Below are 144,179 nucleotides of genomic sequence, written 5' to 3'. Positions count from 1 at the left end.
CCATAACATCTACATCTACATCTCCTCCATAACATCTACATCTCCTCCATAACATCTACATCTACATCTCCTCCATAACATCTACATCTACATCTACAGCTCCTCCATAACATCTACATCTACATCTCCTCTATAACATCTACATCTCCTCCATAACATCTACATCTCCTCTATAACATCTACACCTAAATCTCCTCCATAACATCTACATCTACATCTACATCTCCTCCATAACATCTACACCTAAATCTCCTTTATAACATCTACATCTACATCTCCTCCATAACATCTACAGCTCCTCCATAACATCTACATCTACAGCTCCTCCATAACATCTACAGCTCCTCCATAACATCTACATCTCCTCCATAACATCTACAGCTCCTCCATAACATCTACAGCTCCTCCATAACATCTACATCTACATCTCCTCCATAACATCTACAGCTCCTCCATAACATCTACATCTACATCTCCTCCATAACATCTACAGCTCCTCCATAACATCTACATTTCCTCCATAACATCTCTAGCTCCTCCATAACATCTACATCTACAGCTCCTCCATAACATCTACATCTACAGCTCCTCCATAACATCTACATTTCCTCCATAACATCTCTAGCTCCTCCATAACATCAACATCTACAGCTCCTCCATAACATCTACACCTACATCTCCTCCATAACATCTACAGCTCCTCCATAACATCTACAGCTCCTCCATAACATCTACATCTACAGCTCCTCCACAACATCTACAACTCCTCCATAACATCTACATCTACATCTCCTCCATAACATCTACATCTCCTCCATAACATCTACAGCTCCTCCATAACATCTCTAGCTCCTCCATAACATCTACATCTCCTCCATAACATCTACAGCTCCTCCATAACATCTCTAGCTCCTCCATAACATCTACATCTACATCTCCTCCATAACATCTACAGCTCCTCCATAACATCTACAGCTCCTCCATAACATCTACATCTACATCTCCTCCATAACATCTACATCTCCTCCATAACATCTACATCTACAGCTCCTCCATAACATCTACAGCTCCTCCATAACATCTACATCTACAGCTCCTCCATAACATCTACAGCTCCTCCATAACATCTACATCTCCTCCATAACATCTACATCTCCTCCATAACAACTACACCTACAGCTCCTCCATAACATCTCCACCTACATCTCCTCCATAACATCTACAGCTCCTCCATAACATCTACACCTAAAGCTCCTCCATAACATCTACATCTACATCTCCTCCATAACATCTACAGTTCCTCCATAACATCTACATCTACATCTCCTCCATAACATCTACATCTACAGCTCCTCCATAACATCTACATTTACATCTACAGCTCCTCCATAACATCTACATTTACATCTACAGCTCCTCCATAACATCTACACCTACATCTCCTCCATAACATCTACATCTCCTCCATAACATCTACAGCTCCTCCATAACATCTACACCTACATCTCCTCCATAACATCTACATCTCCTCCATAACACCTACATCTACATCTCCTCCATAACATCTACATCTCCTCCATAACATCTACATCTTCTCCATAACATCTACATCTTCTCCATAACATCTACATCTCCTCCATAACATCTACATCTCCTCCATAACATCTACAGCTCCTCCATAACATCTACATCTCCTCCATAACATCTACATCTCCTCCATAACATCTACATCTCCTCCATAACATCTACACCTACATCTCCTCCATAACATCTACATCTCCTCCATAACACCTACATCTACATCTCCTCCATAACATCTACAGCTTCTCCATAACATCTACATCTACAGCTCCTCCATAACATCTACAGCTCCTCCATAACATCTACATCTACATCTCCTCCATAACACCTACATCTACAGCTCCTCCATAACATCTACAGCTCCTCCATAACATCTACAGCTCCTCCATAACATCTACATCTACATCTCCTCCATAACATCTACATCTCCTCCATAACAACTACACCTACAGCTCCTCCATAACATCTCCACCTACATCTCCTCCATAACATCTACAGCTTCTCCATAACATCTACATCTACAGCTCCTCCATAACATCTACAGCTCCTCCATAACATCTACATCTACATCTCCTCCATAACACCTACATCTACAGCTCCTCCATAACATCTACAGCTCCTCCATAACATCTACAGCTCCTCCATAACATCTACATCTACATCTCCTCCATAACATCTACATCTCCTCCATAACAACTACACCTACAGCTCCTCCATAACATCTCCACCTACATCTCCTCCATAACATCTACATCTACAGCTCCTCCATAACATCTACATCTACATCTCCTCCATAACATCTACATCTACAGCTTCTCCATAACATCTACATCTACATCTCCTCCATAACATCTACAGCTACATCTCCATAACATCTACATTTACATCTACAGCTCCTCCATAACATCTACAGCTACATCTCCATAACATCTACATTTACATCTACAGCTCCTCCATAACATCTACATTTACATCTACAACTCCTCCATAACATCTACATCTACAGCTCCTCCATAACATTTCTAGCTCCTCCATAACATCAACATCTACATCTCCTCCATAACATCTACATCTACATCTCCTCCATAACATCTACATTTACATCTACAGCTCCCCATAACATCTACATCTACAGCTCCTCCATAACATCTACATTTACATCTACAGCTCCTCCATAACATCTACAGCTCCTCCATAACATCTACATCTCCTCCATAACATCTACATCTCCTCCATAACATCTACATCTCCTCCATAACATCTACATCTCCTCCATAACACCTACATCTACATCTCCTTCATAACATCTACATCTACATCTCCTCCATAACATCTACATCTCCTCCATAACATCTACATCTCCTCCATAACATCTACAGCTCCTCCATAACATCTACAGCTCCTCCATAACATCTACATCTCCTCCATAACATCTACATCTCCTCCATAACATCTACATTTCCTCCATAACATCTACATTTCCTCCATAACATCTCCATCTACAGCTCCTCCATAACATTAACATCTACATCTCCTCCATAACATCTACACCTACATCTCCTCTATAACATCTACATCTCCTCCATAACATCTACATCTACAGCTCCTCCATAACATCTACATCTCCTCCATAACATCTACATCTACAGCTCCTCCATAACATCTACATCTACAGCTCCTCCATAACATCTACATCTCCTCCATAACATCTACATCTACATCTCCTCCATAACATCTACATCTACATCTCCTCCATAACATCTACATCTACATCTCCATCTCCTTCATAACATTTACATCCACTGGCGTAACTAGGATTCATGGGGCCCCATAGCAAAAAACTTTATGGGCCCTCCCCATTTTAGCATACTCCTGGAAGGAATGCGGCCTCCGGCAACGTGTTGCGAGCCTTACATGTAGTCATGCACCCACATAGCCGCTAGTGTACTGTGTCACCATCTTCCCCTCGTGTACCCTGTCATCGTCTTATCTGTTGCAGAACTACAACTCCTATTATGTGATGTAGTCCTGCATATTACCCCACACAACATGTTGGGAGATGTAGTTCTACAGCCTACCCTATACACCATGCTAGGAGATGTAGTCCTGTATATTACCACACACACCATGGTGGGAGATGTAGTCCTGTATATTACCACACACACCATGCTGGGAGATTTAGTCCTGTATATTACCACACACCATGCTGGGAGATTTAGTCCTGTATATTACCACACACCATGCTGGGAGATGTAGTCCTGTATATTACCACACACCATGCTGGGAGATGTAGTCCTGTATATTACCACACACACCATGGTGGGAGATGTAGTCCTGTATATTACCACACACCATGCTGGGAGATGTAGTCCTGTATATTACCACACACCATTCTGGGAGATGTAGTCCTGTATATTACCACACACACCATGGTGGGAGATGTAGTCCTGTATATTACCACACACCATGCTGGGAGATGTAGTCCTGTATATTACCACACACCATGCTGGGAGATATAGTCTGTTTATTACCCCACACACCATGCTGGGAGATGTAGTCCTGTATATTACCCCACACACCATGCTGGGAGATGTAGTCCTGTATATTACCACACACACAGAATGCTGGGAGATGTAGTCCTGTATATTACCACACACACAGAATGCTGGGAGATGTAGTCCTGTATATTACCCACACACCATGCTGGGAGATGTAGTCCTGTATATTACCACACACCATGCTGGGAGATGTAGTCCTGTATATTACCACACACCATGCTGGGAGATGTAGTCCTGTATATTACCCCACACACCATGCTGGGAGATGTAGTCCTGTATTTTACCACACACCATGCTGGGAGATGTAGTCCTGTATATTACCACACACCATGCTGGGAGATGTAGTCCTGTAAATTACCACACACCATTCTGGGAGATGTAGTCCTGTATATTACCACACACCATGCTGGGAGATGTAGTCCTGTATATTACCACACACCATGCTGGGAGATGTAGTCCTGTAAATTACCACACACCATTCTGGGAGATGTAGTCCTGTAAATTACCACACACAGCATGAAGGGAGATATAGTCCTGTATATTACCTCACACACCATGCTGGGAGATGTAGTCCTGTATATTACCACACACCATGCTGGGAGATGTAGTCCTGTAAATTACCACACACCATTCTGGGAGATGTAGTCCTGTATATTACCACACACCATGCTGGGAGATGTAGTCCTGTATATTACCACACACCATGCTGGGAGATGTAGTCCTGTAAATTACCACACACCATTCTGGGAGATGTAGTCCTGTAAATTACCACACACCATGCTGGGAGATGTAGTCCTGTAAATTACCACACACAGCATGAAGGGAGATATAGTCCTGTATATTACCACACACACCATGCTGGGAGATGTAGTCCTGTATATTACCCCACACACCATGCTGGGAGATGTATTCCTGCATATTACCACACACACCATGGTGGGAGATGTAGTCCTGTATATTACCTCACACACCATGGTGGGAGATGTAGTCCTGTATATTACCCCACACCATGCTGGGAGATGTAGTCCTGTATATTACCCCACACACCATGCTGGGAGATGTAGTCCTGTATATTACCACACACTATGCGGGGAGATGTAGTCCTGTATATTACCACACACTATGCTGGGAGATGTAGTCCTGTATATTACCCCACACTATGCTGGGAGATGTAGTCCTGTATATTACCTCACTGCATGCTGGGAGATGTAGTCCTGTAAATTACCACACACAGCATGAAGGGAGATATAGTCCTGTATATTACCCCACACAACACTATGGGGAGGGGGGCTGCTGGGGACACTATATGGGGAGGGGGGCTGCTGCTGAGGAGATGTAGTCCTGTATATTACCACACACCATGCTGGGAGATGTAGTCCTGTATATTACCACACACCATGCTGGGAGATATAGTCTGTTTATTACCCCACACACCATGCTGGGAGATGTAGTCCTGTATATTACCACACGCCATGCTGGGAGATGTAGTCCTGTATATTACCACACACTATGCTGGGAGATGTAGTCCTGTATATTACCCCACACTATGCTGGGAGATGTAGTCCTGTATATTACCTCACTGCATGCTGGGAGATGTAGTCCTGTAAATTACCACACACAGCATGAAGGGAGATATAGTCCTGTATATTACCCCACACAACACTATGGGGAGGGGGGCTGCTGGGGACACTATATGGGGAGGGGGGCTGCTGCTGAGGAGATGTAGTCCTGTATATTACCACACACCATGCTGGGAGATGTAGTCCTGTATATTACCACACACCATGCTGGGAGATATAGTCTGTTTATTACCCCACACACCATGCTGGGAGATGTAGTCCTGTATATTACCACACGCCATGCTGGGAGATGTAGTCCTGTATATTACCACACACCATGCTGGGAGATATAGTCTGTTTATTACCCCACACACCATGCTGGGAGATGTAGTCCTGTATATTACCCCACACACCATGCTGGGAGATGTAGTCCTGTATATTACCACACACCATGCTGGGAGATGTAGTCCTGTATATTACCCCACACACCATGCTGGGAGATGTAGTCCTGTATATTACCACACACTATGCGGGGAGATGTAGTCCTGTATATTACCACACACCATGCTGGGAGATGTAGTCCTGTAAATTACCACACACAGCATGCTGGGAGATATAGTCCTGTATATTACCACACACTATGCGGGGAGATGTAGTCCTGTATATTACCACACAGCATGCTGGGAGATATAGTCCTGTATATTACCCCACACAACACTATGGGGAGGGGGGCTGCTGGGGACACTATATGAGGAGGGGGGCTGCTGCTGAGGACACTATATCAGGGGGCTGCTGGGGACACTATATGGGGACTGGGACAGGGGTCGCAGGGGGAGAGAGGATGGGGGCCGCAGGGAGACACAGGAAGGGAGCAGTGGCCGCGGGGGACACAGGACGGGGGCCGCAGGGGGACACAGGACGGGGGCCGCAGGGAGGCACAGGACGGGAGCGGAGGCCGCAGGGGGACACAGGACGGGGGCCGCAGGGAGACACAGGACGGGAGCAGGGGCTGCAGAAGGACACAGGACGGGGGCCGCAGGGGGAGACAGGACGGGGGCCGCAGGGGGACACAGGACGGGAGCGGGGGCCGCAGGGGGACACAGGACGGGGGCCGCAGGAAGACACAGGACGGGAAAGGGGGCCGCAGGGGGACACAGGACGGGGGCCGCAGGGGGACACAGGATGGGGGGCCGCAGTGAGACACAGGACGGGAGCGGGGGCCGCAGGAGGACACAGGACGGGGGCCGCAGGGGGGCTCAGGACGGGGGCCGCAGGGGGGCTCAGGATGGGGGCCGCAGGGGGACACAGGATGGGGGCCGCAGGAAGACACAGGACGGGAAAGGGGGCCGCAGGGGGACACAGGACGGGGGCCGCAGGGGGACACAGGATGGGGGGCCGCAGTGAGACACAGGACGGGAGCGGGGGCCGCAGGGGGGCTCAGGACGGGGGCCGCAGGGGGACACAGGACGGGGGCCGCAGGGGGACACAGGACGGGGGCCGCAGGGGGAGACAGGACGGGAGTAAGAGCCGGAGAGGAACACATGTGAGGGGCCGCAGGGGGACACGGCTTGCTTCAAGATGCACTCCTCAGCCTCAATGTCCCTGGGTGGGAGGAGGAGCGTGTGGAAGCACCTCTGGTCCGTAGGGGGTAATGAAGAAAAGCTGTAATGAAGAAAAGCTGCCAGCTGGGTGAGGTGACGCGCGGGCGGGACGGCTACCCGCGCGACCGGAAAGTCACACTGTCAGGCACACAGCACAATGTCTCACAGGGGGGGGCATGTTGAGCGGCGTACCGCTGCCACACTCAGCAATATTAACACCCACCATGGATGGGATGCAATCATGCAGGCCACATGTTTCAACGCGGGGGCCCGGGCCCCCCCCCCCGGGCCCCATAGCAACGACGTACCCTGCCCCCGTGGTAGCTACACCAGTGTCTACATCTACATCTCCGCCATAACATCTACATCTCTAGCTCCTCCATAACATCTACATCTCCTCCATAACATCTACATCTACATTTCCTCCATAACATTTCCTGCTCCTCCATAACATCTACATCTCCTCTATAACATCTACATCTACAGCTCCTCCATAACATCTACATCTCCTCTATAACATCTACATCTACAGCTCCTCCATAACATCTACATCTACATCTACATCTCCTCCATAACATCTACAGCTCCTCCATAACATCTACACTCACCGGCCACTTTATTAGGTACACCATGCTAGTAACGGGTTGGACCCCCTTTTGCCTTCAGAACTGCCTCAATTCTTGGTGGCATAGATACAACAAGGTGCTGGAAGCTTCCTCAGAGATTTTGGTCCATATTGACATGATGGTATCACACAGTTGCCGCAGATTTGTCGGCTGCACATCCATGATGCCAATCTCCCGTTCCACCACATCCCAAAGATGCTCTATTGGATTGAGATCTGGTGACTGTGGAGGCCATTTGAGTACAGTGACCTCATTGTCATGTTCAAGAAACCAGTCTGAGATGATTCTAGCTTTATGACATGGCGCATTATCCTGCTGAAAGTAGCCATCAGATGTTGGGTACATTGTGGTCATAAAGGGATGGACATGGTCAGCAACAATACTCAGGTAGGCTGTGGCGTTGCAACCATGCTCAATTGGTACCAAGGGGCCCAAAGAGTGCCAAGAAAATATTCCCCACACCATGACACCACCACCACCAGCCTGAACCGTTGATACAAGGCAGGATGGATCCATGCTTTCATGTTGTTGACGCCAAATTCTGACCCTACCATCCGAATGTCGCAGCAGAAATCGAGACTCATCAGACCAGGCAACGTTTTTCCAATCTTCTACTGTCCAATTTCGATGAGCTTGTGCAAATTGTAGCCTCAGTTTCCTGTTCTTAGCTGAGCGGAGTGGCACCCGGTGTGGTCTTCTGCTGCTGTAACCCATCTGCCTCAAAGTTGGACGTACTGTGCGTTCAGAGATGCTCTTCTGCCTACCTTGGTTGTAACGGTTGGCTATTTGAGTCACTGTTGCCTTTCTATCAGCTGGAACCAGTCTGCCCATTCTCCTCTGACCTCTGGCATCAACAAGGCATTTCCGCCCACAGAACTGCCGCTCACTGGATGTTTTTTCTTTTTCGGACCATTCTCTGTAAACCCTAGAGATGATTGTGCGTGAAAATCCCAGTAGATCAGCAGTTTCTGAAATACTCAGACAGCCCTTCTGGCACCAACAACCATGCCACGTTCAAAGGCCCTCAAATGACCTTTCTTCCCCATACTGATGCTCGGTTTGAACTGCAGGAGATTGTCTTGACCATGTCTACATGCCTAAATGCACTGAGTTACCGCCTTGTGATTGGCTGATTAGAAATTAAGTGGTAACGTGCAGTTGGACAGGTGTACCTAATAAAGTGGCCGGTGAGTGTACATCTCCTCCATAACATCTACATCTCCTACATTACATCAACATCTACATCTCCTCCATTACATCTACATCTCCAGATTCTCCATAACATCTACAGCTCCTCCATAACATCTACAGCTCCTCCATAAAATCTACATCTCCTCCATAACATCTACATCTCCTCCATAACATCTACATCTCCTCCATAACATCTACATCTCCTCCATAACATATACATCTACAGCTCCTCCATAACATCTACATCTACAGCTCCTCCATAACATCTACAGCTCCTCCATAACATCTACATCTCCTCCATAACATCTACAGCTACAGCTCCTCCATAACATCTACATCTCCTCCATAACATCTACATCTACATCTCCTCCATAACATCTACAGCTCCTCCATAACATCTACACCTACATCTCCTCTATAACATCTACATCTCCTCCATAACATCTACACCTACATCTCCTCCATAACATCTACATCTCCGCCATAACATCTACATCTACACCTACAGCTCCTCCATAACATCTACACCTACATCTCCCCCATAACATCTACAGCTCCTCCATAACATCTACAGCTCCTCCATAACATCTACATCTACATCTCCTCCATAACATCTACATCTCCTCCATAACATCTACATCTCCTCCATAACATCTACATCTCCTCCATAACATCTACATCTCCTCCATAACATCTACATCTCCTCCATAACATCTACATCTCCTCCATAACATCTACATCTACAGCTCCTCCATAACATCTACATCTACAGCTCCTCCATAACATCTACACCTACATCTCCTCCATAACATCTACAGCTCCTCCATAACATCTACATCTCCTCCATAACATCTACATCTACAGCTCCTCCATAACATCTACATCTACAGCTCCTCCATAACATCTACACCTACATCTCCTCCATAACATCTACAGCTCCTCCATAACATCTACACCTACATCTCCTCCATAACATCTACAGCTCCTCCATAACATCTACATCTCCTCCATAACATCTACAGCTACATCTCCTCCATAACATCTACAGCTCCTCCATAACATCTACAGCTACAGCTCCTCCATAACATCTACACCTACATCTCCTCTATAACATCTACAGCTTCTCCATAACATCTACATCTACATCTCCTCCATAACATCTACATCTACAGCTTTTCCATTACATCTACATCTCCTCCATAACATCTACATCTCCTCCATAACATCTACATCTACAGCTCCTCCATAACATCTACATCTACATCTCCTCCATAACATCTACATCTACAGCTTTTCCATTACATCTACATCTCCTCCATAACATCTACAGCTCCTCCATAACATCTACATTTACAGCTCCTCCATAACATCTACAGCTACATCTCCTCCATAACATCTACAGCTACATCTACAGCTCCTCCATAACATCTACATCTCCTCCATAACATCTACATCTACAGCTCCTCCATAACATCTACATCTCCTCCATAACATCTACATCTACATCTACAGCTCCTCCATAACATCTACATCTACATCTCCTCCATAACATCTACATCTACAGCTTCTCCATAACATCTACATCTACATCTACATCTCCTCTATAACATCTACAGCTTCTCCATAACATCTACATCTACATCTCCTCCATAACATCTACATCTACAGCTTCTCCATAACATCTACAGCTCCTCCATAACATCTACACCTACATCTCCTCCATAACATCTACATCTCCTACATTACATCAACATCTACATCTCCTCCATTACATCTACATCTCCAGATTCTCCATAACATCTACAGCTCCTCCATAACATCTACATCTCCTCCATAAAATCTACATCTCCTCCATAACATCTACATCTCCTCCATAACATCTACATCTCCTCCATAACATATACATCTACAGCTCCTCCATAACATCTACAGCTCCTCCATAACATCTACATCTCCTCCATAACATCTACATCTACATCTCCTCCATAACATCTACAGCTCCTCCATAACATCTACACCTACATCTCCTCTATAACATCTACATCTACATCTCCTCCATAACATCTACACCTACATCTCCTCCATAACATCTACATCTCCGCCATAAAATCTACATCTACACCTACAGCTCCTCCATAACATCTACACCTACATCTCCCCCATAACATCTACAGCTCCTCCATAACATCTACAGCTCCTCCATAACATCTACATCTACAGCTCCTCCATAACATCTACAGCTCCTCCATAACATCTACATCTACAGCTCCTCCATAACATCTACAGCTCCTCCATAACATCTACAGCTCCTCCATAACATCTACATCTCCTTCATAACATCTACATCTCCTCCATAACATCTACATCTCCTCCATAACATCTACATCTCCTCCATAACATCTACATCTCCTCCATAACATCTACATCTACAGCTCCTCCATAACATCTACATCTACAGCTCATCCATAACATCTACACCTACATCTCCTCCATAACATCTACAGCTCCTCCATAACATCTACACCTACATCTCCTCCATAACATCTACAGCTCCTCCATAACATCTACATCTCCTCCATAACATCTACAGCTACATCTCCTCCATAACATCTACAGCTCCTCCATAACATCTACAGCTACAGCTCCTCCATAACATCTACACCTACATCTCCTCTATAACATCTACAGCTTCTCCATAACATCTACATCTACAGCTTTTCCATTACATCTACATCTCCTCCATAACATCTACATCTCCTCCATAACATCTACATCTACATCTCCTCCATAACATCTACATCTCCTCCATAACATCTACATCTCCTCCATAACATCTACATCTACATCTCCTCCATAACATCTACATCTACAGCTCCTCCATAACATCTACATCTACATCTCCTCCATAACATCTACATCTACAGCTCCTCCATAACATCTACAGCTACATCTCCTCCATAACATCTACAGCTACAGCTCCTCCATAACATCTACATCTCCTCCATAACATCTACATCTACATCTACAGCTCCTCCATAACATCTACATCTACATCTCCTCCATAACATCTACATCTACATCTCCTCCATAACATCTACAGCTACAGCTCCTCCATAACATCTACATCTCCTCCATAACATCTACAGCTACATCTCCTCCATAACATCTACAGCTACAGCTCCTCCATAACATCTACATCTCCTCCATAACATCTACATCTACATCTACATCTCCTCTATAACATCTACAGCTTCTCCATAACATCTACATCTACATCTCCTCCATAACATCTACAGCTCCTCCATAACATCTACAGCTCCTCCATAACATCTACACCTACAGCTCCTCCATAACATCTACACCTACAGCTCCTCCATAACATCTACACCTACATCTACAGCTCCTCCATAACATCTACATCTACATCTCCTCCATAACATCTACATCTCCTCCATAACATCTACATCTACATCTCCTCTATAACATCTACAGCTCCTCCATAACATCTACATCTACATCTCCTCCATAACATCTACATCTACATCTCCTCCATAACATCTACACCTACAGCTCCTCCATAACATCTACATCTACGTCTCCTCCATAACATCTACATCTCCTCCATAACATCTAGCTGTGCATGTTGGTTCTAGCTCAGCATCAGTCTAGAACCCCAGATCCCCCTATGATAACGTGTTCTCTATTCTCTGTTTTCAGCCCCCAACGTTCTGCAGAGGGGTCACCCCCGGCTCATGGCTCATGGTCGGGCCCCTCTGGCCCCAACTCAGACTCCAGAACTTTAGGGAGCAATCAGCGGAGCCCGCGCCCCCTCTGTGAGCACAGAACGCTAGTGTGACTGCACCCACCATGGACGGACAGATGGACAATGGCTCCTGTCACCACCGTATCCCCTGCTGGATGGAGAGAGGGCGCCCCCTGCAGATACCTGACATCTCCCCTTATTGTTTTCTATGTGGGAAGGCAGGTGGACTGCACCATGTCACCGGGGGATACACTGTAACAATCCTTCCCCCCCATCCTGTATCTATTGCTACCACCACCCACCATGTCACCCCCCACCCCCCGGTCACATGACCCTGGGACCTGCTGGATCGCAGCAAAGAATAAGGAAGAGAGGCAAATAACAAGTCACATGTTTAACAAGAATAAACTGTAATCAAATAATAAAAAAAACACTGGGTCTATCTAAAATGCACAGAAATATTATATAAAAAGTACAAAGTCTGAGTCCTCAGTGTGAGAGAATGGGGACCCATAGAAAACGATTGCATCTCACAGCTGAGGGTCTGCTACAGATGTAGACCATGCTCTGTGAGCTCCAGACTGATACATTGTACATAGCTAGTCCTGCTCTCAGCTGTTTCCAGTGTAGACAATGCTCTGTGAGCTCCAGACTGATACATTGTACATAGCTAGTCCTGCTCTCAGCTGTATCCAGTGTAAACAATGCTCTGTGAGCTCCAGACTGATACATTGTACATAGCTAGTCCTGCTCTCAGCTGTATCCAGTGTAGACAATGCTCTGTGAGCTCCAGACCACAGATTTCACTGTTCATTCCTTGGAAAATGAAAGGTGGAATCTGATTGGTTGCTGGGGACAAGTAAGACAATTCTACTTTCCAACAGTTTGATAAATGTCCCCCAATATGTTCAACATACAATTCTGGTTCATCGTAACTTAAGACCAGACTCCAGTATGAGTGTGTATATATCTCTCCATTCTGTGTAGGTATACAGCAGTGTATTATATACTTATTATCCTCCTGTATGAGTGTGTATATATCTCTCCATTCTGTGTAGGTATACAGCAGTGTAATATATACTTATTATCCTCCTCCTGTATGAGTGTGTATATCTCTCTCCATTCTGTGTAGGTATACAGCAGTGTATTATATACTTATTATCCCCCCCCCTGTATGAGTGTGTATATTTCTCTCCATTCTGTGTAGGTATACAGCAGTGTATTATATACTTATTATCCCCCCCCTGTATGAGTGTGTATATTTCTCTCCATTCTGTGTAGGTATACAGCAGTGTAATATATACTTATTATCCTCCTCCTGTATGAGTGTGTATATATCTCTCCATTCTGTGTAGGTATACAGCAGTGTATTATATACTTATTATCCCCCCCCCCCCCCTGTATGAGTGTGTATATTTCTCTCCATTCTGTGTAGGTATACAGCAGTGTAATATATACTTATTATCCTCCTGTATGAGTGTGTATATATCTCTCCCCTCTGTGTAGGTATACAGCAGTGTATTATATACTTATTATCCTCCTGTATGAGTGTGTATATATCTCTCCATTCTGTGTAGGTATACAGCAGTGTATTATATACGTATTATCCCCCCCCCCTGTATGAGTGTGTATATTTCTCTCCATTCTGTGTAGGTATACAGCAGTGTATTATATACTTATTATCCTCCTGTATGTGTGTACATCTCTCCATTCTGTGTAGGTATACAGCAGTGTATTATATACTTATTATCCTCCTGTATGAGTGTGTATATATCTCTCCATTCTGTGTAGGTATACAGCAGTGTATTATATACTTATTATCCTCCTGTATGTGTGTATATATCTCTCCATTCTGTGTAGGTATACAGCAGTGTATTATATACTTATTCCCCCCCCCCCCCCCCCCCCCCCCCCCCCCCCGTATGAGTGTGTATATATCTCTCCATTCTGTGTAGGTATACAGCAGTGTATTATATACTTATTATCCCCCTCTCTCTTTAGTCAATTAGACCATTGTCCATGTAAAGGCTCTGGGACAGGCACTAGAGAACAATACAATAATTTGAGTGTCCATCAGCACATAGCTGGGTAATAGACAAAGTTCTTGGTCAGGAGGACCAGGTACGAACCTTGAACGTTGCAAAGAACTTCTTAATCATACAAGAACAACAAACAAAACAGGAACAGTTTAAGGACTTTGGTCTCTGTAGCGGATTATTGTGAAGAGGCGGGAGGAACCTCATTAGGCTCCTTCTCCTTCCTCTGCTTTTTCTGCTCCCATGGATAATAGAAGCGTGGGGACACTAGAGCAGAGGCGTCCGCAGACGCGGTGGTAACTACAACGCTAGGGTTCACTGTGGTGACGGGAGAGATGATTGGCGCCACATGGTAAGTGACCGTAGTAGTGGAGCAAGCGGCTTTAGCCACAGCAGCAGGAGCAGTAGAGCAGGTTGCGGTGGTAGCTGAACCTGGAGCCCTGGAAGCAGCAGTGATAGAACCCAACGGTTTAAAATCCTGCCAATCTTCGTTCCAGTTTTCTTAGGCCGGGTAACGAACAAGGTTATTGAGATAGGCGGGTTGGTAGTCCCACATTACAGCTCGTCTGTTCACCAGCACCAGTAACCCAGTGTACGAATCCATGACCAGGCCGTACCCCCTTCGCTTGTCAAATTTGGTCACGGTTCCTCTCCTCCTTTCTAGGGGGGCAGCACAGGGTCGAGGTTTTTCCAGCTTGCGGATGAACAACCGCTCAGATGCAGCATGAGATTCCAGATAGGGGTATATGGGTGACTCCACAGCGAAGCATAATCTGGATAAGGCACAGATGGAGGTGGTTCCGGCGCTAGGCCGGGTTGGGTAAGAAAAATATCACTGGCAGTAGGAGCTGCTGTGAGCTGCCGGGCAGTGGTAGCTGCTGCAGGCGCCGTGGTAGCCATAGCGGGCGCAGCTTTAGGGGCAGGGGGTAAAAGAGCAAGAGCCCGCTGGATCTCGTCCACCAACTGCATGACCCTCGGCTCCCGGCCAAATACCCATCACGGGAGAGGTGGAGAATCCCGGTCAGGGGGTCGCCACAGGCCCGGGGAGATGGGGCCTTTAGAGAAAGTCTTACCCCCGAGCTCCGAGTCTGGAGGCACTGTCAAGGACCCGTCTACGATCCGGTCATCGTCGGAAGAAAGCGATGGTCCAGTGGAGAAGGTGTAGCGGGAGGAGCCGGAATGCTCAGGGCTGGAGGCACCGCTGAGACCAGAAGAAGTCTCCTCACCTCTGTCAGGGGAGCTTGGTGTGGAGGCCCGGCTTGGATGCTCGTCTCCGTACCGGACCGAACCCCAGCTGCTGTCACTGTCCGAGGGCAGCGGGGCTAGCAAGCAGGCTGGATCGAGTTCTGGCAGAATCGTAGGAAGCTCCGGTAGAGGAAGTACGGCAGCTGTGGAGTTGCACTCCTCACAGGACGCCATCTTGCTGCGCACTGGCGTGGTCTTGAGGACCTGGGAGGAGGCAGAGCGCAGAGGCTGAAGTTCCGGCCCAGTAGCCTGCCCAGCAACAGTGACGTCATCTGGCGCAGGCAACCAATCAGGAGCGATTCCCGCGCTTTGGCAGCATGGCGGTTAACCCCCTCCCGCCCGGGGTATGGCGCAGTTAGAAATTGAAGAAGACGGCGGCCATCTTGTGTACCGTATAGGGCCCTGAGCGCCTCGATTACCCCCATGGCGATATGGCAAAGTCTTTCTGGGGATCGATAGTGCACCTTGAGAATACTGGTAGTCGGCACAAAGTAGATGAGATCCTGTTCGTGACGCCAAATGTGATGCCCTGGCCCCTAGGGGCCACTCTGCAGTGTAGATGGTGCTAACGGGTAGGAACCGGGGAAGCTGTAGGGTATAGGGTTGTCACGGTGAAGGCACGAGGGTGAAACAGCTGGAAACCGGGCTCCTGACCATGCGGGAATACTGGGCATGCGATTCCTCGTTGTCCTTAGTCAGGGCACCAATTATCACACCAATGCCAAGGTTCAGAAACAACGGTAGTTGTATATTTATTGTAACGGTGGTAACTAGTAGCAACAGTCTCTCCGGATGCAACAGGGAATAAGGCAAACTTGAATAAGGCAGAGTAATGGGTGATGCTGCAATAGGCTGTGAGAGTAGCGTGCTGAATGATGGGAGTAGTAGTGACACTGAAGATGAGATGCTGGGTGGAATGAGACTTGAATGAAATACTTGCTGTTGATTAGAGAAGATGATGATGAGAGGAATGACTGAAGAATGGACACCTAGATGAGAATCTTGAGACTTGAGGAACACAGCCAGAGGACTGGAGCAGCAGAGCACACGCAGGCCTCTCTCTCTTGACAGGGGAGAGAGAACAGACACAGAACTTGTCCCCTGAAGGTGTAGACCAAGACTAAGGCAGAGAGGAAGTCACATGGTATTCCCCAGTTAAAGCTCGATGACCATTGGAGTTACCATGGAAGCAGGGCACAGTCACGTGACATCCAGCCATTGCATCATCACACCATTAGGCATATACAGAGAAATATAGATGAGAAGTACCATACTTGAACAATGGGGGGCGACATAATACCATTAGGCACTGATACCTGAATATACATACAAGAAAATGAATAGAATAGCAGACCTGAATAATGCAGAGGGGTGACACAATACACGCAGTTTGCAGTGGACCACAACTTTCCATAACAGAACTGATCATAGTAAAAGTGTGAGGATAAGAGGGCTGTTCTGGGACACTGCATCTGTCCATTCTGTGTAGGTATACAGCAGTGTATTATATACTTATTATCCCCCTGTATGAGTGTGTATATATCTCTCCATTCTGTGTAGGTATACATCAGTGTATTATATACTTATTATCCTCCTCCTGTATGAGTGTGTATATATCTCTCCATTCTGTGTAGGTATACAGCAGTGTATTATATACTTAATATCCCCCTGTATGACTGTGTATATATCTCTCCATTCTGTGTAGGTATACAGCAGTGTATTATATACTTATTATCCTCCTGTATGAGTGTATATATCTCCCCATTCTGTGTAGGTATACAGCAGTGTATTATATACTTATCCTCCTGTATGAGTGTGTATATATATCTCCATTCTGTGTAGGTATACAGCAGTGTATTATATACTTATTATCCTCTTTTATGAGTGTGTATATATCTCTCCATTCTGTGTAGGTATACAGCAGTGTATTATATACTTATTATCCCCTTGTATGAGTGTGTATATATCTCCATTCTGTGTAGGTATGCAGCAATGTATTATATACTTATTATACTCCAGTATGAGTGTGTATATATCTCTCCATTCTGTGTAGGTATACAGCAGTGTATTATATACTTATTATACTCCAATATGAGTGTGTGTATATCTCTCCATTCTGTGTAGGTATACAGCAGGGTATTATATACTTATTACCCCCCTGTATGAGTGTGTATATATCCCCCATTCTGTGTAGGTATACAGCAGGGTATTATATACTTATTATCCTCCTGTATGAGTGTGTATATATCTCTCCATACTGTGTAGGTATACAGCAGTGTATTACATACTTATTATCCTCCTGCATGAGTATGTATATATCCCCATTCTGTGTAGGTTGTGGACATGTCACAGGTGAAGTGCTCGAGGGGGTGTACATCTCACCCAGGTTAATACGTAGCGTGAGATGGTGAGTCCAGGAGGGATCTGTGTTCAGCAGTGTTATGCTGCTGAGCTATTATTATTGCTGGGCCTGGATGTTACAATGGCAGGTAGGTTTTGGTAGTGGGACTTGCCATTCCCTCCCCCCGATCCAGGTCAGGTTTTGGGGTCAGGTGTCTCTGACCCTAATCAGCCTGACAAGATAAAAGCCGTGCAGAGGATCCAGTTAGCTCTCTGCTAGGAGTGATCGGCCTGCATGCTGTGTTTGCTGGGAGCTGGGAATACTGCCGCTGCTGGGGCTTATTCACACCGTGCGATACCGCTTATCGAAGTGTCAGATAGGTGACCTGTATGTTAGTAAGTGCCCAGACGGGCAGGACCTTTTGTTTGTTTTTAAAGCGCGGTGTTGCTGTATTTATGTTTTCTGGACTGTTTATGCTGCAAATAAACGCCAAGCTGTTATTTTACAAAGCCAAGTCTGCTGTGAACTGTGTCCAAACACACCATCCCCCGGGAAGATCCCTACAATTGGTGCTGCAGAGCGGGCAAAACGGTTGCTAGGGGCAACAGTGTGCATCAACTTGGCTACCTGCGCCATGAACAGGCTCTGACAGCCGCTAACCTGCGCCATGTACAGGCTCTGACAGCCGCTAACCTGCGCCATGAGCAAGCAATGGCTCAACAACAGAGACTCATTGAGCACCTGATAGCGAAGCAGGAGGCGTCTGCAGGTGCTAATCCACAGCCAGCGGCCGCAGCTGCTCCAGAGACTTTGTCTGTGAGAAGAGCCGTGCAGCGAGCACTGCAAAAGATGACTGCTGATGACGATATTGAGGCCTACTTAACTGTCTTTGAGCGGGTGGCTGACCGAGAAAAGTTACCATCCACTGAGTGGGCAGAAGTCATTGCTCCCTATTTAACAGGTGAACCTCAAAAGGCCTACTATGACCTCAGTGAGCAAGAGGTCAAGGACTATCCTCGGCTAAGAGATACTCGCCCGAATAGGAGTTACTGCTGCTGTCCGTGCCGGGAGAGTCCGCAACTGGAGCTACAGTCTGGACAAGTCAGCGAGGTCCCAGATGTATGACCTGATCCATTTGGCAAGAAAGTGGTTGGAGCCAGACACCTCTACTCCTGCCCAGATCCTAGAGAGGGTCGTGATGGATCGCTACCTCCGTGCCCTTCCTGCTGATCTACAACGCTGGGTGGGACAAGGCGACCCTAGGAGTGCCGACGAACTTGTCAACCTTGTGGAGAGGTTCCAGGCGACCGAGGACTACCTCCGTGATGTTTCTGCAGCACCTTCACCTCCCCGGAGTGCCAGACCTGTGCCTTCAGCTGGTAAGAGACTTCCATCTATTGGGGGAGTGTGGAGGGGTGCTGATAGAGGGAAGAGCGCTCAGGCGGTGTCTCAAGGGCAAAAGACTGGTGATGGTCCCCGGTGGCTAAGTGGCTCTAAAAAGGACTCCCTGCCAAGGAGACCAGGCCCTATCCAGTGCTGGAGATGCCATGAGACGGGACATATCTCTGCCCATTGCCCTCTTACCCATGAGCCCATGGAGTGTGACGCTAGCCGGCGTCAGTCACTATTTGCGGAACCGTCTTTTGTTGCGGTCACTGAACTAGAGACTGAACCGCAAGTCTGCAACATTACGGTCAATGACTTCCCTGTTAAGGCGTTGCTGGACTCAGGAAGCCTTGTCACCTTGGTGCATGCCAGCCTGGTGACTGGGGACTTTGTGCCAAAAAGACATATGAGTGTGGTATGCATACATGGTGATACAAAGGTTTACCCTATAGTACTGGCCAATGTCGGGACTGAACTAGGCGCTGTACAGTATGAAGTGGTTGTGGTTAAAAACCTTATGCATAATGTGATATTGGGGCGTGATTTTCCACTGTTCTGGGCTCTATGGGGAAAACAACAATCCCCTGAAAGGAGTGAGGAGACCCCTAAGTCTATGGCATTACCCACGGTAAATGATAAAAATGTACAGGATGAATATGATGCTTTTCCTTTGCAGGTCCTGGCTGGTGAGGAAGAGGCTCCTCCCACTGCGCAGAATGTTCCAGACTTAGAGGTGTCTAGGGATAATTTTGGTACTGCACAATTACAGGACCCCACTCTCAAAAATGCTAGAGAGCAGGTCACTGTTATGAATGGGACCTCAGGAACCAGATGCTGAGAAAGATTTCCACATTTTTCTATGACTAATGATCTCTTCTATAGAGTCACTAAGATTAATGATGAGGTTGTGGAACAGCTTCTGGTGCCTAAGTCGTACCGGCGTCAGGTACTCGACATGGCCCATAATCATGTCCTTGGGGGCCACTTGGGGACAGATAAAACGTAGGAGAGAGTCCTCCAGAGGTTTTATTGGCCTGCGATTTATGCTGACATAAAAAAATACTGGGAGTCGTGCCCCACATGTCAGCTTAGCGCCCCAGTGTCGCATTTCTGCAGTCCTTTGGTTTCGCCCCCCATCATAGAGGAACCTTTTGACCGGATCGCAATGGACTTAGTGGGTCCCATCGTAAAGTCGGCTAGTGGTCACCAGTACATTCTAGTTGTATTAGACTACGCGACCCGCTATCCTGAGGCTGTACCCCTAAGAAACACTGCGTCTAAGACAATTGCACATGAATTGTTTTATATGTTTTCCAGGGTGGGGATCCCCAAGGAAATCTTGACTGACCAAGGTACCCCATTTGTGTCAAAGGTGATGAAAGAGCTATGCAAACTGTTTAAAATCTCACACCTACGTACCTCTGTATATCATCCCCAGACAGACGGGTTAGTGGAGAGGTTTAATAAAACCCTGAAACATATGTTGAAGAAAGTGGTGGAAAAGGATGGTCGTGATTGGGATCACTTACTACCTTACCTGATGTTTGCTATTAGGGAAGTACCCCAAGCATCCACAGGGTTCTCTCCCTTCGAATTAGTCTATGGTCGTCACCCGAGGGGTTTGCTGGATATAGCAAAAGAGACCTGGGAAAGTGAGTCCACCCCATACAAGAGTGTTATAGAGCATGTAGCACAGATGCAGGACCGTATAGCCACTGTAATGCCCCTAGTAAGGGAACACCTCCAGAGGGCGCAAGAGGGCCAAAGCAGAATTTACAATCGTTCTGCAAGAATCAGGACATTCAGCCCAGGTGACCGGGTCCTCATACTTGTTCCCACGGTAGAAAGTAAATTCTTGGCGAAGTGGCAAGGTCCCTATGAAATTGTAGAGAAGGTCAGTGAGGTCAACTACAAGATACACCAACCAGGTAGAAGGAAGCCTTTCCAAGTTTATCACATAAACTTGATCAAGCCCTGGAAAGACAGGGAATCCTTGGTGGCGACAAATCCTGTTGGTCATCGGTCACCACCAATCCCTCCGGTCAGGATTGGTGACACCCTATCAGTATCCCAGAAGCAGGAAGCTAAGGAGTTCTTGCAGAAAAATAAAGACAAGTTTTCTGACCTACCAGGGCGTACGCATCTCATTAGTCATCATATTAAAACTGAGCCTAGAAGCAGAGTCAACCTTAAGCCCTATAGGATACCAGAAGCATGTAGGGAGGCGGTATCATCCGAGGTAAAACGGATGCTTGGCCTAGGAGTCATTGAGGTTTCCCAGAGCGAGTGGTCCAGCCAGATTGTGCTAATCCCAAAGCCCAATGGAACTTGGAGGTTCTGTAATGACTTTAGAAAGTTAAATGAGATCTCCAAGTTCGATGCCTACCCCATGCCCAGGGTGGATGAGTTAATAGAAAGGATGGGTAATGCCAGGTACATAACTACCCTCGATCTCACAAAAGGCTACTGGCAGATCCCACTCACTCCTGAGGCTAGAGAGAAGACTGCATTCTCCACCCCTGATGGACTCTTCCAATATGTAGTGATGCCATTCGGGTTACATGGAGCCCCTGCCACTTTTCAGAGGTTGATGGACTTGATCCTGCGACCACATGGTGATTACTCCGCTGCCTACCTCGATGATGTGGTCATTTTTAGCCCGGATTGGGAAAGTCACCTCTGTAAGGTCCAGGCGGTGTTAGATGCCATAAGCGATGCAGGGTTAACCATCAATGCAGAGAAGTGTGCACTAGCCTTAGAGGAGGCCAAATACTTGGGCTACATTATTGGGAGGGGGTTAGTGAAACCACAACTAAATAAAATTGAGGCAATACAGAATTGGCCTCAACCCCTCACAAAGAAACAGGTCAGAGCTTTCCTGGGTATTACCGGCTATTACCGAAGGTTTGTGCCGAATTTCGCCTCAGTTGCAGCCCCACTAACTGACCTGACAAAGGGTGCGAAGTCAGCAATGGTGACATGGACTCCCGAGGCTGAGAAGGCTTTTCAAAGCCTTAAATCTGCCTTGTGTCAACAACCTGTGCTAGTTACCCCTGACTTTAGGTGAGCGTTTCTAGTACAAACAGACGCCTCTAACACAGGGTTAGGTGCCGTCCTCTCGCAGGTCGTGAATGGCGAGGAGCACCCGGTGATGTACTTAAGCAGGAAGCTATCCCCGGCCGAGAAAAACTACGCCATTGTGGAGCGAGTGTCTGGCAGTGAAATGGGCCCTAGAATCCCTGAGGTATTACTTACTAGGCAGGAAGTTCAAGTTAGTGACAGACCATGCCCCCCTAACATGGATGAAGGTTAACAAGGAGAAAAATGCGAGGGTGACTAGGTGGTTTCTGTCCCTACAAAACTTTAATTTCATGGTGGAACACAGGCCAGGAAAGTTACAGGCAAATGCTGACGCCCTATCAAGGGTACACTGTCTGTGGGGACAAAATGCTCAGCCCTCCGGTCTGAAGAAGAGGGGGGGGGATATGTGGACATGTCACGGGAGAAGTGCTCGAGGGGGTGTACATCTCACCCAGGCTACTACACACGGTGAGATGGTAAGTCCAGGAGGGATCTGTGCTCAGCAGTGTTATGCTGCTCAGCAATTATTATTGCCGGGCCTGGATGTTACAATGGCAGGTAGGTTTTGGTAGTGGGACTTACCATTCCCTCCCCCCGATCCAGGTCAGGTTTTGGGGTCAGGTGTCTCTGACCCTAATCGGCCTGACAAGGTAAAAGCCCTGCAGAGGATCCAGTGTTTGCTCTCTGCCAGGAGTGATCGGCCTGCATGCTGTGTTTGCTGGGAGCTGGGAATACTGCCGCTGCTGGGGCTTATTCACACCGTGCGATACCGCTTATCCAAGTGTCAGAGAGGTGACCTGTTGGTTAGTAAGTGCCCAGACGGGCAGGACCTTTTGTTTGTTTTTAAAGCACGGTGCTGCTGTATTTCTGTTTTCTGGACTGTTTATGCTGCAAATAAACGCCAAGCTGTTATTTTACAAAGCCAAGTCTGCTGTGAACTGTGTCCAAACACACCATCCCCCGGGAAGATCCCTACAAGGTATACAGCAGTATATTATATACTTATCCTCCTGTATGAGTGTGTATATATCTCTCCATTCTGTGTAGGTATACAGCAGCAGGGCCGGCGTCAGCACCCGGCTAAGTAGGGCAAATGCCGGGGCCCACAGCTCCTCTAGGGGCCCAGTCCCGTTTGTTACTACATTTTTTTGTTAGTAAAAAAAGAAAAAAAAGTGTAGTAACAAAGGGGACTGGGCCCCTAGAGGCCACATGTGACAGTTAGGGGCCCACCGATACATACTGGGGTCCCCGGGCACCTGTCTTCCTTCACAAATCTTCCCTACAGCCGAGTAGGAAAGGACCTTTGAGTGTGAAGGACCTTTGATGATGTCACGGGTCATGTGATCGGACACATGACCTGATAGAGGGCAGCACGGTAGGCTCTGCAAACTAAGTGTTCTGTGTGTGCTGGTTCTTCTACTTGTTTTGTGTATAGAGGTCCTGCTGTAATATATCTATATCTATTACAGCAGGATATATATATATATATATATATATATATATATATATATATTACAGCAGGACCTCTATACACAAAACAACTAGATATCTGTATCTCTCTCTCTCTCGAACATGGTGAGACCTCTAGTTCTCCTATATACAGGTCCTGCAGTGATATTCAGTGTGTGTGTGTGTATATATATATATATATATATATATATATATATACATACACTGTATATCACTGCAGGGGCCTGTATATAGGAGAACTAGAGGTCTCACCATGTTCATATAATATATCATGCTGGTGCTGCTAGTTCTCCTGTATACAGCTCCTGCTCTGTGTGTGTGTGTGTGTGTGTGTGTGTGTGTATGCATATACACACCACACACACACACACACACACACACACACACACACACACACAGCAGGAGCTGTATACAGGAGAACTAGCAGCACCAGCATGATATATATAAAAATCCTGTGACTGGGTCTGACTCCTCCAGAGTCCTGACTACCACAGAGATCAGGAGGAGAAAGATATTCAGCAGCCGCATGTTTCTTTTGCTGCAAATCTTTCCTTGCCTGTCTCTCCATCATTTGCTCCTAAAAGGGGCCCGCCGAGGCTCTGTCGCCCAAGGGCCCACAAAAACCTGGAGCCGGCCCTGTACAGCAGTGTATTATATACTTATTATCCCCCTGTATGAGTGTGTATATATCTCTCCATTCTGTGTAGGTATACAGCAGTGTATTATATAATTATTATCCTCCTGTATGAGTGTGTATATATCTCTCCCCTCTGTGTAGGTATACACACTCATACAGGAGGATAATAAGTATATAATACACTGCTGTATACCTACACAGAGGGGAGAGATATATACACACTCATACAGGAGGATAATATCTCTCCCCTCTGTGTAGGTATACAGCAGTGTATTATATACTTATTATCCTCCTGTATGAGTGTGTATATATCTCTCCCCTCTGTGTAGGTATACAGCAGTGTATTATATACTTATTATCCTCCTGTATGAGTGTGTATATATCTCTCCCCTCTGTGTAGGTATACAGCAGTGTATTATATACTTATTATCCTCCTGTATGAGTGTGTATATATCTCTCCATTCTGTGTAGGTATACAGCAGTGTATTATATACTTATTATCCTCCTGTATGAGTGTGTATATATCTCCCCATTCTGTGTAGGTATACAGCAGTGTATTATATACTTATTATCCCCCCCCCTGTATGAGTGTGTATATATCTCTCCTTTCTGTGTAGGTATACAGCAGTGTATTATATACTTATTATCCTCCTGTATGAGTGTGTATATATCTCCCCATTCTGTCTAGGTATACAGCAGTGTATTATATACTTATTATCCTCCTCCTGTATGAGTGTATATATCTCCCCACTCTGTGTAGGTATACAGCAGTGTATTATATACTTATTATCCTCCTGTATGAGTGTGTATATATCTCTCCATTCTGTGTAGGTATACAGCAGTGTATTATATACTTATTATCCTCCTGTATGAGTGTGTATATATCTCCCCATTCTGTCTAGGTATACAGCAGTGTATTATATACTTATTATCCTCCTGTATGAGTGTGTATATATCTCCCCATTCTGTCTAGGTATACAGCAGTGTATTATATACTTATTATCCTCCTCCTGTATGAGTGTGTATATATCTCCATTCTGTGTAGGTATACAGCAGTGTATTATATACTTATTATCCTCCTGTATGAGTGTGTATATATCTCTCCATTCTGTGTAGGTATACAGCAGTGTATTATATAATTATTATCCTCCTGTATGAGTGTGTATATATCTCTCCATACTGTGTAGGTATACAGCAGTGTATTATATACTTATTATCCTCCTGTATGAGTGTGTATATCTCTCCATTCTGTGTAGGTATACAGCAGTGTATTATATACTTATTATCCTCCTGTATGTGTGTGTATATATCTCTCCATTCTGTGTAGGTATACAGCAGTGTATTATATACTTATTATCCTCCTCCTGTATGAGTGTGTATATCTCTCCATTCTGTGTAGGTATACAGCAGTGTATTATATACTTATTATCCTCCTGTATGAGTGTGTATATCTCTCCATTCTGTGTAGGTATACAGCAGTGTATTATATACTTATTATCCTCCTGTATAAGTGTGTGTATATCTCTCCATTCTGTGTAGGTATACATCAGTGTATTATATACTTATTATCCTCCTGTATGTGTGTGTATATATCTCTCCATTCTGTGTAGGTATACAGCAGTGTTATTATATACTTATTATCCTCCTCCTGTATGAGTGTGTATATCTCTCCATTCTGTGTAGGTATACAGCAGTGTATTATATACTTATTATCCTCCTCCTGTATGAGTGTGTATGGATAAAATGTTGTCCCTAGATTACCTGGCAGCCACACGGCCTGCCCCCGCCGGTCACTAATTGGCTGCTGAGGGCCGCCGGCTGCCATACACTATGCCACCCTGCAGCACGGCTCCTCTCCCGGCAGCCTTCTCTTCTGCGCGTGTCCTCCTTGGTCTCCGCTGTCATCTTCCAGCGCAGGCAGAGAGGTACAGACACTCTGTCCTTCCCTGGAGGTCCCGGCAGCCTCTATCATTCACCCACGTGTGTGTGGCACAGACACAGATAAACGATAGAGGCTGCCGGGACCTCCAGGGAAGGACAGAGTGTCTGTACCTCTCTGCCTGCGCCGGAAGATGACAGCGGAGAGAGACCGAGGAGGACACGTGCAGAGGAAGATGGCAGAGGAGACGACTGCCAGGAGAGGGGCTGCTGAGGATCGGGTTACAGGTGATTTACTGTTTTGTTATTTTTCTGGTGGGGGCACTGCACTGCATACTGTGGGGGTGGGGCGGCAATGATGGCTACTATATGGGGCACTATTGGGGGGAGGGGGATTGACTGCTATATTGGGCACTAATACTATGGGGGGTGGGATTGACTATTATATGGGGCACTGATACTTTTGGGGGTAATCGGCTACTATATGGGGCAATAATTCTATTGGGGGAAATGGCTACTATATGGGGGACTATTGGCCAGTATATAAGGCAATAATACTATTCGGTGACTACTATATAGGGGACTATTGGGGGGGTGGATTGGCCACTATATGGGGCAATAATACGATTGTGGGATTGGCTACTATATGGAGGACAATTGGGGAGGGGGGGTTGGATTGGCCACTATATGGGGCAATACTACTATTGGGTGACTACTATATGGGGGACTATTGGGGGGGGGTGGATTGGCCACTATATGGGGCAATAATATTATTGGGGGATTGGCTACTATGAGGGAACTATTGGGATTTAATACTATATGGGACATAATTGGGGGATTGGATACTATGCGGGACATTATTGGAGGATTGGCTACAACATAGGTCACTATTGGGGGGATTGGATACTATACGGGACATTATTGGGGAATTGGCTACAACATAGGTCACTATTGGGGGATTGGCTACTATATGGGACATTATCGGGCGATTGGATATAATACGGGGCCCTATGTGAGGGATTGGATACTATATGGGGCACTATGGGGCAATAGATACTATATGGGACACTATTTGGGAATGGCTACTATGGGTGGCACTATTGAGGGCGGGGGAAACTAGAATATGAGGCATTACTGGGAGGAGTTAGCTACTATATTGGGCGCTGTACGGGGCACTATTGGATAACTACTGAGCAGGGGCACTATTATGGGGTAACTTCTGTATGGGGCAGTAATAAGGGATACTGTTAAGGGAGCTAATACTGCATTGGCTACAGAGGAGGGCATTATTAGCATTTGGGGCACTATGGATGGGCAGCTTGTATAGAGGTGGGTAGGGGGTGTTATAAAATGGTAGAGCCTAAAATGTGTGTCTGACAGATTCTGTGGAGATTAATCGTGATCAGAAGACGTCATCATGATGGCCTGGCCCAAGTGGGGAAGACAACAAAAGAGGAAGATGCCAATCATAGAAGACGTCCCTTGTGAGTCACTGAATGTACTGTGACTGTGCTGTACTGTACTGTGCTCAATGTATGGAGGTATAAATGGTCTGCATAAAGGGTTTATACACAGTATGATGGTATTAGTCATTATGTGGTGGTGGTGATGTGTGGTCATGGCATGGCAGCATTATTTGCTCCCTGTATAATGTTATTGGTAATATTACCTTTGGTTTTATTTAGTAAGACTATAATGGTAACATATAGTTATTATGTGGTGGTAATATCTGGTAATGGTGGGGTGTTATCATTTAACCCTTATATACTGTACAGTTGGTCTGTGTGTACTGGATATGGTCAGTATGATGGTACCATGTGTGGGATTATACTTGTTTATTATATACTTCCCCCATCCTTTATGGTGCATCACCTTCTCAGTCCCTATAGTTTGGGGAGGAGGTGCACACTATAAATAATGGGAGTAGATAGATTTCCAGGAGGAATAACAGGGGAACAGCTCAATACGGAGGCAGGAAGGAAAGATGCCCCTGAATTATTTCAATACTATAACTTTAAGATCTTGAGGTGTTTTTCCTGAAGAATGGACTGAATAGTTTTCAGGGCAAATATACCTTTATTATTATGAATGACAGGAGAGCAGACAGATCCTAAGTTATTGTTCTATATTCTGCATCTGATCGCTGCTGGGGGATATTACTCTTCAGCACCTGCGTACACCTGGTATCTGAAAAACGTTCTATTTTTCCATTGCACAGTTGGTGCAATGGGTGCAGGGAGATTTATATGTGGGGTTGTTGTGCCAGGGCTGCTTTTCAGTGCCAGTCCGGCCCTGCTTATTATCCTCCTGTATGAGTGTGTATATATCTTTCCATTATGTGTAGGTATACAGCAGTGTATTATATACTTATTATCCTCCTGTATGAGTGTGTATATATCTTTCCATTATGTGTAGGTATACAGCAGTGTATTATATACTTATTATCCCCCTGTATGAGTGTGTATATATCTCCCATTCTGTGTAGGTATACAGCAGTGTATTATATACTTATTATCCCCCTGTATGAGTGTGTATATATCTCCCATTCTGTGTAGGTATACAGCATATTATCCTCCTGTATGAGTGTGTATATATCTCCCCATTCTGTGTAGGTATACAGCAGTGTATTATATAATATCTCCCCATTCTGTGTAGGTATACAGCAGTGTATTATATACTTATTACATACCTCCCATCCGGCGGGACGGTCCCGATTTTGGGGTCATGTCCCGCCGTCCCGGTACTGTCCCCATGTGTCCCGCTGCTGCGCACCTCTCCCCCGCCGGTCCCGCCGCACTGCTGATGGGCTAGCTCCTCCTCCACCACAGCCGCGGGCTTTTGACAGAAGATGGGAGTCACATGGAGGCCCCTCATATACTCTAGAGCAGGGATTCTCAACCTGCGGGCGGCGCAGACTGAGGGGGTACGCGGGAGGGCGGGGTGATTCAAAATCCTGTGGGATCCGGTGGGGAGCGGCAGAGTGAAGGAGCTGTAACTGTCGCCCTGTGTACCCTGTGGCAGTGCGGGGGCTGGTGTGATGTGGATGGAGGAGACAGTGTACTGCGGTGCCCGGGCTGTAGCTGCTTCCTGTGTGACCAGGTCACCGCAGTACACGTGCTGCTGCTGCAGGCTCTATCTGTGGGGGAGCTGAGGAGGCACTGAGGCTGCACAGGTATCTGGCCGACAAGTGTCTCCCCGGGCAGAGCTGCTGGAGGCCAGGGAGCACGGGCCGCACTACAGATGGAGGTAATGGGTTTATAGGGTGGGGGAGGAATGGTCCAGGGCTGGGGGCACACTTACAAGATTTTACCCACGGCCGATCCCGGTATCTCCCGGAAAGCCCCGCCCCCTGTTGATTAGCCCCGCCCCCGATGCCACCCGCGGGAGGTATAGTAACTCTATCACTGTTAGATCACCCAGCTTTCCAGCATCATCTATTGAAGTGAGTATAATGGAGGTCACCCAGCTTTCCCAGTATCTCATAGTCCGTATTATGGAGGTCACCCAGCTTTCCCAGTATCTCATAGTCAGTATAATGCAGGTCACCCAGCTTTCCCAGTATCTCATAGTCAGTATAATGCAGGTCACCCAGCTTTCCCAGTATCTCATAGTCCGTATTATGGAGATTACCCAGCTTTCCCAGTATCTCATAGTCAGTATAATGCAGGTCACCCAGCTTTCCCAGTATCTCATAGTCAGTATAATGCAGGTCACCCAGCTTTCCCAGTATCTCATAGTCAGTATAATGCAGGTCACCCAGCTTTCCCAGTATCTCATAGTCAGTATAATGCAGGTCACCCAGCTTTCCCAGTATCTCATAGTCAGTATAATGGAGGTCACCCAGCTTTCCCAGCATCTTGTATAATGAGGTCACCAAGCTTTCCTACCATTTTGTATAGTAGTCAGTATAATGGAGGTCACCCAGCGTTCTCAGCATCTTGTATAGTAGTATAATGAAGGTCACCCAGCATTCCTAGCATCTTGTATAGTAGTCAGTATAATGGCGGTCACCCAGCTTTCTCAGCATCTTGTATAGTAGTATAATGGTAATAGGTGACGTGGATATGAGGGTGTGGCTAGGGAGGCGTGGTTATGGGGAGGGCGTGGCGCATTGCCGTGACTGTCCCTCTTTACGCCCAGCAAAAGTTGGGAGGTATGTTATTATCCTCCTGTATGAGTGTGTATATATCTCCCCATTCTGTGTAGGTATACAGCAATGTATTATATACTTATTATCCTCCTGTATGAGTGTATATATATCCCTCCCCTCTGTGTAGGTATACAGCAATGTATTATATACTTATTATCCCCCCCCCCCCTGTATGAGTGTGTATATATCTCCATTCTGTGTAGGTATACAGCAGTGTATTATATACTTATTATCCTCCTGTATGAGTGTATATATATCCCCATTCTGTGTAGGTATACAGCAGTGTATTATATACTTATTATCCTCCTGTATGAGTGTATATATCTCCCCATTCTGTGTAGGTATACAGCAATGTATTATATACTTATTATCCTCCTGTATGAGTGTATATATATCCCTCCCCTCTGTGTAGGTATACAGCAATGTATTATATACTTATTATCCCCCCCCCTGTATGAGTGTGTATATATCTCCATTCTGTGTAGGTATACAGCAGTGTATTATATACTTATTATCCTCCTTTATGAGTGTATATATATCCCCATTCTGTGTAGGTATACAGCAGTGTATTATATACTTATTATCCTCCTGTATGAGTGTTTATATATCCCCATTCTGTGTAGGTATACAGCAGTGTATGATAGCAGACCCTCAGCTGTGAAACATAGCAGGTCAGGATGAGGTATAAGGATTGCATTATTGTCAGCAAGCAGAGATCTTAGTCCATGTTAGACATTGTAGTAGTCTATTATGGTATGCTGTAATGCCTGGAGCAGAGCTCACAGAGTATTGTCTAAACTGGATACAACTGTGACGGACCCTCAGCTGTGTGAAGTTTTAGGTCATTGCTGAGCAGAGATGTTGCAGAACGTTCATTACATCGCCATGAAGCCATGTCCTTGCTGTCAGTGAATGGATCGGTGAGGACAATGCTCTGTGAGCTGGTCTGAGGTCTGATTACAGTATGTTACATTGTGTCCGTGAAGGTTAGATCTATCGGCCTGGAGATGATAGTGTAGACTGACAGCGGTCTCCAGCAGCTGCTGGCGGTCTAGGCATGCTGAGAGTTGTAGTGCCACAAGAATTAGAGAGTCACAAGTTGCACTAGATAAAAACAAGAAAGTTTCCATTCAGTGACGGCTAGAAGAGATCTTGTGTGAGTGTCGCAGTACAGCCCTGGCGTGTAACTCCTCCCCCTGGCAGGCACCTCAGTGGCAGTCACACGGGCTCCAGTCACTGGCAGTGGCGGCTTCTGATCTCCGCCAGGTTGTGTGTCTGGTGTCCACCACCGAAGAACGACAGCACGTCCGGCAAACAGATCATCTCCTGCCTGACGAGAGATCGGGGGATTAGAGAGATCAGAGGGGATCAGAGAGATGGGGGGGGATCAGAGAGATTGGCTGGATCAGAGTGATCGGGGGATCAGAGAGATTGGCGGAATCAGAGTGATCGGGGGATCAGAGAGATCAGGGGAAAAAGAGGGATGGGGGTCAGAGAGATCAGGGATCAGAGAGATCGGAGGAGATCAGAGAGATGGGGGGGGGGGTGTCAGAGAGATCAGTGGGAGAAGAGGGATCAGGAAGACCAGAGAGATCTTAGGGATTAGAGAGATCGGGGGGATCAGAGGGGATTAGAGAGATCAGGGAAATTTTTATCGCTATTCCTCGAGAATGTCACAAGTTTCTTCGACTTGGGGAAAATAACCAAAAACTTTATTAATGTGCGGCAAAACCCACAAATCATCCCCCATTATATCTTGCTGTCACTGAAAGAACACAGCTAAAAACTGCTGCTATGTCTGTGGAGGGCCCCGCCGCCCCCTGCTGTGTCTGTGGAGGGCCCCGCCGCCCCCTGTTGTGTCTGTGGAGGGCCCCGCTGCCCCCTGTTGTGTCTGTGGAGGGCCCCGCCGCCCCCTGTTGTGTCTGTGGAGGGCCCCGCCGCCCCCTGTTCTGTCTGTGGAGGGCCCCGCCGCCCCCTGTTGTGTCTGTGGAGGGCCCCGCCGCCCCCTGTTGTGTCTGTGGAGGGCCCCGCCGCCCCCTGTTGTGTCTGTGGAGGGCCCCGCGGCCCCCTGTCGTGTCTGTGGGGGGCCCGGCCGCCCCCTGCTGTGTCTGTGGAGGGCCCCGCCGCCCCCTGTGGTGTCTGTGGAGGGCCCCGCGGCCCCCTGTCGTGTCTGTGGAGGGCCCCGCCGCCCCCTGCTGTGTCTGTGGAGGGCCCGGCCGCCCCCTGCTGTGTCTGTGGGGGGCCCCGCCACCCCCTGCTGTGTCTGTGGGGGGCCCCGCCGCCCCCCTGTCACACACTCCTACCTGCTGCTCATGGGCAGCTCCGCCAGGCACAGCGTCCCGCTGAATTCCTTCCTTCTTCTTAGTGACATCCAGGAGCTGCTGGCCCTCAGCGTCACCATGTCCACCCCACACAGCGGGGTCCGGTGGGCGGCCAGGGTCCGACCTTCCAGGGTATGCTTGGGGCTGGAGAGAAGATGGTTACAGTGCTTAGTGATTTCCTCTGACAATGCTGCCCCCTATGGATATGTTAGGGGATCGGGGGGTCTCCATCTCATAGAGGGGGCGCTCAGTAACATAGTCAGGAATAGTGGGGTCCCTGGAGTCAGGAAACAATGACACATGGAGACTATGGAGGGACCTGACCTCAGAAGGTGGATGGAGAAGAGGACGGCAGTATACGGCAGAGTGGACAGTATATAGAAGAGTGGATGGACAATATATAGAGGGGTGGATAAACAGTATATAGAGGGGTGGATGGACAGTATATGGAGGGGTGGATGGACAGTATACGGAGGGGTGGATGGACAGTATATGGAGGGGTGGATAAACAGTATATAGAGGGGTGGATGGACAGTATATAGAGGGGTGGATGGACAGTATATAGAGGTGTGGATAAACAGTATATGGAGGGGTGGATGGACAGTATATGGAGGGGCGGATGGACAGTATATAGAGGTGTGGATAAACAGTATATGGAGGGGTGGATGGACAGTATATGGAGGGGCGGATGGACAGTATATGGAGGGGGGGATGGACAGTATATGGAGGGGTGGATGGACAGTATACGGAGGGGGGGTGGACAGTATATAGAGGGGTGGATGGACAGTATATGGAGGGGTGGATGGACAGTATACGGAGGGGTGGATGGACAGTATATGGTGGGGTGGATGGACAATATACGGAGGGGTGGATGGACAGTATACGGTGGGGTGGATGGACAGTATACGGAGGGGGGATGGACAGTATATGGTGGGGTGGATGGACAATATACGGAGGGGTGGATGGACAGTATACGGAGGGGTGGATGGACAGTATACTGTGGGGTGGATGGACAGTATATGGAGGGGTGGATGGACAGTATACGGAGGGGTGGATGGACAGTATACGGAGGGGTGGATGGGCAGTATATGGAGGGGGGGATGGACAGTATACGGAGGGGTGGATGGACAGTATACGGAGGGGTGGATGGACAGTATATGGTGGAGTAGACAGTATATGGAGGAACAGATGGACAGTATATAGAGGCGCAGACCTTATACAGCGGAGTGGATAGATTGTACTTGACCGGTGATGTGCTGGGATGTTACTGGTGACGCCACTTCTGGTGATTGGTCGGTGTAGGTGTACAGCTCAGCCGCTGATGTTAGTGTGGTGACGCCGGTGCTAGTCCAGCACACAGGTGTGATCTTGGTACCTGCTTTGTGTTGTGACTGGCTGTATCCCCCGATGGTCGGTGATCTGCCGGGCTGTGATGGGTCCCTTGGGCTCTTGTCACGGTGGTCCTGAGTGGCAATTGACCCACCCGGACTATCAGTACCGCCACCCACAGAAAGGGGGAAAATAACCCAAGGTGTGCGGCTGTGTGTATAGGTGCTGGTGGGTATAGAATATGACCCAGTGATAGAAAAACATAACAGCTTTACTGTACAATCTCTTAGTAGTACAATACACTTTGGCAGCAAATAGATAAATCTTTGTACAGACTTCAGTGATTGAACTGGTTTGTGCTGCAGAGATGCTTAAAAAACTAGAGTAGAGGTAGTTGTAGCGCTGCTCGGAGAGTTGAAAGAAGAGTAGAGGAGAAGAGTTTGTCAGGGGAATCCGAACCCAATGTAGCAATGTACTCTGCCGAAACTTGAGAGAATACTTGTAGTGAGAAGTTACTTGTACCTGCGTATAGACTTTAGTATGACCATCTTCTAAGCTAAGTTTCCTGGGGTTTCCCAGTTACATGCACTGCGAGATAGGATACGTAGACCCTCTGGTAGCTTTGTCCTATCCAGGCTAGTTCCTCTTGTATATCAGGATACTGCCCTGCACTTTGTAGAGTGGTTCTCAGCGTGGGCTAGGATGTTCCTACACTCTTCTCCCTATGTAGTGTTTCACAGGGTGTACAATTTAGACTGGTGCAAACTGCCCACAGCAACCAATCACAGCTCCTCTTTCCTTTCACCAGAGCTGGAAGCTGAGCTGCGATTGGTTGCTGTGGGCAGTTTTCACTTAGAAGTAACACTGACACCTAGTGGTGAAATTATAGAATACTACCTACATCACCACTGAAGCTGGAGGGAGAACTTTACGACTGGTGCCTAGGGTACTTAACAGTGGGACACCACAGATGGACAGTATATGGAGGAGCAGGTAGTATATGGCAGAACAGACAGTATATGGTGGACAAAGTATATGGTGGAGCGGATTGATAGTATATGGAGAAGTGGTCAGTAAATGGAGGTGCAGGTGAACAGTATATGGTGGAGCGGATAGATAGTATATGGTGGAGTAGATGGACAGTATATGGTGGAGCGGACTAATGGTATATGGCGGAACGGACGGACAATATATGGAGGAGCAGATGAACAGTATATGGCGTGGGGGGGAGCCAACAGTATATGGAGGAGTAGACAGACAGTATATGGCGGGGCATAAACAGTATATAGAGGAGCCAACAGTATATGGAGGAGTAGATGAATAGTATATGGCGGGGGGTGTACAGTATATAGAGGAGCCAACAGTATATGGAGAAGTAGACAGACAGTATATGGCGGGGGCATAAACAGTATATGGCGGAGCAGACGGATGGTATATGGGGGAGTGGATGGACAGTATGGGGTGGGGGAGGTGCAGTTGGGTTTGGGACCTTACACTGTGATCTTGGTTTTGCTGGTCCCGATGTCGGCGCTGATCAGCTGGATCTCTATGGTGATGCCGTTCTCTTTTTGTTCCAATAGATTAAACTCCAGTAAGATGTGATGAGCTGTAAGGAGAGGAGGAAGGGGGGGGGGGGGGTCATACAGTGCCGACCACCTACTGTACTGCACCATACTAGATAGGCAGCACTGTACTGCACCAGACTAGATAGACAGCACTGTACTGCACCAAACTAGATAGGCAGCACTGTACTGCACCAGACTAGATAGGCAGCACTGTACTGCACCAGACTAGATAGGCAGCACTGTACTGCACCAGACTAGATAGACAGCACTGTACTGCACCAAACTAGATAGGCAGCACTGTACTGCACCAGGCTATATAGGCAGCACTGTACTGCACCAGACTAGATAGGCAGCACTGTACTGCACCAGGCTATATAGGCAGCACTGTACTGCACCAGACTGGATAGACAGCACTGTACTGCACCAGACTAGATAGGCAGCACTGTACTGCACCAGACTAGATAGGCAGCACTGTACTGCACCAGACTAGATAGGCAGCACTGTACTGCACCAGACTGGATAGGCAGCACTGTACTGCACCAGACTGGATAGACAGCACTGTACTGCACCAGACTAGATAGGCAGCACTGTACTGCACAAGACTAGATAGGCAGCACTCTACTGACCTAGACTAGACAGGTATACACAGACACGGCTATACGGCTTAGACTTGTACATTTTTTACATTTTTACTGATAAGATAAAAAAATCTCAAGAGAAACAGAAGTGTAAAAGGCTGCGGAGAGCCGCACAAGCAGCAGTATCTGTCTCCTCAGTATCCGGAGGCTGCCGGCGAGCATACAGGCACCACCCATCCGGGGAAGCTCTCATATGAATTGCAGCCTTTTCCACTTCTGTTTCTCTTGAGATTTTTTAACCATATCAGTAAAAATGTAAAGAATGTATAAGTCTAAGGCCCCGTTCCCACTGAGGAAAGGTAGCGGAATTCCGCGACGGAATTGTCCGCCGCGGAATGCCGTTAGCCTCCCGCTCATAATGGGAGTCTATGGGAGGTGCGCGCTCCTGCCCTGTCCGCGCTGAAGAATGAACATGTGTATACCTGTCTAGTCTGGTGCAGTACAGTGCTGCTTATCTAGTCTAGGTCAGTAGAGTGCTGCCTATCTAGTCTCGTGCAGTACAGTGATGCTTATCTAGTCTGATGCAGTAGAGTGCTGCTTATCTAGTCTAGTGCAGTAGAGTGCTGCCTATCTAGTCTGGTGCGGTACAGTGCTGTATAGCCGTGTCTGTGTATACCTATCTAGTCTGGTGCGGTACAGTGCTGTATAACCGTGTCTGTGTATACCTATCTAGTCTGGGGACAGTGGATATGTGGGTAACTAACTCTGAAGAACAGAGACCCTCAATATACATGGATGTGTATAAAAAGATAGGCAGCACTCTACTGCACCAGACTAACAGATCCATTGTACTGCCTGAGACAAGATAGGCAAGACTACCACTGTCTATCCCGTCTCTCTGTATCTCTGTTGTGCACACAGTGTCCCTGCACTCACCGCAGTACGGTTCGTCTGTAGTTGTCAGCAGATACACCAGGTTGTTGTCGGGGTCGGGCCCCTCTCTCTCCCCCCTCTCTCTGTATCTCTGTTGTGCACACAGTGTCCCTGCACTCACCGCAGTACGGTTCGTCTGTAGTTGTCAGCAGATACACCAGGTTGTTGTCAGGGTCGGGCCCCTCTCTCTCCCCCCTCTCTCTGTATCTCTGTTGTGCACACAGTGTCCCTGCACTCACCGCAGTACGGTTCGTCTGTAGTTGTCAGCAGATACATCAGCTCTTGGTTGTTGTCGGGGTCGGGTAGCTCTCTCTCGATGTCGGTGGTTGTGTTCTCGTCTTCGGGGTGGATGGTGCTGGACGCGACATCTGGAGTGGCCTGAAGATATTTCTTCCCTGCACAGAACACTGACACGTGAGGGAACCCGATATATATATATATATATATATATATATATATATATATATACTAAAGGCTAAACCTCACAGCTGAGGATTCGTTGCAGATGCCTCCAGCCTATAAAGCTTCTGTGCACTACACATCCAGGACTCCAGACTGATACACTGTAACAAACTCACTGAGCTGCTAATGTATTTAAAGGGGCACTCCAGACAAAATCTATTTCATACAAAAAGCTGGTGTCAGAAAGTTCTATAGATTTCTTCTCCAGTCATCCAGTACTTATCATCTGCTGTATGTCCTGCAGGAAGTGATGTATTCTCTCCAGTCTGAAACAGTGCTCTCTGCTGCCACCTCTGTCCATGTCAGGAACTGTCCAGAGCAGGAGAGGTTTTCTATGGGGATTTGCTGCTGCTCTGGACAGTTCCTGACATGGACAGAGGAGGCAGCAGAGAGCACTGTGTCAGACTGGAGAGAATACACCACTTCCTGCAGGGCATACAGCAGCTGATGGGTGGCTGGAGGTTTTACAAAACAAATCTGTATACCTTTCTGACACCCGTTGATTTGAAAGAAAAAGATTTTCACTGGAGTACTTCTTTAACTCTCAGAGGATACAACTGTAACAACCCCTCAGCTGTGAGAAGTATCAGGTCTGTACAGGTTTTCAAAGATCTATTCTCATTCACTGACAGCAAACAGAGATCCTATAGGTATATATTGTATAGTGTGTATAGGAATGACCTGTGTATACGGACGGCCCTGTGTATATACGGGGGGCCCTGTGTATATACGGGGGGGCCCTGTGTATATACGGACGTCCCTGTGCATATACGGACGTCCCTGTGCATATACGGACGTCCCTGTGTATATACGGACGGCCCTGTGTATATATGGACGGCCCTGTGTATATACGGACGACATGTGTATATGCGGACGGCCCTGTGTATATATGGACGGCCCTGTGTATATACGGACGACCCTGTGTATATACGGACGACATGTGTATATGCGGACGGCCCTGTGTATATACGGACGACATGTGTATATGCGGACGGCCCTGTGTATATACGGACGGCCCTGTGTATATACGGACGACATGTGTATATGCGGACGGCCCTGTGTATATACGGACGACATGTGTATATGCGGACGGCCCTGCGTATATACGGACGGCCCTGTGTATATATGGACGACATGTGTATATGCGGACGGCCCTGTGTATGCGGACAGTAATGTGTATGCGGACGGCCCTGTGTATATACGGACGGCCCTGTGTATATACGGACGGCCCTGTGTATATATGGACGACATGTGTATATGCGGACGGCCCTGTGTATGCGGACAGTAATGTGTATGCGGACGGCCCTGTGTATATACGGACGGCCCTGTGTATATACGGACGGCCCTGTGTATATACGGACGACATGTGTATATGCGGACGGCCCTGTGTATATACGGACGACATGTGTATATGCGGACGGCCCTGTGTATGCGGACAGTAATGTGTATGCGGACGGCCCTGTGTATATACGGACGGCCCTGTGTATATATGGACGACATGTGTATATGCGGACGGCCCTGTGTATATACGGACGGCCCTGTGTATATACGGGCGGCCCTGTGTATATACGGACGACATGTGTATATGCGGACGGCCCTGTGTATATACGGACGACATGTGTATATGCGGACGGCCCTGTGTATATACGGGCGGCCCTGTGTATATACGGGCGGCCCTGTGTATATACGGGGGGCCCTGTGTATATACGGGGGGGCCCTGTGTATATACGGGGGGGCCCTGTGTATATACGGGGGGGCCCTGTGTATATACGGACGTCCCTGTGCATATACGGACGTCCCTGTGCATATACGGACGTCCCTGTGTATATACGGACGTCCCTGTGCATACGGACGGCCCTGTGTATATATGGACGGCCCTGTGTATATATGGACGGCCCTGTGTATATATGGACGGCCCTGTGCATGCACGGACGGCCCTGTGTATATACGGACGACATGTGTATATGCGGACGGCCCTGTGTATATATGGACGGCCCTGTGTATATACGGGGGGCCCTGTGTATATGCGGATGGCCCTGTGTATATATGGACGGCCCTGTGTATATACGGACGACCATGTGTATATACGGACGACATGTGTATATGCGGACGGCCCTGTGTATGCGGACAGTAATGTGTATGCGGACAGTAATGTGAATGCGGACGGCCCTGTGTATATACGGACGGCCCTGTGTATATATGGACGACATGTGTATATGCGGACGGCCCTGTGTATGCGGACAGTAATGTGTATGCGGACGGCCCTGTGTATATATGGACGACATGTGTATTTGCGGACGGCCCTGTGTATGCGGACGGCCCTGTGTATGCGGACGGCCCTGTGTATATATGGACGACATGTGTATTTGCGGACGGCCCTGTGTATGCGGACGGCCCTGTGTATTTGCGGACGGCCCTGTGTATGCGGACGGCCCTGTGTATGCGGACGGCCCTGTGTATGCGGACGGCCCTGTGTATATATGGACGACATGTGTATTTGCGGACGGCCCTGTGTATGCGGACGGCCCTGTGTATGCGGACGGCCCTGTGTATATATGGACGACATGTGTATATGCGGACGGCCCTGTGTATATACGGACGACATGTGTATATGCGGACGGCCCTGTGTATGCGGACAGTAATGTGTATGCGGACAGTAATGTGTATGCGGACGGCCCTGTGTATATATGGACGACATGTGTATTTGCGGACGGCCCTGTGTATGCGGACAGTAGTGTGTATGCGGACGGCCCTGTGTATATACGGACGGCCCTGTGTATATATGGACGACATGTGTATATGCGGACGGCCCTGTGTATGCGGACAGTAATGTGTATGCGGACGGCCCTGTGTATATACGGACGGCCCTGTGTATATACGGACGACCCTGTGTATATACGGACGACATGTGTATATCCGGACGGCCCTGTGTATATACGGACGACGTGTATATGCGGACGGCCCTGTGTATTCACAGACGACATGTGTATATGCGGACGGCCCTGTGTATGCAGACAGTAATGTGTATGCGGACGGCCCTGTGTATATACGGACGGCCCTGTGTATATATGGACGACATGTGTATATGCGGACGGCCCTGTGTATATACGGACGGCCCTGTGTATATATGGACGACATGTGTATATGCGGACGGCCCTGTGTATGCGGACAGTAATGTGTATGCGGACGGCCCTGTGTATATATGGACGACATGTGTATATGCGGACGGCCCTGTGTATGCGGACAGTAATGTGTATGCGGACAGTAATGTGAATGCGGACGGCCCTGTGTATATACGGACGGCCCTGTGTATATACGGACGACATGTGTATATGCGGACGGCCCTGTGTATATGCGGACGGCCCTGTGTATATACGGACGACATGTGTATATGCGGACGGCCCTGTGTATGCGGACAGTAATGTGTATGCAGACAGTAATGTGTATGTGGACGGCCCTGTGTATATACGGACGGCCCTGTGTATATACGGACGACATGTGTATATGCGGACGGCCCTGTGTATATGCGGACGGCCCTGTGTATATGCGGACGGCCCTGTGTATGCGGACAGTAATGTGTATGCGGACAGTAATGTGAATGCGGACGGCCCTGTGTATATACGGACGACATGTGTATATGCGGACGGCCCTGTGTATGCGGACAGTAATGTGTATGCGGACAGTAATGTGAATGCGGACGGCCCTGTGTATATACGGACGGCCCTGTGTATATATGGACGACATGTGTATATGCGGACGGCCCTGTGTATGCGGACAGTAATGTGTATGCGGACGGCCCTGTGTATGCGGACGGCCCTGTGTATGCGGACGGCCCTGTGTATATATGGACGACATGTGTATTTGCGGACGGCCCTGTGTATGCGGACGGCCCTGTGTATTTGCGGACGGCCCTGTGTATGCGGACGGCCCTGTGTATGCGGACGGCCCTGTGTATATATGGACGACATGTGTATTTGCGGACGGCCCTGTGTATGCGGACGGCCCTGTGTATGCGGACGGCCCTGTGTATATATGGACGACATGTGTATATGCGGACGGCCCTGTGTATATACGGACGACATGTGTATATGCGGACGGCCCTGTGTATGCGGACAGTAATGTGTATGCGGACGGCCCTGTGTATATATGGACGACATGTGTATTTGCGGACGGCCCTGTGTATGCGGACAGTAGTGTGTATGCGGACGGCCCTGTGTATATACGGACGGCCCTGTGTATATATGGACGACATGTGTATATGCGGACGGCCCTGTGTATGCGGACAGTAATGTGTATGCGGACGGCCCTGTGTATATACGGACGGCCCTGTGTATATACGGACGACCCTGTGTATATACGGACGACATGTGTATATGCGGACGGCCCTGTGTATATACGGACGACGTGTATATGCGGACGGCCCTGTGTATTCACAGACGACATGTGTATATGCAGACGGCCCTGTGTATGCAGACAGTAATGTGTATGTGGACGGCCCTGTGTATATACGGACGGCCCTGTGTATATATGGACGACATGTGTATATGCGGACGGCCCTGTGTATATACGGACGGCCCTGTGTATATATGAACGACATGTGTATATGCGGACGGCCCTGTGTATGCGGACAGTAATGTGTATGCGGACGGCCCTGTGTATATATGGACGACATGTGTATATGCGGACGGCCCTGTGTATGCGGACAGTAATGTGTATGCGGACAGTAATGTGAATGCGGACGGCCCTGTGTATATACGGACGGCCCTGTGTATATACGGACGACATGTGTATATGCGGACGGCCCTGTGTATATGCGGACGGCCCTGTGTATATACGGACGACATGTGTATATGCGGACGGCCCTGTGTATGCGGACAGTAATGTGTATGCAGACAGTAATGTGTATGTGGACGGCCCTGTGTATATACGGACGGCCCTGTGTATATACGGACGACATGTGTATATGCGGACGGCCCTGTGTATATGCGGACGGCCCTGTGTATATGCGGACGGCCCTGTGTATATACGGACGGCCCTGTGTATATACGGACGGCCCTGTGTATATGCGGACGGCCCTGTGTATATACGGACGGCCCTGTGTATATACCGACGGCCCTGTGTATATACGGACGGCCCTGTGTATATACGGACGGCCCTGTGTATATACGGACGGCCCTGTGTATATGCGGACGGCCCTGTGTATATGCGGACGGCCCTGTGTATATACCGACGACCCTGTGCATACGGACAGTAATGTGTAATAGATACCAATGTGCCATCATGGTATCACTCTGCTGAATGACATGCAATAAATCTATTAATACACAGTCTATTATAAGATGGAGGCACAGCTGTCAGGGCTGTCTCTCACTGAGCGCTGTCACTATGGCATCGCCTCCCATATATCACATGGACTGATCTGACTGTAATACTGCACATCTCCTGTAGTGGCCGCTGCAGAGTAGACGGGAGTGTCAGCTGATGGGGTGGTGGTACCTATACGAGGGCAGGGGGCGCTCTGGCACTCCACGCAGTGACCCTCTCTGAACAGCCAGTAGCTGGCACACGGGAACCCGACGTAGGAGCAGACCCCCCGCATGGCGGTGATGAACATGGTGACCGATCTCATGTGATCACAGATCAGGTACTGGTACACTGCAACGGCAGGACAAGTCACAGTCAATGGAAATCCATGCACTAAACTGGCTAAAATCCTCTGCGCAGCTGTGAGCCTGAAGCTCCTCATCACTGTCGCCATCCTATGATATCATTCACTATACATGATTGTAACTTACACTTTCGTATAGACGGACACCCCACCTGGTCCCGGCCGCCATTGACAAAGTAATCAACGTGTCCCACCGGGATCCGGATACCAAAGGCTAAAATAATGGAAAAAGAAATGTTATAATAGTACAGGAACAATATATACAACACATCATGTTACACCCTCCAGAGCTGCACTCAATATTCTGCTGTTACATCATGTCTCATCCTCCAGAGCTGCACTCACTATTCTGCTGTTACATCGTGTCTCATCCTCCAGAGCTGCACTCACTATTCTGCTGTTACATCGTGTCTCATCCTCCAGGGCTGCACTCACTATTCTGCTGTTACATCATGTCTCATCCTCCAGAGCTGCACTCACTATTCTGCTGTTACATCGTGTCTCATCCTCCAGGGCTGCACTCACTATTCTGCTATTTTATCATGTCAGGAACCTTCTAGAGAAAAGGCAGAGCTCAGCTTTAGTCTGGCCTCTCTACTGAAAGATGAGGGAGCAGATCAGGTCCTGGTGGTCTGGAGTAGAGTTCTGACTGCAGGATGGAGAGGAGTAAGGATTGTTTGCCTGCGAGAAGCTGCACAAGGGCCTCCCGGCACCCATCCTAGGAGCAGGCCTAGTCCACCAGCTACACCTATAGATCAGATACATTACTGTCTGTGTCAGTGTGCACCGCCTCCACAAAGATGGCGTCACTGGGGTCCAACCTCTCCTCGGGGCTGGCATGTGTGAACTTGTAACCAGCGGGATCCAGACCTGAGAGAAAAGGATGATGTTAAACAATGTTCCCCAGAGGGATGCCCCAAAAATCTTCCCGAAACAGGGACCCTTTAAGGGCATCAGCATGACAGCGAAGAGTCTGCCTGCCGGGGGCCACTATCTACCAGCTGGAGTGACTCCCACTCTGGAGGACATGCCTGGTTATATAGAAACTATGGCCCCAGACCCAGTAACTATGGCCCCAGGCCTGGTAACTATGGCCCCAGCCCCTGTAACTATGGTCCCGGTAACTATGGCCCCTAAAGCCCTCGTAACAAAGGCCCCAGTCCCAATAACTATAATACAAGACCTGGTAACTACTGCCCCTGCCTAGGTAACTATGGTCCCAACCCCTAGTCACTGGCGTAGCTACCATGGGGGCAGGGTACGCCGTCGCTATGGGGCCCGGGGGTTTAGGGGGCCCGGGCCCCCGCGTTAAAGTATGCCCCGCCGCCTGTATTGCCGCTCACTATGCATATGCATAGTGAGCGGCCCTGAGCCATCCCCTCCGCCCGCCACTTCTATCGCTGCTCAGCTGAGCCGATCAGAAGCCCGGAAAAGTGCAGCACTTTCCTAAGCTCCTGATCGGCTAGGCGGCGATAGAAGGGGGCGGGCTGGGCGTGCGGAGGGGATCGCTGTCCTACTCACCTGTCCGCCGGCCCCAGCAGCTCCTCTCCCGACACTCCGGTCTCCTGTCATCCTCCGGGCACAGGCGGCGGGGTACAGAGACGCTGCCTGTGTCCCGCAAGTGTTCTGCAGCGGCAGTCTCTCTATCCCCCGCTGCCTGTGCCCGGAGGATGACGGGAGACCGGAGTGTCGGGAGAGGAGCTGCTGGGGCCGGCGGACAGGTGAATAACCTGTTTGTTGTTTTTCTGGTCGCAGGGGGGGTATTGGCTACTATGAGGGGCACTATATGGGGCATTGGCTACTATGGGGGCACTGTATGGGGCACTGTATGGGGCATTGGCCACTATATGGGGGCACTGGCTACGATGGGGGCACTGTCTGGGGGCATTGGCTACTATATGGGGGCACTGTCTGGGGGCATTGGCTACTATATGGGGGCACTGTATGGGGGCATTGGCTACTATATGGGGGCACTGGCAACTATATGGGGGCACTGTATGGTGGCATTGGCTACTATATGGGGCACTGTATGGGGGCACTGGCTACTATATGGGGGCACTGGCAACTATATGGGGGCACTGTATGGTGGCGTTGGCTACTATATGGGGCACTGTATGGGGGCACTGGCTACTATATGGGGGCACTGGCTACTATATGAGGGCATTGTATGGGGGCATTGGCTACTATGGAGGGCACTGGCTACAATTGGGGCACTGTATGGGGGCATTGGCTACTATATGGGGGCATTGGCTACTATGGGGGGCACTATATGGGGGCATTGGCTTCTATGTGGGGGCATTGGATACTATATGGGGGCATTGGCTACTATAGGGGCACTATATGGGGGCATTGGCTACTATGTGGGGGCATTGGCTACTATGGGGGGCACTATGTGGGGGCATTGGCTACTATATGAGGGCATTGGCTACTATGGGGGGCACTATATGGGGGCATTGGCTACTATGGGGGCACTATGTGGGGGCATTGGCTACTATATGGGGGCATTGGCTACTATGGGGGACACTATATGGGGGCATTGGCTACTATGGGGGGCACTATATGGGGGCATTGGCTACTATGTGGGCACTATATGGGGGCATTGGCTACTATGTGGGGCACTATATGGGGGCATTGGCTACTATGTGAGGCACTATATGGGGGCATTGGCTACTATGTGGGGCACTATATGGGGGCATTGGCTACTATGTGAGGCACTATATGGGGGCATTGGCTACTATGTGGGGCACTATATGGGGGCATTGGCTACTATGTGAGGCACTATATGGGGGCATAGGCTACTATGTGGGGCATTGGCTACTATGGGGGGCACTATATGGGGGCATTGGCTACTATGTGGGGCACTATATGGGGGGGGGCAGAGAAGGGTCTAACTACTTAATGAGGGACACAGTTGTCTAACTACTATATGAATACAGAGGGGACCACTATATGAGGGAACAGATGGAGCAAATAGATGCATAGGATATTGGGGCATGAGTGAGGAACCTAAACTGTTTGTCTGTAAGATCCTACTGAGAGAAGTCCTCATGGTGGCCAGGCTGGATGGAGAAGAAGGGAAAAAGTGAGCAACTCCGATTGGAGAAGACGCCTGTAACTGCACTGTGATCACTTATGGTGTGTAAAGCCTGTGTGGAGCCTATACATGCCACTGTATGGCCAATGGTGATATTGGACTGTGGATTTTATTCCATAGCAGTGGTAGCATTATTCAGTATGTGGGGGTTTTAGTCAGTGAGAGGGGGTAATATTTGTCCCATGTAAACTGGTACTGTTTATATTATTCATCCTAACATACTGGATTTGGTTGGTAACAATATAGTGGTAATGGCAGTGGTCATGGTGCTATAATGCTTTTCCTAATACTATGTACATATTGCTCTCTCTTCACAGCTTAGTGGTCAGTTGTTTGGGGTGGGGGGGGGGCCCAATCAAAAGTTTGCTATGGGGCCCAGCTAGTTCTAGTTACGCCCCTGCCCCTAGTAACCATGGTCCTAACCCTGGTAGCTATGATCCCAGGCCCAATACCTATGGCCCCAGCCTCAGCAGCTATGGTCCCAGCCCCAATAACTATAGTACTATCTCCAGTAACCATGATCCCTATAGCCCCAGTAACTATGGTCCCAGCCCTGGTAACTATGGTCCCTATAGCCCCAGTAACTATGGTCCCAGCCCTGGTAACTATGGTCCCTATAGCCGCAGTAACTATGGTCCCAGCCCTGGTAACTATGGTTCCACCACAATAACTATGGCTCCAGCCCTAATAACTATGGTCCCTATAGCCCCGGTAACAAAGGCCCCAGCCTCAATAACTACAGTCCCAGTCCCAGAAACTATGGCTCCAGCAGCTACTGACCCAACTCTATGACCTGTGGCCGCAGGCTATGACCATTCTCTATTACGAATTACCTGTGATCCTTCCGATGCGGCCACCAAAGTATTGTCCTACATAACCAGCAACATGAGCGCCGAGAGAGACTCCGACCAAGTGGAAAGATTTTTCTGTAGCCCCCAGTTCCTGTGGATTCAACACAACACGAGGTTTAAAAGATCTGGAGGGGAGCTGAGGGGTGTGAGGTGATGGCCACACAGCAGTACATTGGGGGTTTATTAGTGATCAGACAGCAATATCAGTGTTTTAGATAAACATAAGTGATCTAGAGAAATATCAGTGGCCTAGAAAACATGAGTAAGATAGAAGTATAACAGTCGTCTTCAGCCGTCAAAATTACCCCAATAATCTAGAACATTTGAGAAAGACATTAGTATTCTTCTAGTGTCTCTTCAATAATATATACATGCTAGAACAAGATGCAGAATATGATCTACTACCACAATATCGATAGAACCAAAGAACCTGTGATCCATGAGAACATAGAAGGACACCAATGATCTACTGTATTATAACCATCAGACAAAATGGATGTAAAAAGATCTAAAATTGGCCACCATGAACACCAATGTGCTACGAAAATGCAGTTGTTCTAGAAAGGAGCTCCTTAAACTGTAAGATGGCCTCATATGTAAACTACCCCCTGTTCTGGATACGGTGTGTCGTGCCTCCCAAGCCTCCTAAAGTCAGCAGGACGGACCCACTGGCTGAAGAAATCGATAACTGGGGCAGTCTTCTATCCAGATGTGGGGATGAGAGTCCCAGGCATCAACATGGTCCTGGACCCACTGTCCCTAAAACACTTGCTGAAGAAATCGATAACGGGGGCAGTCTTCTATCCAGATGTGGGGATGAGAGTCCAAGGCATCACCATGGTCCTGGACTTACTGTCCCTAAAACACTGGCTGAAGAAATCGGTAACGGGGGCAGTCTTCTATCCAGATGCGGGGATGAGAGTCCCAGTTATCACCATGGTCCTGGACCCACTGTCCCTAAAAGACTGGCTGAAGGAATGGGTAACGGGGGCAGTCTTCTATCCAGATGCGGGGATGAGAGTCGTAGGCATCACCATGGTTTGGAGATAACTGCTGATACAGAAAAATATTCACATTCAAAAAAGTTCACGGAGAACATCAGCTATCTACTGCAATGCTTCTCAAACTGCGAGGCGCCCCCTAGTTACTGGTGAGGAACAGTCGGGGAAACAGTCTTCACTAAAGTGACTGTAAGCCGCTCAGTCCATTCCCTGGCTGCAACAATAACTCCTTTAGATACTTTATTGACTCATTTTGTACTGTTTTTAGTTTAGGAGGCAAATGAAGGGAAAACTGAGCAGCAGTTTTTATTTTTGCGTGGACCTCCACCACAGATGGTGAGGCCCAGGCATCCTATTGGTCAGTCTGGTGAGGCCCAGGCATCCTATTGGTCAGTCTGGTCAGGACCAGGCATCCTATTGGTCAGTCTGGTGAGGCCCAGGCATCCTATTGGTCAGTCTGGTGAGGCCCAGGCATCCTATTGGTCAGTCTGGTGGGGCCCAGGCATCCTATTGGTCAGTCTGGTGAGGCCCAGGTACCACTTTGCTCTTTTGGGTGAGGCTCCAGTAGAAAAAGTTCTGATCTACTGGACAAAGAACATCTATTATAAACTGGAACTTCAGTATATCTCAACTGGACGTCAGTATTCTAGAATTAAAATAAATAAATAAAATAAAATTATCTAGAACAACATATGTGATCTACCTGGTTTTTGTATTTTAGAATAACATTAATGATCTAGAACAGCATAGGTTATCTACTGGGCCTTTAGAATTCTAGAATAACATTAATGATCTAGAACAGCATAGGTTATCTATGGGGCTTTTAGTATTCTAGAAGACCATTAAAGATCTAGAATATATGATTTCTCCTGGACCTTTAGTATTCTAGAAAACCATTAATGATCTAGAACAACATACGGTTTCTGCTAGAACTTGCTGTAGAAGATCATAGATTATCTACTCTAGTGGGAAAAAACCCCCATAAATGACCCTGAAAAACATTATTTGTCAAGAGGAACATCAATGCTCAACAGTAATTGAGAAAAAAACCTCAGTGGTCTAGAAGAACATCAGTAATCCTGCTGAATATGAGTGAAAAGAGAAGACATGTTTAAAACAAAGATAAGTTATCTAGATGAATGGCCTAGGGAAAAAATAGAATTAGTTCTTACTTATAATTCTGTTTCTAGGGATGGACCATGACAGTACGGATATTCCTGTGGTGCTGTCATGGAGGATGATTAGGGTAGATCATGATCTAGAAGACATCAATGGAGCTTAAGTATTTCTGAAGAGTATCAATTAGCTAAATTAATCAGTGATATGGAAAAAATGGGGCTGATCTAGAAGAACAATGAGCAAAAGTATACAAACGATCTTTGGGAACAATAGTATTCTAGAAAATTCATGAAAAATATCAGTAGGCTGGGTAAACATTAGTGATCTAGAAGATTATCATTGGTCTGTAGGAAAAGTGATTGATCCAAAATAATATCAGTGATCCACTGGAATGTTACTCAAAGAACATCAATGATTTAAGAGAACATCAACGTTCTAGAACAGCATCAATGGTCTGAGAAGGAACGTAAAGGATCTAGAAGAATCGCAGTGGCATATATAAACATTAGTGATCTAGACTACTATAATAGACCAAATAGGATAACGGTGGGCAAAGGACACTACTAAACAATGGATACATATTGAATCTACTGATCCAACTCGATCATGTCATTCTCCTTGGGGTTCCTGCATTCTCTTCTTCCAGACTAAAATTATAAGGAGCAAACTAGTAGGGGCCTAGTAACTACTAGAAACTAGTACAAAGGCGCTGGGCAATAAACAGAGTCAATGAGGCAAAGCAGAGTCAGAAAACCAGAGGACTAATGTACAGATCAGAGGCCAAACACGTAGTCAGGGACATGAGCCAAAGTCAGGAAACCAATAAGTCCGGATAGCTATCACAGGGTAGGAAGCGAGTCTAGGCACAGAGGGTAATGCTATAGCAGCATCAGGCAGAGGAAAGGAGTCTTAAAGGAGGCCAGGTCCTGGTCTTAGAGGTGATTGGGGTGGATAGACAAGAAGTAAGACCAAAGGAAAGGGCTGTCAATCAATGACGAATTCACTCCAGAAAATACAGTGAGATAACCAGAATGTATTAATTAGGCCAAGACAGAATCCACCAGTGTTCACACCAGGGATGACGGAGGTGAGCAGCATGGCATCTGCTCACAAAACCCTTATGGCACCAAATTCATTTTCTCCTAGAAGAGTCATGTCAAACTCTGGCCTCCGGTGCCATTATTTTTGGCCCAACAGGCAATTCAGAGTTTGAATTACATCTGGCCCGCCATGGCTACTATATAAGACACAATTGGGAAGGCTGGCTACTATATAAGAGACTATGGGGAGGGCTGGCTACTATATAAGAGACTATGGGGGAGGGCTGGCTACTATATAAGACACAATTGGGAGGGCTGGTTACTATATAAGAGACTATGGGGGAGGGCTGGCTACTATATAAAAGGCTATGGGGGAGGGCTGGCTACTATATAAGAGACTATGGGGAGGGCTGGCTACTATATAAGACACAATTGGGAGGGCTGGCTACTATATGCGACTATGGGGAAGGGATGGTTACTATATAAGAGACTATAGGGGAGGGCTAGATACTATATAAGAGACTATGGGGAGGGCTGTCTACTATATAAGAGGCTATGGGGGAGGGCTGGCTACTATATAAGAGACTATGAGGGAGGGCTGGCTACTATATAAGACACAATTGGGAGGGCTGGCTACTATATGCGACTATGGGGAAGGGATGGTTACTATATAAGAGACTATGGGGGAGGGCTAGATACTATATAAGAGACTATGGGGAGGGCTGGCTACTATATATGAGACTATGGGGAGGGCTGGCTACTATATAAGAGACTATGGGGGAGGGCTGGCTACTATATAAGAGACTATAGGGGAGGGCTGGCTACTATATAAGACACAATTAAGAAGGCTGGCTACTATATAAGAGACTATGGGGGAGGGCTGGCTACTATATAAGACACAATTGGGAGGGCTGGTTACTATATGAGACTATGGGAAAAGGATGGTTACTATAAAAGAGACTATGGGGGAGGGCTGGTTACTTTATAAGAGACTATGGGGGAGGGCTGGCTACTATATCAGACTATGGGGAGGGCTGGTTACTATATAAGACTATGGGGGAGGGCTGGTTACTATATAAGACTATGGGGGAGGGCTGGTTACTATATAAGACTATGGGGGAGGGCTGGCTACTATATAAGAGACTATGGGGGAGGGCTGGCTACTATATAAGACACAATTGGGAGGGCTATAAGAGACTATAGGGGAGGGCTGGCTATTATATAAAACACCATTGGGAGGGCTATAAGAGACTATGGGGGAAGGCTGGCTACTATATAAGAGACTATGGGGAGGGCTGGCTACTATATAAGAGACTATGGGGAGGGCTGGCTACTATATAAGAGACTATGAGGGAGGGCTGGCTACTATATAAGAGACTATAGGGGAGGGCTGGCTACTATATAAGAGACTATAGGGGAGGGCTGGCTACTATATAGGAGACTATGAGGGAGGGCTGGCTACTATATAAGAGACTATAGGGGAGGGCTGGCTACTATATAAGAGACTATGGGGAGGGCTGGCTACTATATAAGAGACTATGGGGGAGGGCTGGCTACTATATAAGAGACTATGGGGGAGGGTTGGCTACTATATAAGAGACTATAGGGGAGGGCTGGCTACTATATAAGAGACTATGAGGGAGGGCTGGCTACTATATAAGAGACTATGGGGGAAGGCTGGATACTATATAAGAGACTATGGGGGAGGGCTGGCTACTATATAAGAGACTATGGGGGAGGGCTGGCTACTATAAAAGAGACAATGGGGAGGGCTGGCTACTAGATAAGAGACTATGGGGAGGGCTGGCTACTATATAAGAGACTATGGGGAGGGCTGGCTACTATATAAGAGACTATGGGGAGGGCTGGCTACTATATGAGACTATGGATACTATATAAGAGACTATGGGGAGGGCTGGCTACTATATAAGAGACTATGGGGGAGGGCTGGCTACTATATAAGAGACTATGGGGGAGGGCTGGCTACTATAAAAGAGACAATGGGGAGGGCTGGCTACTAGATAAGAGACTGTAGGTGAGGGCTGGCTACTATATGAGACTATTGGGGAGGGCTGGCTACTATATAAGAGACTATGGGGAAGGGCTGGCTACTATATAAGAGACTATGGGGAGGGCTGGTTACTATATGAGACTATGGGGAGGGCTGGCTACTATATAAGAGACTATGGGGAGGGCTGGCTACTATATAAGAGACTATGGGGAGGGCTGGCTACTATATAAGACTATGGGGGAGGGCTGGCTACTATATAAGAGACTATGGGGGAGGGCTGGCTACTATATAAGAGACTATGGGGAGGGCTGGCTACTATATAAGACACAACTGGGAGGGCTGGCTACTATATAAGAGACTATGGGGAGGGCTGGCTACTATATAAGAGACTATGGGGGAGGGCTGGCTACTATATAAGAGACTATGGGGAGGGCTGGCTACTATATAAGACACAACTGGGAGGGCTGGCTACTATATAAGAGACTATGGGGGAGGGCTGGCTACTATATAAGAGACTATGGGGGAGGGCTGGCTACTAAGAGGCTATAAGGAGGACTGGTTACTAAATAAGAGACTATGGGGGAGGGCTGGCTACTATATAAGAGACTATGGGGGAGGACTGACTACTATGTAAAAGACTATTGGGGGGGGCTGACTACTATATGAGACTACTAAGGAGGGCTGGCTACTATATGAGACTATGGGGGAGGGCTGGCTACTATATAAGAGACTATGGGGAAGGGCTGGCTACTATATAAGAGACTATGGGGGAGGGCTGGTTACTATATGAGACTATGGGGGAGGGCTGGCTACTATATAAGAGACTATGGGGGAGGGCTGGTTACTATATGAGACTATGGGGGAGGGCTGGCTACTATATAAGAGACTATGGGGGAGGGCTGGCTACTATATAAGAGACTATGGGGAGGGCTGGCTACTATATAAGACACAACTGGGAGGGCTGGCTACTATATAAGAGACTATGGGGGAGGGCTGGCTACTATATAAGAGACTATGGGGGAGGGCTGGCTACTACATAGGAGACTGGGGAGGTCTGGCTACTATATAAGAGACTATGGGGGAGGGCTGGCTACTATGTAAAAGACTATTGGGGAGGGCTGACTACTATATGAGACTACTAAGGAGGGCTGACTACTATATTAGACTATTGGGGACGGCTGGATACTATATAAGAGACTATGGGGGAGGACTGACTACTGTATAAGACTATTGGGGAGGGCTGACTACTATATAAGAGACTATGGGGGAGGGCTGGATACTATATAAGAGACTATGGGGGAGGGCTAGATACTATATAAGAGACTATTGGGGAGGGCTGGCTACTATATGAAAGACTATGGGGGAGGGCTGGCTACTATATAAGAGACTATGGGGAGGGCTGGTTACTATATAAGAGACTATGGGGGAGGGCTGGATACTATATAAGAGACTATGGGGGAGGGCTAGATACTATATAAGAGACTATTGGGGAGGGCTGGCTACTATATGAAAGACTATGGGGGAGGGCTGGCTACTATATAAGAGACTATGGGGAGGGCTGGTTACTATATAAGAGACTATGGGGGAGGGCTGACTACTATATGAGACTATGGGGGAGGGCTGGCTACTATATAAGACTATGGGGGAAGGCTGGCTACTATATAAGAGACTATGGGGGAGGGCTGGCTACTATATAAGAGACTATGGGGAAGGCTGGCTACTATATAAGAGACAATGGGGGAGGGCTGGCTACTATATAAGACTATGGGGGAGGGCTGGCTACTATATAAGAGACTATGGGGAAGGCTGGCTACTATATAAGAGACAATGGGGGAGGGCTGGCTACTATATAAGACTATGGGGGAGGGCTGGCTACTATATAAGAGATTATGGGGGAGGGCTGGCTACTATATAAGAGACTATGGGGGAGGGCTGGCTACTATATAAGAGACTATGGGGGAGGGCTGGCTACTATATAAGAGACTATAGGGGAGGGCTGGCTACTATATTAGAGACTATGGGGGAGGGCTGGCTTCTATATAAGACACAATTGGGAGGGCTGGCTACTATATAAGAGACTATGGGGGAGGGCTGGCTACTATATAAGAGACTATGGGGAGGGCTGGCTACTATATAAGAGACTATGGGGGAGGGCTGGCTACTATATAAGAGACTATGGGGAGGGCTGGCTACTATATAAGAGACTATGGGGAGGGCTGGCTACTATATAAGAGACTATGGGGAGGGCTGGCTACTATATAAGAGACTATGGGGGAGGGCTGGCTACTATATAAGAGACTATGGGGGAGGGCTGGCTACTATATAAGAGACTATGGGGGAGGGCTGGCTACTATATAAGAGACTATGGGGGAGGGCTGGCTACTATATAAGAGACTATAGGGGAGGGCTGGCTACTATATTAGAGACTATGGGGGAGGGCTGGCTTCTATATAAGACACAATTGGGAGGGCTGGCTACTATATAAGAGACTATGGGGGAGGGCTGGCTACTATATAAGAGACTATGGGGAGGGCTGGCTACTATATAAGAGACTATGGGGAGGGCTGGCTACTATAAAAGAGACTATGGGGGAGGGCTGGCTACTATATAAGAGACTATGGGGAGGGCTACCTACTATATAAGAGACTATGGGGAGGGCTGGCTACTATATAAGAGACTATGGGGGAGGGCTGGCTACTATATAAGAGACTATGGGGGAGGGCTGGCTACTATATAAGAGACTATGGGGAGGGCTGGCTACTATATAAGAGACTATGGGGGAGGGCTGGCTACTATATAAGAGACTATAGGGGAGGGCTAGCTACTATATAAGAGACTATGGGGAGGGCTACCTACTATATGAGACTATTGGGGAGGGCTGGCTACTATATAAGAGACTATGGGGATGCCTCATATGTGGCCTACCCCACATGGAAGGCTGTAAGATGCCTCATCTGTGACCTACCCCCACATGGAAGACTGTAAGATGGCCTCATATGTGACCTACCCCACATGGAAGGCTGTAAGATGGCCTCATGTGTGACCTGCTCCACATGGAAGACTGTAAGATGGCCTCATATGTGACCTACCCCACATGGAAGGCTGTAAGATGGCCTCATCTGTGACCTACCCCCACATGGAAGACTGTAAGATGGCCTCATGTGTGACCTGCTCCACATGGAAGACTGTAAGATGGCCTCATATGTGACCTACCCCACATGGAAGGCTGTAAGATGGCCTCATATGTGACCTACCCCACATGGAAGACTGTAAGATGGTCTCATCTGTGACCTACCCCCACATGGAAGACTGTAAGATGGCCTCATATGTGACCTACCCCCACATGGAAGGCTGTAAGATGCCTCATCTGTGACCTACCCCCACATGGAAGACTGTAAGATGGCCTCATATGTGACCTACCCCCACATGGAAGGCTGTAAGATGCCTCATATGTGACCTACCCCCACATGGAAGGCTGTAAGATGCCTCATCTGTGACCTACCCCCACATGGAAGACTGTAAGATGGCCTCATATGTGACCTGCTCCACATGGAAGACTGTAAGATGGTCTCATATGTGACCTACCCCACATGGAAGACTGTAAGATGGCCTCATATGTGACCTACCCCCACATGGAAGACTGTAAGATGGCCTCATGTGTGACCTGCTCCACATGGAAGACTGTAAGATGGCCTCATATGTGACCTACCCCACATGGAAGACTGTAAGATGCCTCATCTGTGACCTACCCCCACATGGAAGACTGTAAGATGGCCTCATGTGTGACCTGCTCCACATGGAAGACTGTAAGATGGCCTCATATGTGACCTACCCCCACATGGAAGGCTGTAAGATGCCTCATATGTGACCTACCCCCACATGGAAGGCTGTAAGATGCCTCATCTGTGACCTACCCCCACATGGAAGACTGTAAGATGGCCTCATATGTGACCTGCTCCACATGGAAGACTGTAAGATGGTCTCATATGTGACCTACCCCACATGGAAGACTGTAAGATGGCCTCATATGTGACCTACCCCCACATGGAAGACTGTAAGATGGCCTCATGTGTGACCTGCTCCACATGGAAGACTGTAAGATGGCCTCATATGTGACCTACCCCACATGGAAGACTGTAAGATGCCTCATCTGTGACCTACCCCCACATGGAAGACTGTAAGATGGCCTCATGTGTGACCTGCTCCACATGGAAGACTGTAAGATGGCCTCATGTGTGACCTACCCCACATGGAAGACTGTAAGATGGCCTCATATGTGACCTACCCCCACATGGAAGACTGTAAGATGGCCTCATATGTGACCTACCCCACATGGAAGACTGTAAGATGGCCTCATATGTGACCTACCCCACATGGAAGACTGTAAGATGGCCTCACATGTGACCTACCCCACATGGAAGACCGTAAGATGGTCTCATACAACTACAGTCCATTTCAATTACCAAATCGAATCTTCCATAGCTTCCAGACACGGCTCTGTATCACAGATAAAGAAAATCTCCTACTAGTCCTACTAGATCTGTTTCAAATAGCAATGGACCCTCCTTGGATGCTACATGATCCGGTCATCCTTTCACTCCCACATGCCCCTTCAGGGATGGACGTTTTGTAGATCCTCAGTGTTCTGGAATACTTCTATGCTTGATTATCACCTGTTTATTGCTCTCCAGAATTACTTCTATTCTGTTATTGCCAGTTGTGGCAACTTGTTTGCTGCCAATATTATGTTTTTATCATAAAAAAAACCTTTAGGGGTCCAGAAGAACATCAATAATTTAGAGGAACGTCCGAAGACAATAGGAGCATTAATATTGAGGGTTTATATAACTATTGTGATCTAGAATAGAACATCAATGATATAGAAGAACAAGTACAAAGCAAAATGAATCTGATACACTCATCTCTAATCAGAAGCATATCAACATGTTAACAATAGTAGAAGAACACGAGTGATCTAGAATATCAACATGTTAACAATAGTAGAAGAACACGAGTGATCTAGAATATCAACATGTTAACAATAGTAGAAGAACACGAGTGATCTATGATATCAATGTGGTAATAAATAGTATTCTACTAGAATACAAGTGATCTAGAATATCAATGTAAGTGAACTGGAGGAACATTACTGGATAAAAGAGTGTTAGAAAAATACCAGAAGCCTAAAAGAACATTGCTGATCACTGAGAACATCCATATTCTAGAAGAAAACAAATCATCTAGACCACCAAGAAATAAATGGATAAAAAGCAATGGTGTTTAAGAAAACGAATACCAGAAAGTGGTTGATGAGCGCCACCACCTCCCGGCTCAGTCTTGGGACGTTCTCTACCGCTTGGTTGTAGTTAGCGGTGGCCCCGCACACCCAGTCCACGGCCACCACGTTAACCGCCTCAGCCGCCAGCAGAGAGTCCACCATGTCATCAATCCAAGATGGTTTTGAGCCCAAAGCTCTAAGAGAAGATAAGAAGTCAGTGTGATTCTGGATATGGCTGTATAATGTACGATATACCAGGCGTAATCTATAGGCCTCCTGACCTGAAGCCGTGAATGATGACCTTGGTCTCCAGAGATGCATTGAAGGCCGAGTTCTCGGTGCTGAGAGTCTCATTGATCTGGATCAGCTCTGCACATGTGGGGTTCCTGGGGGTGAAGAGCAGGAACTGCACCCGGAGATTATTATCCCGGAAAATTCCTGATGTCTGGAAGTCAGTGCAGTCACGGAGGATGGGAGGAGTAGTGTACGAGATCACTGCAGGGAGAGAGGATCACAACGTACAGAGAGGCAGGAAGTCATACTGTGCAGAGAGACAGGAAGTCATACTGTGCAGAGACCGGAGGCCATACTGTGCAGAGAGACCGGAAGCCATACTGTGCAGAGAGACAGGAAGTCATACTGTGCAGAGAGACCGGAAGCCATACTGTGCAGAGAGACAGGAAGTCATACTGTGCAGAGAGACCGGAAGTCATACTGTGCAGAGAGACCGGAAGTCATACTGTGCAGAGAGACCGGAAGTCATACTGTGCAGAGAGACCGGAAGCCATACTGTGCAGAGAGACAGGAAGTCATACTGTGCAGAGAGACCGGAAGTCATACTGTGCAGAGAGACCGGAAGCCATACTGTGCAGAGAGACAGGAAGTCATACTGTGCAGAGAGACCGGAAGTCATACTGTGCAGAGAGACCGGAAGTCATACTGTGCAGAGAGACCGGAAGCCATACTGTGCAGAGAGACAGGAAGTCATACTGTGCAGAGAGACCGGAAGTCATACTGTGCAGAGAGACCGGAAGCCATACTGTGCAGAGAGACCGGAAGTCATACTGTGCAGAGACCGGAGGCCATACTGTGCAGAGAGACCGGAAGTCATACTGTGCAGAGAGACCGGAAGCCATACTGTGCAGAGAGACAGGAAGTCATACTGTGCAGAGAGACCGGAAGTCATACTGTGCAGGGAGCGAGAGGATCACAACGTACAGAGAGGCGGGAAGTCATAGTGTGCAGAGAGGTCAGAAGCCATACTGTGCAGAGACCGGAAGCCATACTGTGCAGAGAGGCCGGAAGTCATACTGTGCAGAGAGGCCGGAAGTCATACTGTGCAGAGAGACCGTAAGTCATACTGTGCAGAAAGACCGTTAGTCATACTGTGCAGAGAGACCGTAAGTCATACTGTGCAGAGAGACCGTAAGTCATACTGTGCAGAAAGACCGTTAGTCATACTGTGCAGAGAGACCGGAAGTCATAGTGTGCAGAGAGGTCAGAAGTCATACAGTGCAGAGAGGTCAGAAGTCATACTGTGCAGAGAGGCCGGAAGTCATACTGTGCAGAGAGACCGGAAGTCATACTGTGCAGAGAGACCGGAAGTCATACTGTGCAGAGAGACCGGAAGCCATACTGTGCAGAGAGACCGGAAGCCATACTGTGCAGAGAGACCGGAAGTCATACTGTGCAGAGAGACCGGAAGTCATACTGTGCAGAGAGACCGGAAGTCATACTGTGCAGGGAGCGAGAGGATCACAACGTACAGAGAGGCGGGAAGTCATAGTGTGCAGAGAGGTCAGAAGCCATACTGTGCAGAGACCGGAAGCCATACTGTGCAGAGACCGGAAGTCATACTGTGCAGAGAGACCGGAAGCCATACTGTGCAGAGAGGCCGGAAGTCATACTGTGCAGAGAGGACGGAAGTCATACTGTGCAGAGAGACCGTAAGTCATACTGTGCAGAAAGACCGTTAGCCATACTGTGCAGAGAGACCGTAAGTCATACTGTGCAGAGAGACCGGAAGCCATACTGTGCAGAGAGACAGGAAGTCATACTGTGCAGAGAGGCGGGAAGTCATACTGTGCAGAGAGGCCGGAAGTCATACTGTGCAGAGAGACCGTTAGTCATACTGTGCAGAGAGGCGGGAAGTCATAGGGGGACATTTATTAAGTCCGGCGTTTTTTATAAATGTCCCCGCATCTCCGGCACTACGGGGATTTATGTACAAGCGGACTGCCTCTACATAAATCCCGTGCGCTCTGGTGCACACCGCCGAAAACCTACGCCAGCTGAGGACTGGAGTAGGTTTTCGGCGTATCTTTTTGCGGAACGGATGGTGAATCGCGCGGACTCTGAGTCTGCGCCCTCCGTTCCGCCCCCTTCACACCTCCTCCCCGCCCCCCGGCTTACCCGGCGGAAAGTGCCGATTTGTGAATATTTTATTCGCAAATCGGCCATTTGCAAATAAAATATTGCGCAAATCGGCAATTTCCGCTGAAAACCATGGACCGCACGATGATACATGTCCCCTCACCTTCCTCCACTCAGCAGGCCGATCCTTCGGGAGCCGGGCATTCCCGTCGCGCCTCCATCACTTCCGGCCAGCGGTGACGAGCTTCCGGTCCACGCCAGAAGGTACGTCACCGCCGCTAAAGGCCTTCCCCGCAGCGAGCGCCGGCCCTGCAGCCCCGAGCACTAGCGGTGCGGACCCAGCCCACAATCCCAGCAGCCAGATTGCCCCAATCAGCTACGGAGCGCCGGCAGCAGGCCACCAAGGTGCGTTCTCCTGCCCGCCCCCCCTGCAGGGTCCTTTTTTTAGGGACCCAGTTAGCCACAGGTATAGGTGGCAATATAGCAGTACCCCAAGGGGTTACTGGGGGGGTGCCGGGGGTCCTCAGGCTTTTCAGGCTGCCATGCCTTTTGGGCAGCATTGGGTAGGGGGTGGGATGCCCACTGCATGGATGAGTGGGCCTTGGGGAGCAACTAGCCCAGCGAATGGTATGGGATATAACTTTTCCCAGCTCCCTGCTCCCCAGTCTCAATATGCTAAGGTGCAGGGGCTTGTTGGGCCATGGCAGTACCCTGCCATCGCAAGTTACCGGGGGGGGGGGTCAGTTTCCTCCTGGGGGATGGGGTAATGGTTTTGTGGGGGGTCCATAAGTAATGGGCTATTGGGGGGGGGTGCAAATCACCAGGCAGTGGTACCCACAGTACCAGTGAATCAGTCTGCAGCAGCAAGCCATAGCAATGCCAGGCCTGCCCCACAGCAAGATGGCCCAAACTGCAGCAGTAGCAAATCTATACCAAACGGATACTGGCCCCCTTCTGATTGTAACGTCTACAGCCCAGACGACAGCCACAGAGAAGTCTGTGACAGGACAGAATGAGACGGAACTGGGTGAGTCGTCCTCTGATTCTTCGGATGATGAGGAGTCAGATGGGGAAGGAGGAGGCATGCTGAGGGCGTTTAGGAAATGTGTGAAGTTACTAAAGCAGAAGAAGCGGGGGGGGTGGGAGTGCAGTGGGGGGGGCTACTCAAAAGGGTTTGACTGTACTTAGCGGGGTATTGGGAGCAGGGGACACGTATGCATGTGGTGTATCTCCCACATATTCTCACTTTCCACGTAAGATGTTGAGGAAAATACGGGATGGGAAGTTTGTTGACATTTTTGGTCTAGAGAGGCGGTGGCAGAGAAGGAGGAAAAGAAAGGGGTGGGGGAACGTAAGAGGAGGTTTATTATGGATTGGGTTAAGGGGTTTGTGGTATATGCATGCGTATTGGTAGAACAGAAACCCGATTTATGTGGTGATTTATGGCGTTACATGGACCTGATCATTGATGCCTTTTCCTTTTACGGGGGGGGGGGGGGGGGGGGGGGGGTCGATAGGTTGGTCAGAATACGATAAAGCCTTTAGAAAGAAGATGGTGGGGAATAGTATTCTGAGCTTTGGGCAGAAAGACTTGGACTTGTGGTCACAGCTAATAGTAAGGGAAAAGGCAGTGGCTTCAGGGGGTGGTGGGCATAGCAGCTTTATGAGCAAAGGAAAGGCGGTTTGCTGGGCATATAACGAGAGGCCTGTAACAGGGGTTTTGCTTGTAAATTCCGGCATAGCTGCAGCAATTGTGGGTCGAATCATCCAAAAATAGATTGCTTTAAGAAGGGTGCAGTTAGCGGTAGTGGGAATAGTGTGCAGTCCTTTCGGTTTGGGGGAAAAGGGGGCAACACTAGTGAGGGTGGCCATGTTAAAGGACTGGCTCCGGGTGTACCCAGATAGGGAGAAGGCGGCGTTGTTGGAAGAAGGGTTTTCAGCTGGTTTTAAGTTGCCAGTGTCCGGTTTTGTGTCGGGGTCTTGTACAATTAGAAATTTAAAATCAGCTAGAGAGCATCCTGAGATATTGCTGGAGAAATTGGAGAAGGAGGTGGGGTTGGGTATAATGGCTGGTCCGTTCCTGAACCCCCCATTGGATGATTTAGTCTTGTCCCCACTAGGGGTAGTCCCTAAAAAGGAGGCTGGAAAATTTAGAATGATCCAGCATTTGTCTTACCCAGAGGGGGGGTCGGTTAACGGAGCTATTGACAAGGACCTGTGTGAGGTACACTATCAGTCGTTTGAGGAGGCTGTCCAGTTGGTAAGGGGCGCGGGCAAGAGTGCATTGATGGCTAAGGTGGACATAGAGTCAGCATTTAGATTGCTCCCTCTGCATCCTAGTAGTTTTAAGTACACCGGTTGTGGCTTCAGGGGACAGTATTATGTTGATAAGTGTTTACCCATGGGTTGTGCCATATCTTGTGCACTATTTGAGTCTTTTAGTTTATTTTGGCATTGGTGTTTGGTGGAGTTAACAGGTTGGAGTCTGGTGGCTCACTATCTAGATGATTTTCTCTTCGTGGGGCCACAGGGGTCAGAGATTTGTGGAGGGGTCATGAGGGACTTTATTAGAATCCTAGAAGGATTTGGGGTGCCAGTGGCTCATGAGAAAACTGTCGAACCTACAACGAGATTATCGTATCTAGGGATCGAGATTCGGAAGCAGGGGTTTGTCAACTCCCAGAGGAGAAAGTGGTGACCCTTAGGGCATTAGTGCAGAAGGTGCATGGGAGTGAGAAAGTCACACTTAGGGAGATGCAGTCTTTGGCTGGTTCCTTAAATTTTGCTTTCCGGGTGATCCCTATGGGGAGGATATTTAGTCGTCGGCTGGAGAAGAGCACGGTGGGGGTCAGAAAATTGTTTTACAAAATTCGAATTACTAGAGAATTAAAAGAGGATCTGGCGGTGTGGGATAGATTTTTGAAAGGGTTTAATGGAGTAGCTGTTTGGGTAAGGGAACCAGCATCCAATCAGAAGTTGAGACTATTCACAGATGCAGCTGGGTCCTATGGTTTTGGGGCATATTTTGGGGGGAAATGGAGTGCGGGGAGGTGGCCAGCCAGTTATGAAGCCAAGGGGCTGGTAAAGAACTTGACACTATTGGAGTTGTTTCCTATAGTTGTGGCAGTGGAGCTTTGGGGGCAGAAGTTGCGGGATAAATGGGTAGTTTTCTGGTCGGACAATATGAGTGTTGTTAATGGCATCAATAGTCTTTCGAGTAGTTTGAGCCGGTGATACGGTTACTGAGACATTTGGTTTTGAGGTGTTTGCAGTTGAATATTCACTTCCAGGCCAAGCATGTGCCAGGAGTTAATAACGGGATAGCGGATGCTTTGTCCAGGGGCAGGATGGATGACTTTTTTGCATTAGTACCGAATGCGAAAAAGATTGGTGAACATTGCCCTGATTGTGTCTGGCAGGTGGTGATCCCATCCTAGGGGAGTTGGTAAGGAGTTCGTTGGCTGACAAAACCTGGAGGGCTTACAGAAAGGAGTGGAATGTGTGGTTAGGGTTGGCGGCCCAATTCCCAAACGAGAAGCTGGTGGACATTTTGTGGAGAATGTTGGGTAACATGAGAAGGGCCGGAGCAAGTAAAGGTAGGGCCGCCACGGCCGTGGTGGCGGTATCGTTCTTTTGTAAATTGCATGGAATGGATGATCCGGGCAGATCTTTTGTGGTAAGGAGAGTGCTTAAAGGATGGGCTAAGTGTGAAGGGTTGAGGAAGGACAGGAGGGAGCCCATTGACTCGGGTAGGTTGTTAAGGATCCTGGCTGTATTAGGAGAGGTGTGTAGGGATGGTTATGAAGAGGTTCTTTGGGAAGCTGCGTTTGTATTGGCTTTTTCCGGGGCATTCAGGGTGGGGGAATTGGTAGCTGAGTCAAAACAGGGGCAGTCTGGCCTTAGATGGGGGGCGGTGAGGGTGTCAGGGGATAATGTAATGTGTTTTATTGCCCGCTCCGGTCGAAAGCGTTTAGAACTTACGTGCGAAACATTCCTAAGTAACATTGTCATGTGTTTTGTTATGGTCATGTGTTTTGTTATGGTGTACTGTCACTGTTTCTGTTTGTTTTTTTCTAGGACAAAAGGTGGTGTGGATCATTGGACACTCGTATGTGCATTGGGCGGCAAGACGGGCTGGGAGACGTCCATACGGTCAACAGCTTGGTCTGCCAAGGAAGAAGGTCGAGGTCAAGTGGTTCGGCAGGAGAGGCCTGCGCATGGATGATGTGCACCAGTTTGTGAGTGAAGTCGTCTGGAGGCGTCGGGCGCCAGATGTCATAGTGATACACGTGGGAGGCAACGATCTTGGCACTTTAAAGTCGTTGCAGCTGGTTGCCGACATGGAGGCGGAGATGAAGGTTTGGCTGGCAAGATGGCCAGGGGTTAGGGTGGTGTGGTCTTCCATTATCCAGAGGAGGAGATGGAGGCATGCGGAATCCTGGAGGGCGATTGAGGGAGCCCGCAAAAGAAGTTGAAGCGGTTTGTGGACGCTCATGGTGGTACCACCACTGAGTATGATGGTTGGCTGGAGCACAAGTGTGTGGGTTTGTATCACACGGACAACAAACATTTGTCAGACATTGGTTTGGACATTTTTAACAATTTGTTACAGGAGATGCTGGAGAAGCAGCTGAAGTAAGAAGGTAATTGGTGTGGTGGTGGAAAAGTAGGGCTGGTGGCGAGGGGGCCCTACTTTTTTGTGGCAAAAATCACGATCCTTTCAGCCCAGGTTTGCACTTTAGGTTAGGGGCCTCATTGACAGGGACAGTTCTCCTATACGGGAGCACTGCTGCCAATGGGGGAGGGCCGGTCTGGTACAGGCTACCCTCAGTATAGGGTAGTTTTTTCCTGGCTGAAAGGGCGTGATTTGCGTTGGGCCTCCTTTTTTTTCTATGTTTACAATGTTTAATAAAGGGCAGCGTATGCTGCCATTTCCGCCAGCAATGTGTTGTGGTTTTTGTTGGGTTATGGGGGAGTGGGGTTAGCAGGTTCCCCCCTTAATGTCCCCCATAGTGTGCAGAGAGGCGGGAAGTCATAGTGTGCAGAGAGACCGGAAGTCATACTGTGCAGAGAGACCGGAAGTCATAGCATGCAGAGAGGCTGGAAGTCATACTGTGCAGAGAGGCCGGAAGTCATACTGTGCAGGGAGAGAGAGGACCACAATGTACAGAGAGGCGGGAAGTCATACTGTGCAGAGAGACCGGAAGTCATAGTGTGCAGGGAGAGAGAGGGCCACAATGTACAGAGAGGCAGGAAGTCATACTGTGCAGAGAGGTCAGAAGTCATACTGTGCAGAGAGGCCGGAAGTCATACTGTGCAGAGAGACCGGAAGTCATAGTGTGCAGGGAGAGAGAGGAGCACAATGTGCAGAGAGGCCGGAAGTCATAGTGTGCAGAGAGGCCGGAAGTAATACTGTGCAGGGAGCGAGAGGATCACAATATACAGAGAGGCGGAAAGTCATACTGTGCAGAAGTTAGAGAAAGTTGGACTGGATCGTTCAGTGAATTGATGGTTGGCTGAAGGATAGATATTAGAGGGTTGTTCTGGGTCCTGTTTTTTTTTTATATGTTTGTAAGTGACATAGGAGAAGGTTTGGTAAGTAAGGATAGTGACATAGGAGAAGGGTTGGTAGGTAAGGATAGTGACATAGGAGAAGGGTTGGTAGGTAAGGATAGTGACATAGGAGAAGGGTTGGTAGGTAAGGATAGTGACATAGGAGAAGGTTTGGTGGGTAAGGATAGTGACATAGGAGAAGGGTTGGTGGGTAAGGATAGTGACATAGGAGAAGGGTTGGTAGGTAAGGATAGTGACATAGGAGAAGGGTTGGTAGGTAAGGATAGTGACATAGGAGAAGGTTTGGTAGGTAAGGATAGTGACATAGGAGAAGGGTTGGTGGGTAAGGATAGTGACATAGGAGAAGGGTTGGTGGGTAAGGATAGTGACATAGAAGAAGGGTTGGTAGGTAAAGATAGTGACATAGGAGAAGGGTTGGTGGGTAAGGATAGTGACATAGGAGAAAGTTTGATAGGTGAGGATAGTGACACAGGAGAAGGGTTGGTGGGTAAGGATAGTGACATAGGAGAAGGTTTGGTAGGTAAGGATAGTGACAAAGGAGAAGGGTTGGTGGGTAAGGATAGTGACACAGGAGAAGGGTTGGTAGGTAAGGATAGTGACATAGGGGAAGGTTTGGTAGGTAAGGATAGTGACATAGGAAAAGGGTTGGTAGGTAAGGATAGTGACATAGGAGAAGGTTTGGTAGGTAAGGATAGTGACATAGGAGAAGGGTTGGTGGGTAAGGATAGTGACATAGAAGAAGGGTTGGTAGGTAAGGATAGTGACATAGGAGAAGGGTTGGTGGGTAAGGATAGTGACATAGGAGAAAGTTTGATAGGTGAGGATAGTGACAGGAGAAGGGTTGGTGGGTAAGGATAGTGACATAGGAGAAGGTTTGGTAGGTAAGGATAGTGACAAAGGAGAAGGGTTGGTGGGTAAGGATAGTGACATAGGAGAATAGTTAGTAGATAAGGATAGTGACATAGGAGAAGGGTTGGTAGGTAAGGATAGTGATAAAGGAGAAGGTTTGGTGGGTAAGGATAGTGACATAGGAAAAGGTTTGGTAAGTAAGGATAGTGACATAGGAGAAGGGTTGGTGGGTAAGGATAGTGACATAGGAGAAGGGTTGGTAGGTAAGGATAGTGATATAGGAGAAGGTTTGGTGGGTAAGGATAGTGACATAGGAGAAGGGGTGGTGGGTAAGGATAGTGACATAGGAGAAGGGTTGGTGGGTAAGCATAGTGACATAGCAGAAGGGCTGGTAGGTAAGGATAGTGACATAGGAAAAGGTTTGGTAAGTAAGGATAGTGACATAGGAGAAGGGTTGGTGGGTAAGGATAGTGACATAGGAAAAGGTTTGGTAAGTAAGGATCGTGACATAGAAGGTTTGGTAGGTAAGGATAGTGACATAGCAGAAGGGTTGGTAGGTAAGGATAGTGACATAGCAGAAGGGTTGGTAGGTAAGGATAGTGACATAGGAGAAGGGTTGGTAGGTAAGGATAGTGACATAGGGGTAGTGTTGGTGGGTAAGGATAGTGACATAGGAGAAGGGTTGGTAGGTAAGGATAGTGACATAGGAGAAGGGTTGGTAGGTAAGGATAGTGACATAGGAGAAGGGTTGGTAGGTAAGGATAGTGACATAGGAGAAGGGTTGGTGGGTAGGGATAGTGAAATAGGAAAAGGTTTGGTAAGTAAGGATAGTGACATAGGAGAAGGTTTGGTAGGTAAGGATAGTGACAGGAGAAGGGTTGGTAGGTACGGATAGTGACATAGGAGAAGGTTTGGTGGGTAAGCATAGTGACATAGGAGAAGGGTTGGTAGGTAAGGATAGTGACATAGGAGAAGGGTTGGTGGGTAAGGATAGTGACATAGGAGAAGGGTTGGTGGGTAATGATAGTGACATAGGAGAAGGATTGGTGGGTAAGGATAGTGACATAGGAGAAGGGTTGGTGGGTAAGGATAGTGACATAGGAGAAGGGTTGGTGGGTAAGGATAGTGACCTAGGTAAAGGTTTGGTAGGTAAGTATAGTGACATAGGAGAAGGGTTGGTGGGTAAGGATAGTGACATAGGAGAATGGTTGGTAGGTAAGGATAGTGACATAGCAGAAGGGTTGGTGGGTAAGGATAGTGACATAGGAGAAGGGTTGGTGGGTAAGGATAGTGACATAGGAGAAGGGTTGGTGGGTAATGATAGTGACATAGGAGAAGGATTGGTGGGTAAGGATAGTGACATAAGAGAAGGGTTGGTGGGTAAGGATAGTGACATAGGAGAAGGGTTGGTGGGTAAGGATAGTGACCTAGAAAAAGGTTTGGTAGGTAAGGATAGTGACATAGGAGAAGAGTTGGTGGGTAAGGATAGTGACCTAGGAAAAGGTTTGGTAGGTAAGGATCGTGACATAGCAGAAGGGTTGGTAGGTAAGGATAGTGACATAGGAGAAGGGTTGGTAGGTAAGGATAGTGACATAGGGGTAGTGTTGGTGGGTAAGGATAGTGACATAGGAGAAGGGTTGGTAGGTAAGGATAGTGACATAGGAGAAGGGTTGGTAGGTAAGGATAGTGACATAGGAGAAGGGTTGGTAGGTAAGGATAGTGACATAGGAGAAGGGTTGGTGGGTAGGGATAGTGAAATAGGAAAAGGTTTGGTAAGTAAGGATAGTGACATAGGAGAAGGGTTGGTAGGTAAGGATAGTGACATAGGGGTAGTGTTGGTGGGTAAGGATAGTGACATAGGAGAAGGGTTGGTAGGTAAGGATAGTGACATAGGAGAAGGGTTGGTAGGTAAGGATAGTGACATAGGAGAAGGGTTGGTGGGTAATGATAGTGACATAGGAGAAGGATTGGTGGGTAAGGATAGTGACATAAGAGAAGGGTTGGTGGGTAAGGATAGTGACATAGGAGAAGGGTTGGTGGGTAAGGATAGTGACCTAGAAAAAGGTTTGGTAGGTAAGGATAGTGACATAGGAGAAGAGTTGGTGGGTAAGGATAGTGACCTAGGAAAAGGTTTGGTAGGTAAGGATCGTGACATAGCAGAAGGGTTGGTAGGTAAGGATAGTGACATAGGAGAAGGGTTGGTAGGTAAGGATAGTGACATAGGGGTAGTGTTGGTGGGTAAGGATAGTGACATAGGAGAAGGGTTGGTAGGTAAGGATAGTGACATAGGAGAAGGGTTGGTAGGTAAGGATAGTGACATAGGAGAAGGGTTGGTAGGTAAGGATAGTGACATAGGAGAAGGGTTGGTGGGTAGGGATAGTGAAATAGGAAAAGGTTTGGTAAGTAAGGATAGTGACATAGGAGAAGGGTTGGTAGGTAAGGATAGTGACATAGGGGATGGGTTGGTAGGTAAGGATAGTGACATAGGAGAAGGGTTGGTAGGTAAGGATAGTGACATAGGGGTAGTGTTGGTGGGTAAGGATAGTGACATAGGAGAAGGGTTGGTAGGTAAGGATAGTGACATAGGAGAAGGGTTGGTAGGTAAGGATAGTGACATAGGAGAAGGGTTGGTAGGTAAGGATAGTGACATAGGAGAAGGGTTGGTGGGTAGGGATAGTGAAATAGGAAAAGGTTTGGTAAGTAAGGATAGTGACATAGGAGAAGGTTTGGTAGGTAAGGATAGTGACAGGAGAAGGGTTGGTAGGTACGGATAGTGACATAGGAGAAGGTTTGGTGGGTAAGCATAGTGACATAGGAGAAGGGTTGGTGGGTAAGGATAGTGACATAAGAGAAGCGTTGGTGGGTAAGGATAGTGACATAGGAGAAGGGTTGGTGGGTAAGGATAGTGACCTAGAAAAAGATTTGGTAGGTAAGGATAGTGACATAGGAGAAGGGTTGGTGGGTAAGGATAGTGACCTAGGAAAAGGTTTGGTAGGTAAGGATCGTGACATAGGGGAAGGGTTGGCAGGTAAGGATAGTGACATAGGAGAAGGTTTGGTAAGTAAGGATCGTGACATAGGAGAAGGTTTGGTAGGTAAGGATTGTGACATAGCAGAAGGGTTGGTAGGTAAGGATAGTGACAGGAGAAAATTTTGGTAGGTAAGGATAGTGACATAGGGGAAGTGTTGGTGGGTAAGGATAGTGACATAGGAGAAGGGTTGGTGGGTAAGGATAGTGACATAGGAGAAGGGTTGGTGGGTAAGGATAGTGACATAGGAGAAGGGTTGGTGGGTAAGGATAGTGACATAGGAGAAGGGTTGGTGGGTATGGTTTGTCTGTTGCTGATGACACGATCGGGTTGATGTTCCTGGAGGGGTCAGTAATGTGGAGAATTATTTAGTGTTACTAGATATTTCCTCCAAACAATGAAAACTGCAGCTTATTGTTTCCACATGTAAAATAATGGACCTGGGGAGGAGGAATCCTCTATCCAGCATCATATCTGCAGTTCTGGGTTGGTGAAGACTGCAGAAGAGAAGGATTTAGGGGCAGTGATTTCTGACACCTCACAATGAGTTACCAGTGCAACCAGGGGGTGGGGAAAGCTAATGGTATACTGGGCTATATATATATTATGGTATGCTGGGCTGTATACTGTATATATATATATATATGTATAATTGTATGCTGGGCTGTGTATATATATATATATATATATATATATATATATATATATACTAGAAAATGTACCCGGCGCTGCCCGGGTATAAAGTGTCAGTGTGTTAATTAGATTTGTTCTAAGGTGCCCAGGAGGCCAAGCTAAAGGTACTGTTTCATCTGAGTTAATCAGTGGAATTAGTGTATACCTGTAGTGCATAGTTGGAGGGGTTCTGTATACCCACAATGTATAGTTTTTAGGGGTCTCGCATATCTGTAGTGCATAGTTGGGGGGGCTGTATACCTATAGTGTATAGTTGAGGGAGGTCCTGTATACCTGCAGTGTACAGTTGGTGAAGGTCCTGTATACCTGTACTGTATAGTTCGGGGGTCCTGTATACCTGTAGTATATAGTTGGTGCTGTATACCTGTAATGTATAGTTGGTGGAGGTCTTGTATACCTGTAGTATATAGTTCGGGGGTCCTGTATACCTGTAGTATATAGTTGGTGCTATATACCTGTAATGTATAGTTGGTGGAGGTCTTGTATACCTGTAGTTTATAGTTTGAGGGTCCTGGATACCTGTAGTGTATAATTGGTGGAGGTCTTGTATACCTGTAGTATATATTTCGGGGGTCCTGTATACCTGTAGTAAATAGTTTGAGGGTCCTGTATAACTATAGTATAGAGTTGGTGGAGGTCCTGTATACCTGTAGTGTATAGTTTGGGGTCCTATATACCTGTAGTATATAGCTGGTGGAGTTCCTGTATACCTGGAGTGTATTTGGGGTCCTGTATAATTGTAGTATAGAGTTGGTGAAGGTGCTGTATACCTGTATTATAGAGTTGGTGAAGGTGCTGTATACCTGTATTATAGAGTTGGTGTAGGTCCTGTATACCTGTATTGTATGGTTTGAGGTCCTGTATACCTGTAGTGTATAGTTTGGGGTCCTATATACCTGTAGTATATAGTTGGTGGAGTTCCTGTATACCTGTAGTGTATAGTTTTGGGGGCCTGTATACCTGCAGTGTATAGTTTGGGGTCCTGTATACCTGTAGTATATAGTTGGTGGAGGTCCTGTATACCTGAAGTATATAGTTGGTGCAGTGTTATCCAGCACAGTATGGCGGTATTGGTCAGGTCTGATATGATGGTGTTATCCAGTCACAGTATGGCGGTATTGGTCAGGTCTGGTGTGGCGGTGTTACCCAGTCACAGTATGGCGGTATTGGTCAGGTCTGGTGTGGCGGTGTTACCCAGTCACAGTTTGCCGGTATTGGTCAGGTCTGGTATGGCAGTGTTATCCAGTCACAGTATGGCGGTATTGGTCAGGTCTGGTATGACAGTGTTATCCAGCACAGTATGGCGGTATTGGTCAGGTCTGGTATGGCAGTGTTATCCAGCACAGTATAGCGGTTTTGGTCAGGTCTGGTGTGGCGGTGTTATCCAGTCAAAGTATGGCGGTATTGGTAAGGTCTGGTATGGCAGTGTTATCCAGTCACAGTATGGCGGTATTGGTCAGGTCTGGTGTGGCAGTGTTACCCAGTCACAGTTTGGTATACCTTAGTGCCTTGTATATACATGTACTGTATAGATGCAGTAGTGGGCCCTGTATATATATGTACTGTATAGATGGAGTAGGGGGCCCTGTATATACATGTACTGTATAGATGGAGTAGGGGGTCCTGTATATACATGTACTGTATAGTTGGAGTAGGGGGTCCTGTATACATGTACTGTATAGATGGAGTAGGGGGTCCTGTATACATGTACTGTATAGATGGAGTAGGGAGTCTACCAGTTATTACTGTGGATGTTGTCAGGCAGCTTCCCTAGCAACCATTGCTCCCTGTGAAAATGAAAGCAGTAATCCTATTGGTTGCTAAGGCTCCAACTGCCGTGTCTGCTGCAGCTAATTATATCACCTGTGTTTGCAGTGAGGAGATTTTCCCATTCATCTCTATGGGGCACCGCTCTTTCCCCTCCCCCTCCCCTCCTGTACATCTGGCGGGGACGGGACCTTCGCAATAACCTTCCCGGGCACTCAATGTATCTTTGTGCCAAATTTGGGGTCAAACGGTTCAGGCGTTTGGAAGTCTATAGAGGACAGACAGACAGAAGGACAGACAGACAGACAGACTTTGATTTTTATGATATAGACTAGAAAATGTACCCGGCGCTGCCCGGGTATAAAGTGTCAGTGTGTTAATTAGATTTGTTCTAAGGTGCCCAGGAGGCCAAGCTAAAGGTATTGTTTCATCTGAGTTAATCAGTGGAATTAGTGTATACCTGTAGTGCATAGTTGGAGGGGTTCTGTATACCCACAATGTATAGTTTTTAGGGGTCTCGCATATCTGTAGTGCATAGTTGGGGGGTCTGTATACCTATAGTGTATAGTTGGGGGGGTCCTGTATACTTGTAGTGTGTATTTGGGGGGGCTGTATACCTGTAGTGTATAGTTGGTGAAGGTCCTGTATACCTGTACTGTATAGTTCGGGGGTCCTGTATACCTGTAGTAAATAGTTGGTGCTGTATACCTGTAATGTATAGTTGGTGGAGGTCTTGTATACCTGTAGTTTATAGTTTGAGGGTCCTGGATACCTGTAGTGTATAATTGGTGGAGGTCTTGTATACCTGTAGTATATAGTTCGGGGGTCCTGTATACCTGTAGTAAATAGTTTGAGGGTCCTGTATAACTATAGTACAGAGTTGGTGGAGGTCCTGTATACCTGTAGTGTATAGTTTGGGGTCCTATATACCTGTAGTATATAGCTGGTGGAGTTCCTGTATACCTGTAGTATATTTGGGGTCCTGTATACTTGTAGTATAGAATTGGTGAAGGTGCTGTATACCTGTATTATAGAGTTGGTGTAGGTCCTGTATACCTGTAGTGTATAGTTTTGAGGTCCTGTATACCTGTAGTGTATAGTTTGGGGTCCTATATACCTGTAGTATATAGTTGGTGGAGTTCCTGTATACCTGTAGTGTATAGTTTTGGGGTCCTGTATACCTGTAGTGTAAAGTTTGGGGTCCTGTATACCTGTAGTATATAGTTTTGTGGAGGTCCTGTGCACCTGTAGTGTATAGTTTTGGGGTCCTGTATACCTGTATTGTCCTGTATACCTGCAGGGTTGTATTTACCCGTATGGCAGTGTTATTCAGTCACAGTGTGTTGGTATTGGTCATGTCTGGTATGGCGGTGTTATCCAGTCACAGTATGGCGGTATTGGTCAGGTCTGGTGTGGCGGTGTTATCCAGTCACGGTATGGTGGTATTAGTCAGGTCTGGTGTGGCGGTGTTATCCAGTCACAGTGTGTCGGTATTGGTCAGGTCTGGTGTGGCAGTGTTTTCCAGTCACAGTATGGTATACCTGTAGTGCCCTGTATGTACATGTCCTGTATAGATGGAGTAGGGGGTCCTGTATATACATGTACTGTATAGATGGAGTAGGGGGTCCTGTATATACATGTACTGTATAGATGGAGTAGGAGGTCCTGTATACATGTACTGTATAGATGGAGTAGGGGGTCCTGTATATATATGTCCTGTATAGATGGAGTAGGAGGTCCTGTATACATGTACTGTATAGATGGAGTAGGGGGCCCTGTATATACATGTACTGTATAGATGTAGTAGGGGGTCCTGTATATACATGTACTGTATAGATGGAGTAGGGGGTCCTGTATATACATGTACTGTATAGATGGAGTAGGGGGTCCTGTATATACATGTACTGTATAGATGGAGTAGGGGGTCCTGTATATACATGTACTGTATAGATGGAGTAGGGGGTCCTGTATATACATGTACTGTATAGATGGAGTAGGGGGTCCTGTATATACATATACTGTATAGATGGAGTAGGGGGTCCTGTATACATGTACTGTATAGATGGAGTAGGGGGTCCTGTATACATGTACTGTATAGATGGAGTAGGGGGCCCTGTATATACATGTACTGTATAGATGGAGTAGGGGGTCCTGTATACCTGTACTGTATAGATGGAGTAGGGGGTCTACCAGTTATTACTGTGGATGTTGTGAGGCAGCTTCCCTAGCAACCATTGCTCCCTGTGAAAATGAAAGCAGTAATCCTATTGGTTGCTAAGGCTCCAACTGCCGTGTCTGCTGCAGCTAATTATATCACCTGTGTTTGCAGTGAGGAGATTTTCCTATTCATCTCTATGGGGCGCCTCTCTTTCCCCTCCCCCTCCCCTCCTGTACATCTGGCGGGGACGGGACCTTCGCAATAACCTTCCCGGGCACCCAATGTATCTGTGTGCCAAATTTGGGGTCAAACGGTTCAGGCGTTTGGAAGTCTATAGAGGACAGACAGACAGACAGACTTTGATTTTTATGATATAGATATATATGGATATAATGGTATGCTGGGCTGTGTATATATATATATGGATATAATGGTATGCTGGGCTGTGTGTATATATATATATATATATATATATATATATATATATATATATATCATAAAAATCAAAGTCTGTCTGTCCTTCTGTCTGTCTGTCTGTCCTTCTGTCTGTCTGTCTGTCCTCTATAGACTTCCAAACGCCTGAACCGTTTGACCCCAAATTTGGCCCACAGATACATTGGGTGCCCGGGAAGGTTATTGCGAAGTTCCCGTCCCCGCCAGATGTACAGGAGGGGAGGGGGAGGGGAAAGAGAGGCGCCTCATAGAGATGAATAGGAAAATCTCCTCACTGCAAACACAGGTGATATAATTAGCTGCAGCAGACACGGCAGTTGGAGCCTTAGCAACCAATAGGATTACTGCTTTCATTTTCACAGGGAGCAATGGTTGCTAGGGAAGCTGCCTCACAACATCCACAGTAATAACTGGTAGACCCCCTACTCCATCTATACAGTACATGTATACAGGACCCCCTACTCCATCTATACAGTACATGTATATACAGGACCCCCTACTCCATCTATACAGGACATGTATATACAGGGCCCCCTACTCCATCTATACAGTACATGTATATACAGGACCCCCTACTCCATCTATACAGGACATGTATATACAGGGCCCCCTACTCCATCTATACAGTACATGTATACAGGACCCCCTACTCCATCCATACAGTACATGTATATACAGGGCACAACAGATATACCAAACTGTGACTGGGTAACACTGCTACACCAGACCTGACCAATACCGCCATACTGTGCTGGATAACACTGTCATACCAGACCTGACCAATACCGCCATACTGTGACTGGATAACACTGCCACACCAGACCTGACCAATACCGCCATACTGTAACTGGATAACACTGTCATATAAGACCTGACCAATACCGCCATACTGTGACTGGATAACACTGCCATACCAGACCTGACCAATACCGCCAAACTGTGCTGGATAACACTGTCATACCAGACCTGACCAATACTGCCATACTGTGACTGGATAACACTGCCATACCAGACCTGACCAATACCGGCAAACTGTGACTGGGTAACACCGCCACACCAGTCCTGACCAATACCACCATACTGTGACTGGATAACACCATCATATCAGACCTGACCAATACTGCCATACTGTGACTGGATAACACTGCTATACCAGACCTGACCAATACCACCATACCGTGACTGGATAACACCGCCACACCAGACCTGACCAATACCGCCATACTGTGACTGGATAACACCCCCATACCAGACATGACCAATACCGACACTCTGTGACTGAATAACACTGCCATACGGGTAAATACAACCCTGCAGGTATACAGGACACTACAGGTATACAGGACCCCAAAACTATACACTACAAGTGCACGGGACCTCCACAAAACTATATACTACAGGTAAACAGGACCCCAAAACTATATACTACAGGTATACAGGACCTCCACCAACTATATACTTCAGGTATACAGGACCTCCACCAACTATATACTTCAGGTATACAGGACCCCAAACTATACACTACAGGTATACAGGACCCCAAAACTATACACTACAGGTATACAGGAACTCCACCAACTATATACTACAGGTATATAGGACCCCAAACTATACACTACAGGTATACAGGACCTCAAAACCATACACTACAGGTATACAGGACCTACACCAACTCTACAATACAGGTATACAGCACCTTCACCAACTCTATACTACAAGTATACAGGACCCCAAATATACTATAGGTATACAGGAACTCCACCAGCTATATACTACAGGTATATCGGACCCCAAACTATACACTACAGGTATACAGGACCTCCACCAACTCTATACTATAGTTATACAGGACCCTCAAACTATTTACTACAGGTATACAGGACCCCCGAACTATATACTACAGGTATACAAGACCTCCACCAATTATACACTACAGGTATCCAGGACCCACAAACTATAAACTACAGGTATACAAGACCTCCACCAACTATACATTACAGGTATACAGCACCAACTATATACTACAGGTATACAGGACCCCCGAACTATACAGTATAGGTATACAGGACCTTCACCAACTGTACACTGCAGGTATACAGGACCTCCCTCAACTATACACTATAGGTATACAGCCCCCCCTACTATGCACTACAGATATGCGAGACCCCTAAAAACTATACATTGTGGGTATACAGAACCCCTCCAACTATGCACTACAGGTATACACTAATTCCACTGATTAACTGATTAACTGATGAAACAATACCTTTAGCTTGGCCTCCTGGGCACCTTAGAACAATCTAATTAACACACTGACACTTTATACCCGGGCAGCGACGGGTACATTTTCTAGTATATCATAAAAATCAAAGTCTGTCTGTCTGTCCTTCTGTCTGTCTGTCCTTCTGTCTGTCTGTCTGTCCTCTATAGACTTCCAAACGCCTGAACCGTTTGACCCCATATTTGGCACACAGATACATTGGGTGCCCGGGAAGGTTATTGCGAAGGTCCTGTCCCCGCCAGATGTACAGGAGGGGAGGGGGAGGGGAAAGAGAGGCGCCCCATAGAGATGAATGGGAAAAATCTCCTCACTGCAAACACAGGTGATATAATTAGCTGCAGCAGACAAGGTAGTTGGAGCCTTAGCAACCAATAGGATTACTGCTTTCATCTTCACAGGCAGCAATGGTTGCTAGGGAAGCTGCCTCACAACATCCACAGTAATAACTGGTAGACCCCCTACTCCATCTATACAGTACATGTATACAGGACCCCCTACTACATCTATACAGTACATGTATACAGGGCCCCCTACTCCATCTATACAGTACATGTATACAGGACCCCCTACTCCATCTATACAGTATATGTATACAGGACCCCCTACTCCATCTATACAGTACATGTATATACAGGGCCCCCTACTCCATCTATACAGTACATGTATATACAGGGCCCCCTACTCCATCTATACAGTACATGTATATACAGGACCCCCTACTCCATCTATACAGTACATGTATATACAGGACCCCCTACTCCATCTATACAGTACATGTATATACAGGGCCCCCTACTCCATCTATACAGTACATGTATATACAGGACCCCCTACTCCATCTATACAGTACATGTATATACAGGACCCCCTACTACATCCATACAGTACATGTATATACAGGACCCCCTACTCCATCTATACAGTACATGTATACAGGACCCCCTACTCCATCTATACAGTATATGTATATACAGGACCCCCTACTCCATCTATACAGTACATGTATATACAGGACCCCCTACTCCATCTATACAGTACATGTATTTACAGGACCCCCTACTCCATCTATACAGTACATGTATATACAGGGCCCCCTACTCCATCTATACAGTACATGTATATACAGGACCCCCTACTCCATCTATACAGTACATGTCAATACAGGACCCCCAACTCCATCTATACAGTACATGTATATACAGGACCCCCTACTCCATCTATACAGTACATGTATACAGGACCCCCTACTCCATCTATACAGTACATGTCAATACAGGACCCCCTACTCCATCTATACAGGACATGTATATACAGGACCCCCTACTCCATCTATACAGTACATGTATATACAGGACCCCCTACTCCATCTATACAGTACATGTATATACAGGACCCCCTACTCCATCTATACAGTACATGTCAATACAGGACCCCCAACTCCATCTATACAGTACATGTATATACAGGACCCCCTACTCCATCTATACAGTACATGTATACAGGACCCCCTACTCCATCTATACAGTATATGTATATACAGGACCCCCTACTCCATCTATACAGTACATGTATATACAGGACCCCCTACTCCATCTATACAGTACATGTATATACAGGGCCCCCTACTCCATCTATACAGTACATGTATATACAGGACCCCCTACTCCATCTATACAGTACATGTCAATACAGGACCCCCAACTCCATCTATACAGTACATGTATATACAGGACCCCCTACTCCATCTATACAGTACATGTATACAGGACCCCCTACTCCATCTATACAGTACATGTCAATACAGGACCCCCTACTCCATCTATACAGGACATGTATATACAGGACCCCCTACTCCATCTATACAGTACATGTATATACAGGACCCCCTACTCCATCTATACAGTACATGTATATACAGGACCCCCTACTCCATCTATACAGTACATGTCAATACAGGACCCCCAACTCCATCTATACAGTACATGTATATACAGGACCCCCTACTCCATCTATACAGTACATGTATACAGGACCCCCTACTCCATCTATACAGTACATGTATATACAGGGCCCCCTACTCCATCCATACAGTACATGTATATACAGGACCCCCTACTCCATCTATACAGTACATGTATATACAGGGCCCCCTACTTCATCTATACAGTACATGTATATACAGGACCCCCTACTCCATCTATACAGTACATGTATATACAGGGCCCCCTACTCCATCTATACAGTACATGTATATACAGGACCCCCTACTCCATCTATACAGTACATGTATATACAGGACCCCCTACTCCATCTATACAGTACATATATATACAGGACCCCCTACTCCATCTATACAGTACATGTATATACAGGGCCCCCTACTCCATCTATACAGTACAGGTATATACAGGGCCCCCTACTCCATCTATACAGTACATGTATATACAGGACCCCCTACTCCATCTATACAGTACATGTATATACAGGACCCCCTACTCCATCTATACAGTATATATATATATATACAGGACCCCCTACTCCATCTATACAGTACATGTATATACAGGACCCCCTACTCCATCTATACAGTACATGTATATACAGGGCCCCCTACTCCATCTATACAGTACATGTATATACAGGGCCCCCCTACTCCATCTATACAGTATATATATATATATACAGGACCCCCTACTCCATCTATACAGTACATGTATATACAGGACCCCCTACTCCATCTATACAGTACATGTATATACAGGGCCCCCTACTCCATCTATACAGTACATGTATATACAGGGCCCCCTACTCCATCTATACAGTACAGGTATATACAGGGCCCCCTACTCCTTCTATACAGTACATGTATATACAGGACCCCCTACTCCATCTATACAGTACATGTATATACAGGACCCCCTACTCCATCTATACAGTACATGTATATACAGGACCCCCTACTCCATCTATACAGTATATATATATATATATATATACAGGACCCCCTACTCCATCTATACAGTACATGTATATACAGGACCCCCTACTCCATCTATACAGTACATGTATATACAGGACCCCCTACTCCATCTATACAGTACATGTATACAGGACCCCCTACTCCAACTATACAGTACATGTATATACAGGAGCCCCTACTCCATCCATACAGTACATGTATATACAGGTCACAACAGGTATACCAAACTGTGACTGGGTAACACTGCTACACCAGACCTGACCAATACCGCCATACTGTGACTGGATAACACTGCCACACCAGACCTGACCAATACCGCCACACTGTGACTGGATAACACTGCCACACCAGACCTGACCAATACCGCCATACTGTGACTGGATAACACTGTCATACCAGACCTGACCAATACCGCCATACTGTGACTGGATAACACTGTCATATAAGACCTGACCAATACCGCCATACTGTGAATGGATAATACTGCCACACCAGACCTGACCAATACCGCTATACTGTGCTGGATAACACTGTCATACCAGACCTGACTAATACCGCCATACTGTGACTGGATAACACTGCCACACCAGACCTGACCAATACCGGCAAACTGTGACTGGGTAACACCGCCACACCAGTCCTGACCAATACCACCATACTGTGACTGGATAACACCATCATATCAGACCTGACCAATACTGCCATACTGTGACTGGATAACACCGCTATACCAGACCTGACCAATACCACCATACCGTGACTGGATAACACTGCCACACCAGACCTGACCAATACCACCATACTGTGACTGGATAACACCATCATATCAGACCTGACCAATACTGCCATACTGTGACTGGATAACACCGCTATACCAGACATGACCAATACCGACACACTGTGACTGAATAACACTGCCATACGGGTAAATACAACCCTGCAGGTATACAGGACACTACAGGTATACAGGACCCCAAAACTATACACTACAAGTGCACGGGACCTCCACAAAACTATATACCACAGGTATACAGGACCCCAAACTTTACACTACAGGTATACAGGACCTCCAACTACATACCAGGACCTCCAACTATATACCACCAACTATATACTTCAGGTATACAGGACCTCCACCAACTATATACTTCAGGTATACAGGACCCCAAACTATACACTACAGGTATACAGGACCCCAAAACTATACACTACTGGTATACAGGAACTCCACCAACTATATACTACAGGTATATAGGACCCCAAACTATACACTACAGGTATACAGGACCTCAAAACCATACACTACAGGTATACAGGACCTACACCAACTCTATAATACAGGTATACAGCACCTTTACCAACTCTATACTACAAGTATACAGGACCCCAAATATACTACAGGTATACAGGAACTCCACCAGCTATATACTACAGTTATATAGGACCCCAAACTATACACTACAGGTATACAGGACCTCCACCAACTCTATACTATAGTTATACAGGACCCTCAAACTATTTACTACAGGTATACAGGACCCCCGAACTATATACTACAGGTATACAAGACCTCCACCAATTATACACTACAGGTATCCAGGACCCTTAAACTATAAACTACAGGTATACAAGACCTCCACCAACTATACATTACAGGTATACAGCACCAACTATATACTACAGGTATACAGGACCCCCAAACTATACAGTACAGGTATACAGGACCTTCAACAACTGTACACTGCAGGTATACAGGACCTCCCTCAACTATACACTATAGGTATACAGCCCCCCCAACTATGCACTACAGATATGCGAGACCCCTAAAAACTATACATTGTGGGTATACAGAACCCCTCCAACTATGCACTACAGGTATACACTAATTCCACTGATTAACTCAGATGAAACAATACCTTTAGCTTGGCCTCCTGGGCACCTTAGAACAAATCTAATTAACACACTGACACTTTATACCCGGGCAGCGCCGGGTACATTTTCTAGTCTATATCATAAAAATGAAAGTCTGTCTGTCTGTCCTCTATAGATTTCCAAACACCTGAACCGTTTGACCCCAAATTTGGCCCACAGATACATTGGGTGCCCGGGAAGGTTATAGCGAAGGTCCCTTTCCCGCCAGATTACAGGAGGGGAGGGGGGTGCGGAAGAGCGTCCCATAGAGATGAATGGGAAATTCTCCACACTGCACACACAGGTGACATAATTAGCGGCAGCTGCCCAGCAGTAAACTGCAGTTAAGAGCATTAGCAACCAATAGGATTACTACTTTCATTTTCACAGGGAGCAATTGTGGCTAGAGCAGCTGCCTCACAACATCCACATTAATAGACCCCCCCTGGTAGACCCCCCACTCCATCTATACAGTACAGGTATACAGGACCCCCTACTCCACCTATACAGTACATGTATACAGGACCCCCTACTACATCTATACAGTACATGTATATAGGACCCCCTACTCCATCTATACAGTACATGTATACAGGGCCCCCTAATACATTTATACAGTACAGGTATATAGGACCCCTTACTCCATCTATACAGTACATGTATACAGGACCCCCTACTCTATCTATACAGTACATGTATACAGGACCCCCTACTCCATCTATACAGTACATGTATACAGGACCCCCTACTCCATCTATACAGGACCCCCTACTCCATCTATACAGTAGAGGTATACAGGACCCCCTACTCCATCTATACAGTACATGTATATACAGGGCACTACAGGTATACAGGACCCCCTACTCCAACTATACAGTACATGTATACAGGACCCCTACTCCATCTATACAGTACATGTATACAGGACCCCCTACTTCATCTGTACAGTACATGTATACAGGACCCCCTACTCCATCTATACAGTACAGCTATACAGGACCCCCTACTCCATCTATACAGTACATGTATATACAGGGCACTACATGTATACAGGACCCCCTACTCCATCTATACAGTACATGTATACAGAAACCCCTACTCTATCTATACAGTACATGTATACAGGGCCCCCTACTCCATCTATACAGTTCATGTATACAGGACAGTATTACCAGCTGCTGCTGCCCTAAGCACTAAACCTGAGGACGCCCCATCCTCACTCACCAATTAGAATTATGATAGATTGGTAGGTAATAGCTCCAGAGGTCACATTTAACACCGCCATATCAGACCTGACCAATACCGCCATACCAGACCTGACCAATACCGGCACACTGTGACTGGATAACACTGCCATACCAGACCTGACCAATACCACCATACTGTGACTGGATAACACTGCCATACCACACCTGACCAATACCGCCATACTGTGACTGGATAACACTGCCATACCACACCTGACCAATACCGCCACACTGTGACTGGATAACACCGCCATACCAGACCTGACCAATACCGCCACACTGTGACTGGAGAACACCGCCATACCAGACCTGACCAATACCGCCATACTGTGACTGGATAACACCGCCATACCACACCTGACCAATACCACCATACCGTGACTGGATAACACTTCCACACCAGACCTGACCAATACTACCATACCCCCCTTGAAAAGACTAGATTTTCTGACAAGTCTGAACAGGAGGTGGAAGACTAGTAAAATAAAAACAATTTAAAAGTTTCCTTTTCCCTGCTCCCTGGTACTGCGCCCATGCAAGGTGCTTCCCTAGGCAGGTATACAGGCAGGTATAAAGGACCCCAAACTATACACTACAGGTATACAGAACCTCCACCAACTATATACTACAGGTATACAGCACCCCCACCAACTCTATACTACAGGTATACAGGACCCAAAACTATACACTACAGGTATACAGGAACTTCAACTATATATGACAGGTATACAGGACCCCAAACTATACACTACAGGTATATAGCACCTCCACTAACTATACACTACAGGTATACAAGACCCCAAAAGTATACACTACATGTATACAGGACCTCCCTAAACTATATACTACAGGTATACAGGACCCCAAACTATACACTACAGGTATTCAGGAACCCAACACTATACACTACAGGTATACAGCACTTCCACCAACTCTACACTCAGGTATACAGGACCCCAAACTATACACTACAGGTATACAGGACCCCAAACTATACACTACAGGTATACAGGACCCCAAAACTATACACTACAGGTATACAGGACCCCCAAGTTTTACACTACAGGTATACAAGACCTCTACCAACCATAAACTACAGGTACACAGGACCCCCAAACTATACATTATAGGTATACAGGACCCCCGAACTATATACTACAGGTATACAAGACCTCCACCAACTATACACTACAGGTATCCAGGACCCTCAAACTATAAACTACAGGTATAGAAGACCTCCACCAACTATACATTACAGGTATACAGCACCTTCACCAACTATATATTACAGGTATGCAGGACTCCCAACTATACAGTAGAGGTATACAGGACCTCTACCAGCTATACACTGCAGGCATACAGTACTTCCCAAACTATACAGTAGAGGTACACAGCCCCCCCCCCAATTATACACTACTGGTAAACTGGACCTCCCTCAACTATACACTACAGGTATACAACCCCCCCCCCCCAATTACATACTACAGGTATACAGGACCCCCTCAACTATACACTACAGATATACAGCCCCCCCACCCCCCAACTATACACTACAGGTATACAGGATGGATGTTTGAAGTTTTTAGTTTATTTCTAATGTGCATAAGCTTCAATAGCTTCAGTAGCATATAGGGCTACTGGTGATTTCCCCTTAAACAAAAAAAACAAGGACATAGATTGGCCTCCTGGGCACCTTAGAATAAATCTAATTGACACACAGACTTTATACCCAGGCAGCGCCGGGTACATTTTCTAGTGTATATATGTATATATATATATATATATATATATATATATATATATGGCCTCCACCTCCCCCACCCCTCCTGTACATTTGGCGGAAACGGGACCTTCACTCTAACCTTCCCTGGCACCTAAATTTGGGGTCAAACGGTTCAGGCGTTTGGAAGTCTGTATGGGACAGACAGACAGACTTTCATTTTTATGATATAGATATATCTAGATAATAAGAAGAATACTAATATGGTGACTAGCTGGAGCCGGTGGTCGTATTCTCCGTGTCTCTCCCCAGGGGGTCTCGGCATATACCGGGGATGTCCTACAGCATTATGCCGGGTCAGGATTACTTGTATAGAAAAGCTTAGTGATCGACACACCAGTATACAGCCCAGGTATATATATATATATATATATATATATATGTGTGTGTGTGTCAGTAAGGCTATGTTCACACAATGCAAAAAATAGAGTAAAGGCAGCCGCTTTCGCTATTTAAAAAAAACCTCCTTTATTGCCGCGATTTAACTGACTGCAATGGCAATGCATTGATGTAAATGGGAAGACGAACGTCCAATGCACGTTTTTACCACGGACGTCAAAATAATGAACATGTTCATTATTTTCGGACGTCTTTTGCAAACAGCGACGTTTTTTATTAGTTGGTCACACACAGGTTTTCTTTTGTCACCGTTCTTTCTGTTTTTACTATTAAATTCAATGGACTTTTCAGTTAAGCCGCATCCAACGGCCGATTAGTAACCAAACTAGTATAATGTGCAGACACCCGTCACTGCACTAAGGAAAGGCCAGGCTGCTTAATAACGTCCGCTATTTAAGTCCCAAAATAACGGACGTCATTTTAAACGGAGCTGAAAAAAAATGTTGTACAAACATAACCCAAGAGAGTACTCTAGGGTATTACGTCCAGCAACGTCCGATAACATTTACCTTATTCTCATTTCCAATAGAATTAAATAAAGCCTAAGCGTGTGACCGTGACCTGACAGCCGTGTGCGGGGGACTCACCTGTGGACAGCAGGCAGGTGAGCAGCGTCAGCTCCAGGACCCCCCGCCAGCCTCCGGCCATGATGCACTGTCAGCCGCTCTCTAACCTTCGGAGGGATTACAAAGATCCGGGCTCAGCTGCTGTCATTCCAGGGGATCTGCTCCGGCCGTCGCAGGGTTAAGGCCATCAATCATTAGCCGCAGACTCCTATGTTTTTCTGGACTTGTTGTTTGGTCAGACTGAGCCCTCCCTGCTGGATAAGGGCCAGAGGTCCTGGGGCCACAACAAGAGAACGGGGAACCTGCCCCTAGTGGCTGCACGGAATCATTACCTGCCCCTCCTAGAAACAAGTGTCAGCTCCTCAGCCAAGAGGATGAAGATGAGGAGAAGCCAAACCTCCGGAAACACAAGGACCGCTCTGTTCTGCCTGATCATTGTATCCCAACACACAGAGTCCTTTATCCGAGCCAGCCCGCTCCTCCCCGATACAAGCTCATAACCGAGTCATGTCATGTCTCATCCTCCAGTCACCTCCAGAGCTGCACTCACTATTCTGCTGTTGCATCATGTCTCATCCTCCAGAGCTGCACTCACTATTCTGCTGTTACCTTATGTCTCATCCTCCAGTAACCTCCAGAGCTGCACTCACTATTCTGCTGTTACATCATGTCTCATCCTCCAGAGCTGCACTCACTATTCTGCTGTTACATCGTGTCTCATCCTACAGAGCTGCACTCACTATTCTGCTGTTACATCATGTCTCATCCTCCAGAGCTGCACTCACTATTCTGCTGTTACATCATGTCTCATCCTCCAGAGCTGCACTCACTATTTTGCTGTTACATCATGTCTCATCCTCCAGAGCTGCACTCACTATTCTGCTGTTACATTGCATCTTGTCCTCCGGAGCTGTACTCACTATTCTGCTGTTACATTGCATCTTGTCCTCCGGAGCTGTACTCACTATTCTGCTGTTACATTGCATCTTGTCCTCCGGAGCTGTACTCACTATTCTGCTGTTACATTGCATCTTGTCCTCCGGAGCTGTACTCACTATTCTGCTGTTACATTGCATCTTGTCCTCCGGAGCTGTACTCACTATTCTGCTGTTACTTTATATCTTATATTACACCTGTGCTGGCCTTCTGCTAGCACTCAGGCTATACACTGGAGTAATACCTCTGTACATGACACCTTCAGCTGTGTGACTGACACCCGTGTGTGTGTGTGTGTGTGGTGTATGTATGTATGTATGTGCGGTGTGTGTATGTGGGGGGTGTGTATGTCTGGTGTGTGTATGTGCGGTGTATGTGTATGCGTATGTGTGGCGTGTGTGTGGTGTATGTGTGTGTATGTGTGGTGTGTGTATGTGTGGTGTATGTGTATGTGTGGTGTGTGTATGTGCGGTGTATGTTTGGTGTGTATGTGTATGTCTGGTGTATGTGTGTTGTGTGTGTATGTATGTGCAGTGTATGTGTGGTGTGTGTATGTGTGTGGTGTGTGTATGTGCAGTGTATGTGTGGTGTGTGTACTGTGTGTGTATGTGTGGTGTGTGTATGTGCGGTGTATGTGTATGTTCGTTGTGTGTATGTGTATGTGTGGTGTGTGTATGTTCGGTGTATGTGTATGTGTGGTGTATGTATGTGCGGTGTATGTGTATGTTCTTTGTGTGTATGTGTGGTGTGTGTATGTGCGGTGTATGTGTATGTTCGGTGTATGTGCGGTATATGTGTATGTGTGGTGTGTGTATGTGCGGTGTATGTGTATGTTCAGTGTGTGTATGTGTGGTGTATGTGTATGTTCGGTGTATGTGTATGTTCAGTGTATGTGTGGTGTGTATGTGCGGTGTATGTGTATGTGTGTGTGTATGTATGTGCGGTGTATATGTATGTGTGGTGTGTGCATGTGCGGTGTATGTCTATGTTTGGTATGTGTATGTCTGGTGTATGTGTGGTGTGTGTATGTGTGGTGTGTGTATGTGTGGTGTGTGTGTGTATGTGTGGTGTATGTGTGGTGTGTGTGTGTATGTGTGGTGTATGTGTGGTGTAAGTGTATGTGTGGTGTGTGTATGTGTATGTCTAGTGTGTGTGGTGTATGTGTGTTGTGTGTGTATGTGCGGTGTATGTGTGGTGTGTGTATGTGTGTGGTGTGTGTATGTGCAGTGTATGCGTATGCGTGATGTGTGTATGTGTGTGGTGTGTATGTGGCATTAGAAGTCTCCTATCTACCCCCCGTCTGGATCCCGGCTATGATTGGCCCAGAGATCAAATGAAGAAAAGAAAAGTGCAGGCACCAGGGCGGCACAGACATCACTGCTATCGGGCACATCCGGGGGCCCAGGGGCCCGGCTACTGGTGACAGCGTGTGATGTCTGCACTCTGCTGGTGGGCCTGGCTTCAGCTGCCCGCACAGACCTGGTCATGTGACAAGCTCATGGGCTCCGCTACAGTCCGGCCCACGGCCAGGGCAGCACAGTGACAGCAATCAGACACATGGAAAACCAACACAACGTGGTCCGGATGGTATACAGAACTTTATTAGATGGAGCGGAGCGCTCTCTCCCTGACACAGTGTACACATGGATCTCTGTATATAAGAGGTAGTATCAGAGAAGGAGGAGTATAGCGGGGGCGGGGCTGGATATCAGGTCCCGCCCACAAGGAACGTCTCCAGTTGCTTATTCTACTTCTTTTTAAGCTCCTGGGGCAGAATGGAGGCTATCCAGGTGGAGGTCAGCCTCTTGGCCTCGGTCCAGCTGTAGCGAGGGGTGTAGCCCAAGTCCTGGTGAGCTTTCTTGTAGGAGAAGGTAAAGGTGGTGTTTAGCAGGGTCAGCAGATGCCTGGTGAGTGGCGGCACATATCTGATGAAGGGGCGGAGCAGGAAACTGACTAGCTCCATCATGGAGGCCACAAAGTAGAGCAGCGGATAGGGTAAGGCCAGCCTGTCCTCCACCCCCAGGCCCAGCTCCCTGCCCAGAGCATGGTTCAGGTCGGAGTAGCTCATGTGAGGGGTGTCATCACAGATGTAATAAAACTTTCCCGCCATCTTCTTGGCAGTGTGGGGGTCCATCATGGCCCGGGCTGCCACCACGTGGGCCCACGCCACATTGCCCACATACACGGGATTGGCCAAGGCTTCTTTCTTGGAAATTCGATGAAACACTCCTCCATTCTGGAGCGCCTGATCAACGTGTATCTGCAGGAACTGAGACCCTTCCCCAAAGATGTAGGTGGGCCGCAGCGAGCAGGTGACCAGGGAGCCGCCATCCTGCAGCATCCGACCATTGGCCCTCAGCACCGCCTGCTCCGCCTGCCTCTTACTCTCTCCATAGTAGAAGCCCAACTTACTGTCATATAGCAGATCCTCCTGTCCGTTCACCACTGGCTCCCCACTAGTATTGGGCCCCACAACCTCCAAACTGCTGGTGTAGATAAAATACCGCACACTGTTCTGTATGCAGGACTCCAAAAGCAGCTCAGTACCTGAAATAAAAGAGAGGGGGCAGTATTATAGTAGTTATATTCCTGTATATAGGGAGCAGTATTATAGTAGTTATATTCCTGTATATAGGGAGCAGTATTATAGTAGTATATTCCTGTATATAGGAGCAGTATTATAGTAGTCCTGGTCCTGTGACATTGGGGTTGCAGGGCCGTTCCATGGCCTCCCTTCCCTGCATGTGCACGCTTTGCGGGGTTGGCGGTCGCTGACCGACACGGTGTGGAGTTAGCGTAGGGACCCGTGTGGACCAGAGGACCTGCGCGGTGGTACACGGGGCAATATGGCTTGATCAATTCATATACAGACACTCTGGTGTTGATTTTTAATATAGGCCTAGCGGCATTAGTATCAGCCATAGATGGGATGTGCAGCGGTTCCATTCTCTCCAGTTCGTATTATAGTAGTTATATTCCTGTATATAGGAGCAGTATTATAGTAGTTATATTCCTGTATATAGGAGCAGTATTATAGTAGTATATTCCTGTATATAGGAGCAGTATTATAGTAGTTATATCCCTGTATATAGGAGCAGTATTATAGTAGTTATATTCCTGTATATAGGGAGCAGTATTATAGTAGTTATATTCCTGTATATAGGAGCAGTATTATAGTAGTTATATCCCTGTGTATAGGGGGCAATATTATAGTAGTTATATTCCTGTATATAGGGAGCAGTATTATAGTAGTTATATTCCTGTATATAGGGGACAGTATTATAGTAGTTATATTCCTGTATATAGGAGGCAGTATTATAGTAGTTATATTCCTGTATATAGGAGTATTATAGTAGTATATTCCTGTATATAGGGAGCAGTATTATAGTAGTTATATTCCTGTATATAGGAGCAGTATTATAGTAGTTATATTCCTGTATATAGGAGCAGTATTATAGTAGTTATATTCCTGTATATAGCAGCAGTATTATAGTAGTTATATTCCTGTATATAGGAGCAGTATTATAGTAGTATATTCCTGTATATAGGAGCAGTATTATAGTAGTATATCCCTGTATATAGTGGGCAGTACTATAGTAGTATATTCCTGTATATAGGAGCAGTATTATAGTAGTATATTCCTGTATATAGGAGCAGTATTATAGTAGTATATCCCTGTATATAGTGGGCAGTATTATAGTAGTATATTCCTGTATATAGGAGCAGTATTATAGTAGTTATATCCCTGTATATAGGAGCAGTATTATAGTAGTTATATCCCTGTATATAGCAGCAGTATTATAGTAGTTATATTCCTGTATATAGGGGCAGTATTATAGTAGTATATCCCTGTATATAGTGGGCAGTATTATAGTAGTATATTCCTGTATATAGGAGCAGTATTATAGTAGTAATATAGCAGATAGGGGTCCGTACCTGCTCCTTTAGGTAGGAGCCACCAGTAGACCAGCTTTTATTCAGTCCTCTGTTCCTGCAGGTGTTGTGCACACCTGTCGGTCACCCACATGTACCAGGTAGGAAGTGTTTGGTATGTCAGGTATTTTCTTACCGGATAATGTCAGCCTTGTGGGGCAGGCCGCTATGTATTACCTGTGGTTTATTATTACCGGTGTAGTGTCCCGCTCATGTATTTAACCTGTACTGTTATTTTATCCTATGCTTTCCGGGGCATGGTCCCGGTTACGTACTTCACATATACTCTTTATCACAGAACTTACTGGTCCCCGTTATTGTCTATAGGCTGCTGTTACTTTACTTATGGGGTCTCGGTCATGTGCATTACTTATCTACTGTAGTTCAGCAGTTACCAGTGCGGGGGTCCCAGTTATTTTCTATGTACTGTAGTTCAGCAGTTACCAGTGCGGGGGTCCCAGTTATTTTCTATGTACTGTAGTTCAGCAGTTACCAGTGCGGGGGTCCCAGTTATTTTCTATGTACTGTAGTTCAGCAGTTACCAGTGCGGGGGTCCCAGTTATTTTCTATGTACTGTAGTTCAGCAGTTACCAGTGCGGGGGTCCCAGTTATTTTCTATGTACTGTAGTTCAGCAGTTACCAGTGCGGGGGTCCCAGTTATTTTCTATGTACTGTAGTTCAGCAGTTACCAGTGCGGGGGTCTCAGTTATTTTCTATGTACTGTAGTTCAGCAGTTACCAGTGCGGGGGTCCCAGTTATTTTCTATGTACTGTAGTTCGGCAGTTACCAGTGCGGGGGTCCCAGTTATTTTCTATGTACTGTAGTTCGGCAGTTACCAGTGCGGGGTCTCAGTTATTTTCTATGTACTGTAGTTCAGCAGTTACCAGTGCGGGGGTCCCAGTTATTTTCTATGTACTGTAGTTCAGCAGTTACCAGTGAGGGGGGTCACAGTTATTTTCTATGTACTGTAGTTCAGCAGTTACCAGTGCGGGGGTCTCAGTTATTTTCTATGTACTGTAGTTCAGCAGTTACCAGTGCGGGGGTCCCAGTTATTTTCTATGTACTGTAGTTCAGCAGTTACCAGTGCGGGGGTCCCAGTTATTTTCTATGTACTGTAGTTCGGCAGTTACCAGTGCGGGGTCTCAGTTATTTTCTATGTACTGTAGTTCAGCAGTTACCAGTGCGGGGTCTCAAGTTATTTTCTATGTACTGTAGTTCAGCAGTTACCAGTGCGGGGGTCCCAGTTATTTTCTATGTACTGTAGTTCAGCAGTTACCAGTGCGGGGGTCCCAGTTATTTTCTATGTACTGTAGTTCAGCAGTTACCAGTGCGGGGGTCCCAGTTATTTTCTATGTACTGTAGTTCAGCAGTTACCAGTGCGGGGGTCCCAGTTATTTTCTATGTACTGTAGTTCAGCAGTTACCAGTGCGGGGGTCCCAGTTATTTTCTATGTACTGTAGTTCAGCAGTTACCAGTGCGGGGGTCCCAGTTATTTTCTATGTACTGTAGTTCAGCAGTTACCAGTGCGGGGGTCTCAGTTATTTTCTATGTACTGTAGTTCAGCAGTTACCAGTGCGGGGGTCCCAGTTATTTTCTATGTACTGTAGTTCGGCAGTTACCAGTGCGGGGGTCCCAGTTATTTTCTATGTACTGTAGTTCGGCAGTTACCAGTGCGGGGTCTCAGTTATTTTCTATGTACTGTAGTTCAGCAGTTACCAGTGCGGGGGTCCCAGTTATTTTCTATGTACTGTAGTTCAGCAGTTACCAGTGAGGGGGGTCACAGTTATTTTCTATGTACTGTAGTTCAGCAGTTACCAGTGCGGGGGTCTCAGTTATTTTCTATGTACTGTAGTTCAGCAGTTACCAGTGCGGGGGTCCCAGTTATTTTCTATGTACTGTAGTTCAGCAGTTACCAGTGCGGGGGTCCCAGTTATTTTCTATGTACTGTAGTTCGGCAGTTACCAGTGCGGGGTCTCAGTTATTTTCTATGTACTGTAGTTCAGCAGTTACCAGTGCGGGGTCTCAAGTTATTTTCTATGTACTGTAGTTCAGCAGTTACCAGTGCGGGGGTCCCAGTTATTTTCTATGTACTGTAGTTCAGCAGTTACCAGTGCGGGGGTCTCAGTTATTTTCTATGTACTGTAGTTCAGCAGTTACCAGTGCGGGGGTCCCAGTTATTTTCTATGTACTGTAGTTCAGCAGTTACCAGTGCGGGGGTCCCAGTTATTTTCTATGTACTGTAGTTCAGCAGTTACCAGTGCGGGGGTCTCAGTTATTTTCTATGTACTGTAGTTCAGCAGTTACCAGTGCGGGGTCTCAGTTATTTTCTATGTACTGTAGTTCAGCAGTTACCAGTGCGGGGTCTCAGTTATTTTCTATGTACTGTAGTTCGGCAGTTACCAGTGCGGGGTCTCAGTTATTTTCTATGTACTGTAGTTCGGCAGTTACCAGTGCGGGGTCTCAGTTATTTTCTATGTACTGTAGTTCGGCAGTTACCGCTGCGGGGGTCTCAGTTATTTTCGAACTACTTGGGGTACGGCTTAGCCACCTGTCTGCTGACATTGAAGATGGAGTATACTGTCAGGAGCTATCGGAACAGATGTCTTCCCTTAAAAAGGTGGCGCACTGGCAATCGAAACCAGAAGAGCTATCTGGGCGAAACCTTTGAGTGGTGACACCGCCTCCAGGGCCAATTTCTGTACCCTGCCATTTGAGTCTGGCAAGCTAAATGGATTGCAATTGGACAGGATTTTTAAAGAAAATAAAAAGTTTAAAGTTTTGAGCCTTCCCACTTCCTGTAAAGTGTAACTGTCATTTTTTTTTTTTTGCAGAAATCAGTATTATAAGCGATTTTAAGAAACTGTATAATAGGTTTTGTTGGTTAAAAAGCCTCTTTCTGTACTCAAACAGCAATTTCCAAGCCTCCCCCCCCCCTCACTTCTTATTTGTGCATTATCAGGCAAATCCATCGTTATTATAGAGAAGCCAGTGAAGATGGGTTCTGCTGTGTCTATTATATCCTATGGGGGGGGGGGCAAAGGAGATGAGGGAGCAGGAAGAGGAGACATGAAGGTCAGCTGTTTGGAAACTGTCTGGACACCTAAAACGCTGGATTTAGGGGTCAGAAAGGTCAGTGCTTATCTAGGAACTTGCTGAGAGAAGATTGCAGGGTGTTGTGCTGTGCAGGACTGCTCCGTGCTCACTCCTCTCAGCCCCTCCCCTCTACATAGATCATAACGGATACTATAAATATTTATGCGATGCCCGGGCCCCTAGGGGCCACTCCGCTAATAGGTGTAGTTACTGGCAGGAACCGGGGCAGCTGCTGAGCAGAGGATTATCACGGTTTTGGCACGAGGGCAACACAGCTGAGAAACCGGGCTCCTGACCATGCGGGAATACTGGGCATGCGATTCTTCGTTGTCCTTAGTCAGGGCACCAATTATCACACCAATGCCAAGGTTCAGAAACAACGGTAGTTGTGTATTTATTATAACGGTGGTAACTAGTAGCAACAGTCTCTCCGGATGCAACCGGGAATAAGGCAATCTTGAATAAAGCAGAGTTATGGGTGATGCTGCAATAGGCTGTGATAATAGCGTGCTGAATGATGGGAGTAGTAGTGATACTGAGAATAAGATGCTGGGTGGAATGGAACTGAGATGAATACTTGCTGTTGATGATTAGAGAAGATGATGAGAGGAGTGACTGAAGAACGGCACCCAGATATTGAGAATAAATAAGAATCTTGAGAACTAGAGAATAGAACACAGCCAGGAACACTTCTGGTAATGCTGCAGCAGATACCGCAAGGTTGCGGCCTTGTGACACAGGAGCAGCAGCAACACACAACCTATCCCCCTGAAGGTGGGAGACAAGACTGAGGCAGAGAGGAAGTCACATGGTATTCCCAGCCAAAGCTCGATGGCCATTGGAGTTACCATGGAAGCAGGGGCAGTCACGTGACATCCAGCCATTGCATCATCACACCATTAGGCATATAGGACTAAATATACATGAGAAGTACTATACTTGAACACTGGGGGGGCGACATAATACCCTTAGGCACTGATAACTGAATATGCATACAAGAAATGAATTGAATAGCAGACCTGAACACTGAGAGGGGTGACACAATACACACAGTTTGCAGTGGACCACAGCTTTCCAGAACAGAACTGGCCATAATAAAGAGGTAGATACAAACTAGTGAACAGATAGCCTGTTCTGGGCCACTGCATTTATTGTTTTTAGAAAAATGTATTTATTTATTTATTTGTATAGCGCACACAGATTCTGCAGCGCTTCACCTATCTGTATGTTTTTGGGTGTGGGAGGAAACCAGAGTACCCAGAAGAAACCCACACAAACACGGAGTGAACATACAAACTCTTTGCAGATGTTGCCCTTGGTGGGATTTGAACCCAGGATTTGAGCCACCGTGCCGAGCCTTCGATTGCGGCACCATGCTGCATTACATGTATTATTTTTGCAGCGTGATGCAAGTCTCATACAAACATAGTCAGCAAGGCTCGAGCTAACATAGTCCAGCTTGAACACAAGCAGGGCCGGCGTTAGGGGGGGGCAGACAGGGCAAATGCCTAGGGCCCCCATCCCCCAGGGGCCCCCTGCCCCAGTTACAGTATGTGTCAGGGGCAGGAGTGCACAGACAGCGTTCTGCAGGCTCTGGCAGTGATCCCTGGCTACAGCTGATGGCTGATATCGGGTCACATAGAGGCTGCAGGACCCGCTCTGCTCCGGAGTGTGCTTCCTCCCCTCCCCCTCCCTCCAGCTTCACTGCATCTTGTGACTTCCTCTGTGTCACATGGTGTAATATTACAGCAGTCGGGACATGGAGGAGAGGGCTGCAGGCTGCATTGTGAGGATCCCAGCCTGCTGCTGCTGCATGGACATTAGAGGATGCACCACTACTCCCAGCATGCTGCTAGTGGTAGTAAGTATACTGTATGTGTAGTGTGTATAAATGTAGGTGTATGAGGGATGAATGTAGTGTGTTACATGTCTGTGTACTGTATGGACTGTATGGTTTTGATTTGTATGTGTTTTCATGGATGTGTTAGTGTGTGTGTGTATATATATATATATATATATATATATATATATATATATATATATATATATATATTGTATAGTGAGTGTGTGTGTATTAGCACTGCTGACTCCACTGTCCAGCAGAGGTGTAGAAGTGAATAGACTGTATATAGGAGCTGCAGCCATTCTCCGGCCTCATCCGTCCTATGTAATTGCTGCAGGTGACCGGTGATTGGCTGCAGCTCCTATGTATAGTGTATAATGATGTCACTAAGGCAATACGGTGTGTTTTATTGAGAAAAAAATAAGGTGGTATTCAGTCCTTAGGTGGTGGTCACTGTATGGGGGTAATATTAGTCTGTATATAGTGTATATAGAGTCATTACTGCCATAGACTGACCACCACATAATATAGTTCTGTATATAATGCATACATAGAGTCATTATGTGGCGGTCACTCTATGGCAGTAATATTGGTCTGTATATAGAATGTATAGTGTCATTATGTGGTGGTCAGTCTATGGCGGTAATATTGGTCTGTATATAGAGTCGTTATGCAGTGGTCAGTCTATGGTGGTAATATTGGTCTGTATAGTGTATATAGAGTCATTATGCAGTGATCAGTCTAGGGGGGTAATATTGGTCTGTATATAGTGTTTATATACAGTCATTACTGCCATAGAGTGACTGCCACATAATGACTCTATATACAGACCAATATTACCACCATAGACTGACCACCACATAATGACTCTACAGTATATACAGACCAATATTAGCACCACACCATAACCGCCACATAATGACACTATACATTCTATATACAGACCAATATTACTGCCATAGAGTGACCGCCACATAATGACTCTATGTATGCATTATATACAGAACTATATTATGTGGTGGTCAGTCTATGGCAGTAATATTGGTCTGTATATAGAATGTATAGTGTCATTATGTGGCGGTTATGGTGTGGTGCTAATATTGGTCTGTATATAGAGTCATTATGTGGCGGTCAGTCTATGGCGGTAATATTGGTCTGTATATAGAGTCTTTATGTGGTGGTCAGTCTATGGTGGTAATATTGGTCTGTATATAGTGTATATAGAGTCATTATGTGGTGGTCAGTCTATGGGGGTAATATTGGTCTGTATATAGAATGTATAGTGTCATTATGTGGCGGTTATGGTGTGGTGCTAATATTGGTCTGTATATAGAGTCATTATGTGGTGGTCAGTCTATGGTGGTAATATTGGTCTGTATATAGTGTATATAGAGTCATTATGTGGCGGTCAGTCTATGGTGGTAATATTGGTCTGTATATAGAGTCATTATGTGGTGATCACTCTATGGTGGTAATATTGGTCTGTATATAGTGTGTATATAGAGTCATTACGCTGTGGTCACTCTATGGTAGTAATATTGGCCTGTATATAGTGTGTTTTCTTCAATAACAGTTTGGAGGTAATATTTGGTCCTGATATAGTGATTTTTTTTAATTTATTTTTTAAAACAATTCATATAAATAGTTCTTGTGTTTACAACACTAGCGGCAGTCCTGGCATGTACAGTAGCGGCAGTCCTGGCATGTACAGTAGCGGCAGTCCCGGCATGTACAGTAGCGGCAGTCCCGGCATGTAGCGGCAGTCCTGGCATGTACAGTAGCGGCAGTCCCGGCATGTACAGTAGCGGCAGTCCCGGCATGTACAGTAGCAGCAGTCCCGGCATGTAGCGGCAGTCCCGGGATGTACACTAGCGGCAGTCCTGGCATGTAACCTTCTGAACTGACTCAATGTGAATAAGGGCCCTAATACAAGGAGCGAAAATTGTTCGAATCCGGACGATATCGCTCTGTGTAATAAAGACAACAATCATCAACTGATCGTTTTCTTTTGGCAAGTTTAAAAATCATTGGCTGATGTGCATATAAAATAATAAAGCTGTTGCTTACCCGATCATGTTCCTGGTGTCCTCAGGCCTTGTCTGTTTGTTACGGCCAGTGATTGCCTGAGCGGCCTGTCACCTCAGAGAGGGGACTAGAAGTGAGAGCTGCAGCTGCGGTGACTGGAGGATCCCACAGACAAGGCCTGAGGACACCGGGGAACGTGATCAGGTAGTATATATATATCTTAATTATTTACTATATACAGCAAGGGCTGCACAGACATCACTAATGATAGATTATATATATACAGCCTTTGCTGCACAATAATTGAGCCATGTGGTTGGCTCTGTAAGCGAGCTCCATTCTACTAGATTGGCGCTCACTTCTCCGGAATATCAGGCCGTGTAGTACGGCCCTTATACTGTCCGTACACTTTCAGTAGCTGCTGGCTGGACAATCCTTCAGCTGACAATTCTCTCTCCCATCCGGCCCTGTCCTCCCCATACACAGGAATGTTCGGCACAGATGAGTGTTCCTGTGTCCTCTATAGGAGGGATAAGCTATAGCCAGACAGATCTGATGGTGGCTTATTTCTCTGACAACAAAGAGGTTGGGTGTTGATTTTCCATCAAGTCCGACCCCCTATGTCCACTGATGTCATCTGTCAGACTGTCCAGAGAGCCCCATACACCTTACACTGATGGCCGAACCCACCACGAGCAGCAGTTACCACCAACAAAAGTGTAAAATGTATGGGGACCTTAAATTGTTACTACAATATTTCAGCATATGGGGCCCCACCTTCAACTTTGCCCAGGGCCACATTTAGTCTAAAACCGGCCCTGAACACAAGTTCTGTTCTGACCACAAGCCTAATGACTAGCCAACTTCAGACAGTCTAGTGCCGTTTTCATTGCATTGCATCTCTACACAGTCTCCCTATATAGCGACGTACCTCAGGCTAGTGTTCACATGAAGTATTGTGGCACGGCTACACTCTTATCGCACCAAGGCACTCTATCCCACAGGTATTTTAAACGCGCACCGCACTACAGTTGATTTCAACATTTTAAGTGACCATTAAAAGTTAAACTTGAAGCCACTGGGGAACTTGGTGATGTTACTGGTGACAGCACTTCTGTGGTGGTTGGTCGGTGTAGTTGTACAGCTCAGCCAGTGATGTTAGTGTCGTGACATCAGTGCTCGTGTGGTGTACCCCGAGTGTGATGTTATATCGGAGGAGCAGCCGGTCACTTGCTAAGTGTTGTAGTGTGACGCCACTCCGGAGGTGGATAGCCGAGATACAGCCGGACCTTGGGATGTTGTCAGGGGCGGGCTGGGCCGGGGGGCAGGGGGGCATGTGTCCCCCGGGCCGGTCTTCCCCACCAATGAGTGGACCGCGACCGACCCTCTGCTGTAGTTGAGACTGAAAGAATAGCGCGGCCAGCCACCACGCTATTCCCTCAGTCTCTTCCGGGCCGCCTGATCCCCCCAGGAGCCGCAGACGTGCCGCGCGCAGGCACGTCTGCAGGCACCTACATCAGGTCCCCAGCGGTGACGTCACTCCCCTGACGCGCCGCTGAGGACCTGAGAGGAAAGTGAGAGGAGAGGAGCCGCCGCGCTGCAGCAGCAGGGAGAAGCTGCTGCAGTCTGAAGATCCGGCCCGAGGAGAGGTGAGTTGTTTTTCTTTTTTTTTTTTTTTTTTTTAAACCCCTTCACATGTGGCCACACGGGGCTATTCTATAAAGGGGGCTATTCTATGAGGGGGATGCACAGGGGGGCTATTCTATGAGGGGGGAGGCACAGGGGGCTATTCTATGAGGGGGGAGGCACAGGGGGCTATTCTATGAGGGGGATGCACAAGGGGGGGGCTATTCTATGAGGGGGGGGGATGCACAGGGGGGCTATTCTATGAGGGGGGAGGCACAGGGGGCTATTCTATGAGGGGGGAGGCACAGGGGGCTATTCTATGAGGGGGGAGGCACAGGGGGCTATTCTATGAGGGGGATGCACAAGGGGGGGGCTATTCTATGAGGGGGGGATGTACAGGGGGCTATTCTATGAGGGGGGATGTACAGGGGGCTATACTATGAGGGGGGGATGCACAGGGGGCTATTCTATGAGGGGGATGCACAGGGGGGGCTATTCTATGAGGGGGGGTGCAGAGGGGGGCTATTCTATGAGGGGGATGCACAGGGGGGGCTATTCTATGAGGGGGGGTGCAGAGGGGGGCTATTCTATGAGGGGGGATGCACAGGGGGGCTATTCTATGAGGGGGGATGCACAGGAGGGCTATTCTATGAGGGGAGATGCACAGGGGGCTATTCTATATGGGGAGATGCACAGGGGGCTATTCTATGAGGGGGAATGCACAGGGGGCTATTCTATATGGGGGTTGCACAGGGGGGCTATTCTATGAGGGGGGGTGCAGAGGGGGGCTATTCTATATGGGGGATGCACAGGGGGGCTATTCTATGAGGGGGATGCAGGGGGGGCTATTCTATATGGGGGATGCACAGGGGGGCTATTCTATGAGGGGGGATGCACAGGGGGCTATTCTATGAGGGGGGAGGCACAGGGGGCTATTCTATGAGGGGGAATGCACAGGGGGCTATTCTATGAGGGGGATGCACAAGGGGGGGCTATTCTATGAGGGGGGGGATGCACAGGGGGCTATTCTATGAGGGGGGATGTACAGGGGGCTATTCTATGAGGGGGGATGCACAGGGGGCTATTCTATGAGGGGGGATGCACAGGGGGCTATTCTATATGGGGGATGCACAGGGGGGCTATTCTATGAGGGGGATGCACAAGGGGGGGGGGCTATTCTATGAGGGGGGATGCACAGGGGGCTATTCTATGAGGGGGGGGATGCACAGGGGGGGCTATTCTATGAGGGGGGATGTACAGGGGGCTATTCTATGAGGGGGATGCACAGGGGGGCTATTCTATGAGGGGGAATGCACAGGGGGCTATTCTATATGGGGGATGCACAGGGGGGCTATTCTATAAGGGAGATGCACAGGGGGATATTCTATGAGGGGGGAGGCACAGGGGGCTATTCTATGAGGGGGATGCACAAGGGGGGGGCTATTCTATGAGGGGGATGTACAGGGGGGCTATTCTATGAGGGGGATGCACAGGGGGGGGGGGCTATTCTATGAGGGGGGATGCACAGGGGGGCTATTCTATGAGGGGGGAGGCACAGGGGGGCTATTCTATGAGGGGGGAGGCACAGGAGGCTATTCTATGAGGGGGATGCACAGGGGGGGGGGCTATTCTATGAGGGGGGGGGTGCAGAGGGGGGCTATTCTATGAGGGGGGATGCACAGGGGGGCTATTCTATGAGGGGGATGCACAGGGGGGCTATTCTATGAGGGGGGATGCACAGGGGGGCTATTCTATGAGGGGGGATGCACGGGGGGCTATTCTATGAGGGGGATGCACAGGGGGGCTATTCTATGAGGGGGAATGCACAGGGGGCTATTCTATATGGGGGATGCACAGGGGGGCTATTCTATAAGGGAGATGCACAGGGGGATATTCTATGAGGGGGGAGGCACAGGGGGCTATTCTATGAGGGGGATGCACAAGGGGGGGGCTATTCTATGAGGGGGATGTACAGGGGGGCTATTCTATGAGGGGGATGCACAGGGGGGGGGGGCTATTCTATGAGGGGGGATGCACAGGGGGGCTATTCTATGAGGGGGGAGGCACAGGGGGGCTATTCTATGAGGGGGGAGGCACAGGAGGCTATTCTATGAGGGGGATGCACAGGGGGGGGGCTATTCTATGAGGGGGGGGGGGTGCAGAGGGGGGCTATTCTATGAGGGGGGATGCACAGGGGGGCTATTCTATGAGGGGGATGCACAGGGGGGCTATTCTATGAGGGGGGATGCACAGGGGGGCTATTCTATGAGGGGGGATGCACGGGGGGCTATTCTATGAGGGGGGATGCACAGGGGGGCTATTCTATGAGGGGATGCACAGGGGGCTATTCTATGAGGGGGAATGCACAGGGGGCTATTCTATATGGGGGATGCACAGGGGGGGCTATTCTATATGGGGGATGCACAGGGGGCTATTCTATGAGGGGGAATGCACAGGGGGCTATTCTATATGGGGGATGCATAGGGGGGCTATTCTATGAGGGGGGGTGCAGAGGGGGGCTATTCTATGAGGGGGGATGCACAGGGGGGCTATTCTATGAGGGGGATGCACAGGGGGGCTATTCTATATGGGGGATGCACAGGGGGCTATTCTATGAGGGGGGATGCACAGGGGGCTATTCTATATGGGGAATGCACAGGGGGGCTATTCTATGAGGGGGGGTGCAGGGGGGGCTATTCTATGAGGAGGGATGCACAGGGGGGGTATTCTATATGGGGGGATGCACAGGGGGGCTATTCTATATGGGGGATGCACAGGGGGGCTATTCTATGAGGGGGGATGCACAGGAGGGCTACTCTATATGGGGGATGCACAGGGGGCTATTCTATATGGGGGGATGCACAGGGGGGCTATTCTATGAGGGGGGGATGCACAGGGGGCTATTCTATGAGGGGGATGCACAGGGGGGCTATTCTATGAGGGGGGAGGCACAGGGGGCTATTCTATGAGGGGGAATGCACAGGGGGCTATTCTATGAGGGGGGAGGCACAGGGGGCTATTCTATGAGGGGGAATGCACAGGGGGGCTATTCTATGAGGGGGGATGCACAGGGGGGCTATTCTATGAGGGGGATGCACAGGGGGGCTATTCTATGAGGGGGGATGCACAGGGGGGGCTATTCTATGAGGGGGGGATGCACAGGGGGCTATTCTATGAGGGGGGGGATGCACAGGGGGCTATTCTATGAGGGGGGGGATGCACAGGGGGCTATTCTATGAGGGGGAATGCACAGGGGGCTATTCTATGAGGGGGGGGGGATGCACAGGGGGCTATTCTATGAGGGGGGATGCACAGGGGGGCTATTCTATGAGGGGGGATGTACAGGGGGCTATTCTATGAGGGGGGGATGCACAGGGGGCTATTCTATGAGGGGGGATGTACAGGGGGCTATTCTATGAGGGGGGGAAGCACAGGGGGCTATTCTATGAGGGGGATGCACAGGGGGGCTATTCTATGAGGGGGGATGCACAGGGGGGCTATTCTATGAGGGGGAATGCACAGGGGGGCTATTCTATATGTGGGGGTGCATGGGGGCTATTCTATGAGGGGGGGATGCACAGGGGGCTATTCTATGAGGGGGGATGCACAGGGGGGCTATTCTATGAGGGGGGGGGGATGCACAGGGGGCTATTCTATGAGGGGGATGCACAGGGGGGCTATTCTATGAGGGGGGATGCACAGGGGGGCTATTCTATGAGGGGGATGCACAGGGGGGCTATTCTATGAGGGGGGAGGCACAGGGGGCTATTCTATGAGGGGGGATGCACAGGGGGCTATTCTATGAGGGGGGATGCACAGGGGGCTATTCTATGAGGGGGGAGGCACAGGGGGCTATTCTATGAGGGGGAATGCACAGGGGGGCTATTCTATGAGGGGGGATGCACAGGGGGGCTATTCTATGAGGGGGATGCACAGGGGGGCTATTCTATGAGGGGGGAGGCACAGGGGGCTATTCTATGAGGGGGAATGCACAGGGGGGCTATTCTATGAGGGGGGAGGCACAGGGGGCTATTCTATGAGGGGGGAGGCACAGGGGGCTATTCTATGAGGGGGATGCACAAGGGGGGGGCTATTCTATGAGGGGGGGGATGCACAGGGGGGCTATTCTATGAGGGGGGAGGCACAGGGGGCTATTCTATGAGGGGGGAGGCACAGGGGGCTATTCTATGAGGGGGGAGGCACAGGGGGCTATTCTATGAGGGGGGATGTACAGGGGGCTATACTATGAGGGGGGGATGCACAGGGGGCAATTCTATGAGGGGGATGCACAGGGGGGGCTATTCTATGAGGGGGGATGTACAGGGGGCTATTCTATGAGGGGGATGCACAGGGGGGGCTATTCTATGAGGGGGGGTGCAGAGGGGGGCTATTCTATGAGGGGGGATGCACAGGGGGGCTATTCTATGAGGGGGGATGCACAGGAGGGCTATTCTATGAGGGGGAATGCACAGGGGGCTATTCTATGAGGGGGGATGCACAGGGGGGCTATTCTATATGGGGGTTGCACAGGGGGCTATTCTATATGGGGGTTGCACAGGGGGGCTATTCTATGAGGGGGGATGCACAGGAGGGCTATTCTATATGGGGGATGCACAGGGGGGCTATTCTATGAGGGGGGAGGCACAGGGGGCTATTCTATGAGGGGGAATGCACAGGGGGCTATTCTATGAGGGGGATGCACAAGGGGGGGGCTATTCTATGAGGGGGGGGATGCACAGGGGGCTATTCTATGAGGGGGGATGTACAGGGGGCTATTCTATGAGGGGGGATGTACAGGGGGCTATTCTATGAGGGGGGATGCACAGGGGGCTATTCTATGAGGGGGGATGTACAGGGGGCTATTCTATGAGGGGGGGGAAGCACAGGGGGCTATTCTATGAGGGGGATGCACAGGGGGGCTATTCTATGAGGGGGGATGTACAGGGGGGCTATTCTATGAGGGGGGATGTACAGGGGGCTATTCTATGAGGGGGGGATGCACAGGGGGCTATTCTATGAGGGGGGATGTACAGGGGGCTATTCTATGAGGGGGGGGAAGCACAGGGGGCTATTCTATGAGGGGGATGCACAGGGGGGCTATTCTATGAGGGGGGATGCACAGGGGGGCTATTCTATGAGGGGGAATGCACAGGGGGCTATTCTATATGGGGGATGCACAGGGGGGCTATTCTATGAGGGGGGATGTACAGGGGGCTATTCTATGAGGGGGGAGGCACAGGGGGCTATTCTATGAGGGGGATGCACAAGGGGGGGGGCTATTCTATGAGGGGGGATGCACAGGGGGCTATTCTATGAGGGGGGATGTACAGGGGGCTATTCTATGAGGGGGGAGGCACAGGAGGCTATTCTATGAGGGGGGATGTACAGGGGGCTATTCTATGAGGGGGAATGCACAGGGGGCTATTCTATATGGGGGATGCACAGGGGGGCTATTCTATGAGGGGGGATGTACAGGGGGCTATTCTATGAGGGGGGATGCACAGGGGGGGGGCTATTCTATGAGGGGGGGTGCAGAGGGGGGCTATTCTATGAGGGGGGATGCACAGGGGGGCTATTCTATGAGGGGGATGCACAGGGGGGCTATTCTATGAGGGGGGATGCACAGGGGGGCTATTCTATGAGGGGGGATGCACAGGGGGGCTATTCTATGAGGGGGGATGCACAGGGGGGCTATTCTATGAGGGGGGGATGCACAGGGGGCTATTCTATGAGGGGGAATGCACAGGGGGCTATTCTATATGGGGGATGCACAGGGGGGCTATTCTATGAGGGGGAATGCACAGGGGGCTATTCTATATGGGGGATGCACAGGGGGGCTATTCTATATGGGAGGATGCACAGGGGGCTATTCTATGAGGGGGAATGCACAGGGGGCTATTCTATATGGGGGATGCACAGGGGGGCTATTCTATGAGGGGGGGTGCAGAGGGGGGCTATTCTATGAGGGGGGATGCACAGGGGGGCTATTCTATGAGGGGGGATGCACAGGGGGGCTATTCTATGAGGGGGAATGCACAGGGGGCTATTCTATGAGGGGGAATGCACAGGGGGGCTATTCTATGAGGGGGAATGCACAGGGGGGCTATTCTATGAGGGGGAATGCACAGGGGGCTATTCTATATGGGGGAATGCACAGGGGGCTATTCTATATGGGGGATGCACAGGGGGGCTATTCTATGAGGGGGGATGCACAGGGGGCTATTCTATATGGGGGAATGCACAGGGGGCTATTCTATATGGGGGAATGCACAGGGGCTATTCTATATGGGGGATGCACAGGGGGGCTATTCTATGAGGGGGGATGCACAGGAGGGCTATTCTATATGGGGGATGCACAGGGGGGCTATTCTATGAGGGGGATGCAGGGGGGGCTATTCTATATGGGGGGATGCACAGGGGGGCTATTCTATGAGGGGGGATGCACAGGGGGGCTATTGTATGAGGGGGGTGCATAGGGGCTATTCTATATGGGGGATGCAGGGGGGGCTATTCTATATGGGGGATGCACAGGGGGGCTATTCTATGAGGGGGGATGCACAGGGGGGCTATTCTATGAGGGGGGATGCACAGGGGGGCTATTCTATATGGGGGATGCACAGGGGGGCTATTGTATGAGGGGGGGTGCATAGGGGCTATTCTATATGGGGGATGCACAGGGGCAAGGCCGGTTTTAGACTAAATGTGGCCCTGGGCAAAGTTGAAGGTGGGGCCCCAAATGCTGAAATATTGTAGCAGCAATTTAAGGTTCCCATACAATTTTACACTTTTGTTAGTAGTATCTGCTGCTCGTGGTGGGTTCGGCCATCAGTGTAAGCAGTATGAGGCTCTCTGGACAGTCCTCTGACAGATGATATCAGTGGACATAGGGGGTTAGGCTTGATGAAAAATCAATGCCCAACCTCTTTGTTCTCAGAGAGACAAGCCGCCATCAGATCTCTATCTCATTAGTGATGTGTGTGCAGCCCTTGCTGTATATAGTGAACAATAAAGATATATACTAGCTGATCACGTTCCCCGGTGTCCTTGTCTGTGCGATCCCCCAGTCCCAGCTCTCACTTCTGGTCCTCTCTCTGAAGTGATCGGCCATTCAGCCAGTCACTGGCCGTAACAAACAGACAAGGCCTGAGGACACCGGGGAACGTGATCAGGTAAGTACCAGCTTTATTATGTTATACGCACATCAGCCAATGATTTTTACACTTGCCAAAAGACAATGATCATTTGATTACTGTTGTCTCTATATACACAGAGCGATATCGGCCGGATTCGGACAATTTTCGCTCCGTGTATTATGGCCCTTAGTCACATTGAGTCAATTCAGAAGGTTACATGCCAGGACTGCCGCTACATGCTGGGACTGCCGCTACATGTCAGGACTGCCGCTACATGTCAGCACCGCTGCTACATGTTAGGACTGTCACTAGTTGTGTAAACACAAAAACTATTTATATGCATTGTTTTAAAAAATAAAATAAAAAAATCACTATATCAGGACCAAATATTACCTCCTTACCATAATTGAAGAAAACTTTACTATATATAGGCCAATATTACCACCATAGAGTGACCGCCACATAATGACAGTATATACACTATATACAGACCAATATTACCGCCATAGAGTGACCACCACATAATGACTCTATATACACGCCAATATTAGCACCACACCATGACCGCCACATAACAATTCTATATACACTATAAACAGACCAATATTACTGCCATAGAGTGACCATCACATAATGACTCTATATACACTATATACAGACCAATATTACCGCTATAGAGTGACCGCCACATAATGACTCTATACACACACTATATACAGACCAATATTACCGCTATAGAGTGACCGCCACATAATGACTCCATATACAGTATACACTATATACAGACCAATATTACCGCTATAGAGTGACCGCCACATAATGACTCCATATACAGTATACACTATATACAGACCAATATTACCGCTATAGAGTGACCACCACATAATGACTCCATATACAGTATACACTATATACAGACCAATATTACCGCTATAGAGTGACCGCCACATAATGACTCCATATACAGTATACACTATATACAGACCAATATTACCGCTATAGAGTGACCACCACATAATGACTCTATATACACTATATACAAACCAATATTATGTGGCGGTCACTCTATGGCGGTTATAATGGTTTGTATATAGTGTATCTATAGAGTCATTATGCATTATGTGGCGGTCAGTCTATAGCGGTAATATTGGTCTGTATATAGTGTATACGGAGTCATTATGTGGCGGTCACCCATGGCAGTAATATTGGTCTGTATATAGTGTATACGGAGTCATTATGTGGCGGTCACTCTCTGGCAGTAATATTGGTCTGTATATAGTGTATACGGAGTCATTATGTGATGGTCACTCTATGGCAGTAATATTGGTCTGTATATAGTGTATATAGAGTCATTATGTGGTGGTCACTCTATGGCAGTAATATTGGTCTGTATATAGTGTATATAGAGTCATTATGTGGCGGTCACTCTATGGCAGTAATATTGGTCTGTATATAGTGTGTGTATAGAGTCATTATGTGGCGGTCACTCTATAGCGGTAATATTGGTCTGTATATAGTGTATACGGAGTCATTATGTGGCGGTCACTCTATGGCAGTAATATTGGTCTGTATATAGTGTATACGGAGTCATTATGTGGCGGTCACTCTATGGCAGTAATATTGGTCTGTATATAGTGTATATGGAGTCATTATGTGGCGGTCACTCTATGGCAGTAATATTGGTCTGTATATAGTGTATACGGAGTCATTATGTGGCGGTCACTCTATGGCAGTAATATTGGTCTGTATATAGTGTATACGGAGTCATTATGTGGCGGTCACTCTATGGCAGTAATATTGGTCTGTATATAGTGTGTATAGAGTCATTATGTGGCGGTCACTCTATGGCAGTAATATTGGTCTGTATATAGTGTATATAGAGTCATTATGTGGCGGTCACTCTATGGCAGTAATATTGGTCTGTATATAGTGTATATAGAGTCATTATGTGGCGGTCACTCTATGGTGGTAATAACTCTATATACACACTATATACGGACCAATATTACCACCATACAGTGACCACCACCTTATTTTTTTCTCAATAAAATACACGGTATTGCCTTAGTGACATCATCATACACTATACATAGGAGCTGCAGCAATTACATAGGACTGATGAGGCCAGAGAATGGCTGCAGCTCCTATATACAGTCTATTCACCTCAACACTTCTAATGCACAGTGGAGTCAGCAGGGGTGATACACACACTAATTATATTATATACACACACACACACACACACACACACACACTATATATATATATATATATATATATATATATACACACACACACTATATATATACACACACTAATTATATTATATATATATACACACACTAATAATTTAAAGATATATAGATATATATATATATATATATATATATATATATATATATATATATATACACATATATATATTCACACACACTAACACATCCATGAAAACATTATACAGATACCATCCAGTCCACACACTACACACATGACATGTAACACACACTACAATCATCCATCATACACATAGCATTCATACACACACTACATGTACAGTATACTTACCCCCTCTAACAGCATGCTGGGTGTAGTTGTCCTTGCCCATGGCGGCAGCAGCAGGAGGCTGTGCTCCTCACCCTGCAGCCCTCTCCTCCATCGTCCCGACTGCCACACCAGCCTCACCAGGAAGACGGAGGAGATCACATGGTGCAGAAGGGAGGGGGAGGGGGAAGCTACACACTCCGGAGCAGAGCGTCCTGCAGCCTCTGTGTGACCCCTGATAGCAGCCATCAGCTGCAGCCAGAGATCACTGACAGAGGCTGCAGGACGCTGTCTGTGCGGTCCTGCACCTAACACTCACTGTAACTGGGGCAGGGGGCCCCTGGGGGATGGGGGCCCTGGGCAACTGCCCTCTTTGCCCCCCCCCCCCCTATCGCCGGCCCAGGGGGGGCTATTCTAAATGGGAGAATGCACAGGGGGGGCTATTCTATATGGGGAAATGCACAGGGGGCCTATTCTATAAAGGAGAATGCACAGGGGGGCTATTCTATAAGGGAGAATGCACAGGGGGGGGGCTATTCTATGAGGGGGGATGCACAGGGGGGCTATTCTATGAGGGGGGGGTGCACAGGGGGCTATTCTATGAGGGGGGATGCACAGGGGGGCTATTCTATATGGGGGGATGCACAGGGGGGGGCATTCTATAAGGGGGGGGGGTGCATGGGGGCTATTCTATGAGGGGGGATGCACAGGGGGGCTATTCTATATGGGAGGATGCACAGCGGGGCTATTCTATATGGGAGGATGCACAGGGGGCTATTCTATATGGAGGGATGTATAGATGTTGCTGGAGCAAGAAGCCTAAAATGTCTGTCTGACAGATCCCGTGGAGAGGAGTCATGGCCAGAGAAGCCTTCATGATGGCCAGAGCCAGATGGAGAAGAGAAGGAAAAGTGGACGTCTCTTCATGCAGAGAAGACGCCTACTGTGAGTCACTGAATGTAACTGCACTATAATCACTTATAAGGTCTTATAACTTATCAGGGGTGTCAAACTCCGTCCCTCCAGGTGTTTCCCGTCATGGTTTATCTGTCCAGTCATGATGGGATTTGTAGTGTTGTAACAACTGGAGGGACGGAGTTTGACAACTGTGTTCTATTGTCAGTATTCTTATACCTGAGATAGATAGGAGATAGATAGATAGATAGATAGATAGATAGGAGATAGATAGGAGATAGATAGGAGATAGATAGATAGGAGATAGATAGATAAATAGATAGATAGATAGATAGATAGATAGGAGATAGATAGATAGATAGATAGGAGATAGATAGGAGATAGATAGATAGATAGATAGATAGATAGGAGATAGATAGATAGATAGGAGATAGAGATAGATAGATAGATAGATAGATAGATAGATAGATAGATAGATAGATAGGAGATAGATAGGAGATAGATAGGAGATAGATAGATAGATAGGAGATAGATAGATAGGAGATAGATAGGAGATAGATAGATAGATAGATAGATAGATAGATAGATAGATAGATAGGAGATAGATAGATAGATAGAAGATAGATGGATAGATAGATAGATAGATAGAAGATAGATAGCACATAGGAGATAGATAGATAGATAGATAGGAGATAGATAGATAGATAGATAGATAGGAGATAGATAGATAGATAGATAGGAGATAGATAGGAGATAGATAGATAGATAGGAGATAGATAGATAGATAGATAGGAGATAGATAGGAGATAGATAGATAGATAGGAGATAGATAGATAGATAGGAGATAGATAGATAGATAGGAGATAGATAGGAGATAGATAGATAGGAGATAGATAGATAGATAGGGGATAGATAGATAGATAGATAGATAGATAGATAGATAGATAGATAGATAGATAGATTAGATAGATAGATAGGAGATAGATAGGAGATAGATAGATAGATTAGATAGATAGATAGGAGATAGATAGGAGATAGATAGGAGATAGATAGATAGATAGATAGATAGATAGATAGATAGATAGGAGATAGATAGGAGATAGGTAGGAGATAGATAGATAGATAGATAGATAGATAGATAGATAGATAGATAGGAGATAGATAGGAGATAGATAGATAGATAGATAGATAGGAGATGGATAGATAGGAGATAGATAGATAGATAGATAGATAGATAGATAGGAGATAGATAGATAGATAGATAGATAGATAGATAGATAGATAGATAGGAGATAGATAGATAGATAGGAGATAGATAGATAGATAGGAGATAGATAGATAGATAGATAGATAGGAGATAGATAGGAGATAGGTAGGAGATAGATAGGAGATAGATAGATAGATAGGAGATAGATAGATAGATAGATAGATAGATAGATTAGATAGATAGATAGGAGATAGATAGGAGATAGATAGGAGATAGATAGATAGATAGATAGATAGATAGGAGATAGGTAGGAGATAGATAGATAGATAGATAGATAGGAGATAGATAGGAGATAGATAGATAGATAGATAGATAGGAGATGGATAGATAGGAGATAGATAGATAGATAGATAGATAGATAGATAGATAGATAGATAGATAGGAGATAGATAGATAGATAGATAGATAGATAGATAGGAGATAGATAGATAGATAGGAGATAGATAGATAGATAGATAGATAGATAGGAGATAGATAGATAGATAGGAGATAGATAGGAGATAGGTAGGAGATAGATAGATAGATAGATAGATAGGAGATAGATAGGAGATAGATAGATAGATAGATAGATAGATAGGAGATGGATAGATAGGAGATAGATAGATAGATAGATAGATAGATAGATAGATAGATAGGAGATAGATAGATAGATAGATAGATAGATAGATAGATAGATAGATAGGAGATAGATAGATAGATAGGAGATAGATAGATAGATAGATAGGAGATAGATAGATAGATAGATAGATAGATAGATAGATAGGAGATAGATAGATAGATAGATAGATAGGAGATAGATAGATAGGAGATAGATAGATAGATAGATAGATAGATAGATAGATAGGAGATAGATAGATAGATAGATAGGAGATAGATAGATAGATAGATAGGAGATAGATAGATAGATAGATAGGAGATAGATAGATAGATAGATAGATAGGAGATAGATAGATAGATAGATAGATAGATAGGTAGATAGGAGATAGATAGATAGGAGATAGATAGATAGATAGATAGGAGATAGATAATAGATAGATAGATAGGAGATAGATAGATAGGAGATAGATAGATAGGAGATAGATAGATAGGAGATAGATAGATAGGAGATAGATAGATAGATAGGAGATAGATAGATAGATAGATAGATAGATAGATAGATAGGAGATAGATAGGAGATAGATAGATAGATAGATAGGAGATAGATAGGAGATAGATAGGAGATAGATAGGAGATAGATAGATAGTAGGAAGTGGCTATCTAGCAGTTCATTATGTATCTTTGATTACACATGAGATCACAACCAGCTGACACATTATAATAATGAGAACCTTCTATGGGGACGATCCTGGTATTTGTACGGTGGATGTTAGTTAGTAATGGCGGTGGTGGTGAAGGGGTTGTGATATTTGTTTCTTTTATACTGGTATTATTGGTCTTGTTATACTGGATCTCAGTTACGGTGTGGTGGTATTAGTTAGTATGGGGTGGTAATGGTTGTGGTCACAGTGATAATATATGTTTCTTATATACTGGTGTATTGGATTTGGTCAGTAACGGTATATTTCTTCTATCCCCTATTAGTTCTGTTCTGGGGTCACATCCACACACTGATCCCCCACAGAACTCTGTATACTGATCTCTCACAAAGCCTCCAGTATACAATACACCAGGAATCCTCCAAGTACAACAGCTGCAAACACTACAACTCCCAGCAGTCTGCAGCCCTCAGGATATGCTGGGAGTTGTAGTACATCCTCTGATAACAGCTGGTGCTGTAGAGATTCAGGGCTGATGGTTGTAACCTGATAAGAGAACCAGAAGGGCATTACAGCACTGATAACAGGGTCACTGGGTACACAGCACGTGTGCATTCACACAGACAGATTTAGCTGACAGATTTTTGAAGCCAAAGCCAGGAATGTAGTTGAAAGAGGAGAAATTTCCGTTTTTCCTTTATTACCTGTTCTGCTTATAGTCTGTTCCTGGCTTTGGCTTCAAACATCGGTCAGATAAATCTCTCTGTTTAAAGGCACCCTAAGGTACTATGCTGTGCACCTGGAGCTAGGTTCCCTTTAATCCAATAGATATATATCACAAGGGCTTTTTTAGTGGCTGGGAACATGTGGCGCATGTGGCATCTTCCTTTCCCGCACTTATTTGGGGAGGGTAATACCAGGTAAGGGCCAGAGTGGTCCTTGAAGGATGGGCCGCTAGCCTGCCAGTCAAGGGCCAGTGCCGTGTGCTTGCCCCCCAGGCTAAAATCTGCCAGCCAGCCCCTGGATGTTGTCACATGACGCCAGTGCCAGGTGGGCACACAGGTGTGAGGGCACGCCTGCTGTTATTTTACAAGGCCGGTTGTACCCTTCTCCCCTGTGGTCGGTGTCCTGCCGGGTTGCTACTGGGTCCCTTGGGGTTATGTCACAGATGGCCAGAGTGATGATAGGACCCACCACCCACAGAAAGGGGAGAATGTCCAAAGGTTGCGGTGTGTGCTGTGTCGGTGGTGGTGAATAATCACAGAGTCTCTGATAATAGTTAAGTCGGTTTACTACATGTAAATGTGCAGCAGGTGATACAGGAGGGACAGTATGAGGTTTCTGAGACACATTTGACAAAGTTCTCAATAAACACTTGACAACAGAACGACCAGATCTGTAGGGTAAGTGCGGCGTAGGATATAGTCGTGTTGGTTGCGTTGTGCTGAGTAATACGATAGGTAGAGTAGCAGAGAGGAGGATGCCGTGAGAGTCTCAACCCATGTAGTAGTGTGCTCTGCAGGGAGGTTGGAGGATGAGGTAGAATACTTAGAAGAACACCTGTGTCCGTGTATTGACCTTTGACTTCAGTCTTCACACCACCTTATGCCCACTAGACTCGGCTGAACCTTCCTAATGGGTGACACAGGGCCCAGACCTTGTTATCTGGGATGAGCGGAATGCTGAGGGTTCCCTGCTGACACCCACGCTGCGAGATAGAGTTCATAGGCTTACTGCAACTTTGCTCTGTCCGGATCAGTTCCCAGCTCTATTGCTCTATTGTGGATACTGTCCTGCTCTGTGACTTCTCCTTGTCCTCGGCGTGGGTTGTCTCTGGCTTGTCCTCTCCTATGAGGAGTTTAACAATGCATAGTTCTTTGTTACTAGTGAAGAAGTTGTTAGCAGTGTGCTGTCTTGCGTCCTTCCCATGTTTGGTACTGACAAAGACTGACCCTTTTGGGGTACAGGGACCTGGCAGAGGTCCAGGGCCCAGATAGGACCACTGTGGAGAGCTATCTGGCTCGTGTCCTTCCTCCACAACATCCAGAACAAAAGACTTTTCCCTTCCTGTCTCCTATGTGACTCACTTCCTCCCCAGCGTGTATAGTGCACTGTGAGTGAGGAGATGATAGGACAGAAGAAAGCAGGAATCCTACTGGTCTACAGATTCTGGTCACACACAAAAACAATAACCCTTTGTAATCCTTCAACTGTGCAGCTGACATATACATAATATAACGACATCTAGAGGTGAACTTTAGTACTACTTTCATCCCAATAAGAATACAATAAGTACAGACTTTTGGGAAGGGTGTATAAACCTGCAACACCTCTAGTGGGACACCACACTAGTCAAGCACACAGGTGTAGTGTTGGAACCTGCTTTGTGTGTGGCTGGCTGTGTTCCACAGAAATGGTCGGTGACCTGTCATGGTAGTCCTGAGTAGCAATTGACCCACCCGGACTATCGGTACCGCCACCCACAGAAAGGGGAAAAATAACCCAAGGTGTGCGGTTAGTGTGTATAGGTGCTGGTCCTGGTAAGGCAGGGCTGCAATGATGTTGAAATGTGTTTTGGGGGTTAAAGTTCATTTTCTAGGCAAATATTGACTTTGCAAGTAATTGCTGTTAAGCTGATCACTCTTTATAACATTCTGGAGTATATGCAAGTTGCCATTTTAAAAACTAAAGCAGTAGACTTTGTAACTAGGGATGGTCCGAACCTGCCGAGGTTCAGGTTCGTATGAACCCGAACCCTCGGCAGCAGATTCCCGCGGGAGTAACACCTGGAAAACTGGGATACAGCCTATGGCTATGGCTGTATCCCAGTTTTCCAGGCGGTCCTCCCGCTGGATCCGCCCGCTCCACGGAGCGGGCAGACAGCAGGAATCATTACCGAGGGTTCGGGTTCGTACGAACCCAAACCAAACTCGGTTCGGACCATCCCTACTCAAAACTTTTGCCCATGACTGTAGATAGAATAGAAGTACTGAAAGAACTGGTCGTCTCTAGTTGCATCTGACCACACTCGTGTCTTAGACTCAACTCAGACCTGTCCCAGACGAGGGTTCTGGCAGGGCCAGTCATGGCTTGGCTACAGCAGGGACGTCTGCTCTGTGTGTCTTTCTCCCAAGGAAATCTGGATCAGAACTGACGCTACACCTCCTCCTACTAAGTAACTTCCTACATGGGCTAAATAAGGTACCCTGTGAGCGGTGGAAAGGAGTGTGTGCAAAGAAAGAGAAAAAGAGATAGGCTAGAAGTAGAGAACATCTCCTATGGGTCAGCAAAAGCACATGGTACACAGAAAAAATTAACCCATTCCTAACTTCAGCTGTGCATCACATAAGAGCATACATATAAAACACTGACATCTAGTGGTGAAACTCTAGAGTGCGCTACATGGAGAGACTTTTGAGACAGGTGTATGAGAGAAAGATATGTACCTCCACATCCCTCTTCATCCTTGCTCCAGGAAATACCCCCAGGTTGGCCGTATCAATGGGCCATCATGTTCTCCATCATCAGTTGAGAGCCTTGCCCTCACTAGCACCCAGGATATTCACGAGTGTGACTTTCATTCTCATAGCGTATCTCAGACTCCAGGGAATTCATATAATACCACACCTAGACGACTGGCTCCCGATTGCCCAAACACAAGCAGGTCTGTCAGTCCATCTCCTGACAGCCATAGACCTACTACAGAGGGTAGGCTTGCTGATCAACTGCAAAGTCAGATCTCACACCATCCCCCCGCATGAGATTCTAGGGGCTGATCACACATCTACTGAGCATGAAGATCTTCCCGTAGTCAGGGCAGGCTGTAACAAAACAACTATCCTTATCTATTTCGTCTGATCGGAGCAGCCATGAGGTCACTGGACCTGCTTACAGCAGCTATAGAGGCAGCGTCCTGGGCGAAAGCTCGCACGAGGCTTCTTCAAGCAGAGATTCTGAGAGTCTGGAACAGGAATCCGCACCTTGCCTGGTTGACCCTAGAGAATTATTAAAGGGGCAATTCAACCAGTCTACCAGTACTTATCAGCTTCTATATGTTGTGCAGGAAGTGGGGTATTCTCTCCAGTCTGACACAGTGCTCTCTGCTGCCACTTCTGTCCATCTCAGGGACCGTACAGTCGTAGTTTCTAGTCGCAGTTATGACTGCAAAGAGACTGGGCGGTTGTCAGGCCCTATCGCCCGGGAGCCAGATGGGGTCAGATTAAGAACCATGCCAGCATTTATACCTTGGTCAGCTGCCAATACAAACAGGTGTTTATACCAGATTTCTACCAAAGCCTAGCCCTGAGGAAGAAGAGCCATCATGTCAGGGCTCTCCTGACATCCAAGAGATGAGACCTCCTCAGTTTCGGCAGGAGGACAATCTCTTCATACTCTCTGCAGGAAGGAGCAAGAAGGCTCTAAAGATTCCTCAGCCGGCAGGATCAGAAGGGCTGAAGCATATACTCCAGAAGGAAGAGGTCTACCTCATCCTCTTAATGTGCATCCACCAGGTCCTTGTCCACCTCCTGGGCAGAGAAATAGCAAGTTCGATTGATGGTCATTTGTAATGCTCCTTCACGGACGTCATCCTCCACATTCACTAACCACTACAGGCCTGACGTTCAGCCAAGAAAGCCAACCTCCAGCATGGGAGTGTTATCAGCAGTGCCTGCACCTGAATATAATGACCCCCCCCCTCCCCCCATTGTTGTCTTTGGAACATCCCATCTGTGCTGCCGGTAGACCAAGAGGAAGTAGAAATTGTTTACAGACGACAATTCCTCGAAATGACATATTTTCCTTTCATTAGATTTGGTTGATTTATTACACCAGCTGGTCCTACTTAAAGGGGCAGCTACATCCCCCTCTCTGCTGTTGCATATTGTTTATTATGTAAGGAATTAATTCTAGGTGGCGGTCCTATCTGGGAAGAGCCATCTGTGCTGCCTATCGACTCGAAGATAGGTAGGTAAACCATTGCTACTATATCACACCCATATGATACTGTATCGGCCTCTCACCATGGACGTTGATGGACATGAGCGTCTCCTTGCTGGTCTGGCCGGTGACGTCTATGATGGCTGCTGTGTGGATCACCAGGTCGACCCCCTGGCAGGATCTGTGTAGGAATTCTGGATCCTGGACATCTCCTTCTAGAACCTTCACCTGGATCTTACTCTGGAACCCTGATGAATACAGAGATACAATGTGGGCAGCTGAGCAGACTCTCTCTATATATATTTATATATATTTTAATTAGATATACGCATTATCAGGATACGCTGCCTTGTCTGTATGAGCAGCAGCGTTCTATCTAGTCATTTTATATTGATTATACAGTGAGTTGTAATGTCTCGGGCTCTGTACACAGAGGAGGAGATCCTGCACTGTCTCTGAGTGCAGCAGCATAGAAGCCGTGACGACACTATGGAGAGCGGTCTATCCTGCGGACAGGTGACATCTCTCAGCTGTACCCAGGCACTCCCCCTCCCATCTCCCTCCTCCCCCATCCATAGACTTGTCTTGCTTGTAACAATCCCTGAGCTTCTATAGGTCGATATGGCAGAAAACACAGGAAAAAAAGAGGTACAGGAATTCATTCTAAGAGAAACTCAAATGTAATAAAACTAGGTGTGCAGGAGTGGTGAGGTGGGCGCTACCACTGACCACTACCAGTGTCAGTATACCGGGGGTGGGCGCTACCACTGACCACTACCAGTGTCAGTATACCGGGGGTGGGCGCTACCATTGCCCACTACCAGTGTCAGTATACCGGGGGTGGGCGCTATCTCTGACCACTACCAGTGTCAGTATACCGGGGGTGGGCGCTACCATTGCCCACTACCAGTGTCAGTATACCGGGGCTGGGCGCTACCACTGACCACTACCAGTGTCAGTATACCGGGGGTGGGCGCTATCTCTGACCACTACCAGTGTCAGTATACCGGGGGTGGGCGCTACCATTGCCCACTACCAGTGTCAGTATACCGGGGGTGGGCGCTATCTCTGACCACTACCAGTGTCAGTATACCGGGGGTGGGCGCTACCACTGACCACTACCAGTGTCAGTATACCGGGGGTGGGCGCTATCTCAGACCATTACCAGTGTTGGTATACTGGGGCTGGGCGCTATCTCTGACCATTACCAGTGTCAGAATACCGGGGGTGGGCGCTATCTCAGACCATTACCAGTGTTGGTATACCGGGGCTGGGCGCTATCTCTGACCATTACCAGTGTCAGTATACCGGGGGTGGGCGCTACCATTGACCAGTTCCTAGTCAGTACACAAACACCTATCGCCCCGCTAGCACCCAGCTATGTGTATCCCCAGGTTACTGCACTTCTTTGTGTGGTGTCTCACAAACAGGATTTTGAACTTTAACCCCTTAAGGACCGGGCCAATTTTCAGTTGTGCGCTTGTATTTTTTCACCTACAGACCCACATGAGCCCTTATTTTTTGCTTAATTTTTGCATAAAGTACGTTGCAAAACCAGAAAAAATTATTTGTGTGGTGCAATTGAAAATAAAACGCAATTTTTTTGGGGGGGTGGGGGGGTGTTTACGCCGTTCACCCTATGGTAAAACTGACATGTTACACATTTTCCTCATGATGTTACGATTACAACGATATGTAACTTGTGTAACCTGTCAGGAACTTACCTGACTGGGATCCAGCACCGCTCTCAGCCTCCAGGCCGCGGTGCCGCCTCCCGACGTCCTCCAGAGTGAAGTCACGGTTGCTGCGCTCACTCGGCCGCTCAGCTGAGAGGTGTTTGGCACTCAGAGTGAGTGTCAGACATCTCTGCCACTCGCCCTGCAGTGCTACAGCTGATTGTGATCAGGACCAATGATGTTCTGATCCTGGCTCCTGCTCCTGTATTTAAAGGGCCAGCGGTCATTTACTGATCGCTGGCTATTAGGTTAATTCCCTGGTCCCAGCTTTCCCTCTGCCTGTTCCTGCGTTCCCCCTCCTAACCCCTTTGCTTGCTCGACTTGTTATCTGACCTCCCGCCTGACCTTTGACTATCCGATTGTTTACTGATTTTGCACTGCGCTACCCGTTTGGTTCTGACCGGGCTTATTTACCATCCCTTATTGTGTTTGTCTGTTTGTCTCGTGTTGTGTTCCACATACTCAGCATAGAGAACGTCTTCGTGGTTGTCCGCGGCTGCCTAGGGCCGACTGAGCCAAGTAGGTAGGGACAGTGGGTGGGTTCAGTCCTGTCCGTACCTCCATGTCCTGACATAACCTTTATTTTATTTGAAGGCTTTTAAAAAATTTCAATCTTTAAAAAAAACTTCCTTAATAACTTCCTGTTCCTTAATATTGCTCTATTCCCAGGCTTATAGCGCTTTTATCCTTTGGTCTATGGGGCTGTGTGAAGTGTCATTTTTTGCGCCATCATCTGTGCTTTCTCTCGGTACCCTGATTGCTTATATGCCACTTTTTGATCACTTTTTATTACAATTTTTCTGGATTTGATTCAACCAAACATGTTCAATTTTGCAGTTTGGAATTTGTTTGCACTTACGCCGTTTACCGTTCGAGATCAGGAATGTGATCATTTAATAGCTCGGGTGATTATGCACACGGTGATACCAAACATGTTTTTTTTTTTATTTATTAAATGGGAAAAGGGGGGTGATTCTGACTTTTATTAGGGGAGGGGATTTTTTTTTATTAATAAAAACACTTTTTTTTTTACCATACACATTAATTAGAAGCCTCCTGGGGTTATGATTATTTCCCCTGAGGGACTTCTAATACAACTACACTGATCTCCCATAGAGATCAGTGCAGTAGCGGTCTTGGGCACCAAGCATCCCACGCAATTGCGTGGGGCCCCCGACATCCAGGGGGGCCCCGCTCTGGTGCCCAAGACCGCTGCGGCTAACTATGTGCGCTCGTAACGAGCGCACATAGTTACAGGCAGCAGCGGCACTGACAGGGCAGGAGCCATTGGCTCCCTCCCTGTCAGTCACTCTTGTGGCCGCAGGAAGTGTTTTCCCTGCGGTCACAAGAGGCCGCTCTGTGTCTCTGGTGGCAGCGCTCGAGGCGTCACTGTAGCGCCAGTGCCATGACAACGGTAGAGCGGCCTCTTGTGACCGCAGGGGAAACACTTCCCACGGCCACAAGAGGGAAGAGAAGAGACGAGAAGAGAAGAGGAGATGTCGGTCCCAGGTGAGTAAAAATGTTTTTTTGTTTTTTTTTTTTGTGTTATATACTATATAGGAGGTAGAGCACACAGTGGGGGCCTATATAAAACGGGAGGAGCGCACAGGGGGGCTATATATATAAACGGGGGGAGCGCACAGGGGGCTATATAAACGGGGGGAGCGCACAAGGGGGGCTATATAAACGGGGGGAGCGCACAGGGGGGCTATATAAACGGGGGGGGGGCGCACAGGGGGGCTATATAAATGGGGGAGCGCACAGGGGGGCTATATAAACGGGGGGAGCACACAGTGGGGGTCTATATAAACGGGGGAGCGCACAGGGGGGCTATATAAACAGGGGAGCACACAGGGGGGCTCTATACAAGTGGGGGAGCGCACGGGGGCTATATAAATGGGGGGAGCGCACAGGGGGGCTATATAAACGGGGGGAGCGCACAGGGGGGCTATATAAACGGGGGGAGCGCACAGGGGGGCTATATAAATGGGGGAGCGCACAGGGGGGCTATATAAACGGGGGGAGCACACAGTGGGGGTCTATATAAACGGGGGAGCGCACAGGGGGGGCTATATAAACAGGGGAGCACACAGGGGGGCTCTATACAAGTGGGGGAGCGCACAGGGGCTATATAAACGGGGGGAGCGCACAGGGGGGCTATATAAACGGGAGCACACAGGGGGCTATATACAAGTGGGGGAGCTCACAGGGGGCTATATACAAGTGGGGGAGCTCACAGGGGGGCTATATAAGGAGGGAGCACACAGGGGGGCTATATACAAGTGGGGGAGCTCACAGGGAGGCTATATACAAGTGGGGGAGCACACAGGGGGTATATAAAACTGGGGGCAGCACACAGGGGGTATATACAACTGAGGGCAGCATACGGGGGGTATATACAACTGGGGGGAGCACACGGGGTATATACGACTGGGAGCAGCACACAGGGGGTCTATATAGTATACTGGGGGAGCACACAGGGGGTCTATATAGTATACTGGGGGAGCACACAGGGGGGCTATGTATAACTGGGGGATCACACAGGTCTATATATAACTGCGGGAGCACACAAGGGGGTCTATATACTACTGAGGACAGCACACAAGAGGTATATACTACTGGGGGCAGCACACAAGTGGTATTTACTACTGTCGGCAGCGCACAAGGGGTCTATATAACTGGGGGCAGCACACAGCGGACTTAATTACATTGGGACTGCACAGAAGTGCCTATATGCCTCACTACTATACTGGGGCACAGAACATACCTAATTATTAAGTGGGAGCACAGGGACACCTTTAATCTGTGGGGGCACAGAGGGGCGCAACTACTATATAGACGTAGAGGGGACCTAACTACTGGATGTGTTGGAGCCTAAAATATTTCTCTGACAGATTCTGGAGGGAAGATTACCAGCCGGGAGAAGACTTCAAGGTGGCCCAGGCTGGATGGAGAGAGAAAGAAAAAGAAGTAAAAGACGCTGATCAGAGAAGACGCCCCCTGTAAGTCACTGGATGTAACTGCACTCTGTTATAGGGTCTGTAGTGATAGGGGTCATGGTGTGTCAGTATTATGTTATGGCATCACTGGTAATATCTTCCTGATTTGTTCAGAGCAGTTTTGAGGTGATATGTAATCTCTGTATGGTGGTAGGAGGGTTATAAGAGGACTACTGGGGGGGGGGGGGGAGCGCATGTCGAGGGGGGGGCATGGGGGGGCCCCAGACATGACTTCGCTTGGGGCCCCAGAAATGCCAAGACCGCCCCTGGATCAGTGTAGTATACTTAATACAGCACCGATCCATCAGATCGGTGCTATATTGCTCTGGTCTGCAGCAGACCAGATGCATGGATTGCCGAGCCGGGATCAGTGTCAGTCCGACGCTGATGTGGAGATCCCACCACTAGACACCAGGGATGGCACTCTGCATGGCTTTTAAATGCTGCGGTCCTGGGCTGCAGAAAGCATGGGTCGTTAAGGGGTTAAAAATGTGTGGGAACCTCAAGTTTATTGGAAGCCTCTCGCTTGGTTTCCTTAGGGGTCACCCCAATGGCCAGCTCTACCCACAAGGTGGGGGCCTACATTTCTGATTAGTGTCACTCCGTGCCCACAGTCAGTGGTTGGCAGAAGTCAAATATATAAAGTATTTCTACGGTTACCCAGCTCAAGGGGTCCCACATATTATCTGAGTATTGCTCCTTTAGTAAAGGAGACTGTTATTGTGTACTGTCACTTTAAGCAGATTCTCAACAGTAAAGTTTACAACTGGTTCAGTTTAATTGCTGGACTCTGTGGCTCCTCTCACTCCTGCACCACGTCAGTACATCCAGGGGAGGGCGCTACCTCTCCCGGCCACCGTGACAGGAGCCTCAGCAGGACACAACATCGAGCTACCCCAGGTCACTGCACATATATAACCTCCAGAGACATTACATCCTATGTGACTGATATCAGCCGCTCCTCTTATAACGCTCCAGTACTGATATAACCTCCTATTACACCATATGTGACTGATATCAGCCGCTCCTCTTATAACGCTCCAGTACTGGTATAACCTCCTATTACACCATATGTGACTGATATCAGCCGCTCCTCTTATAATGCTCCAGTACTGATATAACCTCCTATTACATCATATGTGACTGATATCAGCCGCTCCTCTTATAACGCTCCAGCACTGATATAACCTCCTATTACACCATATGTGACTGATATCAGCCGCTACTCTTATAACGCTCCAGTACTGATATAACCTCCTATTACATCATATGTGACTGATATCAGCCGCTCCTCTTATAACGCTCCAGTACTGATATAACCTCCAGACATCATATGTGACTGATATCAGCCGCACCTCTTATAACGCTCCAGTACTGATATAACCTCCAGAGACATTACATCATATGTGACTGATATCAGCCGCTCCTCTTATAACGCTCCAGTACTGATATAACCTCCTATTACACCATATGTGACTGATATCAGCCACTACTCTTATAACGCTCCAGTACTGATATAACCTCCTATTACACCATATGTGACTGATATCAGCCGCTCCTCTTATAACGCTCCAGTTCTGATATAACCTCCTATTACACCATATATGACTGATATCAGCCGCTCCTCTTATAACGCTCCAGTACTGATATAACCTCCTATTACACCATATGTGACTGATATCAGCCGCTCCTCTTATAACGCTCCAGTACTGATATATCCTCCAGACATCATATGTGACTGATATCAGCCGCTACTCTTATAACGCTCCAGTACTGATATAACCTCCTATTACATCATATGTGACTGATATCAGCCGCTCCTCTTATAACGCTCCAGTACTGATATATCCTCCTATTACATCATATGTGACTGATATCAGCCGCTCCTCTTATAACGCTCCAGTACTGATATAACCTCCTATTACATCATATGAGCTGTGGATGATGTCACTGATACATTGTAACAAACCCCCTGACGTGTAATGGCCGGATGATGCTCTTATTCTCTGACAACAAGCAGAGAAAACTGAGAAACACTGAGACTTAGGCTCTGTTCACACAGAGCAAAACTGACGGAATTCTGCAGTGGAATCTCGCAAGCCTCCGTGTCATAATGACAGTCTATGGGAGGCTCGCGCGCCTCCTCTCTCTGCACTGAAGAATGGACGTTTTTCCATTCCGCCAGTTTTGCTCCGTGTGAACAGAGCCTTATATTGCTATCTATAGTAAGGGCCTCTCTGTTGCCCATGGCAACCAATCACACCTCCCATAGCAACCATTCACAGCCAATCACAGATCAGCTCTCACACTGCTCTGGTAAAGTGGAAGCTGAGCTGTGATTGGTTGCTACGGGCAACAGAGAGGCTCTTACTATACGACAATAGGAGCAATGACTCTTCCTGCAGATGTTCACCTTTATGGCTCCCTTTGTAGTCAGGGGCCACGGGCCCCTCATGCTTTTACTAGGAACCATGTGCCATAAATGCTTGAGAAAGAACTCCCCTTTAAGACGGCCTGACCCCACCCCTGGGTGGAGGAGTTCCCCTTTATCAGATGGGACTTACGCTCACAGGTGTGGAGGAGGCGGCCGCTCAGGGTCTTGTCCGCAGCTCTCACTTCCCTCAGATCAGCTTCTTCTTCCAGTAACATCTCCAAAATCCGGTGTCCTACAAAGCCGCCGGCCCCGGTCACCAGGCAGGAGATCCCAGCCAACGCTCCGCTCATGGTGACTGCACGAGTGTGAACAGGGACATGGAGGGGGTCCGAAATATAACAATGGGGAGGGGGGTGTGGAGCTATATGACAGCGCCCCCCGCAGACTCCCCCTCACTAATGCCGGAGGTTGGGATCTCAGAATCCTTGACTGTGGCCGTCCCCTCCCCCCGGAGACACCCAGCTCCAACAGGATACATGTTCCAACACGTTGTGCTACTAACTACAAACAGGTAATAATGCCATACCGTATCGATAAAATATCATATACAGCCATAGAGTATCCATATAATATCATATACAGCCATAGAGTATCCATATACTGCCATACCGTATCCATATAATATCATATACAGCCATAGAGTATCCATATAATATCATATACAGCCATAGAGTATCCATATACTGCCATACCGTATCCATATAATATCATATACAGCCATAGAGTATCCATATAATATCATATACAGCCATAGAGTATCCATATACTGCCATACCGTATCCATATAATATCATATACAGCCATACAGTATCCATATAATATCATATACAGCCATAGAGTATCCATATACTGCCATACCGTATCCATATAATATCATATACAGCCATAGAGTATCCATATAATATCATATACAGCCATAGAGTATCCATATACTGCCATACCGTATCCATATAATATCATATACAGCCATACAGTATCCATATAATATCATATACAGCCATAGAGTATCCATATACTGCCATACCGTATCCATATAATATCATATACAGCCATACAGTATCCATATAATATCATATACTGCCATACCATATCCATATAATATCATATACAGCCATACAGTATCCATATAATATCATATACAGCCATACAGTGTCCATATACTGTCATATACAGTGTCCATATACTGTCATACAGTGCCCATTTACTGTCATATAACGTCATACAATGTGCATATAACATCATATACAGCCATAGTGTTTATGTAACATCATATAACGTCATACAATGTGCATATAACATCATATACCGCTATACAGAGCGAGTAAAAAGTCGCAAAAATTGCGCAAGCATATTCCCCTGGTACTGACCAGACGTCTGCCCGCCCCTGTACTGACCAGACGTCTGCCCGCCCCTGCACTGACCAGACGTCGGCCCACCCCTGTACTGACCAGACATCGGCCCGCCCCTGTACTGACCAGACGTCGGCCCGCCCCTGTACTGACCAGACCTGGCCCCGCACCTGTACTGACCAGACGTCGGCCCGCCCCTGTACTGACCAGACCTGGCCCCGCACCTGTACTGACCAGACGTCGGCCCGCCCCTGTACTGACCAGACCTGGCCCCGCACCTGTACTGACCAGACGTCGGCCCGCCCCTGTACTGACCAGACCTGGCCCCTCACCTGTACTGACCAAACCTCGCCCCGCACCTGTACTGACCAGACCTCGCCCCGCACCTGTACTGACCAGACCTCGCCCCGCACCTGTACTGACCAGACCATAAGCCCGCACCAGACTGACCAGACAGATGTTCATTATTTTCGGACGTCTTTTGCAAACAGCGGACTTTTTTATTAGTTGGTCACACACAGTTTTTCTTTTGTCACCGTTCTTTCTGTTTTTACTATTAAACACAATGGACTTTTCAATTAAGCCGCATCCAACGGCCGATTAGTAACCAAACTAGTATAATGTGCAGACACCCGTCACTGCACTAAGGGGAGGCCAGGCTGCTAAATAACGTCCGGTATTTTAGACTCCAAATGACGGATGTCATTTTAAACGGAGCTGAAAAACCGTGTGTGAACATAGCGTAAAACTGCCATACATAGTCCATATGCTATCATATACAGCCATAGGCTATGTTCACACAACGTTTTTTCAGCTCCTTTTAAAATGACGTCTGTCATACAATGAGCATTTGACATCATATACTGCCATACAGTGTCCATATAATATCATATACTGCCATACAGTGTCCATATAATATCATATACTGCCATACAGTGTCCATATAATATCATATACTGCCATACAGTGTTCATATACTATCATATACAGCCATAGTGATTATATACTACCATATAGTATCCATACAACATCATATACTGCCATACAATGGACATATAACATCATATACTGTCATACAGTGTCCATATAATATCATATACCACCATACAGTATCCATATACTACCATATACAGCCATACAGTATCCATATAATATCATATACTACCATACAGTATCCATATACTACCATATACAGCCATACAGTGTCCATGCAATATCATATACAGCCATAGTGATCACAGTATCCATATAACATCTAAAACAGCCATACAGCGTCCATATACTATCATATACTCTATATAATGCCAACCATAGTGTGCCCTCCATATAGTGCCAGCCATACTGTGCCAGCCATAGTGTGCCCTCATACAGTGCCAACCATAGTGTGCCCTCCATACAGTGCCAGCCATAGTGTGCCCCCCATACAGTGCCAGCCATAGTGTGCCCCCCATACAGTGCCAACCATAGTGTGCACTCCATACAGTGCCAGCCGTAGTGTGCCCCCATACAGTGCCAGCCATAGTGTGCCCCCATACAGTGCCAACCATAGTGTGCACTCCATACAGTGCCAGCCGTAGTGTGCCCCCATACAGTGCCAGCCATAGTGTGCCCCCATACAGTGCCAGCCATAGTGTGCCCTCAATATAGTGCCAGCCATTGTGTGCCCTCAATATAGTGCCAGCCATGCTGTGCCCCCATACAGTGCCCTCCATACTGTGCCCCCACGCAGTGCCCTCCATACTGTGCCCTCCATACAGTGCCAGCCATAGTGTGCCCCCCATACAGTGCCAACCATAGTGTGCACTCCATACAGTGCCAGCCGTAGTGTGCCCCCATACAGTGCCAGCCATAGTGTGCCCCCATACAGTGCCAGCCATAGTGTGCCCTCAATATAGTGCCAGCCATTGTGTGCCCTCAATATAGTGCCAGCCATGCTGTGCCCCCATACAGTGCCCTCCATACTGTGCCCCCACGCAGTGCCCTCCATACTGTGCCCTCCATACAGTGCCAGCCATACAGTGCCCCCCATACAGTGCCAGCCATACTGTGCCCCCATACAGGGCCAGCCATACAGTGCCCCCCATACAGTGCCAACCATAGTGTGCCCCAGGGCTGTGGAGTCGGAGTTGGAAAAAATGTACCGACTCCAGCTTTATTAAAAAAAATCTTAGAACAATTTAGAACTGAATTTTGATATCAATTTTACAAGTTTTGCTCATTGATATATATTATGAGCAACATTCTAATAGGACACTGGCTCTATCACATAAGGGTGGTCGGGGAATATATCAGTAATAGGACACTGGCCCTATTAGATAAGGGTGGTCGGGGAATATATCAGTAATAGGACACTGGCCCTATTACATAAGGGTGGTCGGGGAATATATCAGTAATAGGACACTGGCCCTATTACATAAGGGTGGTCGGGGAATATATCAGTAATAGGACACTGGCCCTATTACATAAGGGTGGTCGGGGAATATATCAGTAATAGGACACTGGCCCTATTAGATAAGGCTGGTCGGGGGATATATCAGTAATAGGACACTGGCTCTATCACATAAGGGTGGTCGGGGAATATATCAGTAATAGGACACTGGCCCTATTAGATAAGGGTGGTCGGGGAATATATCAGTAATAGGACACTGGCCCTATTACATAAGGGTGGTCGGGGAATATATCAGTAATAGGACATTGGCCCTATTACATAAGGGTGGTCGGGGAATATATCAGTAATAGGACATTGGCCCTATTACATAAGGGTGGTCGGGGAATATATCAGTAATAGGACATTGGCCCTATTACATAAGGGTGGTCGGGGAATATATCAGTAATAGGACACTGGCTCTATCACATAAGGGTGGTCGGGGGATATATCAGTAATAGGACACTGGCCCTATTACATAAGGGTGGTCGGGGAATATATCAGTAATAGGACACTGGCTCTATCACATAAGGGTGGTCGGGGGATATATCAGTAATAGGACACTGGCTCTATCACATAAGAGTGGTCGGGGAATATATCAGTAATAGGACACTGGCTCTATCACATAAGGGTGGTCGGGGGATATATCAGTAATAGGACACTGGCCCTATTACATAAGGGTGGTCGGGGAATATATCAGTAATAGGACACTGGCCCTATTACATAAGGGTGGTCAGGGAATATATCAGTAATAGGACACTGGCCCTATTAGATAAGGGTGGTCGGGGAATATATCAGTAATAGGACACTGGCCCTATTAGATAAGGGTGGTCGGGGAATATATCAGTAATAGGACACTGGCCCTATTACATAAGGGTGGTCGGGGAATATATCAGTAATAGGACACTGGCCGTATTACATAAGGGTGGTCGGGGAATATATCAGTAATAGGACACTGGCCCTATTACATAAGGGTGGTCGGGGAATATATCAGTAATAGGACACTGGCCCTATTACATAAGGGTGGTCAGGGAATATATCAGTAATAGGACACTGGCCCTATTAGATAAGGGTGGTCGGGGAATATATCAGTAATAGGACACTGGCTCTATCACATAAGAGTGGTCGGGGAATATATCAGTAATAGGACACTGGCTCTATCACATAAGGGTGGTCGGGGGATATATCAGTAATAGGACACTGGCCCTATTACATAAGGGTGGTCGGGGAATATATCAGTAATAGGACACTGGCCCTATTACATAAGGGTGGTCAGGGAATATATCAGTAATAGGACACTGGCCCTATTAGATAAGGGTGGTCGGGGAATATATCAGTAATAGGACACTGGCCCTATTAGATAAGGGTGGTCGGGGAATATATCAGTAATAGGACATTGGCCCTATTACATAAGGGTGGTCGGGGGATATATCAGTAATAGGACACTGGCCCTATTACATAAGGGTGGTCGGGGAATATATCAGTAATAGGACACTGGCCGTATTACATAAGGGTGGTCGGGGAATATATCAGTAATAGGACACTGGCCCTATTACATAAGGGTGGTCGGGGAATATATCAGTAATAGGACACTGGCCCTATTACATAAGGGTGGTCGGGGAATATATCAGTAATAGGACACTGGCCCTATTACATAAGGGTGGTCAGGGAATATATCAGTAATAGGACACTGGCCCTATTACATAAGGGTGGTCGGGGAATATATCAGTAATAGGACACTGGCCCTTTTACATAAGGGTGGTCGGGGAATATATCAGTAATAGGACACTGGCCCTATTAGATAAGGGTGGTCGGGGAATATATCAGTAATACACCACTGGCCCTATTACATAAGGGTGGTCGGGGAATATATCAGTTATAGGACACTGGCCCTATTACATAAGGGTGGTCGGGGAATATATCAGTAATAGGACACTGGCCCTATTAGATAAGGGTGGTCGGGGGATATATCAGTAATAGGACACTGGCCCTATTACATAAGGGTGGTCGGGGGATATATCAGTAATAGGACACTGGCCCTATTACATAAGGGTGGTCGGGGAACATATCAGTAATAGGACACTGGCCCTATTACATAAGGGTGATCGGGGGATATATCAGTAATAGGACACTGGCCCTATTACATAAGGGTGGTCGGGGAACATATCAGTAATAGGACACTGGCCCTATTACATAAGGGTGGTCGGGGAGAGGTTGTTGGTCACTATTTGGCAGCTTGTTTATGAGCTGGAAGAGTCCATTGTGTGGAGGGAGATCTGTGCTGGTCTCTTCCTGGATGCTGGATGACTGTATATGAGCAGCAGTGTAATATGGAGATATCCTGTGTAATATAGAGGAGGAGGAGACATAAGTAGTGTAGCTGTAACCTCTGTCCTCAGTGCCGGGTTTTCTCTCTGGGAGAAGATTGTGTGTTTTTCTTCAGTGTGCTATGGCTGCAGCTGTGTGTGTGTGTGTGTGTGTGTGTGTGTGTGTGTGTGTATCTGTGTGCGTGCACTATGGCTGCAGCAGGCTGTGTGTGTGCTATTGCGCGCCCCTCTCTATATCGCGCGTGTGACCTCTCTATATCACTGTGTGACCTCTCTATATCACTATGTGTGACCCCTCTCTATATCACTATGTGTGACCCCCGTCTATCACTATGTGTGACCCCTCTCTATATCACTATGTGTGACCCCTCTCTATATCACTATGTGTGACCCCCGTCTATCACTATGTGTGACCCCTCTCTATATCACTGTGTGACCTCTCTATATCACTGTGTGACCTCTCTATATCACTATGTGTGACCCCTCTCTATATCACTATGTGTGACCCCCGTCTATCACTATGTGTGACCCCTCTCTATATCACTATGTGTGACCCCCCCTCTATATCACTATGTGTGACCCCTCTCTATATCACTATGTGTGACCCCCGTCTATCACTATGTGTGACCCCTCTCTATATCACTATGTGTGACCCCCCCTCTATATCACTATGTGTGACCCCCCCCTCTATATCACTATGTGTGACCCCTCTCTCTATATCACTATGTGTGACCCCTCTCTATATCACTATGTGTGACCCCTCTATATCACTGTGTGACCCCTCTATATCACTATGTGTGACCCCTCTCTATATCACTATGTGTGACCCCTCTCTATATCACTATGTGTGGCCCCTCTCTCTATATCACTATGTGTGGCCCCTCTCTCTATATCACTATGTGTGACCCCTCTCTATATCACTATGTGTGACCCCTCTCTATATCACTATGTGTGACCCCTCTCTATATCACTATGTGTGACCCCTCTCTATATCACTATGTGTGACCCCTCTCTATATCACTATGTGTGACCCCTCTCTATATCACTATGTGTGACCCCTCTCTATATCACTATGTGTGACCCCTCTCTATATCACTATGTGTGACCTCTCTATATCACTATGTGTGACCCCTCTCTATATGACTATGTGTGACCCCCCTCTATATCACTATGTGTGACCCCTCTCTATATCACTATGTGTGACCCCTCTCTATATCACTATGTGTGACCCCTCTCTATATCACTATGTGTGACCCCTCTATATCACTATGTGTGACCCCTCTCTATATCACTATGTGTGACCCCTCTCTATATCACTATGTGTGACCCCTCTCTATATCACTATGTGTGACCCCTCTCTATATCACTATGTGTGACCCCTCTCTATATCACTGTGTGACCCCTCTATATCACTATGTGTGACCCCTCTCTATATCACTATGTGTGACCCCTCTCTATATCACTATGTGTGACCTCTCTATATCACTATGTGTGACCCTCTCTCTATATCACTATGTGTGACCTCTCTATATCACTATGTGTGACCCCTCTCTATATCACTATGTGTGACCTCTCTCTATATCACTATGTGTGACCCCTCTCTATATCACTATGTGTGACCCCTCTATATCACTATGTGTGACCCCTCTCTATATCACTATGTGTGACCCCTCTCTATATCACTATGTGTGACCCCCTCTATATCACTATGTGTGACCCCTCTCTATATCACTATGTGTGACCCCTCTCTATATCACTATGTGTGACCCCTCTATATCACTATGTGTGACCTCTCTATATCACTATGTGTGACCCCTCTCTATATCACTATGTGTGACCCCTCTATATCACTATGTGTGACCCCCTCTCTCACGGCCGGATTAAAGGGGGGGCACAAGGGGCACGTGCCCCTGGGCCTCCACCACTAGGGGGCCCCCACCAGCTGGAACCCGGAACGGGAGTTCTGGAGATATTTTTATTTTTTTTTGTTAAACCCCTCCGCCGCCCCGGCGCTAACGTCCACGTCCGGGCGGTTTTGGGGGGGGGGGGGGGGGCTCAGGCGAGTGATGGGTCGGCCGGGGGATCAGGCAGGTACAGAGGCAGGCTGGAAAGGTCTCCCCCATGCAGGGCCGGCGTGAGCTTCCGGTACAGACAGGCCGGAAGCTCACAGTGCAGCCCCGCGATTCCCGAACCTCTCTCTTGTTTGCTTGTTTGGCAGCGGCGTGATGACGTCACACGCACGCTGCTGAGCAGGGAAGAAGTTCGGGCATCGCGGGGCTGCACTGTGAGCTTCCAGCCTGTCTGTACCGGAAGCTCACGCCGGCCCTGCATGGGGGAGACCTTTTCAGCCTGCCTCTGTACCTGCCGCCCTGCTGATCCCCCGGCTGGTCCCCCTGCCAGCCGGCTAATCCCCCGGACCCCCGGCTGGTCCCCCTGCCAGCCGGCTAATCCCCCGGACCCCCGGCTGGTCCCCTGCCACCCAGCTGATCCCTCAGCCCCCCGACCGCTCCCTCTTCCCTCCCTGCCTGTCACCTCAGCTGCCCCCACCCATCCTCTCCCCCTGCCACCCCAGCTTACCCCGATCTTCTCCCCCAGCCCCCCGATCTTCTGCCCCTGCAACCCCAGCCGCCCTCCCATCTTCTCCCCCTGCAACCCCAGCTGCCCCCCATCTTCTCCCCCTGCAACCCCAGCCGCCCCCCCATCTTCTCCCCCTGCAACCCCAGCTGCCCTCCCATCTTCTCCCCCTGCCGCCCCAGCTGCCCTCCCATCTTCTCCCCCTGTCACCCCAGCTGCTCCCCCTGTTCCCCAGGTTCTCCTCCTCCCCCGGTTGCCCCAGCTGCTCTCCCTGCCCCCCAGCTTCTTCCCCTCCCCCTGTTGCCCCAGCTGCTATCCCTGCCTCCCTTCCCCAGTCACCCCCAGCTGCCTCCCTTCCCCAGTCACCCCCAGCTGCCTCCCTTCCCCAGTCACCCCCAGCTGCCTCCCTTCCCCAGTTACCTCCAGCTGCCTCCCTTCCCCAGTCACCTCCAGCTGCCTCCCTTCCCCAGTCACCCCCAGCTGCCTCCCTTCCCCAGTCACCCCCAGCTGCCTCCCTTCCCCAGTCACCCCCAGCTGCCCGCCTGCAGATGAGTTGTGGTCGGAGAAGTCTTTATGATGGCTGCTCCAGATGGAGAAGAAAGCGAAGTGTGAGCGACGGATATAGGAGAAGACGTCACCTGTGAGTCATTAGTAACTGCACTATAATCACTTCTATAGTGTGCAGAGGCTGTGTACCATTGGGGTCTAAATGGGTTAGTGTATCGTTTGCGGTAGTGTACTGACACAGCCCCGCCGTCACTACAGTACACTAGCGCAAACTTTTAAACTGGGACCCAACTACAAGAGCTGCAGGTACTACAACTCCCAGCGTATGCTGAGGGCTGCAGACTGTCAGTAAATGCTGGGAGTTGTAGTGCCTGCAGCTGTTGTAGTTGGGTCCTGGGCAGGGCCGCCGATAGGGCAGTACAACCGGTACTGCCGTATGGGGCCCGGACCCTAACAGACATGGGGGGGGCCCGGCTGGCCCACCGGCCGCAGCCGCCCCCCCGACCGCTACGCTAGGGGGGCCCGCACGGCCCCCTTGCCACCTGGGGGGGGGGGTTGTGCCGCTTCGGTCCGGTGAGCTTCCGGCACACGCTGCCTCTATCACTGGCCGGAAGCTCACAGCTGCAGCCCTGCGGTCCTTCTCTCCTGCTCGGCAACGGCGCACGTGACGTCATCGCGCCGAGCAGGAGAGAAGTTCCTGGACCGCGGGGCTGCAGCTGTGAGCTTCCGGCCAGTGATAGAGGCAGCGTGTGCCGGAAGCTCACCGGACCAAAGCTGCATGGGAAGGGGGGACCTGCCAAGCCTGCCTCACCTGCCTCTGCTCCCCCGGCCGCTCCCTCTTCCCCCAGCCTCTCCTCCTGTACCCCTCCTCCAGCCTCTCCTCCTGTACCCCCCCTCCAGCCTCTCCTCCTGTACCCCCCCTCCAGCCTCTCCTCCTGTACCCCCCCTCCTGCCTCTCCTCCTGTACCCCTCCTCCAGCCTCTCCTCCTGTACCCCCCTTCCAGCCTCTCCTCCTGTACCCCCCCTCCAGCCTCTCCTCCTGTACCCCCCCCCTCCAGCCTCTCCTCCTGCACCCCCCCTCCAGCCTCTCCTCCTGTACCCCCCCCTCCAGCCTCTCCTCCTGTACCCCCCCTCCAGCCTCTCCTCCTGTACCCCCCCTCCAGCCTCTCCTCCTGTACCCCCCCTCCTGTACCCCCTCCAGCCTCTCCTCTTGTACCCCCTGCACCCCCAGCCTCTCCTCCTGCACCCCACAGCCTCTCCTCCTGCACCCCACAGCCTCTCCTCCTGCACCCCTCAGCCTCACCCCCTGCACCCCACAGCCTCTCCCCCTGCACCCCACAGCCTCTCCCCCAGCCTCTCCTCCTGCACCCCCCTTCCAGCCTCTCCTCCTGTACCCCCTTCCAGCCTCTCCTCCTGTACCCCCCCTCCTGTACCCCCCCTCCTGTACCCCCTCCAGCCTCTCCTCTTGTACCCCCCGCCTCTCCTCCTGCACCCCCCAGTCTCTCCTCCTGCAACCCCCAGCCTCTCCTCCTGCACCCCCCAGCCTCTCCCCCAGCCTCTCCTCCTGCACCCCCCAGCCTCTCCTCCTGCACCCCCCAGCCTCTCCTCCTGCACCCCCAGCCTCTCCTCCTGCACCCCACAGCCTCTCCCCCAGCCTCTTCTCCTGCACCCCCAGCCTCTCCTCCTGCACCCCACAGCCTCACCCAGCCTCTTCTCCTGCACCCCTCAGCCTCTCCTCCTGCACCCCACAGCCTCTCCCACAGCCTCTTCTCCTGCACCCCCCAGCCTCTCCCCCAGCCTCTCCCCCTGCACCCCACAGCCTCTCCCCCAGCCTCTCCTCCTGCACCCCCCTTCCAGCCTCTCCTCCTGTACCCCCTTCCAGCCTCTCCTCCTGTACCCCCCCTCCTGTACCCCCCCTCCTGTACCCCCTCCAGCCTCTCCTCTTGTACCCCCCCCCGCCTCTCCTCCTGCACCCCCCAGTCTCTCCTCCTGCAACCCCCAGCCTCTCCTCCTGCACCCCCCAGCCTCTCCCCCAGCCTCTCCTCCTGCACCCCCCAGCCTCTCCTCCTGCACCCCCCAGCCTCTCCTCCTGCACCCCACAGCCTCTCCCCCAGCCTCTTCTCCTGCACCCCCCAGCCTCTCCTCCTGCACCCCACAGCCTCACCCAGCCTCTTCTCCTGCACCCCTCAGCCTCTCCTCCTGCACCCCACAGCCTCTCCCACAGCCTCTTCTCCTGCACCCCCCAGCCTCTCCCCCAGCCTCTTCTCCTGCACCCCCAGCCTCTCCTCCAGCCTCTCCACCTGCACCCCACAGCCTCTTCTCCTGCACCCCCCAGCCTCTCCCCCAGCCTCTTCTCCTGCACCCCCAGCCTCTCCTCCAGCCTCTCCTCCTGCACCCCACAGCCTCTCCTCCTGCACCCCAAAGCCTCTCCTCCTGCACCCCACAACCTCTCCCCCTAGCCTATCCTCCTGCACCCCCAGCCTTTCCGTCAGCACCCCCCCAGCCTCTCTGTCAGCACTCCCCAGCCTCTCTGTCAGCACCCCCCAGCCTCTCTGTCAGCACCCCCCAGCCTCTCTGTCAGCACCCCCCAGCCTCTCCTCCTGCACCCCCTAGCCTCTCCACCAGCACCCCCAGCTGCTCTCCCTGCCCCCCAGCTGCTCCTCCTGCCCCCCATCTTCTCCCCCTGCCCCATCTGCTCCTCCGCCTGTCCCCCATCATCTCCTCCTGCCACCCCAGCTGCCCAATCTTCTCCCTGCCACCCTAGCTGCCCCCTATCTGCTCCCCCTGCCTGCCACCCCAGCTGCTCCTCCTGCCCCCCATCTACTCCCCCTGCCACCCCAGCTGCTGCCCCCGAGCTGATCCCTCTGCCCCACATTGCTCCCTCTGCCCCCCCAGCTGCTCCCCCTGCCCCTCTCACCCCAGCTGCTCCTCCTGCCCCCATCTACTACCCCTGCCCCTCTCACCCCAGCTGCTCCCCCTGCCCCCCATCTGCTCCTCCTCCTGCCCCCATCTACTCCCCCTGCCCCCAGCTGCTCCCTCTGCCTCCCCAGATTCTCCCCCTGCCACCCCCAGCTGCTCCCCCTCCCCGTCACCCCAGCTGCTCTCCTTCCCCCTGTCACCCCAGCTTCTCCCCTTCACCCTAGCGGCTTCCCCTGCCACCCCGAGCTGCCTCCCTTCCCCAGTCACCCCCAGCTGCCTCCCTTCCCCAGCCCCCCCCAGCTGCCTCCCTTCCCCAGCCCCCCCAGCTGCCTCCCTTCCCCTGTCACCCCCAGCTGCCTGCTTGCAGACTAGTTGTGGTCGGAGAAGTCTTCTTGATTGCTGCGCCAGATGGAGAAGAAAGCAAGAAGCGACGGCAATCGGAGAAGACGTCACCTGTGAGTCATTAGTAACTGCACTGTAATCACTTCTATAGTGTGCAGAGCCTGTGTACCATTGGGGTCTAAATGGGTCAGTGTATTGTTTGCGGTAGTGTACTGACACAGCCCCGCGGTCACTACAGTACACTAGCGCAAACTTTTAAACTAGGACCCAACTACAACAGCCGCAGGCACTACAACTCCCAGCATATGCTGAGGGCTGCAGACTGTCGGTACATGCTGGGAGTTGTAGTGCCTGCAGCTGTTGTAGTTGGGTCCTATACACTGGATGCTTTGTGGCATATAAGAATACAAAGATCTGTGGGGGCTCAGTGCAGGGAAGTGACCCCAGAACATCACTAATAGGGGATAGGGGGAGATGTTTTTGTTCTATCCCCTATTAGTGATGTTCTGGGGTCACTTCCCTGCACTGAGCCCCCACAGATCTTTGTATTCTTATATGCCACAAAGCATCCAGTGTATAGGACCCAACTACAACAGCTGCAGGCACTACAACTCCCAGCATGTACTGACAGTCTGCAGCCCTCAGAGTATGCTGGGAGTTGTAGTACAGTGTAGACAGATGTATTGCTGGACCTTCAGGGCTGATGGTTGTCACCCACAGATTGCAGCCACCAGGAGCCTCTGCACACAGTGATTTATTACAGGGTTGTCCTCTCAGAGACTACAACTCCCAGCATACCCTGAAAGCTGTATAAATGTAGGGATTTGTCACAGATACAGATGAATTCAGGAAAGGAGCGGGTCAGCATGTCGTGTCTCACTGGTTGTATATTGGTGGGCCCCAGGTCCCCCAGTCCGACACTGGGCAGAAGCGGCCCCCAAACTAAGACGTCCCCGGCCTCCTTCCTTCCTCCATCACGTCTGATGAGAACAGCGGGCATCAAGCAGAGCGACACCCAAGTGCCAGGGTATATACCATGCATGTACAGTAATGGGGGGGGGGCGCCTCAGCGTGCAAAGTGCCTAGGGCAGCATAAACTCTAAATACAGGCCTGGCTGCCGGCACTTCATACCAGCAGCCTGTGGGAGGCCGGGCCGTGACCTCTCCGGCAGGCGTGATCATGTGACGTCATCACGCCTGCCGGAAGTCCCGTCCCTGCGGCTCGCAAGATGGAGCCCGAAGAGGAGGAAGAGCTGCTGCCTGCACAGCGCGGATTAGGTGAGTAGGATGTTTGTTTTTTTAGGGGCACCTCTGGGGGCATTATTAGTATATGGGGGGCACCTCTGGGGGCATTATTAGTGTATGGGGGCACCTCTGGGGGCATTATTAGTATATGGGGGCACCACTGGGGGCATTATTAGCATATGGGGGCACCTCTGGGGCATTATTAGTATATGGGGGCACCTCTGGGGGCATTATTAGTATATGAGGGCACCTCTGGGGGCATTATTAGCATATGGGGGCACCTCTGGGGGCATTATTAGTATATGGGGGCACCTCTGGGGGCATTATTAGTATATTGGGGCACCTCTGGGGGCATTATTAGCATATGGGGGCACCTCTGGGGGCATTATTAGTTCATGGGGGGCACCTCTGGGGGCATTATTAGTATATGGGGGCACCTCTGGGGGCATAATTAGTATATGGGGGCACCTCTGGGGGCATTATTAGTATATGGGGGCACCTCTGGGGGCATTATTAGCTCATGGGGGCACCTCTGGGGGCATTAGTGTATGGGGGCACCTCTGGGGGCATTATTAGTATATGGGGGCACCTCTGGGGGCATTATTAGCTCATGGGGGCACCTCTGGGGGCATTAGTGTATGGGGGCACCTCTGGGGGCATTAGTGTATGGGGGCACCTCTGGGGGCATTATTAGTATATGGGGGCACCTCTGGGGGCATTATTAGTTCTTGGGGGGCACCTCTGGGGGCATTATTATTGGTGAACATATACAAATCAAACAGCCCCCCAGACCCTCGAAATTCAATAACCCCAAACGGGACATTGCCTAGTACTCAACAGCATTCTGAATACAGGGGAACCCCTACCCCACTCTTGTATAAGTTGTAGTCTCCATCATAATGAGCCCCGCTGGGCTTGTAGACACGCTATAAATTGTACGTTGCAAGGGTGAATATAATGCACTGCATACAGAGCACAAGAGACAGCTATACAAGTAAGTGTCTGTATGGGGACATTTACATTGCACCTTGTTCACATTTAGTTTCTACAATTTTATAACTGTATAACAGAGGTTACATTTTAAGCCACTGGGGAAAATGGGGTATATGAGCCAGTTCTCTAGAATTGATCGGAACCAAATTATACCTCCCAGCAAGGCACATTAGAGCAGGGGGCATATCAGAGCAGGGGGCATATACTATGGGGGCACATTCGAGAAGGTGGTATATACTATGGGGGCACATTAGAGCAGGGGGTATATACTATGGGGGCACATTACAGCAGGGGGCACAGCAGGGCTGGACATTATTACTATATGATGGCACAGCAGGGGGAAATATTACTATAGGTGGGCACAACATGAGGACTTTATTACTATACGGAGGCACAACAGGAGATATTATTACTATATGTGGGCACAGGGCACATTATTACTATATGGGGGCACAGCAGAGGGTCCTACATACAGGGGACAACCCACACACTCATTAAGAAAAAAGGGAAGGAAATTGAAGGAAATGTGCGGAGCCTGAGATGTTTGTCTTTCAGGTTGTAAAGAGAAGAATTGTAGCTGCAAGAAATCATCCTGGAGGTCCAGGCCAGATGGAGAGGAAAAGGAAAGTGACACCTGAGATTAAAGAAGACGTCACCTGTGAGTCACTGAATTACATGTTTTTTCTTCGTTTTTTTGTAGAAAACTATTTGGTAGGAAACCCTGAAGTGAAAAGGGAAATATTGCTCTTTGCTATAATACACACGCTGCTTTTTAATAGCAGAGTTTTACTGTATCAGCTGAAATTGTGGCAAAACTGCATGAGATAATAATTCTGTAGTCTGTGTGCAGCATATGGTATATACTGTATATAGTCTGTGTGCAGCATATGGTATATACTGTATATAGTCTGTGTGCAGCATATGGTATGTACTGTATATAGCCTGTGTGCAGCATATGGTATGTACTGTATACAGTCTGTGTGCAGCATGTGGTATATACTGTATATAGCCTGTGTGCAGCATATGGTATGTACTGTATACAGTCTGTGTGCAGCATGTGGTATATACTGTATATAGTCTGTGTGCAGCATATGATATATAGCCTGTGTGCAGCATATGGTATATACTGTATATAGTCTGTGTGCAGCATATGGTATATACTGTATATAGTCTGTGTGCAGCATATGATATACAGTATAGCCTGAGAGCAGTGGATGATATATAGTCTGTGTGCAGCATATGATATATAGTCTGAGAGCAGTGTATGAGATATAGCCTGTGTGCAGCATATGGTATATACTGTATATAGTCTGTGTGCAGCATATGACATACAGCCTGTGTGCAGCATATGGTATATACTGTATATAGTCTGTGTGCAGCATATGGTATATACTGTATATAGTCTGTGTGCAGCATATGGTATATACTATATATAGCCTGTGTGCAGCATATGGTATATACTGTATATAGTCTGTGTGCAGTGTATGATATACAGTATAGCCTGAGAGCAGTGGATGATATATAGTCTGTGTGCAGCATATGATATATAGCCTGAGAGCAGTGTATGAGATATAGCCTGTGTGCAGCATATGGTATATACTATATATAGTCTGTGTGCAGCATATGACATACAGCCTGTGTGCAGCATATGGTATATACTGTATATAGTCTGTGTGCAGCATATGGTATATACTGTATATATTCTGTGTGCAGCATATGGTATATACTATATATAGCCTGTGTGCAGCATATGGTATATACTGTATATAGCCTGTGTGCAGCATATGGTATATACTGTATATAGCCTGTGTGCAGCATATGGTATATACTGTATATAGTCTGTGTGCAGCATATGGTATATACTGTATATATTCTGTGTGCAGCATATGACATATAGTCTGTGTGCAGCATATGGTATATACTGTATATAGTCTGTGTGCAGCATATGATATACAGTATAGCCTGAGAGCAGTGTATGGTATATAGCCTGTGTGCAGCATATGATATATAGCCTGAGAGCAGTGTATGGTATATAGTCTGTGTGCAGCATATGATATATAGCCTGAGAGCAGTGTATGATATATAGCCTGTGTGCAGCATATGGTATATACTGTATATAGTCTGTGTGCAGCATATGGTATGTACTGTATATAGCCTGTGTGCAGCATATGGTATGTACTGTATACAGTCTGTGTGCAGCATGTGGTATATACTGTATATAGCCTGTGTGCAGCATATGGTATGTACTGTATACAGTCTGTGTGCAGCATGTGGTATATACTGTATATAGTCTGTGTGCAGCATATGATATATAGCCTGTGTGCAGCATATGGTATATACTGTATATAGTCTGTGTGCAGCATATGGTATATACTGTATATAGTCTGTGTGCAGCATATGGTATATACTGTATATAGTCTGTGTGCAGTGTATGATATACAGTATAGCCTGAGAGCAGTGGATGATATATAGTCTGTGTGCAGCATATGATATATAGTCTGAGAGCAGTGTATGAGATATAGCCTGTGTGCAGCATATGGTATATACTGTATATAGTCTGTGTGCAGCATATGACATACAGCCTGTGTGCAGCATATGGTATATACTGTATATAGTCTGTGTGCAGCATATGGTATATACTGTATATATTCTGTGTGCAGCATATGGTATATACTATATATAGCCTGTGTGCAGCATATGGTATATACTGTATATAGCCTGTGTGCAGCATATGGTATATACTGTATATAGCCTGTGTGCAGCATATGGTATATACTGTATATATTCTGTGTGCAGCATATGACATATAGTCTGTGTGCAGCATATGGTATATACTGTATATAGTCTGTGTGCAGCATATGATATACAGTATAGCCTGAGAGCAGTGTATGGTATATAGCCTGTGTGCAGCATATGATATATAGCCTGAGAGCAGTGTATGGTATATAGTCTGTGTGCAGCATATGATATATAGCCTGAGAGCAGTGGATGGTATATAGCCTGTGTGCAGCATATGGTGTATATCCTATGTATCATATGCTGCACACAGGCTATATATGCCATATCATGGGCTGCACACAGCTGTGTATTTTAATCCTTAGGGTACGTTCACATGTACCATATTCGCTATATATTCTACACAGCCTTTAAGTACTTTCTGGTTGCTCCTTACTGCTTCAGCTAGTGTACATGTGGTTGGGAACTGAAGATGGGACTTAGACTTGCAAGTCCAGGTTCCTTCAGCGATTCACATCTGCATATGCTGCTGTGGTGGCTAACATAGGGGGCAAGAGAGCACAGAAAGTACTGACGGGCTGTGTTCTCGCATTATGTATTATTAACATAAACACAAAGTGGGAACACACCCCGAGTGGGAATACACCCCTCCCCGTCCTGTCTCTAGGGCCTGGCATCCTCTGGACTGCAGCCTGTAGTGACCATCATATGCAGAACAGAGGAGGATGCTGAGCCACACAGCCTGGAGTGAGGGGGGTAGGTGCTACAGTAAGAAGCCACCTAATTAGAGCACGGTATGGGTTATATTTGAAAAAAAAAAAATGGGGGCCCCCCAACAAAATTTTTGCCCAGGGCCTCCACCAACCTTAATCCGGCCCTGCCCTCTCTATATCACTATGTGTGACCTCTCTATATCACTATGTGTGACCCCTCTATATCACTATGTGTGACCCCTCTCTATATCACTGTGTGTGACCCCCTCTATATCACTATGTGTGACCCCTCTCTATATCACTATGTGTGACCCCTCTCTCTATATCACTATGTGTGACCCCTCTCTATATCACTGTGTGACCCCTCTATATCACTGTGTGACCCCTCTATATCACTATGTGTGACCCCTCTCTATATCACTATGTGTGACCCCTCTCTATATCACTATGTGTGACACCTCTCTATATCACTATGTGTGACCCCTCTCTATATCACTGTGTGACCCCTCTCTATATCACTATGTGTGACCCCTCTCTATATCACTATGTGTGACCCCTCTCTCTATATCACTATGTGTGACACCTCTCTATATCACTATGTGTGACCTCTCTCTATATCACTATGTGTGACCTCTCTATATCACTATGTGTAAACCCCTCTCTATATCACTATGTGTGACCCCTCTCTATATCACTATGTGTGACCCCTCTCTATATCACTATGTGTGACCCCTCTCTATATCACTATGTGTGACCCCTCTATATCACTGTGTGACCCCTCTCTATATCACTATGTGTGACCCCTCTCTATATCACTATGTGTGACCCCTCTCTCTATATCACTATGTGTGACCTCTCTCTATATCACTATGTGTGACCCCTCTATATCACTGTGTGACCCCTCTCTATATCACTATGTGTGACCCCTCTCTATATCACTATGTGTGACCCCTCTATATCAC

At 47.9% G+C, this 144,179-nt stretch overlaps 3 protein-coding genes across 10 annotated transcripts in view; 1 reads left to right on the top strand and 2 right to left on the bottom strand.

Annotated features, from left to right (window-relative positions):
• POPDC2 (popeye domain cAMP effector 2) overlaps positions 1–13,594 on the top strand; it is a 37,938-nt gene extending 24,344 nt beyond the window's left edge. For 5 of the 7 annotated variants that reach the window (XM_069946315.1, XM_069946312.1, XM_069946314.1 and 2 more), the window contains one exon: positions 12,834–12,920. Coding sequence is in view for 2 of the 7 variants with exons in the window: in XM_069946317.1 (XP_069802418.1) it covers positions 12,834–12,919 (86 nt within the window). In the remaining 5 variants the exon portion in view is untranslated. Of the gene's footprint in view, positions 1–12,833 lie in introns of all 7 variants that reach the window. The other 2 variants (XM_069946317.1, XM_069946316.1) reach the window with 2 other exon arrangements.
• Positions 13,595–29,009: 15,415 nt separating this feature from the next.
• Positions 29,010–86,807, bottom strand: PLA1A (phospholipase A1 member A). 2 transcript variants are annotated; one of them, XM_069944658.1, is made up of 11 exons: positions 86,434–86,800; positions 58,635–58,848; positions 58,372–58,549; positions 47,887–47,995; positions 44,728–44,829; positions 44,087–44,173; positions 43,788–43,946; positions 38,069–38,224; positions 36,248–36,359; positions 33,407–33,568; positions 29,010–32,433 (listed from the first exon to the last, which is right to left on the bottom strand). In XM_069944658.1, exons 1-11 carry the CDS (start codon positions 86,492–86,494, stop codon positions 32,337–32,339), a joined length of 1,437 nt encoding a protein of 478 aa, XP_069800759.1. In that variant the 5' UTR covers positions 86,495–86,800; the 3' UTR covers positions 29,010–32,336. The 2 variants fall into 2 exon arrangements, with proteins under 2 accessions (XP_069800759.1, XP_069800760.1); XM_069944659.1 differs by lacking the exon at positions 43,788–43,946 and having other exon boundaries at positions 86,434–86,807.
• A 2,120-nt stretch (positions 86,808–88,927) lies between these two features.
• HSD3B1 (hydroxy-delta-5-steroid dehydrogenase, 3 beta- and steroid delta-isomerase 1) lies at positions 88,928–125,433 on the bottom strand. Its single transcript, XM_069945209.1, has 3 exons — positions 125,218–125,433; positions 118,002–118,166; positions 88,928–89,895 (listed from the first exon to the last, which is right to left on the bottom strand). Exons 1-3 carry the CDS (start codon positions 125,375–125,377, stop codon positions 89,096–89,098), a joined length of 1,125 nt encoding a protein of 374 aa, XP_069801310.1. The 5' UTR covers positions 125,378–125,433; the 3' UTR covers positions 88,928–89,095.
• Positions 125,434–144,179: the final 18,746 nt, after the last annotated feature.

The sequence above is a fragment of the Dendropsophus ebraccatus genome, chromosome 11, assembly GCF_027789765.1.
Source record: "Dendropsophus ebraccatus isolate aDenEbr1 chromosome 11, aDenEbr1.pat, whole genome shotgun sequence".
Lineage (NCBI taxonomy): Eukaryota > Metazoa > Chordata > Amphibia > Anura > Hylidae > Dendropsophus > Dendropsophus ebraccatus.
Note: the sequence above shows the minus strand (reverse complement) of the source record. Positions and strands in the feature narration are given on the sequence as shown.

What these genes read in the sequence shown, in the direction of transcription:
- PLA1A (XM_069944658.1), bottom strand. Translation starts at nt 86,494, where the DNA reads ATGGCCGGAGGCTGGCGGGGGGTCCTGGAGCTGACGCTGCTCACCTGC. An exon ending in CGCCCCCTGCCCTCGTATAG is followed by an intron (nt 38,225 to 43,787) that starts GTACCACCACCC and finishes TGTTCTGTGCAG; the next exon opens with GGAAGAAATATCTTCAGGCC. An exon ending in AGCAAAACCAAGATCACAGT is followed by an intron (nt 33,569 to 36,247) that starts GTAAGGTCCCAA and finishes TCTTCTCTCCAG; the next exon opens with CCCCAAGCATACCCTGGAAG.
- HSD3B1 (XM_069945209.1), bottom strand. Translation starts at nt 125,377, where the DNA reads ATGAGCGGAGCGTTGGCTGGGATCTCCTGCCTGGTGACCGGGGCCGGC. An exon ending in CCTCCTCCACACCTGTGAGC is followed by an intron (nt 118,167 to 125,217) that starts GTAAGTCCCATC and finishes TGTATTCATCAG; the next exon opens with GGTTCCAGAGTAAGATCCAG. An exon ending in CATGTCCATCAACGTCCATG is followed by an intron (nt 89,896 to 118,001) that starts GTGAGAGGCCGA and finishes CTTTTATTTCAG; the next exon opens with GTACTGAGCTGCTTTTGGAG.